Here is a 144179-nt window from a genome sequence, read left to right as displayed (position 1 = left end):
ATGTAAGCTCAATGTCCGAAGTAGCTGAACGGTGTCGTTTGTCGGACGGCTGTTCTCCGCAGAAGTCCGAGCTTCACGCAAACAGAAAGCTTCTCGACGTAAAGCCAGAGTCGATGTATCTGAATGCTTGAATAAACTAAAATGCTTTTAAAAGAATGAATGCTAGTAGAGCAGACTGATTTGGTATAGGAGTGTGGTTTACTTGCGTATGTTGAAGTTTACGTATACCTAAGAAGCGGGTCTAAAGGCTAAACCGTATATTCTCGGTGCCGCTACATTCTATGCGAGAAGCCACAGGTCGCACTGCGAGCGAAGCGAGGCTAGTGAGGTGGGGAGTTAAATTTATTACCATCTGACGGAGCGCGCAGTCCCTGCACAGCAATTGTTCGGCATGCTGGCTCCCATTGTCGTCATCTGCTATGGGCACGTCGCTATCTATAAAGCCGGTCATGAATGAATTTTGTATCCCCAAACAGCATTATCGTTGTTTGACCTTTCGGTCCTCCAGCTGCGGCGCCATGTTCAGAAAATGGAGCGACACGTCTTGTTCGGATGATGATTTTAATGGAATTTCTAGAAAAGTGCGGTGCGAGCCGGCGCAGCAACGAGAGCATGCGACATTTCGCGAGGAGCAGAATTAAATGATAATGAGTAGCGTCGTCTGCTACAAGGAGTGATGAAGAGAAAGTAACAACAGTCGCGTCATTCGGTTGGTCGCGGCTTTTTTGCTCCTGCGCTGTTTCCTGATGTCGCTCGGAGAAATGTGGTTGTTGAACCGGCGTTGTGCCAAGACTGCGCAGAAACACAAGGACGCGGCTAATTTTTGTGTGCGAAGCACGACCGGCTTTATAGATAGCGACCGGCCCATGCGCGGCTATTCCGCGTGCCGATTTTTTAATGGCTTCTTTGGATTTTTCAGTTCCTTTTCGCTAGTACCCTTTACCGCCTTCCCCATCCCTGACTAGACCTTGAGTCCCCCCTTCCGAGTAAAGAATTCTAATAATAATAATAGTTCCTTCCGACGCCACTGCGCCGGCTTGCACTGCATATAATCCCCATATATCCGCTGTATACGAGTTTGCTATGCCTGCCGCCGTGGTTATTTCGTCTTTTAATGCGTAGCATTCTTTGCCTAAACCTCCCCCCCTCGCCCCCCCCCCCCCAGCCAGGACCGTGTAACGCACTGCATTTCCACAAAAATGCAGATATCGCGGAAGTCCCCCCTGTAATCGCTATAATAGCGTAAATTAAGATAACTGGCAGCACGAAATTTTGAAAAACTCAAATAAAGATAAATACAAGAAATTACGGAAAATTGCGGGACGTACGTGTAACGCCCTCCATTTCCACAATAATGCAGATATAGTGAAAGTGATGGAATTTCTAGAAAAGTGCGTTGCGAGCCGGTGCAGCCAGAAGAGCATGCGACAGTTCGTGAGGAGCAAATTGAGATGATGACTAGCGTAGTCTGCTACAAAGGGTGAGGAAGAGGAAGTCACAACCAGAGTTCTTCAATACATACCAGTTGCCAAACTCCGCTTCAGAATCCGGGCGGCGCCCCCCCCCCCCCCGCCTGCTCCGTTGAAGCTGAGGGGCAAGTGTACTGGCGTGCCCCTAGGGGACAACTGAACTTCGATAAAGTATTACTTAATCACAAAGTTTTGGAAAAGTAAAGCTTGCTTTTTAAATGAGAAGACTTGAATCAGATAAAATATACCTGTGTATTTATGTTTTTTTGCTTATGACTTATAGCAGCAGCCGGAAGCAGTTGAGTATTATTTCAACTTTCTGCCCACAGACGACAGGCTGGTCAACTTGCCCCGTGCTTGCCCCGGCGCAGGGGGCAACCGAAGACCGGCTTTTGATACATGGGGCCTATGGTGAGTTTTGCTAGTGGTGTATATCCAGTAGATCTTGTCACAGCAGTCTCCCCCGCCGACAGATGACGCTAGGTGGTTTCCAAAAGGTAGAGTAGCGGTACGGGCGCTTGAGGCAGGGCAAACGTACAGTACTAGACTTGACGACTCCGTGCTGTCCGCCAATCGACTCTTTTATTCGTGCAAAAGTCCACCGTTGTCTAAGACGCTGTGTTTCGCCGAGTAGTCTGCACGTTTTTTCTTGGTTACACGTGAAGTTTCCTAGCATTGATCATCTAAAACCCACACTGCGCTTTGTCCACCATTGCTGTTTATACTGCCTAACCTGATGCACTTTGAAATCAGTCCACACCATCTTGCAAGCCAGGCTCACCTCGTACGTAGCCCGGAGCGACGAGGGTTTCTGGACTAAGGAAATGCTCTGTAAACATGAACTTTTGCTTGCAGGTATCGAACCTCCAGTAAATGCGTGTTTTTGCAGACTGTCCTCTGGGTCTCCCTCCTTGAACGTGTTGGCGTCTTAACTTCTGTTTCCATATTCCGTGTCTGCGGGGCGTAAATTTTCCTTTGGCTCTTCCCTCCGGGCTCGGTATGATGTCTGCTGGCTTGCGATCTTTTCGCTTTGCGTTTGTGTCTTTTAGTCTCATTTGTTTACATATATAACGCTCGGTCACGAATATTTCGGGTTTTCATTAAGTCTTCGAGGAATTGCAGGAGGTTAGTTCTTGGTTTGAACGAAAAGGTATACAAGCTCTGATTCCGAAGTCCCAGCGCGTTTAGGGTTCCGGGATGCGAAGTCTTTCCTTGTTCGAAAGTGGCAGCTACTACAGCGTCGTTCCTGGCCGGTTTGCAAATGTTCATGGAAGATTCTTCGACAATATCTGTTTTCTTGTTCATCTCGATCGCTTCTTCCTTAGTGTTGGCTTCAATGAGAAGATCGTACATTACGTCTTGCCGTAAAGCTGTCGCGGGGTTGCGGCTTTCCACAGATTGGAAGTGGGGCCTTAGAGAGAAGCTATCAGAAGGACAGGACTCAAACTAGCTCCGGAGGGCACCCTGGCCATTTTCCACGTGTCTATGTCGTGTACGATGGTCTGCTTCTGGGGATGTGCACTTGGCTTTCTTCGTGGTGTTCTGGTCGGAATTCGGCAGCACGGAATCACTGCGTGTCACGCGTTTGTCTTGGGTCTTGACTCAGATACTTTCAAGGTCCCAGAAATGAGTGAATAGTTTCGAGACCACTCCATCTTCAACGAACGATCGAAGCACAACAGCACTGGCACACGGCATGACGTCGGCTACCACAGGCAAGGTGCCTTGTGCAGTCCATCTTAATCTTGTCTCCACGGCTTTCAGCTTTCCGTGAACAGGTTTTACAGCGTCGGTTACGAGCTTCCAGTAATAGTTTGCTCCGACGAGGACCGCAATGTGGCTTACCCTTCACACCTTGTAAAGAGTGAGCCCGCGTATCCAGATGCATCTCATTCATAGCCGTTAAAACGCTTTTTCCTGGTACGGGAATATTTTTGCTGCATATTGAGTCCACTTCCAGCACTGCGATAGAAATTGGATGTTTTTTGTTTAAAGCGAGGAAGAGAACTCGCAACTTTCTCATTGTTTTCCGCGTATTTTGACCACCGAACACGTCTACGGTCAATGTTTCCTCACGCAGCGGATCGCAACCGCGTCTTTCAGATGCATCGGCTGTAATGAAGCTCCGCCGGCTTCCTCCATCGAAGAGAACTTGGTAGCGCCCTGATGTCGCGCGTGCTTTTGCGACTGAAAGAGTCTGCAGCAGCACCACGGAGCCTGATTTTTTCGCGACGAGGTTGACCGGTGAAGACACCACGTTCTCCATATCGTTCTTTGTGCTATCTGTGGGGCACACGGAGGAGAAGGAGGAGGAGGAGAAGGACGAGGAGGAAAAACTTTATTAAAACGCAACGTTAAGCGTCGAGAATATTTTTACTGTATATTTCTACTTTAGTCCGGACGTGCCATATCAAGTAACAGCACTAGCTGTCTAGCGGACCTTATGGGAGTTCTCTTTTTATAAAAATGCCCATTTCAAAATCCCCAGCGTGAAAAGCGCGCGAGAAATTCCAGCGACGCTGCACGAAATCGCGGTTGAGCACGAGCATTCCTGAAGGGAGCCGGGAGGATACGTAAAAGGTATCTACACAATGCGCCCGAAAACGCGGATGCCCGCTGTTTTTTTACAGTTCAGAAGCGTGATCTTTTCCCCCGGGAGAGCGTGCAGGATTTTGGTGACTATAAGCGCACTAAGGCGGTACTGGCGTCTAATCTACACCGCGTGTGTTCCTATGGCCCTGCTGCCAGTCGGGGCATGCGTCGTAGTGTAGGTAGGGGTATTCTGTCTGGTGCTCTAGCTGCCTACCGTACTTTTCGGTTTAAAACTTGCGCACGCCAAGGGGTGCGCTTAAGCGTCGCCGACGGAGCACGGCCCCGTTGGTGGCTGGCGCCTACACCCAACGCCACCTAGAGAAGGTTTCAAGGCCGGGTTTTTTGTGGGCCTACGTCACCACCGGTTAGGGATAGTGGGCTGGCTTCTCCTGCCCTTCTCCGCCTCCTCAACCCATGCAGAGCTGCGGCCAAGCTCCACAGGTCCAAGCTCCTGCCTGGCCGGATCAGCAGGGACGCCCACCCCATACTCCTCCGCATGCGGCTCGATTGCTGCAACGTGGCAGCTCGCTTGCACCGACAAGGCCGCCGGTCGTCGCCCACATGTTATGACTGTACAGAGCCCGAGACCCTGGAGCACCTGCTCTGCTCCTGCCGCCAGAAATATGCTACGAGAGCCGAGCTTCGGGCCGCACTCCAGCGTCTGGGGCTGCCCAGCCACGCCCTGATGGACCTGCTTTTCCCGCCGGGCCCGAACTCACTCGGGCGGAAGCCCTCCGACTTGTCCTCGCCTTCCTCGAGGAGACCTATCTCATCAAACGGCTGTAGCCAAATGCCTGCCGGCCAAGCTTACGCACTCCTTATCTCTTTCTTTCTCTCCCTCTTTCTTTGTCCCCATTTGTTTTCCCCTATCCCCTTTCATTCCCCCTCTCCTCTTCGCCGGGGCTGGGTTGTATGCTGGTGAACTCCCAAATGAGTTCAAAATATCCCCAGTCTATTTATTTCCCACTTTTTTTTCAGTAAATCACTCATTCACTCCTCCCGCTGCACGACCGCCGCCGCGGTGGGGAGGGTCCCCGAACCGAACTCGTGAATGCGGGAAAAGCAATTTTGACCTCAAAAAGCTCATTCAGTCTACAACAGAAGTTTTTAAGCAGAATGTTTGTGCTGCACCAGAGCACATGCTTCATCAGGCGCGCATTCGTGCCGCCATCATCGCAAGCGTTGAAGTCGGGCACTCTTCGTCGGCTAGGAACTCCGCAGTGAGGTCAGTGGCTACCTGGAGCCGGTTGGGCATGCTTAAAAACTGCTCCTGCATATTCAAAAGTTGCTCGACGACAGCGTAGTTGTAGGCTACAGCGTTCACTGCGAACAACGTAAGATGCACAAGCCCCCCACGGTCCATTTCTTTCACAAGCTCGTACTGCTTCTCGTTCACAGAAACTCATGTCATTATTGAGCGTCCGGAGGGCCCTACATTTCTCGCACTTGAGCATATGTTCCCAGACAGACTTATTGAGGACTGTTTTCAATGTAATGAAAAAGCCGCCCTTTTCCACACAATGTGGGATTGCCCAGTTACATGGCAAACCGAGAACAATACACCTCATTTACTAGAAACGTGGGAGGTGACTCTGGCCAGTGAGGCCTTGGAAGACCAGCGCCAGCTGATCGACAGGGCCTGGGCCGGGCCACAAGTTTCTGGGGCCCTGGAAAGAGGACTCCACCCTCGTTTCTCCCTTTAATCCCTTCCCCAACCTCAATAAAGTTTTACTGAACTGCACTGAGCTTCTTCAATGTGGCATATACGGCGTATCCTGCCCCATATACCAGGACGCGGATGACGTCTCTGATTTTAAAGCACAGCTTTCTCTACCAGCCAACGGTTCTTTCGTGGCTTTCGGGACAATAAACTCCCAACGCGGTGGAGACAGCGGTGATGAGGGGGGGGGGGCGGTTTCACTCACGGAGTACACGGTAGATGGCGCGGCGAATTTACCCAGCGTTCCCCACGCGCCGGAGCTGCGCACCTCGGCGGTGGTTTCGGCGGAACCATTCCTTCGGCTTTGTCATCGGCTTTAGCGACTGCTATCCCGCCTGGGCCGGCGGGGACTGAGGGTGGCCGGACGATAACAACACAGCACGCAGATCGCTGTGATAGTGAACGCTTTATTTTGTGAGCCTCGCCGTTTTATAGCGGTGGCTCAAGGAAAGGAAAAACCACGTGAGGCACTGACGTCACGATACTAGGCCTGTAAGTTTGCAACTTCAGGATACAACAACCTTCCACCCTTAAGGTGAATAACGGTCTATTGGTTTCTTCTTACGGCGAGATCGTCGCAGTTGCGGAACCAGGGTGTCTTCCCCGGAACGGGATGCGCCAGCGCCACTTCTTCCTCAGGAGGCACCAACGCCGTTTCTTGCACCGACGCTGCTTGCTTCGAAGAGGCCTTCGTCCCTTTGGCTGGGCTCTGCCGTAGGCGAACTTGATCCAAGTGTCGCTGCAGCTCACCTTCATCCGTCTGGATTTTGACCATGCGGGAGCCCGTGGTTCCTTTTACAGTTCCTGGAAGCCAGCGTTCTCCTTCGCCGAAATTGCGTGCCGAGACAGAGTCACCGGGGCCAGGCGTACTTTCGCTGTCCTCCTGTGTACAGAACGGAAAAGACACAGGCGGAGGAAGGCAGGTGTCTAGGCGCGACCGAATTTTGTATCCCAAGAGCCGCTGGGATGGGGAGTGTCCATCTTCCTGCGGTGTTCTTCGATAGTTAAAAAGAAGCTTCGCTAAACACGTAGGTAGACTGCCCACCTGAAGCTTCTTTAAACCGTCCCTAATGGTCCGAACGGCCCTTTCGGCTAGACCGTTTGATTGCGGGTGGTAAGGTGCCGTACGTAAGTGTTTGACGTTGTTTCCAGCCAGAAACTTGGAAAATGTGTCGGACGTAAACTGGGTTCCATTGTCGCTTACCACCGTTCGAGGTATACCTAACCGGCTGAAGATCTCGCGCAGCGCCGTGATAGTAGCCTCGGCCGTGGCGTGCGGCATGGTGACTGCCTCTATTCACTTGGTGTGCGAATCAACCACCACCAAAATCATCATGCCGTTCAGTGGCCCTGCAAAATCAACATGCAGCCGGGACCAGATCTCCTGCGAACAGGTGGCTTCGCCGGTGGCATAGGCCGAAATTGTACACACGAGGGACAATTACTCGCCATTTATTCGATGTCACCATCCAAACGTGGCCACCAGACACTCGTGCGAGCGACCACCTTCATTGCACAGGCCCCCTGGTGAGTCTCGTGGAGCAGTTCCAGCATCTGTTCCCGTGCAGCAGCAGGCACGATGACTCGATGGCCCCAATACACGAGACCATGAACCACCGTCAGCTCCAACTTCCTTGACAGATACGGTTGCAAGCGCGGATCGGATCCTTTCCGGTCACGTGGCCAGCCATTGAGTATGAAAGTTTGAACTGTCTGAAGTAGCTCGTCCTTGGAAGTCATCTGCTGGAGCACCTGTGAAGAAAGATGCGTGTTGTGAAATTGTTGCAACGAATGCACGCACTATAGAAGCTCCTCGGTGACTTCCTCCGGGGTGTTCAAGGGAAGTCGACTGAGGGCGTCCGCGTTTTGGTTGTCAGGCCCGGGCTTGTACTCGATCTTGTACTTATGGGGTCCCAGCAGCAAAGCCCAACGCTGGATCCGGGACGCGGCCATAAGTGGCGTGGGGCGGACTACTCGGAACAAACTCACCAATGGCTTGTGATCTGTAACAAGTATAAAAGATCGCCCAAGCAGGTAGTCCCGAAACTTTGTAACCCCAAACACCAACGCCAACGCCTCTCGCTCGAGTTGCGAATAATTTCGTTCCGCCTTAGACAGCCTTCGCGAGCGGAACCCAATCAGCTCGTCGATGCTTCCGACTCGATGAGAGAGCACCGCTCCTATACCGTGCGGTGACGCGTCACACTCGAAGCGCAGTGGCTTGGTGGGATCAAAATGCGTTAGCATCTTGGCTTGCTGCAGTGCGAGCTTCGACTTGTCAAACGCCTCCTGCTGTTTCGGGCCCCATACCCAGCGGGAATCCTTACTTAGCAGGTCGTAAAGTGGAGCGAGCAGGCTAGCCATGTTGGCAAGAAACTTGTAGTAAGTAAGAAGACCAATGTAAGAACGCAACTCGCTTACGTTCTTGGGACTTGGAGCCTTCGCTTAGCTTCCATTTCTTCTCCAGGGCTGTAGACCTTCGCTGCTGATCCTGTGACCCAAGTATGAAACTTCAGGCCTGCGGAATGTGCACTTGCTTTTCCGGAGCTTCACGCCATTCTCACGAAACCGCTGGAGTACCGCCTTGAGAGTGGTTCCCCCGTCCAGCTTCCTTTTAGCAACCAGCACGTCATCAAGGTACACTTGTATCCCTTGAATGCTTGTCAGAATGGTTTCCATGGTGCGCTGAAAAATAGCCGGAGCAGACGACACTCCGAAGGGCAGGGGGTTATAACAAAACAGTCCCCGATGGGTGTTGATGACAGTCTGCTTCTTGGACTCTTCGTCCAATGGTATCTGATTGTACGCGTCGCTCAAGTCCAATGTGCTGTACAAGTCTCCCTCGTTTAGAGCAGCGAGATGTCGTCTATCACAGGAAGTGGGTATTGTTCCGTTTCACACGCTGCGTTGACGGTTAACTTGTAATCCCCACAAATCCGGATTGACCCGCCTGCTTTCTCAACCGGCACAATGGGCGTTGCCCACTCAGAATGCGCCACTGGAGACAGCACACCGGATGCCAATAGTCTGTCCAACGCGACGTTCACCTTGTCCTTCGTGGCGTATGGTAGCGGCCTTGCCTTGAAGAACTTCGGCACCACACCTTCCTTCACGTATAGGTGCGTGGGTGGTACCTTGAAGAGGCCTAATTCCGGCTGCTCCATCACATCACTGTAGTCTGTCAAAATGGTCTCCAAGTTTTCATCATCAGCTCCATCAGTGTTCTCCATCAGCTTTGCGTCTTGTCCCGTCCCACTGCTTCCGCCGCGAGCACCATGTTCTCCGCTTCCTGCAAAGACAACTGCGGTCAAACAAGCAAGGCCCTTTCGGTTTCAACCCTTCGAATTCCGCAAACTATTATGTCCCGTAGCATGTGGTCCAACATTTCCCCGAAGTTGCATCTGTCGGCCGAGCTTCGAAGTTCAAAAATGAACCTTTGCGCAGATTCGTCCTCCTTTTGAATTCTGCTAAAAAACTTGAAGCTCTCCGCTATCTCGTTCGGCTTCGGTACGAAAAAAATCCCCCGCATTTTCCCGAGGGGAAGAATGTGAAAGTGCGAATGCACGAGTTGAATTTGCGCGGTTCGGTAATGTTCGCGAAAGAGAGATCACACACACACACACACAACTACAAAGAAAGAAAGATGCATTTATTCACAGGCACCTATTTGTGTTGTCGTTGTACTTGATTGCTAGAGCGGATCTCAGCTTTGAAATTTCGTGTCAGTACTCCTTTAAGCAGGTGCATTAGCCCTTCTCACGCCCGATTCTTGGCCAATCCCCCACGTGGGTATGTGCCATGTCAGCGGCCAGGCAGCGCGCGCCCATCTCCCCCCGTTGCCAAGGAGAGAGAGAGAAAGACAAGGACGACGAGGAGATTCCTGGCCAATCCCCCACGTGGGTATGTGCCATGTCAGCGGCCAGGCTGCGCGCGCCCATCTCCACGTGCGCGGACATCGCCGGTGGACGCAGGTTCAGGGTCGCTTAAGAAGTGCATTCGCACTTAAAAATTACGCCCACCTCCCCTCGCGGGAACCCTGGTGTGATGCGACGCTGAAGGGGGTTCGATTGGGTGTTTCCGTTGGGTCGATTAGTCGAATTGCGTGAAACGCGTAGTGAACGTGAATTGCGTTTCAATCACATCGTTGGGTTCTACGCGAGGGGATGCGGGCGTAGCGCACCCAAAGCAGAGGATACCGCGGAGAGAGAGAGAGAGTACTGCACAAGCGCACAGCGCGCAGCGCCGCCCTCCGGCGGAGTGAGATTGCGCTGCGCCACGCGCCCGCAGATGTTGGGCGAGAGTGTTCGCTGTCGGAGAGAGGAGAGGGGGTGAGCGGAGGAGAGACGCAGCTGTGCGGACACGGACAACGACGACGACGGACGCAGGACAGGGCCGCCGGCAAGAGATGCTCCTCTCAGCGTCGCATCTAAAAGTCTTCCAAGAACTTCACCATTTCCGCGTAGGATAACTGATTCACCTTATGCGGCGCACAACGCCCACTTAACACATCGATGGTTTTTGTGCCGAGTGCCGAGACGAGAAACGCTCTTTGCTTAGCATCATCTACAATGCCGTTTGCTTCGAAGTACGATTCAATGCGGATTACATACGAAGTCCACTTATCGTTTGCGTCGTCGAACTGTGGCATTTGGCCCGACATTTCCGCAGGTTGGTGGTTGCCCCCGTAATCTTCAAAAGGCTGGTTCGATACTTGTCGTCATTGCTATCCCGCCTGGGCCGGCGGGGACTGAGGGTGGCCGAACGATAACAACACAGCACGCAGATCGCCGTGATAGCGAACGCTTTATTTTGTGAGCCTCGCCGTTTTATAGCGGTAGCTCAATGAAAGGAAAAAAAAAAAACACGTGAGGTACTGACGTCGCGATACCATGCCTGCAAGTTTGCAACGTCAGGATACAACAGCGACGGTTGTTTTGGGCCTGTTTTGGCGCAGCGCCGCGTTCATTGCGCACTTTCTTCGCACGGCTTGATTAACTTGTTCGACAGCACCTCCTGGGTATCCCGGACACGACGAAATTATATGGTCGTGCGGCAAGGATACGTTAAGGATTGGTTCCAGGGAGGGACAACAAAATGTAGAGACCCCACAAAGAGATCTGGCCGCTGGAGAAACGCTAGAGAAACGCACTGCTTGGCACGAATGGGACTCCGTTTTCTAAATTGGTGAATACCAATTCGGTTGCGTTTGAACAGGTACTACAAAAGGCGAGAGCAAGTGCGTCTGAGAAATAGTGATTACAAAAGTTTCTTCAGCTTTCTCGCAATTCTCAAACTTACCGAACTAACTAGTTGAAATCGGTATAAATGAGAATTACTAAGCTCACATGCCGAATTGTTTCGGTATCTACGCTTGTGTCGCACGGTGGTGTAGCCCCAAGCTAGCCTCTCAGGATGGCTAGGTTGCGCTGTCGCACCTTTCGAACGACGCTCCTCTACGTTTTCTCTCTCCAGACTCACGGCCGTGCTACAGCGGCGTCGTCCGCCGCTCTAGCCCGGCCGTGGCCGACTCTGCTGCTGCGTTCGGGACGCTGCCCTCGCGAATTCCAGGTAACGGCTGGCAGAATGTGTGGTTTCCCTCTTTGTAGAGCCACGTGTGTGAATTCAAGTCGCATGGATTGTTGCGGATGTCATTTAAAGCTTTGCTTTCCAATCGGCTTCACAGCGTGGATTGGAGCCAATTCTTTTTTGTATTGCTTTGCATTACGCTCTCACAAAGCTTTTCGGCACACGGCAGTGAAATTGAATATTTTGTGCCTTATGCAGCAAAATATTCGTGATGATGCTGTGCGTGGAAATACGTGACAAAATGAACGTATTTAAATTAATAATAGGCGAAATTCAAAATTAGCTTTATATTGAGTCGTTCTAGCATGTACAGTCAAATCCACTTATAACGATACCGCTTATAACAATATATCGGATATAACGATGGACAACGATTGCACCGTCCAATTTTTTATGCTTTCTATGGTAAAATAACCCGCTTATTACGATGCTCCCGAGCCTCGATATCGGATATAGCGATTGAATCCGCTTACCGCGCGCGCCGTAAATGCGAGCTGCCGCCGGCGCTGGCGCCGGCACTCGGCGCCGACAGCACGCGACGCGCCTTGCATCCCATCCACCCCTCAGAAAACGAGTCGACTGCGCCAAGCGAGAGGAGGAGCAGCTTTTCTTCCCGACTCCCCTCCCGGAGCCGCTGCTTTGGCCTTGTCCGCGCGTCCGGCCGAACCAACGTTCGGCTGGTTCGGCCAGTTCGGCTCGCACTACTCGCAGCTCGGAAGTTTCCCTCGCCTTTTCTGCGCGCCGAACTGAGTGCTTTTTTTTCTCCGCATCTGCCTCCGTTCAACGTTTCACCAGTTTCACTGCGGAGTCGGACTGAACGTTCGGACGCCATGGCCGATTCGCCTGCGGCGCTGCGGGGAGCATCTAATTGCCTGGAGCAATTAGATGCTCTCGAAAAAGATGTGCGACAGCTTCGCGTGAAGCAGTCAAAACTGACTGACTATGGCTTTTCTGCAAACGAGTAGTTGCACTACCTCACTTGCATGCTAATAAAATGTTTTGATCTCTCTTGTGGCTTTTTTTTTTCTCGACCCGCTTATAACGATTATCGGTTATAACGATGGGATTTTCTTGGCACTTGGATATCGTTATAAGTGGACTAGACTGTATTACATTGTTTTGCCCAAAACTGTCCAAAACGCGTTTGTGTTCTTTGTGTGTAATGTTGTGTGCTGATAACTTCACTTTAAAAATACTTTCTCCTCGTTTGCTGTTGTAGCTGAAATACGTTGCAGTTGGTAAGGGCAGCACATTTCAATCCCTTGTATACACTGCAATACAATCAATGAGAAGTCTGCTCTTTTCTGAGGGATTTAAACTTAGTGCGGTTCATGGTTCGGCGAGGAAGAATTCGCGAGCAACTGTGCAAACGATTTGCACAGTACACAGCAGGCTGTTTGTACAGCGGGCTATCAGGTGGCCATACTTTATGGTCACCTGATAGCCCGCAGGATTTCGTACACATTTCTAACGATTCCATGGACACGATTTTCCTCAAGTTGCCGAGTTGTCTATTAATTCTTACCGGTGACTTTAATTATCCTAATATTGACTGGGCCACCCTAAGCGTTTGTGCTCAACGTAATCACCATGGACAACTAAGCTTTCTGCGCTTACTTCATTGTCATAATCCCAAACAACTTGTACATAAACCGGCGCGCGGTGGCCACATAATAGATCTTGTACACACAAATCCCCCAGAGCTTGCTAAAACAAACATACTGGACGAAAGCAATGACCATAATGTCCTGCATTGCTCATTGGCACTACCACGTGACGACAAATCTGAATTTAAGAAAAATATCCTTAACTACAGCCGAACCGACACTGAAAAATTAAATGGCATGTTGCAGAGCTTCTCTGAAGACTTCGAACTCAACTTTGCAAATCGTTCAGCGCAGCATAACTGGTGTTTGTTCCGCGATAAACTAAAGGAAGTGGAAGAATTGTGTGTACGTAAACTATCAATAAGTGAAAGAGTAAATGATCCTTGGCTTACTCCAGAAGTAAAAAGAAGCTTCAACAAGAAGGAAAGAGCGTACCAGAAAGCCACTAAAACGAGCGACCCCCATGAGTGGCTTAAATACAAGAGTATATCTGGCGTGTGCGTGGATGCAATTCAAAAATGCAAAAATTAATTCTACAATTGCACGCACCCTAACCTTATTAAAACGGGCGCTAAAAATTTTGAATGTTATTAATACAAAAAAGAATATCTCGGCCCCACCCCTTACAAGTGCACATGATGATGGCAATGCCTTGCCCGTTGACGAATGCGCTGAAAGACTGAACACGCACTTCTCTCAAGTTTTCACTGTTAAAGGACCACTAGATAGCTCTTTCGATTTGCCGTCACTTGCCGTTCCACACACGTTTTCCACTATCGTAATCACTACGCATGGCGTAGCCTGCGCAATAGATCGATTGGCACTCTAGACGAGCCCTGCCTAGACGGTATTAGCGCATAACTTCTAAAACCAACAAGACACTTTTCGTCATATTTTCTTTCTTTGATTTTTCAACAATCACTTGATTCAGGATTCTTACCGGAAGATTAAAAATCAGCACATGTGACCCAAATTAAAAATCAGGTTACAATACTATCCCCAATAACTGCAAGCCCATTTCACTAACATCAATCTGTCGTAAATTACTTGATCTATCTTGCCAAACACAGCTCTTCAAATTGGTAACCGACCTCCATTCCGCTGTAAACATGTCCCGCCCGGTCAATGCAATTTTCATTGACTTCTCAAAAGCCGTCGACCGCGTGAACATAAACGTCTGTTAATAAAAATTCTCCAACTCCAACTTGACGAAAATACAACACGTTGGATAGAGGAATTTTTAACGAATCATTTCCAGACAGTCAATTAAACAATTACGTTTCTAACAAAACACGCTTTTCATCTTGGGTCCTTCAGGGGTCAGTTTTAACTCCTCTTTCATTCCTAAATCACATCAATGACATAGCGTCTAGCATCCAATCACCAATTCGCCTGCTTGCGGACGACTGGGTAGTATATAAAGAGATATCTAACCCTGCCGGCACAATGATTTTGCAATCTGATCTCATTAAACTAGAAGAATGGTGTAGCCGCGGGCAATCGAAGTTAGTGTAGAAAGAACGAAAGACATAATGTTTAGTTCTGATCTCGAGACCATCCCCGTTAACTATAAAATAAATGGTTCTTCAATAGGGTCAGTTCAATAGTTCAAATATTTAGCTTTGTTTATTACGGCGAATTTAAAGTGGACGTACCACATAGAACACATAACTACTAAAGCCCTTAAAAAACTTGGCCTTCTCAAGAGGCGTCTACAGTAAGCCACCAAGGAAAACAGGTTCCACGTATATAGTTGCCTTATCCACCCGCCGCGGTGGCTCAGTGGCTAAGGCGTTGCGCTGCTGAGCACGAGGTCGCGGGTTCGATTCCCGGCCGCGGCGGCCGCTTTTCTGATGGAGGCGAAGAGCAAAAACGCCCGTGTGTACGATATTTCGGCGCACAATAAAGATCCCCAGGTGGTCAAAATTAAACCGGAGCCCTCCACTACGGCGCGCCTCATTGCCTGCGTTGCGTCGGCGCGTTAAACCCCACGATCAATCAAATCAATAGTTGCCTTATCCGGCCCTGACTAGAATACGCTTTTATCGTATGGCATACTATCGGCGTAAACTTAACTACCCTCTTGGAATCCGTTCAGAACAAGGCAAACCGGTTCATCACGTCCTCGTACTTGCGCTACCAAAGCGTATCTTCTTTAAAAGATTTACTTAATCTGCCCTCGCTTGCCACGAGCCGCAGTTGGCTCGACTATTTTTTTTCCTTCACTGTACCAAAGAGGCACGCCGTTTTCCCAGCTTCATATCATTCCACCGCCTCATAACTCCGCCCGGGTAGACCACACTTTCAAAGTTAGACCAAGTTTAGCTAAAACAGAAATATATAAAAACTCTCCTTTAGTTCATGCAATCGCAGAATGGAACTCGTTGCCTGCTTACATGGCAGAACTGTCCGATTCACTTTCAAGATGTGCTCAAAACAGTTTGTGGAGTTATTTGATGTCGTATGAATGTTTCTTTCGTTTCTTTCTTTTTTCTATATATATATATATATATATATATATATATATATATATATATATATATATATTATGGGGAGGTTTATTGGCAGGACGACCGCAAGGCGTTGAAACGCAGAGAGGCTCAGCTGAGTCCGAAGGGGTTCTGCCGTGCGCGCTCAGCTCTCGAGACAACAGACTGGTGATGATGATCTTGAGTCGTGCCATGATGATGATGCAGGTAGCATGAGGTAATACGCTCCGCTGGTTGTTCTTCCAACTTCATGGCTGTGTAGCTGCGCTGATAGCGTTACGTCGATGGTGGCAAGTCTTCCTCGTTACAATCACCCCCCGTCGCGAAAAGAGCCAACCTGGCGACTTAGGGACACGACAAAATAAGAGGATCGTAGTATGGCTTGAGGCGCTGAACGTGGACAATTTCGCGTCCACGGCGGCGAAGATTCGTTGAAGGCGTCAGTGGCTCCACGACATAGTTGACGGGAGAGGTACGCTCGACTACACGGTATGGGCCGTGGTACTTCGAAAGAAGCTTGCTGGATAGGCCGGCAGCTAGTAGTAGACGGTATATAGAGCAAGACAAGAGAGCCGGGAGGAAATTCAGCTGATGGCTTGGAGTCATCACGACGGTGTTTTTGTTGTGACTGCTCTTCCGTAGTGAATGCGCGAGCAAGCTGTCGGCACTCCTCGGCGTGCGAAGTAGTCTCAGAAATCAGCGCGTATTCTGAGGCGTCTGGTCGATACGGAAGGATGGTATCCAGGAGACACGATGGTTCGCGTCCGTAAAGAAGAAATAATGGGGAAAAGCCGGTAGTGGCCTGCTGAGCGGTGTTGTAGGCGTATGTTATAAATGGGAGGACCTGGTCCCAATTCGTGTGGTCCGAAGAGACATACATTGCTAGCATATCGCCCAAGGTACGGTTGAAACGCTCCGTAAGGCCATTGGTCTGTGGGTGGTAGGCTGTAGCGGTCCTGTGGGTAACGCGGCATGCTGCGAGTAGGGCTTCAATGACCTCGGAGAGGAATACACGGCCCCTGTCGCTGAGCAGTTCACGAGGCGCACCGTGTCGGAGCACGAAACGATGTAAAAGGAACTTTGCGACGTCGCGCGCAGTGCCGGCTGGTAATGAGGCTGTTTCAGCGTATCGGGTGAGGTGGTCGACGGCGACTATAATCCAGCGGTGGCCAGTAGCCGTTAACGGTAAAGGCCCGTACAAGTCAATACCAACACGATCAAAAGGTCGGGCTGGGCATGGCAACGGCTGCAAAGCACCTGTCTGTGGGTCCGGTCGTAACTTTCGGCGCTGGCAGTCGGCACAAGAGCGAACGAACTTGCGGACAAACGTGTACATTCCGCGCCAGTAGAAGCGCAGCCGGAGGCGCTGGTATGTCTTGAGCACTCCGGAGTGGGCACACTGCGCATCTGCGTGAAAGGAGTTGCAGATTGTAGAGCGCAAGTGGCAAGGGATGACAAGCAGCCATTTTCGGCCTTCGGAGAGGTAGCTACGGCGGTAGAGAAGCTCATCACGAATGGCGAAGTGGCGTGCTTGACGGCGGAGGGCTCGGGGTGCTGATGTCGTCGCCGGGTGTGAAAGGACAGCCAAAATTGAAGAAATCCACGGGTCTTTTCGCTGTTCGGCTGGCATGTCAGCAAAAGGAAGGGGCTCGCCAACACTGTCTGCAGCGTCGAGAGATGCAGAAGCGAAAGTGACAGGTGAGCGAGATAGCGCATCGGCATCAGCATGCTTGCGGCCAGAGCGGTATATCACACGGATATCGTGTTCCTGGAGCCGAAGAGCCCAACGCCCAAGTCGTCCGGATGGGTCTTTCAACGAAGACAGCCAACAAAGAGCATGATGGTCCGTCACGACATCGAATTGGCGACCGTATAAGTAGGGGCGAAATTTGTCGATGGCCCATACGATGGCTAGGCACTCTTTCTCCGTGACGGAGTAGTTGGATTCCGGCTTAGTAAGAGTACGGCTTGCGTAAGCGACGACATACTCGTCAAATCCTGCTTTTCGCTGTGCAAGCACAGCACCCAAGCCGACACCACTGGCATCGGTATGAATTTCCGTCGGCGCACGTGGGTCGAAGTGCCGGAGAATGGGTGGAGAGGTCAAGAGGCAGCGTAACGTAGAAAACGCCTCATCGCATGTCGGTGACCAAGCAGAAATGTCTTTGTCTCCGCTAAGAAGCTTGGTTAATGGTGATATGACGGCGGCAAAGTTAGGGACAAATCGACGAAAATAAGAACACAGTCCAATAAAACTTCGTAGTTCTTTCATGCTGGTCGGTTTGGGAAACGCAGCAACAGCTTGAAGTTTAGCTGGATCAGGGAGAACGCCATCCTTTGAGACTACATGACCCAAAATAGTGAGCTTCCGGGCAGCAAAATGACATTTCTTAAGATTGAGTTGAAGGCCGGCATCGTTCAGGCATTTCAATACTTGTTCGAGGCGCTCGAAGTGTGTGTCAAAGTCGGGGGAAAACACAACGATGTCGTCTAAGTAGCATAGACATATTTTCCATTTGAGTCTTCGCAGTATAGTGTCCATCATTCGCTCAAAGGTAGCGGGAGCATTGCAGAGCCCAAACGGCATCACGTTGAATTCGTACAACCCGTCAGGGGTGACGAAGGCGGTCTTGGGACGATCAGCGTCTGCCATAGGGACCTGCCAATACCCAGATCGCAAATCCAAAGAAGAGAAAAACTCAGCACCTTGCAAGGAGTCGAGAGCGTCATCGATGCGGGACAGAGGGTATACGTCTTTGCGAGTGATCTTGTTCAAACGACGGTAATCGACACAGAATCGGATGGAGCCATCTTTCTTCTTAACGAGGACAACGGGTGACGCCCATGGGCTGTTTGAAGGGCGTATAACACCTCGATGAAGCATGTCGTCGACTTGTTCTTCTATAACCCGACGTTCAGCGGCCGACACGCGGTATGGTCGTTGCCGTAACGGCGAGTGGGACCCCGTTTCAATGTTGTGGCTGACGGTGGAAGAGCGGCCCAAAGAAGTTTGCTCACAGTCGAAGGAGTTGCGGAACCGGTTAAGTAGACAAAGGAGGCGATCACGCTGCGGAGCTGAAAGTTCAGAGTCGACAGAAGAAAATAGAACGTGGGAACTGGACGCCGATGCGGAAGGTGTGAGGGCACTAACTGGTAGCGATGATGGATCGTCGGGGCCTTTGGCTAGGAGGTTGGTGTCGAGGGGCTCGACACAACCAATGCACTCCCCACGAAGCACAGTGAACGCCGACGTGGATGGGTTAGGGATGTACATAGCAGAAAAGCCATTTTCAAGGGAGAGGACGGAGAAAGGCAGAGGTATGTTCTTGCGTCGGGAAAACAGTTGTGATAGGTTGAAGATTACGGTCGAATTGGTGAGGGAAGCACAGGACACTGGTACTAAAACTGCGGAGTTTGGAGGAATCTCGGTATCTTCCTTAACAGCGAGCTTGTGCGAGGGTAAAGGCAAATCGTTGAACTGGGCATCACACACGGGCAGCAACGCAACCTCAGCGCGGGCGCAATCTATAATGGCTTGATGGCGTGACAGAAAGTCCCATCCTAAAATGATATCATGAGAGCATGAAGTAAGCACCAGGAATTCAATGATGTAAGGGGCGTCCTGTACAACAACCCGGGCTGTGCATGCTGCGAGAGGTTCAACTTGTTCGGCGTTAGCTGTGCGAAGGCGGAAACCGGAAACAGGGGTCGTCACTTTTCGAATCTTGCGAGTTTTGCGTCCATGACTGAAACTGCGGCACCAGTGTCAACAAGCGCAAGGGTGGCGACTCCTTCAACAAAAACGTCAATCACATTCGTAGGATAAACATGAGGGCTTGCGTGTGTCGTGGTCGTCGCAGTTCTTGCCTCGGGAACTGCGGCGACTAGTTTTCCTGGGGAGTGGCGGGGCGACGTCGCATGGGGGACAGTGAACGACGACGCGGGGACGGTGAACGGCGGTTGTTAACTGTCGGTGCCTCCGATGGAAGAGAGTAACGCGACGGCTCCATTGGTACGTGGTCGTTCGACAGATTCGGCGTGTAGACAGGGTGCGCAGGAGCTCGGTAGGCGTCAGTGAAGGGGGAAACTCGGCGGCGGCAGAAACGCGCAACGTGACCGGGAATACGACAGACGAAGCAGATGGGCCGGTTGTCGGGCGTGCGCCATGGGTTGCTGTGGAGCGGTGCCAAGGAAGCCGGAGGAAGATAGGTCGGCGGCTGCGGGCGGCGTAAAGGCACGTAAGCGGTAGGAGGAGCCTGCCGTGTCGCTACTTCAGCGTATAGTGGCGCCGCTACAGGCAACGGCTGGGGAGCAGCCGGCGTGGTCGGCAAGACTTCGGCGACTTCTTCCCTAATTATTCGACGTAACGGCGACGACAAGCAAGGATCTGGTACCGATGACGATGGCAGGGATGTACAAGGCAGGAGAGAGATCTGCCGCGCCACCTCTTCCCGAACAAGCTCCTTGATGCGGTTCAGTAGCAAGGGGTTGTCGTCGACTTCCAGGCCGCAGAGCGGCTCCTCAGGCTCCACAGGGCGGCGACGAGTGAGGCGACGTTGCCTCCGCAGCTCGTCATAGCTTTGTAGCAAGCTGATCACGTCTCTGACGCTTTGAGGGTTTTTCGCCAGCAGCATCTGGAACGCATCCTCATCTATTCCCTTCAGTATATGTTTGATGATGTCTTGCTCAGGCATGGCTGACTCAGCGGTAGAAGGCAAGGTGCGACTCCGGAGTTCCAGGCTTGCGGGTACACGGGGTGCAGCTAAGGAGCGGGACGAGGATGGAATCTGCACACTCCACCAAAATTATGGGGAGGTTTATTGGCAGGACGACCGCAAGGCGTTGAAACGCAGAGAGGCTCAGCTGAGTCCGAAGGGGTTCTGCCGTGCGCGCTCAGCTCTCGAGACAACAGACTGGTGATGATGATCTTGAGTCGTGCCATGATGATGATGCAGGTAGCATGAGGTAATACGCTCCGCTGGTTGTTCTTCCAACTTCACGGCTGTGTAGCTGCGCTGATAGCGTTACGTCGATGGTGGCAAGTCTTCCTCGTTACAATATATATATATATATATATATATATATATATATATATATATATATATATATATATATATATATATATATATATATATATATATATATATATATATATATATTCTCCAGTTAAGTGTACTGATTGCGCTTTTTTGTTTTTTGTTTTTAAGGGTCTTTTGCTTGTACACGTTTTCTATTGAACGTATTGTACTGTTGTTTGGCATTGTTTCTGGGTTTCTGGATTGTACTTCAGTTTCTCCATGCTATAATCATGTACAGCATCCTTGCCTTCATTGTTATGTTCTGCTGGAAAAATGTGCTTTACTTTCAATCATAACCCCACACTATCCCCACCCCCCATGTAATGCGCATTCGGGCCTTTAGGGTACGTAAATAACAAAATAAATAATTAATTAGGATTACTAAAAAAAATGCACCCAATCCACGCTGTGAAGTTGGTTGGAAAGCAAATCTTTAAACGACACCCACAACAATTGCTAATGCGAAGTCACTTGAATTCACACACGTGGCTCTACAAAGAGAGAAACAAGACATTCTGCCAGCCCTTACCTGGAATTTGCGGGGGTGGCGTCCCGAACGCAGCAGCAGCGTCGGCCACGGACGGGCTAGAGCGGCTGACGCCACCGCTGTAGCCCGGCCGTGAGTCAGGAGAAAGAAAACGGAGAGGAGTGCCTTTCGAAAGGTGCGACAGCGCAACCTAGCCATCCTGCTGTGCTAGCTTGGGGCTACGCCATCGCGCGACACAAGCGCAGACACCGAAACAATTCGCCATGTGAGCTTAGTGATTCCAATCTATACCGATTTAAACTAGTTAGTTTAGTGAAGTTGAGAATTGCGAGAAAGCTGAGGAAACTTTCATAATCACTATTTATCAGAACCAGTTGCTCCTTTCGCCTTTTGGAATACCTGTAAAATACAACCGAATCGGTAATCACCAATTTAGAAAACGGATTCCCATTCGTGGCAAGCAGTGCGTTTCTCTAGCGTTTCCCTAGTGGCCAGATGTCTGTATGTGGTCTCTGTATTTTGTTCTCATGCCCTGAAAACCAATGCCTAGCGTATTCTTGCCGTACGACCATATTATTCTGTTGGGTTCGGGTTACCGAGGAGGTGCTGTCGATCAAGTTATTCAATCCGTGCGAAGGAAGTGCGCAATGAACGCAAAGCTGCGTAAAACAGGCCCAAAACAACTGTCGCTAAAGCACACGACAAAGCCGTAAACTCTAGCCATACCATCGACGCGGCCGGCGGCGATCATGCACCTCCGCGCGTGGAACGCTGCGTACATTCAGTGTGCTCAGAGAGCAAAACCCTCCCCGCCCCCCCTCGCTGCCTCCATCGCGTGGGGAGTTTATTGTCCTGCACGCCTCGAAAGAACCGTTGGCTTTTAGTGGTAGAAAGCTTTGCTTTAGGGAGACAGCTCCGCGTTACACGGTTTGAAAATTACGGGGTCATGTCCAAGCACACGCTAAGCAACACAATACTATGACCGCACAAATTTTGTAGTGACACGGCACTAAACAGGTTCAGTGCCTCCGTTTCCGAGCTCTGCGCGCGGCGGGTGGCCGCCCCCAACATGTTACGTCACGGCGACACTCCGAAGCCCTTGAACGTCCAGGTGGTGTTGGAAAAGCTGGTCCTCCTTCCCCTGCCCTACGCCCTCGCGCACATGTCCACGGCGAGCCGGTTGCGCACGTCGTATGGGGGTCACGAAGAGGTCACAACTCACGTGATGCGCCGGCTGCCCAAAATGGAAGCTCCCAGCTCGCCAAATTGTGTGCAGACGAGGCGTAGGGAAACAAGGGTCCCCACAAACTAGGGCTGCAGCAATATAGTAACAGCAGCGGACGGGGTACAGTAATTATGGTAGCAATTCTGCAATTGCATGTTTGAAACCGTGTTCGTCAATTATTCTAGCAACTGCAGCAGAAAGGTCATCCCAGTCTCGGGAGGTGCGGATGAGAAATTACTCTTGGAAGGTGTTAGTATGGACACGTTCCGGATAGACTGCGTTGGGGTGACTATACGGGAAATGCGGTGAGTTAGTCGGATGTACTCACTTCCGGGTTGTTGTGGGTTGAAGAATTTGTGAGAAAGACAGAGTTGAGCGATTTTAAGTCGAGCTAGTTCTGCTGTTTACGCTGACACGATGGAATAGATGAGTAATCCGACAGAATGAATCGAGTGGCGCGATGTTCAACGTATTATAAGGGGTTAATCAAATAGGCTTGGTGTGGATATAAAATAGCGTTTGAATATTCTTGTTTAGGCAGCACGAAAGTAAAGTACGCAAGAAATTTTATGGAGGAAGAAGCTAGGTTAGGTTTACGCGTAGGTAGCCAAGAACACGATTAGCCGAGTTTCTTATGTGGTTGACGTAAGGACCAGATTAAGTGGCGGGATATATGTACACCTAAGTATATAACCGAATCAGCAGAGCCAACAGTAAGATTGTTAATAGTATACTTAGGCTGCGCATAATTGCGACGTCTGTGGAAGGAGACATGCATGGTTTTTGGACATTTATGGACATTAGATAGTTATTGCACCATTCCTGCACGTAAAATAAGTCGCTTTGCAATGCGGGTATGTGACAGCTACAATTGATAGGGTGATAAATGACACAGTTATCAGCGAAAAAAACGGACGCTAGACGTGTGATTTATGGGGAGGTTATTTTACATATGGAAAAAAGAAGTGGTCCCAGGACGGTGACCTTAGGGCACACCGGAGAGCACGTGCGTGAGTGATGATTAGAGACCGGAAGTTTAGGCAAAATGCCTAATTTTCCTTGGGTCCGTATCAAGCCTATTTAACATAGAAGCACGAACTAAGGGAAGGGAAGATTTTAGATGCGGAGCATCTCATGCTTGGGGCTGTGTCCCTCCCTCCCTTGTCGTCCGCCGTCCGCATGCGCGTCTCTTCAGCCCAGTCAGCGTTTGGGCTGACGTCAGCGCAATCCACTATAAAAAGAAATAGGCGGCGCCCGGTTTTGATCCTACGACTCTCTGGCCTCAACGGGAGGCGCTCTTCCCACTGCGCTACAAACCGAGACGGGAGAATCTGCTCCGAACGCACCTTATGTCCTTCACTCATTCAAACTACGTCAAGAAGCTACTGATACAACGAAGGCACGCGAAGCTGAACGTCAACGGAAACGACAAACTAAAAACTAATGGGAACTTCAGCCGACCCCATGGCTGCTTCGAATACTACTCAGGGTTCCCCTACGGGAAGATGGTGTAATTTTTTAAAGCAATAGTTTATCCTGTCTATAAGTGCATATTTTGACTATACGGACTTTTTGACGTCCATTTTGTCTACATGAGCCTATATGGGCTTTTTAGCGCCTAAAAAATGTCTTTTTTGGTTTTTTGAGTCGGTGTTCTGCTAGTATTTTTCTAACTTCAGATGCCCACAACCGGATGTCTGTCGGAAACCACGAGCCGTGCCAAACACGACAACATGCGCAAACCGTGCTCAAGCCGCCGACAACTCGACTTTGCTACCTCGGCCAGGCTGCTAGAGGCCCTTGCGCAGTGACACCGCAGCCAAGCTCACCGGCGTTACCCCCGCCAATAAAAACAAGCAACGCAATAAAAAACAAACAACGAAAAAAAAAAATGAACGCGACACAGCCTCGAACATGCCGCTGAAGGTCAAAGGTGCCTCCTGGGTGAAGACCATGTGCAAATCTGACACATCAAAGTTCAAGGTGATGCCACAAACACGTGCCGATCAGGGAAACACCGCGGGCCGGCAAGATGCATCACGTGTAGCACGAAGAGGTACGAAAAACGGAGCTTGTAGGGATGAGCATGTCAGCACTTTACAAGTAGTCTTGTCGTGACCATTGTCATCTGCCGTGCCGGGCAACCTATAAGGGCACTCAGAAATCTAACAATAAGGGAATCAGTTGCAAAGAATGTGGCGTGCTGTCTAATGTTGGTATATAGTCGGTATAGAGTGCATAGTTACTGAATGGTGCTATTCCTGCAGCTTCTCTCATCATCTGCTTCTACAGGATAGACTGGCTCAGTAATTTGTAACGAATTATGGCACTTCACTGTAATATTCATGGGATTTATCGGCGTTGTGAAGAGCTGAGCAGGCCGTCCTGCTCTGTCAATGGATAATAAGGTGCAGTTAACAAATTTTTTTCGAAACCCATTTGTGTCTTCAAGGAGCATGCAGTTACCGATTGTGCCTCTTCTTACAGATCCCGTTGTTACACCTTAAGGAACTCAGCTAAGGGCGGTAAACTGCTACAAAAACACCCCGGCGGTATTAACAGCTTTGCAGTCGACAAAAACGTCGTAGCCCAAATATTTCCCATCGCACCACTCTTGAACATGAAATGGCACATTCGCGTGCTCATTTTACACTCTAAGCAGAAAGCATTTCATCAGCTGAGAGTTTTGGTGCCACTCTGACTAAAAATGCTAGGATCATTTGGAAGGTCCTGGACAGAGCCCCCACCATCCTCGAAGGACCGGTTGCTAAAATCTGTCTGACATGAAATTCCTGGATTCCTTTTGCAAAAAGAACTGCCGGAGGTTCACAGCAGGAAGCGTTATGATATTCCAGATTGAATTAGATCATGGAGCGTCCCCAAGTATAAGCGCGCTCCCCCACCTTTAGTGTACGTTAAGCGTAGTTTTTTCGCACAATTATCGACTGAAAGGAGGCATAAGTTCAAGCAGCGATCATTGAGATAGGTTTGGCTTGTCATGGCTTTCAAGCCTTTCTTTTGGTGTCGAGTCACCCTGAATTTCCAGAATCTAAAAATAGCAACTCTTCTCAGCTTACCATATTTTCACGAAGAAAATAAGATTACCTTCCCACAGCACGCGATTTGTCCGGTGTTCTCACTGCAAAGCGTAAAACTGTCGTAAAATACTCCGCTGAAGTAAATACGAAATGAGCTTATATATGCCTAAAGAGATCATTTGGCACCTGTATATGTCTAAATGGCACTTTTCACTGCCTATTATAGGCGCCTAAAACTCTGAATTTTTGTGCCTAAGCTTCCGATCTCGAGTGATGATGCATGCGAAATGGCGTGGACGAATTGCTGGCTTTTGTGAAATTTTGTAACCCCGCCTAGTATCTCCCTCATCGGGCAACAGTGTAAGTAAAGAAAAGAACATTTGTGGGGTCATAGCCACTTAATGGGGGATGAAGGTTTTTCGGCGTATTGATAACTGAGTCCTTTTCCAACCACTAGGTAAGGGTGAGATTCTTTATATACAAGAAGCTACGTGACGAAGTATATTCTTTGTGTGACACAACTATCGAATGACACTTGATTACGCAATTATAAAGCTACAAAGAATTGTCCCAACTCCAGAGACAACATTGTTACGAGAATCAACCGTAATGGCGACTTTTCTCGAATGAACAGCAACGGCCGCTTATCAACCTTGCGTGATCCACTCGACCGGTTGTCGCTTAATTCTGAGCCCCGGTGCTTATGTCCTATCTTATTGAGGACACCATGTTTGCTGTGTTATTTGCACCGAATCTACTCCACTCGCGCAAGCAGCTCCTCCATTACTTCTTGTTGAGTGAGTAGAAAAAACATGAGTGGCTCCTCCAACCGCAATCTAAAAGGGGCGTGACTGCAGACTGCAAAAGAAAAAAAAACAACAAGGAAACAATGGCTCGCAGCATCAAATAATGTCATTTACTTGGAAAGAATGTGGCTTCTCTCGAGATTCGTGCCCTTGTCGGTCGGTTGCGATTGCTGTGCCGACCATCTGCCGACGACGACCGGCTTTTCTCCACCAGCGACGGACACCAACTCGCTCGTGGTTTGAGCGACCCCACCGCCCCTCTCGCGGCCGATAGGCGCTAATTGAGTGCTGCTAGCTGATCAGTTCCGCACAAAACTGGATCAGTTTCCGAACCATCACGGAGTGACGGAGTGATGACGTAACGTCCGACTCGCCGGCCCAGTTGGTCGACGAGGGGGCCAGTCAGTCGCGGAAAGGGAGCGCGCCGCAGACATTTCCTGACACAGAGCAACTCTTTCCGCCCTCGCCGAGCGCCCGTGGTGGAACCGGTTACCCAGTTTGAGGACAAATCCAACCGCGGTCGGAGCGGTTTTTCGCTGCTCCGGAGAAACGAAGGCTTTGCGGCGAGTAGCAGTAACTTGGGCTCGCGTACGCTCCTTACACGCCCGCTTTATTTACCTTTGCGCATTGCACGTGTGCGTGTTTACCACAGCCGTACCACAATGGTGACGGGAGTCTTCTATATCGAGAAGCCGCCGACAGTGGAGGATGCGAGCGTTAACGAGGATGCGGAATTTATCGGTAAGCGAAACTGATTGATTGATTCGTCTTTTGCGCATGTTCCCTGTCCTGTGTTCGACGAGAGGGGCAATGCACAACTGCGCGAGTGAGCAGCCAAATTATGAAACTAATACCGCTTGGGCACAATATTAGCATGTTCGAAACTCTGACGTGCGAAATGTAATGGGTGGCCGTGTACTTGTCTACTTTATTCGGGTTTTTTGAGCCGCTCGCTTTTGCCGGTAATTACACGGGGTCGGTTGTTGTATAACAGTGTTGCGCTGGGAGTATTCATGGAGAGAGCTGAATGTACGCAAAGTGCGGCTTTATTACAGTCCTGCGAAATGCCCTTTTCTTTCCAGTTGAAAGCTACCGCAGATCTGCGGTAGCTTTGAAAACTGCCGCAGATTTGCGTGCGGCAAGCTGCGCAACACCCCTTCTGCTTGGGCTTATTTTCCGTTACGATGTTGTCTCTATTATCGCAAATTTACATCACACACTTGGTGGAGCACATCTTTACGTCAATAGCAGCAATCTTGTTGGCCTTATTTAATTCGACCCCATATAACTGCACTAACTGTTGGCTAAACATGCACGGTTTGCACAACGAGGTAGTGGTAAACAGAGCGCGCTGAAATTCCTGTGCTCGTCCAAGGGCAAAGAACAAAAATGCCTGCGTGCGCGCGAGTGGCTGGCCTTTGTGTTCGTGGAGGAATTTAGTCTACTATGCACTTAACCCAACGAGGCGAGGGCACGTGCAGCTTCCGTGGAGCTCCCCACGATGGCAGCGAGTCATGTGCTTCCCTTCCAACTATCGTGATCCAACGTCGCAACTCGAGAAATGTTTTGCAATTCCTAGTGTTTTGCAGCTACAACCGTCATTAATGTATTTAAGGGGTACTTTATCTCTGGATGCACATATCGGGGTTCGTCTACATCGCCTTGTGTTCTTCGCCTGCATTACTGGGAATGTGCGACCGAGTACAGATATGAAAAACAATGATTTTGCCTGTTCGGAATTTCTGGGAGTCATGCACACTCGCACACGTGTCTCTGTCTTCTCCCTCGTTATTGCACGATGCTGGCTGAATATCGCGTTAAGAACAATGCACAAAACACCACGAAAAGCAGTGAAAACTAGAGAATATTCTTCGTGAAAAAAAAAGACCTCGTGTCACGAAGCGGCTCTGCATGCCGGTCGGTCATGCGACACTTCAACAATGAACGCGTCCGATCAGCATGAACCGATCATATGGGACTTGTAACGGCAGCTCGAATGGCGAAAAGAATACGGTGAAATGGGATAGGTAGTTCTCTTGATAGTTCGGTGCAGGACATTCAGAGCACGTAGAGTCCCAGCTATTATGCATCACGATTTAAAAAAGAAGAGCGATGGCATTACTCGAAGAACTCCTAGCACATAATGTGTCCAGTACAGTGTAACAGCGGCCAGTAATAATTTCGTTAATGAGATTGAATTAGTTATCTAACATTAATTACCTAACTCGAGTATTGCTTTCCTGATCATTAAAGTGTCAATGAGGCTCTTGTAGGTACCCACGAGAGGCATATAACTGCGGCATTTCGAGCGATGAACTAATTGTGCACTCATTTATTCTCACTAATAAAGAAAGCCTGCGAATTATGAAAAATACCACGTGACGGCAGTCCCGCCGCATCATAAAGCAGTGCCCGCGAACAGGCTGCCTCTGAGTTAGCCAGAACGAAATAAAGGAAAGAAGCAAAGAAATCACGACCCGTTTGTGGCTTATCTGCCACACGTGCCCAGCGAAACTTGCTGCTTGTGCTCATTCCGTGCCATTGTCAAGGTGATGCGCTGCCTCTTCGGGCTAGCGACAGGCAAAACAGTTACTTTCAATCTTAGAGTTTCATACTACCATATACTAGAGGGAAATCTGGCGCCACTGTCTGGGGGAGCCGCGCTTCGGCGAGCGTTCCGTCATGTACCGGGCGGGCACGTTCCACTTGTCTTTGGCATGGCTCATGAACAGGCTGAAAAGTGGTCTCTGACTGCAAAAATGCAACGATATTACTCTACAAGGTTTATCAAATTTGTTTTATTACTATAAAATTGAACCTACAAAACGATTAATTTGTCAGTGATTATGTTGAAGCTTCATGTACGATGAACAAGAAAAAAATGTTACCCTTTTTTGCTGATTTTGGCTTAGAGACATAAAAGAAGCCATATGGCTAGCTAAGCCAAGTAGGTATGGAACGTCGTTAACGGCAATGGCGCCGCCCACGGTGGCCCATGACTGCAGCGACAGATTTCCCTCTAGTATATACTAGTATGAAACTCTTTGCTTTTAATAAGCTTATTTGAGGGCGATGTTTTACAAAACGCGCGGGCCGTCAGGTGGTATTTTTCAAATTTCGCTGGTTTTCTTTATCAGTAAGAATAAATAAGAACGCAATTGGTCCGTCGCTGAAAATACCGCAGGTAGATGCCTCTCATGGGTACCTACAAGTGCCTCATTGACAGATTAACGATTGGGACGGTACTTATAGAGTTAGATCATTAATTACAACTAATTAATTGAATCTCGCTAGCAAATAAACAGCTCGCCGCTACTCCACTGCAGTGGAAACATTATGCACTAGATTTTCTTTGAGTAACGTTATTACTCTTTTTTTAAATTTTGGTGCATGATGGCTGGGATACCCTGCGTACATTCCTGATATGGCAGGTTGCTTATGTAGCAGGCAAGTAAGCGGCCGATCTACGTACACGCCATTTTGTTGCAGTAAGCTGTTTATGGGTGAAGCGAATGCATCGACCAAGGTTAAAGAAAAGCGTTTCTGTTACTACGGAAAGAGACACATTTCAAGAGGCGTGTTGTGAAATATCCTGAATGGGCTGAGCGAAAAATATCTGCAGTACCAAGGGAAGGGAGAAATAATATGATCAAAATTTCGATCGGCACGGCGGATGGCGGTGACCAGGCACTCAAAAGAAAGACGAGGTTGGAAAAAAGGGAGAATGGCAACAGTTTAAACTAATACTGAAACACAATTTCTCAGCGCACGAGCGCGAAGAAACACGAAGGATGCCGCATTCTCTCGAGCGTTAATCATTGCCTCTTAATCGCATACCTAGTAGCCCACACTGATGCTCCAACAAGTCACCTTGCAAAATTCCCAAACCGGCCTTCCAGCGCGGAGTTAGTTGTAACCAATAAAGGGAAGCGAGATCCGGCAAGCAATAATGGAGCACCGGCACGAGGAAAGGGTGTAAAAAAATGAATGAAGCTCACACTAACACGTCAGACTTGAAGGTAGCGAGGCTGTACGCAACCTTCACGGCCATCACGACAGTTTAAGTCCATGATTGCAGCCGGCTTGCTTCTTCTTCGCTGCCGCAACGACCTATATTTGCCCAGATAGTACAATAGTACAATATCCAAGATACAATAGTACAAGATAGTACAATATCCCAGGTGGAATATACTTGCCCAGATAGTATACAACTTCTGGTGGAATTCAGAGGCTGAACTTTCTTTTCCATCAATGTCCTCGTCCCACCCGATTTGCGATTGCGGTATGCACAGAATGCCGCCGTTGACCTACATTGATTCTTCTTGAATTACCACACAAACATGTCGCATCACCCTTCCCATGAGCTTCTCACTAGAGATATTCCTCGGCACAATCATGCCCTTGCATCTAGAACAGACAGACAGACAGACAGACAGACAGACAGACAGACAGACAGACAGACAGACAGACAGACAGACAGACAGACAGACAGACAGACAGACGGATGGACGGACAGACGGACTGAAGGATGGACGGATGGACGGACGAATGGACGGACGGACGATATTCTCAATCAGCATGACGAGGTGTTATTTCGGAATTCAAAGGAGGGGGAGGAATAAACCCTATTGGGGTGTGGACGAAATTAAAACTGCCCTAGCTCTTTTCCTGACATTCTTTGGTGGCCATCGGATGAGGAGCTCACATTGTTTGCAATGACGTTTGCAAACATTGGTCGCTAATGGGTCCTTTGCGAACTAGGCAGGGCAGATGATGGTTTCCTGGTTCGGGCAAACGTCCCGTCGATGGTTCCATTCATTTCCGGGTGAGCACAGCTGTATTTTTCATCGCAATGCGCGGCACATAACAAATGTTTTGTAAGCGCTGTAATGTGAATCTCGAGTGCTGAAAAAACGTGAGGACAGCCGATGTTGTGTCATATAGGTAAGGAGCGTCGAGAATTTCCGCCTTCGTGAAAAACAATAGTCACAACATCTTCTTTCGCACCCATTGAGCAGGTTTGCGCCAGCTTCCTTTTTTATTCCATTTTTTTCAAAAATAACTGTTTTAATGAAAAAAGGGTTAATTGTACTCTTCCTGCGTTTTACATAGCGTTCTTCACTGCTGGCTTTCCCTTTTTGTATTTCCCCCAGCCCCTCATTCGAGATTATGATTCCTACATGCATGGCGATGGTCTCGATACTGGCAGTCCTGATGCGATATGGTTGCTTGGTCCCATCTTGGCGTCATAATGGAGTTGCTTGCTAGTAGTTGACTGCACCCGACACGGCGTATACGCTAGAGTGACGTAGAGAGGGTTAGAAAGAAAGGCCCCTTTCGCCCCGAGTTGAAGAGGCGCTATCTACGACTCCAAACGTTGCAACAAATTCCATTAACATAAATACCGAAGAAAGTAGAAACACATAATAATCATCATCGTAATCATCACCATCATCATGATCATCATCATAATTGTTTTTTTCACTTAGTGGATTGCTCCAAACGCACTGCTCTGAGTAGGTGGCTTTACGAAGGGATAATTGTGGCCCCACGCCAAGCACTCTTGCTTCCTTCGTATGCGCTCTTGCAGACGGACCGTGCACTTGGTAGCCTGTACTTCCTCTTCGTATGAACTGTGAAGCAATTCAAAGAGTGGGTGTGGTTATAGCTGAATTATCTAAGCCCCGTGTTTTACGATGGACGGATCAGTTGCACAATGCAGCCACAGACGCCAGTTTTTCATTGAATGAGCGTAGCCGATCTCGGCTATGCTTGGCGAACAAGATCTGTCGTAGATCCCTGCAACATAAAAACACGATTTTGCTTATCAGTTGACCCCGACTAATTCTCTATGAAGGGTGTGTAATTTCATTATAACAAGAACGATGCAGGTTGGGAACTAGAATATTTGCGGGCCTCTGATACATGGTTTTCTGCAGATGGCGAAAAACAAAGGAGCAAAGTAATATTCTAGTGATTGCATGCAGCGGTGTTTCTCAAATCGCTACTTTATGCCACCAGCTACGCAAAAAGAACAAAATCCCACATCCGGTGCTGCGTCGTGCGTCGAAAATACCAGAACGTTTTAATTTTTTCTAGTTTCAGAGGTGCCACTTTGTTTAATGGGGTTAAGGGGCAGAATGCCCGTTTGTAACAAAGGTTTCTGTACCCTTCTATTCTAATGAGTGTGATGTCGTTTACTGGAGTGGATGAGCCGGACCTTTCTCGTTTCTGTTTTCTAGTGCCCATAAGAGTTTTGAGCAGTTCCTCTGCGGCCTAAAACGGCTCTCACAATGGAAATTTTATCAACCCAAAAAAATACGGGGCTGCTTTGAAGCAGTTCTGAGCACTCGGAAACAAAAATAAAAGATACCGATAGTTGACCGATATGTTTTGTCGCAAGATAGACAGATAAAGTAATAAATTTAGCCCAGTTTATCGGAGAATGCGCAGTAGCCCCAACCTGATTTATTGTATTACAGGAATTTCTTTAATTCTTTTAAAATGACATCTTTAAGACGACCGACATTCCCACAAAAATTCAATCTTCTTCCTTCGCAGAAGAAAACCTTTTTTGCAGCGGCAGTAAGAACTGTAAGCAACGTGTAATGTGGGGATGCCAGTTTGAAATATTGTTTTAGGTAAAATACATTCATCATTATCAGCAGCACCTACAGCAGCCTATCGATATTTACTACGTTGAGAAAGCTCGGCAAGACAGCTCAATAGCTGGCCAGAGTAGTAAGAAGAATTACTACAAGAGCTAGGAAGGGCATAAGAGAGGAGGACACCCCCTGCCTTCCTTGTTGAAGCCCTCATAATGAGCGGCATTTCATATATCCTCTCCTTCCTCCGGATTGATCGCAAACAAGAGGAAAGGGCCGATGCAATAATAAGAAAAGCTCACAAGACCAGTATAGGCCCACCAATTTACGCGTCTAATGAAAAATTCCTGAAGAGAGGCGTACACAACACCTTCAACGAAATCAAGAACATGCTATTAGACGCCCAGAAAGAACGTCTCCTCACATCCAGAACAGGAAGAGAAATTCTCAGAAGGTCTGGGAAGGAGGTTAATGTAGCCTTTATTAGATGCGACGCTGAGAGCATCTCTTGTCGGCGGCCCTGTCCTTCCTGCGTGCGTCCGTCGTCGTCGTCGGCGGCGGCGTCCGCACTCTCCTCCGCTCACCCCCTCTCCTCTCCGATAGCGAACACTCTCTCGCGAGGGGCATTGGATTGGATTCGATTGGCTTGGCTTGGCTTGGCTTGGCTTGGCTTGACTTGGCTTGGATTGAATTGGATTTGGATTGGATTGGATTAAAATGGATTGTGTTGGATTGTGTTGCGTCATAGCCGCGGCAGACGCACTGGCGCCGGCGCGTGCCCAGGTGAGAGCGAACACTCTCTCTCAACATCTGCGGGTGTGCGGCCCAGCGCGCTCTCACTCCGCCGGTGGGCGGCGCTGCGCGCGGTGCTGCGCATGTGCAGTACTCTCTCTCTCCGCGGTCTCCTCTCCTTCGGGCGCGCTGCGCATATAACCGGTGTGCCGATCTCCAGCGGCCTTTCGGTCCACGGTTCCTCTCCGCTTGCGCTTGAACCCCCCTCAGCGTCGCATCACACCAGGGTTCCCGCTAGGGGAGGTGGGCGTAATTTTTTATAGGATGTTCGATTTTACACCCGATCAAAGAAGCTGTGTCAAGACCCCTCCCATTCCCAAGAAAATAAACCCCACTCACAATAAGGGCAGAAGATTGTCACGAACTCGATACATTCGAAAAAACATACCAGGACAATCCAAACGCAAACCTACACCGATGCGGCCGTAAACAAGCAAGGCAGTGTGTCATCAGTACCTACCAACGAACATGGGAAAATGCTTGATTTTATTATTACAAAAAAAAAAATATTCAAGAAGCAGAAACCACTGCCGTCGTACTGGCAATAACATGGGCTGAATTGAAGAACAAGCATTACATAATTACCACTGACTCGACTAGGGCCAAACGAAACTTCATCTGCGGCATCATCAAAAGGGATGCTGAGAGACTTCTTCCAAAAATTCTAAAACAACAACACTCACTTGTCTGGACTCCCGCCCATCAGGGGCTGGAGGGTAACGAGGCGGCAGATTGTCTTGCGAGGAGGGCTGTATACCATACAGCGCAGAGAGCCAGAACATTCGTTCACCCTCCCTGCTCAGTGTCAGGGCACAGACAAATTAACATTGTATAAACTTCACAGAAGATCAATGCCTGCGCCACACCCAGCCTAAGGGCCGAAGAAGCGAGAAATCTTAAAAAAATGCAGACGAACTCCTACTTACATAAGTACAGACTCTCACTTATGCTCCCAGAAAAGTATAATGAGAACTGCAAGCAATGTCACCAGAAGGCCAATTTATTCCATACAGTTTGGAATTGACGAATTACTTGAGTCAAAAATAGCCGCAAAACATCACTAGAGTCCTGGGAGGAAGCCCTATCCAGCTCTGACCCCGCACAGCAGCTTGTGCTGCTTAGTAGGGCCAGAGCTGGCCAAATATTTTCTGGGGTCCTGGAATTTGGATCCCACCCTTCATCCCTCCCCCTTTCCCTTAACCGTTTTACAAAATAAGGCTTCCTACTACAAACCACTATGTCAGCTTTATGATGAAGTGTTCTCCTGTATTCTTTAAACTGCTCCTACTTTGTGGTGTCCAAATGAGTTTTTCGCCATCGAATTCTATTACCTCATCCCTCTGGCGATATATCAGTCATCTTCTTCTGGTGCCATCTTCAGTACCGATTCAGTAACCCTAGTTGTCCACCGGATTGTCACTTCTCCGCATTAGTTTCCCAGCCATACTCCACTCCTTTTTTGTGTTAATTTGGACTAGGATGTCTTCCATCCAAGTTCGCTGCCTATTCCAAGACACTCAATTTGTCTGTAAACACTACATCAATAATCAGTTTTATTACTCGTTGGATCGAGCTAAATTTTCTTTCGATGTGCTCAGTAAATCTCCCGTTTTTGCCCCATATGTGGTGGCCAGCATCAGTCATGGGTTGTATATGTGTTTTTTAGTAACACAATTAGCCTACATGTGTCATTGTTTACACGATAAGTTACATGCTGTATAAGTGTAGGAATATTGTAAAAATAGTCACCACAGGTGTATATAAGCAATGTGTTCGTAGGAGTCACAGAAAAATTCTTTATCTTTGCGCGGCACCTTCGACTTTAGAGACTTTATGGAAGGGCATTATTAAATACCATCTCTGCTGCCCTGCAAGTTGGAACTTTGTTGTCCAGTACCGACGAAGGTCGTTGCTTTTGTATTTCACTTGCACTGTCCCGGAATATACTAAATTTCTTCACGGTAGAAGAAAGTTTCAGAAGAGCATACTCTCACAGTTACACCCCATTTAAAGTAGACCCAACCGGAGTAACAAGGGCTCGATATCCCTCACTTGCGTAACGGCCATCGTGTTCACAGGCGCATCAACTTCGTTACCGCTGTGCCAGCTGGGCCTCGCTTCACGGCGCCGCACCTAAATTGCGCTGGAGTACTACACTTGTGTAGGAGGCGGATACTTCCTACTCTGCATCGCACTCCGATACCATTAGGCTTTGCGGCATGCAACTACTTGGTGAAACTGGAGGACGCACCTCCTCGAGTCGTTTTGAGTAATAGCGTGGGGTGAGACCACGACAGGAATTCCAATATGGCGTTCAACGCACGCTGCTTTCATCTCAGCCTTAAGATGGTTCACATCGCGAAACCGCTACGGACAATCTAGCAAAAGGCGCTGTTCACTCAAGCCCACGAGAATCCTGTGCTTATTTAATTTTTTATCTGTGTTGCCCATTTGGTAAATAATAAATTGTTCGGGCTCAGAGATTTAATGCAATACCTCGACTGCAAACTTCACAACGTGTTACAAACGATGCCACTGCTGCGAGTATAGTTAGAAACGTGGAGTAGTGGTGAAGTCATTTCGTGAAGAACGTGAATACAGGAATGATCTCATTCTATAACCTGAAAATTCTGGTCTTCAAAAGTAAGATGTATCTATTTTACCCCTTTTTCTTGTGTCTCAGTCTCTATGCTTGATTCCTCAATTCAGAGGGAGCCGGGGACTGCATTGTAAGTGGAAAAAAGGTATACAGTTCCACGACCAGAATAAAACCAGAGACGCGCAATGCGCTACCCAGTCTGCTTCGCATGCTTGTGATCGCGCTTTATTTGTTGCGTTTGAAGAGCTAAAACGCGGGGTGTCGGAGGAAGTGCTGCTGGGACCTTGGCCAGACGCGAAGCGTTCCTACAGTGCATTTAAAGCTGCGCTGACATTTCTGCGCAGCAGCGGCCTCTCAGAGATATTGTAGTTGAGGCCCGCCCGGCTTAACTTTAACACATACACCGTATCGGTATAGGCATCTTCTATACATAGCCCTTCATTTATTTCTCCGCCATCTTCATCTCTCTCATCCTCTATCCACACTCTTTCCTCCCCTTTCCCTTCCCACACACAGAATAGCTGGCCAGATATACTACCGTCAGGCCGACCTTTCTGTGTTTATTTCATTTCAATAAAATTCCTCTCTCTTCTAAAACGCGGAAAGATCACTTTCTTAAAGGAGCCATGAAGAGAAAACAAAAGTTTGTTTTATTCGAAAGATTAGGTGTTTCATAGTACCCCAAGCGCTTTCCCGGAAGCAAATGATGCTTTATTCACTGAGAAATAAGGCAATTTAAGCCAAAATTTTAAATCTCCCGCTAAAATTGAACATTCCGTGACGTGTACAATGGCGTCATAGAGCCGGTCCATGAAACAGATACTTAGTATGTCGACTCCATATAGCACCCACACGCGGGAGTCCACCGAGACGGCGGCCATTTTAAAAATACTAGTAAAACCTAGTGCACCCGCAGCCCTAGTCATGGAATCGCCTGATCCGGAGAACAAAACTCTCGCCGAGGAGCTCGGGCTTGCATTTAACAACCTCACACCACTTGAACGCTCAATGCTTCTAAGTGCACGAAGCGGCAAGAGTTGTGGGATACGCGGTGGACGGGAAAGCGACCATTCCGCGATAGCCACAACAGACGAACGCCCTGCCGTCGGCACCGCTGCCTCGTCAGCCCCGTCGCGACGGACGAATACAGACTGGTACGTATGTGCCGTATTTTTATTACGGTTAATAATAGTTCAATTTCAGTAGCAGTATCGCTTATGCCAGTTGGCCGGTGTCGTGTATGGAAAGCCGTTCGCGCGAGCTCTCTGCTTCGACCAGAACGATACGAGCGTCAATGCGCGGTGTTTACGGCATTTTTCCCCCAAGGTCAGAGCGCCTCGAACCCGAAAATTCGTCTGCGCGACGGCGAGATGTCGAGATCGGCCAGGCGGTAGTTTCGTACGCATTGGCGCACACGCTTGCGTGTTCGTTCGGAACTTCAACCGTTTACTCCACCGTTCTTTGTCATAAAAAGAATGTGCAGTATGTTTTACGGGCATTTAGCTCGCTATGCAAACTGTAAGCCCTGCCTAACATGCGTTTGCTTTTGCCGGCCTCCGCCAATCGCAGAGCTTAGCCCATGTGACGGCATAGGTTCTGTTCCGGGAAATGAGCTGGTGGGTCGCATGACCATTCCCGTTTTTCCTAATTATGTAGCTTATTTGAGCGAAGTTTGCGTTATAAGTGGTGTCGTTATGGTTCTAACGAGGCAATCTTTCGAATGAACCAAACTTGTGTTTTCTCTTCATGGCTCCTTTAAACTGGGTCATCCAACAGAAATTTTCTCACAAAAGGTTACTTCTACCTTCGCGCCGCCAGGGCCATGTGTTTGCCGTCAAGCCTGAACAGTGCTTTGTGTTGACTCTCAATGATTAATCACGCTTTCATGCGTCACGGGCTCTTCACGCGGATTGTCGGCTCTTCCTTCAATACAATACATTCATCCAAAGAAAGCAGATTTCTTAAAGATGACGCTGTTTACCTGATTGCAAGGTAGCCATTCAAATGATTCATCTATTCCTACGCCTAATTTATAGGACGTAAAAGAAGGACTTATCCCGCATACAATTGAAGCATTACCATTTAAGACCAGTTACTACTTTTACGCTTGTTCTGTTCTTAAGTCCGGTCAACTATTCTCAACCGTAGGCACCATTGTCAATGCAAGTTCGCGCAATGTGAGTTAAGTGGGCATAATTTCTTGGCCCTTCTTGTTGTGGTCGCTCAAAAAGGATGCAGAGGATCCCTAAGCATATTATTAGTCGATTATATGAAAGCCTGCGGGAGAGCTTCGGAAATGAACACTCGCATAGCGCCGACAACGGCGCGCGCACTCCTATCATGCGATGCGTTGCTATACCTCAGGTTCAAACTGTATGCCTTAGGGCAGCTTTGGCCATGTTGTGAATGAGAAGAGTCCAATCAGGTGCACAGCGCCGTGCTGTTTCTATGCGGGCACTTTTTCTTCGCCTTTGAGATCTCCTCTGGGCACCGGTTCGCTCACTAGGTCGAAACTGCAGCCACCGCGGGAGAAAAGACAGCATTCAAAATGGTCTTCGATTGTCACACAAAATGGTCGCCTGCTCATTGAGTAAAGACAGAGGAAAGAATACTCGGACTGACGCAACATTTTACATGGAAGCTCATGTGAACAACGTTGAGTAATCGACTTGAAAAGAAAATTGTGTATATATAGGTCTGGGTGGTTGTGGCCTCCGGAATTAAATTCAAGACGATCGAGCAGGGAACTCAAGCTAAACCAGAACATCGGCGGATTTCTCTTACGAAAGGTTGACCTAGAGAATGTGTTGCGGCCTTCCACTAAGCAGCGTGTACAGATGTAAGGAAGGGAGACAGAGAGAATAGTCTTTATTAAATGCAGAGCATTTCAGTAACTCACGATGTCACCCGCGTTGGCGTCCGTAGTCCGCGTCCGCATCGCTCCCCCTACACTATATAAAAAAGTAATACTTGCCGGCGCCAGGTTTCGATCCTACTACTCTGCGGGCGGAACGCAAGGTGCACGGTACTCTACCAACTGAGCCACAAAGCCGACACAGATCAGAAGGTTACGAACGTGCCTTATATCCTTGACTCATTCAACCGTCGGCCAGAGGTGCGCCCTCTCCCCCGCGTCCTCCTCGCCTTCACTCCGCTCGCAACGCCCTCTCTCGCCGCGTTCGGTTCGGGCGCACAACAGGTGGGGACGTGCGCAACACCCTCTCTCGCCGCGTTAGGTTCGCGCGCAAGAACAGGTGGGGACGTGCGCAACACCCTCTCTCGCCGCGTTAGGTTCGCGCGCAAGAACAGGTGGGGCACTGGCATCCCGCTCTCTCGCCGCGGTCGGTTCGCGCTTAAACCACATATGTAGTTCGCGCGCGCTGCGGTCGCTAGCATCTGTGGCGTGATCGTGACGTCAGCATCACGCGTTCGCGTGGTGGCGATTTCGGCGCTATAACACTCTCTCGCGAGGGGCATTGGATTGGATTGGATTGGCTTGGATTTGGATGGGATTGGATTAAAGTGGATTGTGTTGGATTGTGTTGCGTCATAGCCGCGCCACGTTGCGTCATAGCCGCTCCACGTTGCGTCATAGCCGCGGCAGGGGGTTCACGGCACGTTTCACCATCGACTTCATCGACAATGTCTACGCTGGAAGACAACAATTACAACAACAACCAATACGTAATCCATACGACTTGCAGGCGCGCCCTCCCGCAGAAGTGCTCTGCATTTGATCGTGCCCCTCGCGAGGGGGATGTTTTTTTGTAATCCCTTTTAAAGAGGGATGTTCCTTGCGGGAACGTCTGGTGTCTTCGTCCCATAAGTCGGCGTTCAGGAACCCGTGGTTGCCTGCGGCGTCTTCTGCCAGTAAAGTCACATGGGGAATTTGAGCATGGTAAATACAGAAGTCACGATCAGGGGAAAGGCAAAGCACGTTTAAGCCAGATGCCCTCTATGTTTGGCGATAAGAACGCGGGTATGATGAAGTCATAGTAATCGAGAGAAAAAGAAGAGGCACAGTGAAAACAATGGTGATAATATTCAGACGTTCGGGATTTGGACACTAATAATTTTGCAACAACTACGTCATAAGTAATGGGTCGTCGTCTGAGAATTTTGCAGGTGGATGACATAATTTGTGTGCTGCAAGTGCTGGCGCCGGGTTCAGTTCAGAAGGAGGTGGTCACGTGCTTTCTTTTGCACCTCTTTTGGTGGTGCTTGCTAGGCGCGCTTTTACCAACCTTGCCAAATAATGTTTTCGCATTAAAATGCCTACAGCGCTGGCCGAAGTTTTCGGATTCATGGTGGTTGCCCGGTCTTCTACATCACGTTCAAGACCAACATTATAGCGCCGATGTTCGTTACTTCTTCAGCATTGACTTTTTGGAATAACGCATAGCTCACGCGTCACCTCGCTGCACATGGTTGGCTCTTTAATTGCGGCTGCTTTGGGTCATCTCTGTGCCTAAGAAATGATTACTTTGGCGCCGGGGACCGCGCCCTTGAACCAATGGATATTGACGACGGTAAATTTTGTTTACGTGTTCCAGGCGCGCAGACCATGCCGCAGAAGCAGCATCGAAGGATGGCGACGGTAGCAAGTGGTTCCTGTCTCCTTTTTTCGAAGTGAGCCATTAGTGGGCCGTGTGCGCGCGCGCGATAGCCGTAATTGATTTCGTATCGAAGAACACCATTATAGTGGAGTTCGGTAGGTCTTGTCTTCTTTGCTCCTGTTTTGTTACTTGATATCGTTCCATGAAAGCTGGCTGTCGAACCTGCGGTACACCGAGACCATGTAGGACCCCCAAGGAAACCGTAAACTTTTATATGCGACAGACAGCTTGGGAAACCCCGGACTGTTTTGCTGGCGTCGCTCTGCCGGGCTCGGATTTGCGCCCTAGCTTGTTCATGCTGAGCATTCTGTGCGGAATATCCGAAAGCGAACAGTGTAATGCCTTGTATTAAAAAAGAAGCGTGGAAATGGTTAGTACGTTTGTTCGTTCTGACAGTGCAAACGTAGACAATTAAAAAACACAAACAAAAACAAGCAAAACATATGGAAGGAAAACAAAAAGTAACAAAATATTGCGAATTTGATTATTTTTAGCCAGAAGTACACAAGTAAACTCAAATGAAGTAACGAATTCGCAATGTTTTGCCTAATACATTGCCTTACGCGATTAAGAAAAAAACAAGGAAACAAAAATTATAAAGCTTTAAAAATCTGAAATCAATCTAACGAACTCACAAACACGAATCTTATTCAGCGCCCTTAGGATGATAACTAAAACATAAAAACTGAATACCTATTTAGCAAATCTTAAAGGTACTTTATCTAGTTCCCTCATGCGATTAAATATTAAAAGAATTAAACAACAAAAAGGACGCTGTCGCGGTCGACGTGTTCTCTTAATGCCACAAAGGAAAGGTAACGTTGGTGGAAGTGTAGAAGCGGAGCACGAATGCTTACTAATTAGTAGAGATTTCTCGCAATTTATGTACTTTTTTTGTCTCCATTAGCAATAAACTATATCTTCACGCCGCAAAGAACACCATTGCAATGAGGTGTTCATTACTTGACGGAAAATGTGCGGATTCTGCACAGACTGGAGCGCATGGATGCAAACAGGCAACGTAATCAAGGGGGTGACCCTGGTGGAAACAAACGTTTATGTGAATAAGAATAAGGTACGAACAACACCTATAGAAAATAACATAACCTGTAAATAATTATAAAGATTACAAAAATTTAAGCCCATTTTTACACAGTGCATAATCCGCTGAAGCAGCGGAGTTTTGCTTCTCTTGTGCCGGCTCGAACGTTAATGGATACCCGCCCGAGGACGACAGCACCGTCGCTGCGTAATTTGTACGGTTCACACAAAAAATCGGCAGCTAAACGTCAGCGCTGCGACGCGCCCTCCCCTGGCGAAAGGGAGATGAACCCGGCGCGGCTAAAATTGAGGGGCTTTAGGCGCAGCGAGACCACAACACCCTCTATTCGTGGGTCATGGAACCGGTTTCTGCGAGAAGGTTATCGTTGCTGGAAACCTGCTCCCACCTCTGCGTGACGCACGACGTTCAGCACACTTACGAAAATGCCCGACCTACAACAGCTCTTCTAGTAATTTGTTCATAGATGAGGTGTGAATGAGGGACATTTGATTGTTTTTGAACTGTTGGCTGAGACGTTCAACCTTTCTACTGATTAGTGCAATAAAAGGATAGCTTAGACACTTTCCTGCACACCTCGACAGCATGGTGAACGTTTCCAAGCTTTCCCTTTGCATTTTGTCCTTCGAGAACATGTTTCAGAAGCAGTTAATCCCGATCTGGTTTGTTCAAAAACGTGGTTTTGTGTTGAGTATCAGGATCATAAGTGGTTGTGCAGCGTTTATCATGTGGGTTCGGCTTTTCTAGCGCAGAAAGAGTAGAAGTTTTCCTTAACTGAAAGAGTTGTATTTAGCATGATAAAAAGTTTTGGGGAGCTTTTTGACCAGCTGTCCTCAAGCTAACAAACTAACTAGTTCAAGCTAACAACTGTGCATATTCATCAACCTCCTGCTCAATTTTTATGATGCGGACTTCTGAGCCAGCGAAATTTCTTTTTCTAGTTAGAACATTTATGCTATGTTTAAGCTGACAGGCTTTCAGATAGATACTAGTGCTGTTACCAGGATCATTACTGTTTCAAAGTCAGTCAGATGCTTTCCAGAGAGGCCTATTTCACTTCCCTGGCCAGCGGCACTCAGGTAATAAGTGGGTGCCACGAGTTCCAAAAACGTGTTAACACGTAGGCTATTGATGCAGTAAAATCTGCATATCGCATTCTTGTATCTCGCTACTGGAGGAGCATTTGGCCACAGGTGTTCGAATCCTGGATTGACATACACGCCGAGTCCTGTACCGTCACGTGGATGATATCCGCTGCGTCTTGACTTGGGCGCCTGGATAAGATAAGAGGGCAGAGGTGAAGGACGCTGCAATAAAAGGCCCGCCCTAGGGAAAAGCCGGGACGGAGAATGAAGGTCCAGAGTGCTTATCAGGGCGCAGTTGTCTTTGGCATCGTTTCTTTTGGTACGTTTCATATCTTCAGCGTCTTTTGTCACGCGCCGGTACTCACAACCTCCCGATAAGCCGCCTGGCGTGTGTGTGTGCGCGAGTGTTTGCTGGTAGGCCCACATAGAGCATTAACGCTACCACAGCAGCCAGTCGAAGCGATAAGCTGCGTTACCTCCGTCGTCTACCCTCGCCTGCCATGCTGTCTAAGACACTCGCTTTCTATCAACAAACCGCGTTCGCAATACGCCGTGTCGAACCTGGGTCACGTGTACGATGTTTGGAAAAGATCTGGGGATGTTAGTAACGGACGCAGTAGGAGGGCTGAAAGTGTAAGAGAAAGGTGTTTTGTGGGAAGGAACGACCTGGCTTGCATCCACGCTGGTGCTTTCCCGTAAGCTGGTTCTGCTTCAGTTTGGACGGCGGGTTTTGGCAAAGCATTGCGCAATCATACCTAATTGTCAGCAACGGTGCTGTAGGAAATAATGTAATGCTGCGTAGAAAATGGTTTCAAACAGTTCATTGAACACCGTTTCATTGGACATAGTTCTATCGAAGGCATGCCCATTTCCCATTACTCCTATTTATCGAAAATGAGATTTTATTGTCTTCAGAGCCATTCTGACTTTCTTACTTTGTTTAATTTGCCCCTAAGCTGGCCTTATCTGCAGTAATTTTCATGTTATTATTTTTCTACCTTGTATCACATGCAAACGTTCTTAATATGTATTAACATGTTTTCCCTCCCCTAACTTTTTTCTGGCTACTCTTTGTTGCTTTTAGCCTCCCGGTTCTTCTGGAATTATTTCCAGTTCATTATTGCTCTCGCCTTCAAATTAAGCTCGTATATTTAATGTTTTGTATTACCAAAGTTACCGCCATATTATCAGCCTTTAATTTGGCTAGGGTTTCCCCTGTTTTGTCGTCTGAAGCGTCAGATTCACATCTTGCCATACAATTGTTCACGATGACGTGATTCGGAGGATTTTGTGCTCTCCAAGTTTTCAGGCGTGTTATTTGAGCGTCAGGCGGCTCGAGGAAGCTCTGGCGCTGCAACGGCGAAAGGAAAGCCAGCGCCCCTCGCCTCCCGGCCCCCGCGGGGGTCGAGCGGACGGCGACGGCGCGGGCGATCCGAGTAACCCGCGCGGCCGGCCGGGCACGACGCCTCGGGCTCCGCCCGCTACCTAGCGCAGGTAGTTAGACGAGGTGCGGCGAAGCCCTGCGTGGCCTGACCCGCACCTTTCTCGCAGGACGAATCAATACAGGTCATTTCTCTCTCTCTCTCTCTCGCACTATGACTACGTGGTCCCATTCTTTGCATTTGAACACGTCACCCAGTAGTATCCAGCTCAGTCTCTCCAAAAGATTATGGATATGAATTGACGTGAGCGTTCTTGACTGGTACAGTGTGGACGGGTTTGGTGTGTTTGATTAAATGTGTTACGATTGGATAAAACCATTCTTGCGGAGCCAAAGCAAGCCCTTTGTCTAAGATTTTTACTTAGCCAGCACTGTTAAGTGGTACGTCCAGAACCATGTCTGCTGTTCCCGCCAGCGTCAAACAAACGTGTTAAAAGTGGTAAGATAACTATCGGTAGCATCTAGAAACGAGACGCATAGCAGAGCAGACAACTAGGACTCGACAACTGATAATTAAGATAGCTGTTTTGCACGTGGCAGTTCGCCTCTGAAGTGGAGTTTGGAGTCACAAGAAAAGGGCGGCAGCAGAGCGATTATGTATTCAATTTTTGTATTTCAGATAAGCATGCAGAGCCCACCCGCCCCTTTACTGCACTCATGGGAGCATGCGCAGACGATTTATTAAGTCACTTTCTTATAATTTTTATGCGCCTGCATGAAACAGTCCAAAATGGTGGCGTGCGAGTGGTTTTAAGGGCAAAGGTGTATATCGTCGAAATAACAGGTTGTCTGAGCTCAAAAATGAAAACAAAAATCAAGAATCAAAAGGCCAAATCAGAAAACATTACATTCTGGACGATTACACGCAGTATTGAGGCGATTCTAAGCTGTCACATAAACGTGGTGGTCTAGAAATGAAGGTGACATTCGCAAAAATTCAAAGCGTTCATTTCACTTTTGCAGCCAGGACGTTACGCAAGATGTCGGCGGCTTTCAGCGCCCTCAGACAGTACTGGCGGCTGGTGTACACCGTCTGTGTTCCAGTCCTCCTGCTTCCAGTGGCAGTATGCATCGGAGGAAAGGTGTGTTTTCTTTGGATGATACGATAAAGAAGGCGTAGAAATCTTTCGAGTTGTAGACATTTCGAAACAAGCACTGGGACGTTTCCCGAGGTTAAAATGCAGTACAGTAGCTTTAAGGCGGCAAGAAAAGAAGGGTGCGGCTTTTTGAGCGTTTATAGTTGCGAGTTCTAACCTGTTCACGACGCGCGGGAACTTCACATTTTTGCAAAGCGCTGTTACCCGACCATTGGTAGTGGGTTTGGTGGCGTGGAAAATCTTGGCAGCTACAGCGTGCAGCATTAATGTCAACTTACTTCAGAGTCTTGTGAACTAATATTCTCGCCTCCATTTTTTGTTCGATTGTTAAGAGAGCTGACATCTTCCAATACAAGCCCTAAAGTAGTCTTGTAAAGTTGAAGGCGCCACCCTGCAACTGGCTTTATCATAATGCCAGGCTTGTGTAGGTGCCATATATTCTAACAGATTCGCCTGATTATTATTTTAGCAAGTCCATCGCTGGGGACAAGATGCCGCCAAGTTGATGTTTCTTACAACGTGACATAATCGTATCGTGGAATCAACCGTGTTGTTACAAACCGATCCTATTCCTAATAAAAATGGGCGGAGGATCATAGTGACTTCGTGATAGAACGCGCAGAAAAAAAAAAGACCTGGAAACCCGCGCGCTTGTGATCGCGAAGAGATGGCTATATAAGAGACACGTATATAAAGCCACAATTTTTGCGGCCGAGGGTATGAAGTTTAGGCCAAGGATATTTTCTTGAGTGTTGAATTGTTGTCAATTAAAATTAAACAAGGATACATTTGACGTCAAAATATCTGGAGGCATGCACCAAAATGGTCTTCAATTGATGCCGGAGGCTTGCCCGCACGAGCGTTTTTTGTTCACCAATCTTAAGCTGCAATAACAGAATGCGTCTTCTTATTTGCGTGTAAATCCACATAAACATATTTAGGCACTACTATGTTACCGCGTTATAGAGTTACCCAAGCTTAATTGGAGTTTAATGAGGGAGTGCTGAGTTTTAATAGTACCTCTTATCAGCATGCAGCATGTACGCTGAGACAGCCTATGCTTTCCTTAACTAACATCGTCCAGGTGCACCTAAACTTACTACCCGCGTGAGCAAATCGGGGGAGCACACCCCACCGCATGAGTCAGTAAAGAAAATGGACGTACTGAGGTAAATTGTTCCTTCGCGCTCGAGAAGTCCCCTTCAATGAAAAGAAAAAGGGCGACGGCTACTTTGCTCTGGGCATTCGTCTTAAAGCCTTTGTATATTTGGTAGCTTCAACAAAACAGCGCAGCATGAAGATGCTGAAACTGGGCATACAGAATAAAATATTCCAGTGCTTAAATAGTACTAAAAACGAAACATGCAAAAAAACAGGAACTGTAACCTTCAACGAATGGTAGGCAATAAACATGTTTGCTGTCGGAAACACGTCGCAAACAAGAAATGCTGTCGGAAACAAGTTGGAAGTGTCGTGTATTTGAAATGGCTGAGACAATTTATGCAGGATATGTAGCCTTCTTAAGCGTAAAACTATTTCAGCTGGTCCGGGCTCTGTACCCGCAGGATAAATCTTTCACTAGGCGCGGAGTCCTTTTTGAGATACTCAGTGTTTCATCGTTACCGAAAAGCTTGCGGGATAACACAAACCGAATGCAAGGTGCGGCCTTTAAAGACATCAGCTGTCGAGATGCACATCTATCCTTTCAGGTTTTTTTTTGCGGCCAGTTGTGCTAATTACTTTTTTTGCGTTGTTGAAAAAACAAATGTCGACCGTTTGTGGATTTACTGGCAAAAACTACGGCTTGAGGCGAAGCATGGTGGAGGGCTACAAACTAATTTGGACCATGGGGGAATATTTAACGTGCGCTGTAATCTGAAGTCATGGTTAGTTTTGATTTTTTCCCTTTGACTGTGAATAGACCGACTCTGTATAGAATCCAATTCCTTAAACTCAGACGCATAAGTTGCGCAAGACACGGGGGGTGTGGGGGGGGGGGGGGCGCCTTACAGAGGCTGCTAAAGTTGGGTTAATCAGTAAATAGTAAGATATGCTTCGAGAGCCGTGGCCCTGACTTCGAGAGCCGTAGTCCTCACTTCGAGTGCTGTGGCCCTGGCCCTGCGCCAGAAAACTCTGTCCGTGGCGCAAAATGGAAATATAAAAGTTTCCGCCTGCGGTCGAAATCTCTCGTATGGAAAATAACGGGCTTATTTATTACAAGGATGTCGGTCACTGGTTCCTGACATAAAAGCAGCACGTGTTTATTGACGTTTGACGTTTAAAAAAAACCATTTGATTTCCGTCTCGCTGCGACGTACGACATATGATTTTCATTTCAATACGGCATTGTCTCATGGGGCAACACGTACTCTTCTCACGTTACATCTGTGCAACATATTCAAAACCAACGTATTCGCGTTATAACATTCAGGTCATGTCGCTCCTCTGTCTCAGGGCTACTGCGCCAGAATAACATGCTATAAATTAAACCGCTATTTCACTATAACTAAGGAATGTTTTTTTACAAGTTGCTGCATTACAACCTTTTATATAACCTTATCGATGTTACTAGTTTACGCATAAAAAGCGCCACTAGGTTTTCAAGCCATAACAGTTTTTCGCTACCGACTACTCACACCAATTACGGGAAGAAAACCACTTGTTTTGCAGCTGTCATATTTTGGAATAATTTAAAAATGGCTATTAAATCATCCCGTCACTAACCTGCTTTAAAAAAATCTCACAGAATTTCTTTTGCTGTAATAAATACCTTGTTTTTTGTTCTTATCTATTGCGTATTTTCCTGGTGTTCTCACGCCTTTGTTTCCCATTTTGTTATTCACGAATTGATCGAACTACTTCTTGTATTAGATCCGGCTCCTTGTTTGAGTGTATGTGCACAATAGGCTTATTTTCCTTGTAATTTTACACTGCGTACTGATCCAATGGGCTCTTGTGCCCAATCGCTGCTTCCATGAAATTATCGTATGTATTCAAAATCGAGGGTCCCCTTTCAGTCTCTTGACTCTGGAACCCGCGTATGTATGCCAATATGTTGGTATTGCTTTTATCAAATGAGGTTCACTTCAACAACAAAAAAAAAAAGAAGGTGGCCAGAGGAGGCATGTTACAGTGTGGGTTGTGAAGTAATCACATAATCCACTTTGGGGGAAATGCTGTTTCTTGCTACATACCCTTGCAACTGTACAGTTGCGGCTGAAACAGAATGGACTGAAGGTCGGAAATCAGTTTTGAACAAACATGATGTAACTTCAACCCACGAGGGCTTTTTTCTCGCTCATTGCCAGGAACAACCGGGCACGATTGGGTGCTTAGAGAGCAGACAATAACGGCCGCGCTTGTATCGCCATCCTTTATCTCCTCTAGGAGGGCTGGTGCGCATACATCTTGCTTTGGATGGCGTGCTACTGGTCGGCCGAAGTGATCCCCTTGGCAGCGACATCGCTGATGCCTGTCTTCCTGTTTCCCTTCTTCGGTATCGTATCTTCGCAGAGTGTCGCCACTTTCTACCTAAACGTAAGTGGTTGCTCGAGGCCTATTATCTGTCCTCCATGCCTGTCCTTTTCGCGTGTGCTCTTCGTCATCTAGTTGGCTTTGTGGATACCAGTGTGATTTCGCAAATGTTTGGTTTCAGAGCCTGTCGGGAAAACTGGCGGAAAAAAAGATTCCCAATGGATAGAAGCTAACGTGCTAAATAAGATTAAGATTATTTGCTTATAGTTACTTGCTTGAGCAGGGACAGTCAAGGAATTATTCAACACTTTATTTTCATTGACCTTGGTAACATGGTTGTCTTGCAAAAATTACTCCGAAGTCTCGTATCGGCCGGTGAGACGTGGTCAAATCAAGCCATTCAAGTTTCGTATGTAGGGCGTTAAGTTTTGTCGTTGACATTATGTAGTAGAGTACAGCGTAGAGAAGGCAGCCACCGGTGGCACACCATTTACTCCTAAATATAGAAGACAGGGTATATGAACCTCTAGTTGGAGTGGCAACTGTTGTCGCCATTGGGTACCTTATGTTTGAAAAATGGGTCTGCAGTGCTTGCAGCCCCACGTATTTAAGAACGTGGCCTTTCATGGAAGGAAGGAAGGAAAAAAGGAAGGAAGGAAGGAAGGAAGGAAAGAAGGAAGGAATGGTACAGGAAAGGCAGGGAGGTTGACCAGGGTACTGTGCGGTTGGCTACCCTACTCAGCGATATGAAAAGGAAAGAAAGGACCACGGACCATATTATAAGAGAAAAGAAAAGGAAGAAAATTAGAAAAACACAAGGCGTGGCCATGGACTACCAAGGCATAAAAAACAACAAAACGCATATACCTAAGGCAGTACTCTGATAAAATTGGCCAACTAAGGACGCTGCACTGTTTTAATGCCCCTACAATCGTTCAGATAGGCCCGTGTCCTTCAAAAAGCGAAGTAAGGCTTTTGCATCATTTTTGTCCTGTTACGGACAACGCCTATTCAGCACGGACAATTTTGTGACCTTTCAAAGAGGACGTTGCACGCTGAGGAAAGACGCTGCGCGTCTCCTGTGGTTTTTTACGCGGCACAGAGTGTGGCGCTTCCTCGTTGGCAATACGCCGGGATGCCGCTCGCGCGGAGAAGGGGCGACCGACGCATGCAAGGACACGTTCACCATCAGCAGCCGAAGCGCGCGCACGCACTGACACACTTTCTCGCTTACTCTCTAATGAATACTCATGTATTCAGGTGCAGAATTTACGGGGCGTTGCACTGTCGACAAACGAAGTGTGAAAGGAGTTAACAGAGAATCGGCATTTTTCTTTTTTTTCAAGGAGATTGGCATCGTCGTGTTCTGTTCACTCGTCATGGCAGCCGCCGTGGAGATTAGTAACCTTCACAGGAGGATAGCGTTGAAATCGTTGCTCGGCATCGGAACAAGCAACCTCAGGTAAGCCGGGGGTGGAAGTGCACACTCCTAATAGAGAACAGGGCGGAAGTGTGATAGAGTATAGGCAGGTTCAGTACTATGTTTTACGGCGACATGGTATGAATCACCAGTGTACACCCCTTATAATTCTGAAGGCTGCAAAGATCCGGCATGAAGAAATAGCTCCAGCATTCACTAGTTTGTGTACAGCTCCTGGTCAAAATCGACCTTGCAAGTTATCTTAAGTATGGACAGTAACAAAACCGAGAAGAGTGTCTTCGCTCTAGCTGTGCGGTTTGCTGGCCATCTGCACCTTGTTTAAAACTACGAGCAGATCCCAGGAAGAAATGTTACTTGAGGCAACGATACTTTCCAAAGCGCAGAACAAGAGCACCTACCAAGTAATAGTGGAGGCGATCGCAGAAATTCTTTCCGCAGATTTTTCTAGGATCTGGTTCACGACAAATACGCCGGCACAATAATCAACTGAAATTTAATAAAGGCAGTTTTTGCGGATGAACTGCTTGGAACACTGAACACGATGACATTGTCTTCTGTAACGTATAAAGTAGCGGAATTGCGGGGAGCCATAAGACAATGTGCAGCACCTTGCATCATCAACAGTTTGCTTTAGTTTTGGTTCCAACCACTAGCCTGTATCGGGAAGGTGTAAGTTGAGGTTGGGGTGCTTCGTGACAACGGCACGTACGGACATAAATGCGAAAAAACGTATTTGCATAATCTAGGCACATATTACACGCTGTGATAAAACACTACAAACAAGAATAAAATAAGGCTCCAAGAAACTGACTTCAATCCTTGCAGAAGATTACGTACCCAGACTCCCGTACTACTACATTTAAAAAAATCCCATTAGCCGCTCAGAAATGGTCTGCTTGTAATGTCCTAGTGTAATTACGTATTTATGTGCTGCTACTGCAAACGAGACGGAGGACCATTGTGTCCAAGGACGTGGAAAGTAAGCGTCGTCTTTCATGGCTCCTGCCTGACTTCAGAGTGTAGGGATTTCTGTCAGAAGGGCGCTATATCTGGCAGCAACAAAAAATACCGACTGAAATAACTTTCAATGGTACTCTTAAGCATTGTCCTATGTGTCGTTTCAGGCTGCTGCTGGGCTTTATGGTGGTCACTATGTCCTTGTCTATGTGGATTCCTAACACGGCATCGGCATCTATTATGGCCCCTATCGTCATGGCGGTCGTCGACCAGATGCACGCGGCCTCCAAGTCTCACTCCAAGGACGTTGAAAGTAAGCGTCGTCTTTCATCGCTCCCGCCTGACTTCAAAGTGGATGAATTTCTGTCAGAAGGGAGCTATTTTTGGCAACAACAAAAAATACAGACTGAAATAACTGAGTCAAAATGCAGGTTCTGTTTCGGAGCCCTTCTATTAATTTATTTAAAGTACCTTACAGGCCCTGACAGGGCATTGGGGGATACATAAGGAACACCTCCCACTCCTTCTTGGGCCACTTTTTGTGGCCTGCAGTATTTTATGAAAAAATAAATTTGAAAAAGCACAAAAAAGGAGGACAGTCCAAGCAAAAGGGGGTAAGAAATTGGTCGTAAATACATATCTTGAGAAACGCGAAATGCAAAGACCACGTGTGTTATATATTGCGCAAACAAGGAATAACATACCACATATTCAACATAAAAACGAGGCAAGAGTAAACGTACACTTGAAACGCAAAAATGGAAAAACACAAAATTCACATAAAATGGTGATAATAGGTTGGTACAATATTACGGAAAAAAGTGGGCATGAAGAAGGTCACGGAATGCGTCGTGCTCAGATTCGGCGGCAATGTTAAGAGAAAAACCGTTCTAAAGCCTGATGGCCAAGGGAAGTGCGGATAAGTTAAATGCATCTGTTTTGCCGTACTGGCGGGAAAAACTATGTTGACTATTTACCATACGTGAAATGTTAGTCGGGGCTTTAAGATGTAGCGTTGAGTGTGCTGCATTGTAAACATATTCGTTAAAAAGGCATAAAAGATAAATGTTGCGTCGAACATCTAGCGGGCGAAGTGCAAGATTTAGTTTAATTTCTGTTACACTGGAGGAGCACCTGTAATTGCGTGAAATGAACCTTGGAGCTCTATTCAGGATTTCTTCAATCTTGTTAATCAAATATTGATGGTATGGGGACCAGAAGGGGGACGCAGACTCGAGTTGTGTTCGAACGTATGTTGTGCAAACTAGTTTACGAATGCCAGAAGGAGCATGACGCAAATTTCGAACACAAGAAACCTTGATCTGGAAGCCTTGGCGTAGAGAATGTCGATATGGTTACTCCAGGAAAGACCTTCTGTGAGTGTAACGCCTAAGTATGGGCAGGATGAAATGCGAGTCAGTTGGGTGCTATTGATGTGATAGCCGAAAGTTGATTTTTCACGCTTACGTGTAAAGGAGAGAACACTGCACTTCTATACGTTTAGTGACTTTAACCATGTGTTACGCCAATTAGAAATTATGTTCATGTCATTTTGAAGGGGAGGTGATCATCAGTACTGCTGATTGATTGGTAGATAATGCAGTAATCGGCAAAAATTCTATGCCAAATGATATATTAAGGGGAAATTCATTTATGTATATTAAAAAGAGTAAGAGACCAAGAAAACTTCCCTGTGGTACACCGGAAGTTACGTAAGATGTGGAAGAATTAATTAAAATATTAACAGCTGTAAACTTGTCGTAGTGAAAGAAAATTGCGAAGCCATGAAAGGGTTACTGAATCTAATTGAAGAGCAGACAGTTTAGACATTAAAGGGGTCCTGAAATACCTTCCGCCGATGCGTGAATGTACATGTAACCAAATAAAGCAATGTATTAGCAATCTCCTCCCGCAAGAATTTTGTTGAAGCGATGAGTATTAGCTGAGAAATCGGAAATCAAAAACCGCGCATTATCGTCGCGCCGCGTTTCCTCCTCCTTTCAACGTACTCTCCGCTGTTGACGGCGAGCGAGCCTTCCCTCCCATGATGCTGCGCTCCCCGGCGGTGACGTACTTCCGCTATTGCGCTGCTCACACAGCCGTCTGCTACGGGCAAGCTTTGTTGACACCATGAATCTCGCACTCCGCTCAAGGCTGGAAAAGCGAACGAAAAATCTGGCCCCATGTGTGCGGCGGCCTGGCCTTGCCCTTTCGCGGTGTACGTTGCTGCAGAACTTTGCTATCGGCGGCACGCGACTTATTATCGGCGGCGAACTCGCAGCCGCACGGGGAGGATCCTGCGCTCGCTCCCTTGGATGCACAGCGCACTGTTTATCCAAAAAGCGCCGTATCAGATGTGGCCCCGCTGGTGCCGGGTCTTATTTTGTGGCGGTGGTAATTCCTGCCGGCGGCATGTGAAAAATACATTTTAAACCGCTACAGAACCCGTGCACAAAACTCCAGTTCAGCTTGGGGCGACGCGTGGTGGAGAGCGGAAACGTTGGCAAAATATGCTCCACCGCGGCTCTGAGCTTTCTAGCGCTGGAGCGAGCACCATTTCTTTGACAATATCAAACATCGGTTGCCCTGGCAACAAGGCACAAACCGCTCTAGAAGTCAATTACGGTTGCTTGATCCCGGTTCAGCTTGGGGCCCCACCTCGCGGCATATGGGCACTGCAAGCATACTACTCACTCCTATTTGGAAGTGCGAGATGCGTTTGGCATTACAGTAGGCGACGGTGTGTGTGTTGTGGACGCCTTTGTTTCGCGATGAAATGCGACGTTGTGCTTCTGCGGGTGGATAGTGCTTCCCATGGTCTGGATTATCTTTCTCAAGCGGCGTACGACTCAACCTCGCATGGGGTATGTGCAAGTGTGCGTGGCTAAAAGCCATCTCGGCTTGTACGCCAGAGTTAAGTGACTTGCTGTTCGTCCCCGCAAACCGCGCGCGAGGTGAGTGCCGAATTTACGAGGGGCAGGAGGAGGCAACCCATCGTCTGTCAATCGCGGTTCGGACTTGCAACGCATGTTGTGACGTTGTGTTCGTTCGAAACGCATCTCTGGATTGTTAGGAAGTTGAATAAAATGTATGCGTCAAACCCGGGCATTCGGCTCAGGGCGTTCTCTGCGATTGCAAGAAAGAAGTGCCACGGGGCTTCAACGCTTTCTTTAAGGAACGTACTCAAGTAAGAGAATATTCATGTCGTGTTATGGCCCTGTTGCATTCAATACAAACGGTTAAGCGTTTGTTTACACTTGTTTCGTTTGTCGTAAAATGTCCAAGCACTCCGGCACTCTGCTGGCAGATCAGCCGGCGAGCCGACGCTGTGCAGACGACTCATCTCTTTGCCGGAAGTGCGTGAAAAAGCCGCCCAATAGCAGGATGTCTAGCTCATGACGAACATCTGGGAATCGATGATGTAGACATGTGAAGATGGCGGCGTCCAAAAACACGAAGGAAAGGGTGAGAAAAAAGCGACAAACTTTGCAACAAAAGTGTGAGCTTTCCGCTGCGCGTAAAAGAGTAATACTTGGCACAGATGATGTTGACGACCCAATCTAACGATTGCGCTAGTCAATTTAGTGTGCTCAAAACGCCTTTCAGGGCCCCTTTAAGCTCCAATGGGGTACACGGTCAAATGCTTTCGAAAAATTTAGAAATATACAATTAGTTTGCTGGCTATTGTCCGTATTAGTATGCATGCCAGTCGTAAATTCAAATAACTGTGTCTCGCACGATAGGCCTTTCCTGAATCCACGTTGTTTAAAAAAACAGCTTTACTGGAGGTTATTGTAAAAGTGCGAAGTGATACTGTGCTCAACCATTTTACAACAAATGCAGGTGAGTGGTATCGGGTGGTAGTTCTGTGGGTGCTGCTTATTTCCTGGTTTGAATATGGGTATGACCTTAGCGAGTTTGCAATCGTCTTGTATCACCAAATACTCCTACAGCGAGGGTTTCTTTTCCGACAAATTTGCAACCCAGCTTTTTGGACACATCCGTCGCGATAAAGCTCCGTTGACTGCCTCCGTCGAAAAGAAGTCTGCCTTTTAACTGTGCTGCCAGTTCTTACACGGTGGCGGTTAGCGTTTGGAGGAGCACAACAGACCTCTTGTGTCTGTTCATCAGCTAAGTTGGAGTTATGCGACGCCCTCGCTAACTTTCATCCTTTGGCCTTCGTTACACATCGAAGAAGCATGTCGCCATGAGCACTGCTGGCAGCGGACCTTTGTCCTGCAATGCCTAGCAAGATGCCCTTGCTCAAACAACGATATCAACGTCCCTCTCAAAAGAGACGCGCCTTCTTCTCTTCTAAAGTTATCGATTCAGAGGAGCAAGGCGCTGGGTTGTGCGTGGGAAAAAAGCAGGCATTTTCTCATCCCAGACGTAATACTGTGCAGAGATGCGGCGGATGACAGTTGGGGACATGTATGCTGATGATGCGAATTGGTATCTCCTAACTCGTAGTTCCACGTAATCGGTGTCATTTTCTCTCAGCATTCAAGTTCGTGCCCCCCACCCCCCCCCCACCCCCCCAAAAAAAAATAGTCATGAGCTGCTCAAAGTTCTTCTAGTGGACATCAATTTGTTGCGAAGGATCAACATTCATGGTGGTTGTCACGGTCATCTTTGACCACTGATGATATCTAAGCAACAGATCTGGAGGTAGCGTCCGGAGCAGAATCTATCTAAGCATGGAGCAGTATGTACTAGGCTCGTCCCGAGGTCTTTTAGGCTTCTGCAATGAACTTGAACGTGGTCATAGAGGTTTCACAATCCATCTACGTCGGAAGATGAAGCAACCGGCTTCAATTCAATGAGGGCTTGCATATGATCCCACATAAGCAGCGCCTGGTCTCCTGCTATCACGTCCTTGTAACCTTGCTCTGTCGGAGCCATTCCAGATATTGCGGAAGCGGCTTTTCCAGTTAAACGCTTTGCTAAATATTCGAATTTCTCCGCAGGGTGAAGCTCAGGGATAGAGTGTATTGTAATCTCAAACTGGTTCCAGATTTGAAGTCAGTTTCGTCAGTCTCCATCAAAGCGAGTTAACTCGAGGACTGGTAGTTCGTTCGCGTTGCTACGATTCGGGAAGGCGATGGGCTTGCCTCATAAGGTAAACTAAACTCACCGGTAAACTCATAAGGTAAGCTCACCGCTCGGAGGTTCTCCTGACCGAAAACGAAGTCACAACTCGGTCGTTAAACGTCACCTCGTCCGATGTTGCCACTGCGACAAGGTCATCGGAGGTGCCCATATAAATGTCCTCGTCTAGTTTCTGGATCTGTCGGCATAGAAACTCGATCCGTTCCAGAGAAATAGACATATCCATTTGCATGATAAGATTTCCATTCCCAAGGCCCTTTTCGACGTTCCGTCGATGCCTTCAAGCTTCTCTCGCAGTGTGCTTCGCCGCCGTAGCTACCTTGCAATAGAGGTCATCGTGGGCTCCTAGAGTCTGGTCCGCCGGATCAGTAGTCGTCGTAATCCGGTAGCGGCCGTGCTGCTCGTCGTCTGCGACGTCAATCCCCCGGTTTTACGGCACCAATTGTGGGACTCTAAGCCCAAGGGACAATGACCTCCATGCAGACAGGGGCTACCGAGTAGATCGCTAGCTTTACTGGCGATTATACAAAAGGATGAAGCAGCTCGAGCGGGCATCCCGCGTGATTATCGGAACCGATGATGATGATGGCATCGGTGCAGCATCGATGATGATACGAAGGTTTCTACACATGGATTTCCGGCCTATGGCTCCACTCTCACTTCGTAGCCCAGTAAAATTTTTTTTGTCTCGTTCTCCAAACCACGTTGCAATATTCACACTAAAAAACAGCGCAGGGTCGAGGATCGAAGAAATGAAAAGTCGAACGCTGACGAACAACTGAAGTAAGATTTATTATTAAATACAATAAAAGACGACTGGTTGCAAGCATGCGCCGTTCAAGGATAAGATATCTCTCCAAGTATGCAATTGAAGCTTACATCAAGGATAAAGCAGACTTGGTGTCAAGTTTGCTATCTGGTACAAGTGAGGTTCAAGTGGCTAGATATGCCACCTCTCTTTCCAAAAGGGCAATTGATGGCGTGTTCACGCATTGTTCTCCCGAATGCCAATCAGTGAGGCCTCCAATATTTCCCGGGAGCGAGCGTCTCGATAGCGTTTCAAAACGCGCGTTTCTTTCAACTTTGGATGGCAGTCACTTTTCTCGCATTTATTGCAATGTATTGCAAGATTGCTATCCGTTCCTGTGCGCGTGGTGTAGGCATGTTCTCTCAGGTGATGATTCAGGCATCTACCAGTCTGGCTTACGGAAACTCGTCCGCATGAAAGTGGGATTTCATACAGCACTTTGTCCGCACAATTCACAAACTGGGTTTCATGCTTCTTCTCGCATACGGCTCTTGGGCTGTCGTTGCAGTTTACCTTGGCGCACAAAGACGCCAGTTTGTTGGGCGCTGAGAAAACCGTCCTTACTCCTGCCTTACCCCCGATCTTCTTCAGAAGGTGTGATTCCCTATGGACGTAGGGTATGACGTTTAAGCGGCCCTTGGATGTATCTTCTTGGGGCCGGTTTTTTGTGAAGTTAGTGTTTACCCTTTTCAGAATATTTTCGGCGGAGCTGCGCAACATAGGGACCGGGCTCTAGTTTGTCACATCTTCCGTCCTAGTCCCTGCGCTGTTTTTAGTGTGAATAATGTGTGCCCAACTAGCCCAACGTCAAGCCTTAGCAGGTTGCAACACAATAGCAATGTTATTTTAGAAGGAAATCCCTTTTCTCCATGTGTTTTGAAGAAGGACCATTGGAGCAATAATTTTTAAGAAGCGCTATCTGTGAACACTGAAAACGACATGCTGTGAAATCGGAAGGGAGATTGTATGTGTTGAAATTACTTGGCCATTTTCAGCTTGGGTGTGAAGGCCATTGCGGTGGTGTACAAATACCTCTTAAATAGCCAATAAAAAGGCCAAAGGCGAAAGAGAATGTCATCCAGGCGTGAAGGTTTGGCCTCGGAGCTCCAATAACTGTCACACACAATTCGCGGCATGCCGTGACGACTGAAATTGAATGCCCTTTTTCTCCTCTTCCATCAGTACAACTAGTGCCATTCAATAGGCGGAAGCGGGATATCCTTTCTGGCGTCTACTAACGAAACAAGTAGGCATTGAACCCTCGAAGCACTTGCTTGGTTGCGCTTAGCCTTGAACTTCTGGTGCTTTGTTTTTATGTTGTATACGGTGTTTTTTCAGAAGGTTCTTTGTTTTTGTCGAGTGGGCAGGTATGATACGGTTGTCGATCTGGGCTAACTTAGCAAATATCCACAAATTTTGTGACCATTATATTGCAAGTGTTTGGTCGGTATTTGAATTGTCCTTTTATCTTACAGGACTTCATTGAACACTACCTCCCATATCAAGCAGCACGACTGTTTATTCGCGGCTTTTGCATTTCCTTTATGTTTTGTGCGTTAAAATTGTGCTTTGCGTACCATTTTGCTTTGTGACTGAAGCGCATACGGCAGTGTCTAGAAGGCGGTCAGTGATGCTGTTTTTTATAATGAGCCAGTATTATTTCCTGCGGCCTATCACGTCAGGTAGTTTGCTTTTTATTTTAGGTTCAGACCTCGAGTCACTGGACGTGGGGTACCAGGTAGATCTTTGCAAGGACATAACAAAATCCAGCAAGGCTTTGACAACATCGGCCAAATCTGGGTATGACATGACGGCTTTTTATTTGTATGGTAAATTGTGTCGCGAGGAAGTTGAAATGCTTGAAAAGAACTGGAAATAATAGTCATTACAAAACTCTTGCTTCTGAATTTGAAGCAAGCATTGTCGCGAGGTGTCTGTAAGCCGTAAACCATCTGTAAACTGTTTTATAAACTAAACTGTAAACTGCTGCTAATTTTATTTCGTAAAACGACTTTCGCGAGTATAGTTCACACGTGGCGGCTGATTTTGCGAGAAACCAAACGTATAATTATAATATCAGCAAAATATCGCAGATGTGAGATGCGTTGCGTTTTGGACTAGTAGTAGTAGTAGTACGAAACTTTAATGAGCCTTATAAAGTAGGAGTGGTTCCCTACGTTCAAGACCACTTAATGGCTTTTCATTTCGTTTTAACAGTCGTTTCCTTCCTGATTTCATTTCGAGTGATGTAGTCACTGTGCTTATTTGCTGTGACATATTAGATGATGAAGTCATATACGGGATCATTCTGCAAATAATGCTGCGTCGAACGTGCACTAGCTGATGCTTTTCCAAAAACCAGTTCCCCTAGCTCCTGTTGACAGCTGAAGAAACAGTAAGACTGGTAATCGGGTTAAAACTCGCAGGGAGAAGACGTAGGCGATATAGTGACAGTGCGAATGTTTAGAACGTTATAAAAAGCAATATCTGTAGCGTCGCAAAGCCAAAACTTGCCACGTCTGTATAATTTTTTCTTTTCGTATTAATCATTTCGCGATGACCGGAATTTTTTACAACACTAAAGGAATTCTTTATTCGCTTTGCATTTCTTCTTGTCCTCCGACAGACATTCTTTCCTCGCCTTCAGTTCCTGAAATAATATTTCGGTGCTTTAAATACAAGAGCATCCATGTACTACACAGAACCTACCCCGACATCACAAATTTCATCTTTTATGTAACTGAAAGCTGCTCGTACACTGTTATATGCCGCGCATGAGGGCCAAGATGCTTTAGCGGCAGAGCGCATCTTAAGCCATACCGGGAGGTCCTTTATGTAGTTTTCGCGAAGTTGTAGTTTAGCGGAAGTCTGTTTACACAGCCCACACAATTGCTTTTTTTTTCGAATAAGCCATGCCATTTCTTCTAGACAATTGAAAGAAATGATATTTTTCTCGAAGGAACCAAAACACTTTGATCAAAGGCAAATTTACAGGAAGATATAAATTGGCCATTGATTGCAACTGTGTACATTCAGTAGATCTACCTTTTGCGGTTTTTGGTAGGCTTAACGCTTTAACTTCAGCGTGTAAGACTGAATAAAAAGAGCCTGAAGCGTGTATTTTTAGAGCTCTAATAATTTTAGATGCACCACAAAATGATAATTTTGTTATGCCTGAAAACGTACATGTTTGAGCTACTACCGACAAAAATAACACTGCCACACCGAATAATTTAGTGGCTAGTTTCTAGATGCCAGTATTTGCTTCAAACGTGAGTCCTAATTGCAAAGATCTTGAAAGCCCTCACCACGCAAACCACAAACAAACGAAAGAAGTATCTGCGATGGATGCGTATTTCTGGATTCAGTGCCTAAATACTCCGCAGAATGTCACTTCTAAGTTCACCATAAAGTGTTTGCCTCTATGCCATGTTTTTACATTTTTCTAGTACTCTAACACTGCTTTATAATTACTATCTTATCAGAGTGTTAGCCGGGCCTTCGTAACTGGAAAAGACGCGTTGCTTTATTACGAAAACAACCATTTTGGTTCTTACCCATTCCGATACGTATAATACTTTTTTACTCACCACAGGACTTCTCTATATTATATGAACAATGCTAAACCATTCGTTGCACGTATAACTCGCTCAAACCGTAAACACGCATCTTATGGCTTCTCTTCCGTGAATTCATGTACTGTGGTTACCGAAATCTCACATCTAACGAAGGTATTTTTAAAACACAAGGAGACGAATTAATTGTGCAAGCACGTCAGCTTTCTTGTATCCCTAAGTACATATCGCGTGTGCACAACTTTAAAATTTCAAGTACTTTCTACTACTTATTAAGCCGTTTCGATTTGTCACGGTTTAAAAAAACTAGGGCATACCCCCTCATCGTTACTGGCGTTTTTTACCAGCTTCTAAATACAGCTTTTAATTCAATTTTCCGACCACACGTTTACTTCCTTTTCTACCTGAACATTTTCCCCAGGTCAGAGTCCCGTCAGAAAGCGTTGCGCACCACAATGCTGCTGTCAGTGGCTTACGCTGCTAATATTGGAGGCACTGGATCTCTCGTCGGGACCGGACCCAACCTTGTTCTCAAAGGACTCATGGACGAGTGAGTCGCGAATCGCGTAGTCTGCGCCGAGGTTTTCATGAAGTTCTACAGTGCCGACGTACACAGATTTATCGTTTGGAATTTTGACTCGCTCTCAGGGCATCTGTCTTAGTTGCGCTGTGTTAACTTTATTCATGCGTGCCCTCGAATGCAGTGTAGCGGGAAGTCGATATAATAATGTGATTCTTGCAGGATTTAATCGTAGATTTATTTTCTTCTGTTCAGAATGTTTGGATTCACCGAATAAGTGCGACTTAAGGTTTCGTACCTGTCACACCACAAGAACATCATTTAAACTTTTTTGATGGATACCAGAAGTGAATTTGTAAGAAACATACAAATTGCGTATGCGTACAGCCCGTCAATTCACCAGTTTTAATGCTAACTCCTCAGCAACAATACCTACACAGGGAATCAATATTACAAAGCGGTCGCTTCGAAGGTTGGAAGCCAACGTAATGCGCCTGAATTTATACATGTAGCACGTGTTCATATGAATGCATGCAGTCCTGTCCACAGGGTAAATGGTTCGCTGCGTAAATCCACCTTCTTAAAAAATCACATTTCGGGGGTTTACTCGCCGGAGCTGCACCTGGGATATCAGGCGCTGTAGGGAAGGTCTGCAGATTAATTTCGACAACACCTGGGGATCTTTAACGTGCGTGGAGATCTCAACACACCAGCATTTTTGCATTTCTTCTCCACCTGAAAAAGCGGCCTCCGTGGTCGGAAATAGAACCCGTGTCATTGGGTTCAGCACCACAGCGCCTTAGCCATTGAGCCACCAGGGTTGCTTGCGAAAAGCTTTTGAATGCGTAGACCCGGAGACACAAGTAATTGATCGCCGCATATTTTTTGTGCCACGCAGTCTATTCCCGGGCTCGACCGAGCTAACATTCGCCACGTGGATGTTGTACAACGTGCCTACTATGCTCATATGCGCTCTGATCGGCTGGATCTACCTCCAGTTCACAGCGAGGCGAGCACTGTAAGTATGAAATTGTCATCACCTGTCTTCTGCCGCCCCGTATAACAACCATGACTCCGAAAGCAGCTTTTACACATCTCAGGACAGGTTGCCCGAATGGGCGTTGTTTTCTAAGATATTATCAAAGCGCTTTGCGATTCGGGAGCCAAATACGCACTGCTCGTCTTTTTCATACCCTGATAATGGAAGGGAAGGTAAGGAAGTTATTGGAGGCTGCCACGCGTACTTTCTTGTTCCAACATTCGAACGGTCGTCTGACAGCTGTCACAAAAATGAGAAATGAGAACGGTATTCATGATATCGGCAGCGCACGCCGTCCACGTTTCTGCTTCCGGTAAGCAGGTGTAGCGTGAATACTTACCAGGTTTATCATGACAATCTTTGGTGAGAATATGTTGAACATTGATAACCCTGTGTAAAACGCTGATTTGTTATAACGATAACAAACTAGAAGGAATTCAAAAACCGTGCTGCTCGCTTTGTCACTGGTTCGTTCGACAAGAATAGCAGTGTTTCCGCAATAAAAAAGGCACTGTCTTGGGACTGCTTACACACTCGCCGCACAGTATGATGCCTACTATTCCTCAACCAGATAGCTAACAATAAAACAGATATTAATTACCAGACCTATTTAAAACCACCTGCCTACGTATCAAAAAGGAGAGACAATAGCACAAAGAATAGAGAAATTCATTGCCGCACCTCGCTTTTTAAATCAACTTTTTTCCACGCACAATTGGCGATTGGAATAAGCTTCCGGAAACTGTCGTCTGCGCAACTGGTGTTATAATTTGACACCGCTCTGAAGTGTTACGGAAAAGGATATTTAAATCACACAAAGATACATGAAAACTCTTGTAAAGACGATGAAGTCAATTTTTTCTGTACAAATACATCGCATGCTGTCGTTACAGTATTATACACATTTAATGCCCAATATCAGAAAAGAAACGACTCCGTGGCAAGTATAAGTTCTCGCACTTAAATTAAGTAGTAACCTAGATTATGACTAACCCAAATTAGACTTAAATTACCCGCTGAGCCGTCGGATGAATCGGGTCGCAGTTCTCGGAGCGTTTTGAGGCGCTCATTGAAGTGACCCGTATTACCCGTCGTCAGGTCACGAGTAAAACAAATTACACATTTTAGAGGAGATGCTGGATTCCGTCCCGCAAGAGTTCAGAAAAAGTGCTTCTTACTGCATAGACATGGCGATAGCATATGCGCCGGACCAAAACCTAACAGATTCTAAGCTCTACTTGTGTACGGGAGAAAATCGGTGGAATCGATCTACGGAAACATTTTTTCACGTCAAAATGAAATCGCGGGTACTTGACAAAATTCCTGCAATGCGGGGGGTTCAAACTCAAGCTGTTAGCGCCAGAGAGAGAGAGAGAGAGAGAGAGAGAGAGAGAGAGAGAGAGAGAGAGAGAGAGCGTTTAGTGTTAAAGGCGAGGTTAGAAACAGTAAGTCTATCTCTGGACCACGGCAACCGAACATCGAACTCATCCTAGCGCGAATGTTCAAAGCGAAACAGTAGATGGCGCCAGATGTGCAGACAAAGCGCGGGTTACGTATAACTTGTTGAAGTGTTGAAGCAAGCAGTCTAACGCGACGGAAAAAAAGTTGCACTGAGGCTAAACGTGCTATTATAAACATGACATTCTTCATTTCGTCTTCTTCATTTTGATTATTCCTCAATGTTCCATGCAATAAAACTTAACGACGTGCCTTTAGAGAAACAATGTTGCAGCGGGGATGGCTGGGTGGAATAATTCACCTGCTAGAAACGTCAAATAATGCCGCCAAGATGATTCATAGTATTCAAGGGGTTAATGGAGAAGGCATTAAGAACGTTGAGGATGTGCCGCGGCGACAAATTCGACTAACTAAAAATTAAGGGCTACGGGTCACGATTAGTGGGGTTTTAATAAAAATACTACCGTACCACCGTGTAACTTATCACCAGTTTCGCGAAAGCTCAAGTCGGACTCCTGGCAGAGCTAATTTTCAAATCCGCTGAAAAGAAGCACACAGCGTTACATAAATGCATGCTGTGTATTGGTGCACTTATGCCTTACACAAGCTCTGATTTTCTTTTGTGCCTTACACATGCCTTACACAAGCTCTGATTTCCCTCGAACATGTGACGCAGCAAGAGCCCATCCGGTGAAGCATCCCAAGAGAAAGTTCGGGAAGACCTCATGCGGCGGTACAAAGAGCTAGGCCCCATGAGGTAAGGTTTTATAGTTTTTTGCGTTAAGGATGTATTTTAGTTCGGTAGCGGTGTGGCTTTGCAGAAATCTTGTTTCGGTGTTATCTGTGCGTGTATTTAAAGGTGGCAGTGCAACAAATGAAGGGAGCTACGTGTAAGACTTGAAGGTAGTGAAGCCGTACGCAACGTTCACAACCATCACGACGGTTTAAGTTTACGATTGTAGCCAATTTTCTTCTTTTTCACTGCCGTTACAACCTTTACTCCATCTTTGTTGCTGAAATAACGGCGAAAAAGAAGCAAATCGAAGGAACAGAACGAACGAACGAACGAGCGGAAAGCGCACAAGTAAACTAGGTCACCTCTGGTTCTGGTGCAACGCGTTCCCTATCACGGGTTCTGTGTCTAGCAAGTTGCGTGATTCCTCTCCCCACAGACACAGCCGAGTGAGGACGCCGTGTGACAACAAATAAATAAAGGGTCGTATCGGAATGGGTAAGACGACTGACAAGCCATGCGCGAACGCTAAATGCTGTGCAGGCCAAACAACATTACACTGTCAAAGATGCTGACGCGCTACCAACGCGACAGCTTTTTCAGGAAAGTGACTCAAAGTTTGTTGGAGGGAACTCTGCACCAGAGCGGTTGTCAAAAATTTAACCCCTAACTGCCCTTAGAGAATTCTAAATGACAACCCCGGCCCTGGGGGGCATGGTGGCATTACTGTGATTGTTCTTTGTCATGGTATTTGGTGCCATTTGTTGCTGTCGGATATTGGCAATAAAGAAAAAAAAGGGGTAAGACGACTGACAGTAACTCCGTTGATCTACCAGACACAGGTTCGAATCCTGCCGGTGCCACTGATTTCGTTTCTTTATACTGTTGTATTGAGTTTTGTGAAACGCCGTATTCAACGAATGGCTAAACAGCTTCGCTGTTAAAAAAATAATACGGACACGGGACGTCAAAACAAAAAGCGCAGTTTGCACTGCCATCTTTGTATTATGTACCAACGGGCCCGTTGGTCACGCTCTATTAAGCCTCGGCAAAATGTCATAAGACAGGGTGGCAAAATGGGTCTTGAGAGGAGGGCTTGAGGGAGGGAGAGGAAGGGATTGTCGTTGAGGAAAACTAAATTTCAACAAAAATGCGTCAAAGACGTAAATCACACTGATTTAGCAGACCCCATCACACCAATCGGGAAGACAGCCAGTGCTACTTTTGGAATATAGGCAGGTGATTTTGATTGACGAGATTTTTGCCCGTGGAATAGTAAAAGTACATAATTTCTCCATATTTACTGCCGAACGCGGCGTATGGTGGGTGCAAATATAAAAGTATTTATGGCAATATTTTTCAAATTTTATCGGTTTATTTTCAATTTTGGGGCGCGGGGTAGGTGCGAAAAGAGGGGGAAATTTGCGAAGCTGCTGACGTGGAGAAATCGTTGTTTCAGTAAATTTTTTTTTATAAATTAAGATTGGATTTGTAGAAGTGATGTATTATTGAGAATCACGTTTACCATTGCATATTCGAAAAACCTTGATGTGGTTTATAAAATTCAGCAAAAAACCTGTGATACATTAAAGCAAGGCCGCAGGACTGAGGCTATTCCTATATGCATTTTTTACCCTTGTCACGTTAGGACTGACAGCCGCTCGAAATTTCTGTGAAAAGTTGTATTAGTGCAGCATTTGCCGTGGGCTTGAGCGAGTATGTGCAGCTATTTCTTTTGAGTTCTGTGCTCGTGTTCTGGCGATCTCCTTCATTAGGAAATAAATGAAACCCACTCTTAGGCAGGTTTTTGAAGTCTGTCAATGAAGCGAAAAAAAATTTTGGTCGACAGATATATCAGTGGCACTTCTACGCAATGAGGAATCACTATGAGTTTTATCCACTGACAGCAATAATTCGTTGCCCGTAGAACCGTAGAGAACAACCCGGTTTCCTCAGCATATGAATGATGGGAAAGGTAAGTTTTGGGCTGGACGATGAATTTCAGTTAATTTTCCTTAGTGTCACGCGGAGTGGATGAAATTTTGGGAAAGATGGTAAAAATCGGCGTTCTGCCCTAAATAAAAGTACAACACATATTGTAGCAGGCTAGCGATCTGCTCTTCCTTTTTATCTACAGAAGCATCTAGTTTTACGCACGTCGCAATAATTCGCAATCACGTCTTCGTCATCTGGTACGCAGCAAAAAAAGTATCCCCTTTTGTAACACCGTTAGCTATGTCACTTTCCGGTGCAAGAATAGGAATGAGGTTAGTGAAGAGCGGTATGATCGTTACTGTCTTTAGGATGTATCCTTTGAATTTTTGTGGTCATGGGATCGAATTGTCGTCAGCTGAACTGGAGTGTGATTGAATCAGCAGTCAATGCGGGCGACGTTTTTTATGCTGTATTTACATTATAATTTGCAGCTTCCAGGAACGGTGCGTAACGTTCCTGATGGCATCTATGATCATCCTGTGGTTCACCATGAAGCCGCAGATGTTCCCCGGCTGGGCCGAGCTGCTTCCCTACGAAAAGTAAGCATTAAGATATAGACACACAATCCCACTGTGAGGGCGCAAACTTTAACATTTAATTTTATGGGGAAAACCCAGTCTTAGCACACATAAATTCCCCATGTTTGATGCTTGAGAATAACTGTTATAAGTGAGCCATACAGCCTAAAACTTGCACCGAAACGAACCGTGGAAATTTGCTCTTCAGATTCATACCCTAGTGTTCCTGCTTTATTGATTAATGACTCTGCCAGGGTAGCGTGTGATGCATTTTGGCTTCGGCCGTACATCTTATTCAACATTCTAATCAAGTTTCATTCCTGCCCAGCATTTCATTTCGTTTTCTGTTAGCATCAGCAAGAGTCAATTAGTCATCATTTTGGTGTGAAAAGGGTGATTAAGGCGAAAATCACCTTCGTTTGGGCTAGATGTTGCCATGAAGAATATGAAGGTTCTTCGAGGGGCTACGAAACTACTTACAACTATCGGCTATGCTGGGAGCGTGCCGACAGGAATATGAAAGATGGGCACATGTAAGTTTAGGCATGTAGCTGTACAGGTAAACTTAGTTGTGTAGGACATGTTTCTGGTGACATGTTTGGTTTCGTGGTTTCGCGGCCTTTGCGCACCAATAACTTAAGAAGGTTCTAGTGAGTTCTGTACTCAACAGACACTCGCGCCGAATTTCTTTGCTACGCGTCCTTGCTTTTTCGCGTAGACCCATTTTTGGCATTTCGGTTGTGGAAACGTGCGATAACATCAGGAATAGCTACCTTATTGAAATGATTCAAGATCGTCGTGTTAATTACTATTAAGTACTATCAGGCTTTTATCATCACAACTTCCGTAATGTTAGCTACAAAGAAAAATTGTCCTTCTCTAAAAAAGCGGGGGGAACGCTTAGTGGTAGGCTGGCGTGTTTCCATGGTCAAATCTTGTCTAAATACATGCGACAGAATTCGAGGTGTGAATTTTTGCGTGGGCGTTTGGGTGTTCGTGAAAGCGTCAGCGCCCTGTTTCAAGCAACTGATTAAATGTTGCTCTCAGTCCACTCTTTTCTAACGCGACGAACAGAGGGCGCAAGTTTGTAGCTGCTGAGGACGAGTATACCAAGATTCCGCCCCTAATTCCGGTGGAAATGTCACACCAGCGTCACTCCGTTCCTCGAGCGGAACAAAATCTCTGCCATCGTACTCTACTCTGTGCTTATCTGTCACTCTCTCCCGAGGACGTTGGACAGCAATTTCCGCTCTCGTCCCGCTCATCATTCCATATTCAGGGGTGAAGCTCACGACTAATATGAGAAAAGAGGGTGCGGTTCCGCGGGGCATTTGACCACTTGTCGCCCGTGAAATCCTAGAACCCCTGACCTCTTTGTGCTCTCTACTCGTCCCTGTGGCTGCAGACCAGAAGTGACCGTGGGACTCTGATATTGTATTAACTCTATATCTCATAAAGTCCAATGTAAACGATTGTTACATATTGTGGAGGAGTGATGCGAAGCGGATATATCTAGTTCTCCTCGAGCCTCTTCGAAGCACCCACGGCCTAACGTGCGAGTACCGATTTCCCAGAAGTCGCCTAACATTTGCCCTCACTGTGACGCAAATAGTTCAGCAAGCCAGTACTGAGGAGTAGCGACAAGTGGCCCAACGACACGCCCGCGGCTGTAGCGCTTTCTAAGACGCAAGTTACACCCCATATTATTCACCTCATATTTTATCATAAAGTCCAATGTAAACGATTGTTACATATTGTGAAGGAGTGATGGGAAGCAGATATATCTAGTTCTCCTCGACCCTCTTCGAAGCACCCACGGCCTAACGTGCGAGTACCGATTTCCCAGAAGTCGTCTAACTTTGCCCTCACTGTGACGCAAATATTTCAGCAAGCCAGTATTGAGGAGTAGCGACAAGTGGCCCAACGACACGCCCGCGGCTGAAGCGCTTTCTAAGACGCACTTTGAGCTGCAATTAAGTTTGAACCAAACATGTCGCCTTTCAAGACACTGTCTTACGGGCAGTCTGCTCTTGACCTATTCCTTTGTTTTCCTTGTAAATTGCTCCGATCTTCCTCGCATCAAAAGTGCCTGCTTCAAAGACATGTCTAGCTGCCAAGCATTACTAATTTTTTTAATCATTCTTTACGACCTTTCCAGGTTGCATGCATTGTTAACAATACATATACACATAATGAAAAATTATTGAACAAGGAACTGCTAAGGTAAGCTGTGCAGTTAGTGTTAATTTATTGACCGATTGATTGTGGGGTTCAAACCGCCGAAGCTACACCTAAGCTACAAGGCGCACTGTAGTGGAGAGCTCCGGATTAATTTTGACCACCTGGGGATCTCAACATGTGCCAACATGTGCCATGGGACTCGAACCAGAGTAGTTGGAATAAGGACTTCTTCCCTCTCGTTGTTAGTGAGGAGGTGACGAATGAGGATGCGCCACGACGTACGCACGTACCTAAGGACAAGTCTTTCGCTCTTAGAGCTAGGCAAGTGCATCGCATTCTGGGATAAAAATTGCCATCCGCTGAGCTGAGGGAAGCAAGAATAATCATGCTGTCCGAAACAAATTCTTTTTTCGGTTTAGCTGCTGTATACCTAGCCTTCTGCCGGGGAATTCAAGTCGATGCACAGCTGGAATAGATTCTGAGGGCTCCATTCCGCTATTATGTAAGGGTAGGGCATGTGAACGTGGGGTGATCTGGTTGCCTGCAGGTATATAAAGCCCTCTGCTCCGGCCATGATTGCCACGTTCCTGCTTTTCGTGATCCCCAAGAACCCCGGGCAACCGCGCAGTCGGCCCCTCATCACGTGGCGAGAGGCCAGCGACCGAGCGCAGTGGGGGGTCATGATTCTCATCGGCGGGGGCATGTGCCTCGCCGAAGGATGCAAGGTGGGTCCCTCGGGCTGTCTGAATGCGAGATAAACCTAACAAAGAAAGCAATTCTACAAAGCAATTCTAAAACTTTGTGGAGCAGTGTTTGACCCGTGGGATGTATGGATGGTGCGTTATGAGGCGGAACGTTATATGTGAAGCAAAAAAAGGGACATTGACGACGCTAATTTAAAAGGATGCTGTAGCACTGCCCATAAAAGCTGTGATTCTTTCTTTCATGTCTACAAACACTGCGCTAACTATGGTTACCACCAACGCAAAGCGGCACGGCGTGATTTGCTCATCTTAGAAGATATATGCTTCTAGTTTCTTTTTTTGCTTTGATTTTGATTTTGGTTAAGTGTCTAGTGAATGCATTTATTGCTTCAAATGAAAGAAAACCGGCCAATGGTCGCGATATAGCTTGGGTTAGGTTTGGTTGGATGAAGTTCACGAACAAGACCCAGTCAAAGGAAGTGAGACCAATCTTTGAAGCAAGCTCCAAAGTTATCTGATGGGCATAGAGCAGTGATATTTGACTGGCATACACCATTACTCCCTGTTCCAAGTACTGGATGTACTTGTTGACTACGCTCTCAAAGAAATGTATTCCTAAAAAAGTTGGAAAAACTGTATCAGAGTCCCTGTAAGTGTGCCTTCGTCAATCAGCTGTCCCGACTTTCATGCATTCACTTTTAAATTCTGTTTACTACAAACAATAATCTTTTAAAAGCAACCTTCAGTATACCACGAAGAAACACATTCTTTTGTTTTATGGATGTTTTACCTTCTGATTGCGCGTTTCAGAAATCTGGCTTGTCGGCACTCCTCGTGGAACACCTGAAAGGACTGGACGCTTTGCCAAACGTACTGATCGTTTTCGTGCTCTGCTTCGCTGCGTCCATGTTCACGGAGGTCACGAGCAACACAGCGGTCAGCTCCATCCTTTTGCCTGTGGTTTGTGAAATGGTGAGGCACTTACTTAAGCATACCACTCCTTTTAGGACGCCGCCCTTTGGCGCCCGGTACCTGGGTTTGGCGGCTGCGGCGGCGGCGGCGGCGGCGTCGATTTCAACGTAACCGAGTGAGCGAACGAGGCAGGAGAGGCAGAAGGAAAACGGACAGGAGCGTCTGGCGAAAGTGGGAGGGAAAGGGTGGCAAGCGCGGCAATGGTGTCATCTCTCTCACTGCCTCCCTCTCACACTTTCCCCAGCGCTCCTCTCCGTTCGCCGCTCATCCGAACCAAGTAACATTTGCGCGGGAGGTTCAAATGCAATTTGCAACAACATACTCGGCGGCGGCGACGCACTGCGAAATAACGGCAGAGTTGCGCGCCGGCGTGCGTTCAATGATCATGCGATCACTTCCTTAGACGTAGCAGATATACGCAGTGACCGAGAAGGCTGCAGTTCGCGCTGCGCAGAAATTTAACATTAGGGAGTGCAGTAATCACCAGTTCTTTTTTTCCTGCTTCTCACCCGCACGCATACTCTCGCACGGGCATGAATAGAAGTGGGGAAAAAGAAACACACACATCGGCGCATTCCGGAATATCATGCGTAACCGAACTGTAATACGGAAAATTTACTTTAGGGATTCAACAATGTGTAAGCATTAGTAATGATGTCTGCACTGGTTTGTAATTGTAATATAGCACGATGAAGTGCCAGGCAAACCGAAGCTTCATTATACATACAGTAGAACGTCGCTGATACGTTTTTTTCAAAAGGTCATGTAGAAAGAACGCACGATCAATAAAACACGTAATAAACGATACGATAACACTTGCTCAACACTAGACATGAAAGATAAAGCAATCCTGAGATGAGAATGTACCGAAAGTGTAATTTCAGACAACCTAGCAATTTCAGCTTCGTGAATTGAAGCTCGTGAGCACTTTCTCTTACACTGAACGTTCAAAAGAGAAGCGGTGGACCGCGTTAAAAGTCTGTGATTTCAATTGACACTCAAACAAAATGGTTGACACCTTTTTTTCCAGAAGTCGTGGCCTTTATACACTGCCCACCAATCTTTATAAATATAGTACGTGCTCAAAGCACCCAATGCCAGGACAGCGTCACTGAACGTGAGTGCTACGTGGTAGATTGTTTCGAGGTTAATTTTCTCTTCGCTTTCGACGACCTGAGCTGGGTCACCATCGACGGCATAACAGGTGCTCCGAATACGTGAGGCGGGCTTCGCACAACCCTGAAGCTTATTTGGAATTCTCGTCCGCATTACACTTTGTCAGTGCCCGCCCTATCTCGGAACGATGAAACACGTACTCGCTAAAGCGGCACCACATGATAACAGCAGCAGCAGTGAAGTTTCCGTTGAGGAGTCACGTAGAAACTGGGCACTTTTTTAGTACGTAAGAACGGGAACAGAAATGTGGCAGACGGGAAGCTAATATTATGGTCTGATGGGAGCTAGACGTGAGCAGTTTTTGGCAACGCAAGTTCATGGAAAGTGTATAAAACAGGAACATATCAATGGGGTTCTGCTGCATTAAAATTTTTCGTGAAGGTATCATTTGCACTAGGGCAGGATATTATAGTTTAAACGTCACTGAGAATTTGGTGGGCAATAAACTGGTCGTCCAGGGAAAAAATAAAAACTGGTCTCATGCACTAACCCAAGACGACTCCAGCTCACTTTTCTGAGCTCAGTTACCGCATACCATGTACCGTCAGGATGGCGCCGATGAAGTAGTTTTTTACCGAACAGGGAAGTAGGTCGATTTAAACAATCGTTTTTGCTTGGACCCATTCATTAGCCGATTAAACTTCGCGACGCCCTTGGAGGAAGCATTCAGGTTGTGGTGAGATGATGCGGCACTGCATGGGCACTTCTCAAGAGAAGCGCTGGAGAAAATAAGAACACGATGCATGCGCTGGCTCCGGTAACTAGAGCCTCACAAGCGACAGTGTGTGAGAAAGTGATCTTGAAAGTGTCGATGTGCGCTAAGCGCGCCTCCAGGACAGAAACGACCGTGTGCGCACCCCGAAGGATCCTCAGTTGCTGTAATGTCTTCTGAATGGAAGCATTAAAGACATGCTTTCGCACACGTGGTGGCCCGGAAATCGAACATACCGCACCACCACGGGCGACCCGGAAGCCCTCGCTGTTCCCCAACAAGTCCAACAACTTCAACAGGCAGGTCAAGCAATACATGAATAAGAACAAAGAGCAGCAACTTCAGGAACAGCAGCTGCGCATCCATGCGACCATGCCCCCTAAAGCTCTGCTCAAGTGGTCGCTGCCAACGCAGGCGCTGCTACTACTCCGGCCATCGCTAACCCGAACGTCTGTCGCATCACCATCGCGCTTCCGCAATTTTGGGCCTACTCACCTGAGGTATGATTCGCACACGTGGAGGCTCAGTTTTCCTTTACATGTATAACCCAGTACCGGATGCGCTACGATTACGTCATCGCCTATGTGGACCCCCGCTACGTGACTGAGCTGGGAGACATACAGGGAAGTCCACCGGCTAACAACAGTTGCGTGCATTTGAAGAGAGAACTTATCCGATTGCTTTTACTTTCGAAACACCAGAAAGTAGGTCAACTACTTCAGTACGAAGAGAACGGAGACCGCAAGCCATTGCAGTTCCTGCTCCATACGCGTGCCCTCGCGGGCAGCCTACGGGTCGAAGAGTCCGTTCTGCGAACCCTGTGGCTTAAGCGCCTACTATCACACGCACAGGCCATCCTCCACGTTCAGCTGACTCTTCCGCGAGACCAATTCGCCAAGATCATAGATCGTGTCGTCGAAGTCTTTCTGCAGTCGCCGCCACTCGCCATCCGTTAAATCGGCGCCCCTCAGCCCACCCCGGGCTCGTACGCCGTATCGACGACATCACCCTTCAGCTGAACAAGATTCGAAGGCACCCGAATCAACACCAACAGTCGCGTCTCCGCAACCGCTCACCAAGCCACCACCGCAATGCCGCCTCATCGCGTCGCAATGGCAACGGCTGCTGCTACTACATCGTCGCTTTGGTGAGAGGCCCCGGAAATTTCAACTACCCTGTTAAGCCGAACGTCAGAAAAACACAAACGGTAATCAGTAGAAACAAACGGCCGCGAGCTGCCCACCTGGAGGCCTTCGCATTTTTCACACAGAGCAAGTCACTAGCCGGCGTTCCACATCCACTGCGGTTCAGACATCTGCTGCTGTCCATGAGCCCTTCTGCACGACAAGCGCCCGTGCACGTCCTTTAAGCAAAGTGCGGCGAATCCCTCGGGGGTTAAGACTACGGCTTATTTCGCCTTAACATCCAACTAAAAAACCCTCACCGCGAATTTTCATGGAATTTCATAATCGCTGGCATAGCAGAGGCAATCGTCGGCTCCGATGTCTACTAAAATCTTCTACCGCACTGTCGGCACGACCGACGTACCCACATCATAACAGGTCTATCCTGGCAGGGCAAGCGTAAAACCATCCAACAGACCAGCAGTAAGGTGTTTTCCGTTGAAAATCAATCTCCGTACCATGCCCTTCTCGCAGAATTTCCCGACATGACTCGCCATAGCGGGCGTCCTCGAGAGGTGCACGGCATGATTTGCTCGTCGCAGCAGATCCGCCTTCCATTTGTGCTTTGCTTTTGTGGCTTTCTTTTTAAGGTGGCTATCGAATTTGTTTATTGATGCAACTGAAATAAAGGTTGCCAATACCCGCTATACCGCTGTGGTGACGTAATTCGAGCGCTGGAAGAACGCCAAGACAGGGAAAGGGAGAAACTTTTCTTGAACAAATTGCTAAGTTGCCCGATGGGCAGAGAGCAGTAATTCTTGCCTGCGGTACTTTGCGACCTACTATTCTGTATTCTGTATACGCTTGTTGACTACGTTCTGAAAGCAGCTAGTATGTACGAGAGAAGTGCTGCAGGGTACCTTTTAAGGGACACTGAAGTGAATTGATCAAGCTCCCGGTTTTGCTTGCACTGCATAGACTGGCTCAAATTAACACACTTTTCATCGTTTATCCGGTTGATAAGTCGTTTATCATTTTATAAAGCGGGAAAGAAGAAAAACTACAACGCGCGGTCTGTGGCGGCCGCATCAACTAAAGGCTGTGACGTCTGGAGGAGGTGGCACCGTGATTGGACGATGTCCAAGGTTAGCATTCAAATAAGTTTCGGTTTCGGTTCTGTAAAACAACATTCTTGACATCCGACGGCATCGTTGGATGGGCATTCTCGATATCTCAGTAATCGCCGTACCGCGTTTCTGCCATGTCGGCTGTCAAATTCCTAATATAAACCTCCCAGGACGGCTTGGAATCGTAAAAATCCCTAGCCGAGGCCTACGCAGGGGTTGAATGCCCTCCGCCTCACCGCAGACGCTCAAATGCCATGCGCTTTTCCCGCATAATCGGAGCTTGCCTCACTCATGCCTGTATCGTAAAAAGCGTGTTCGCACCACGCCAAGGGCGTGCTGATTCAGGCCTGTGCCCACTGCCCGCAAGCAGCCGGTGCTTGTGGCAACCGCACGCCAACAAGAACTCGCTAACGCGCCATTGTCAGTTTGCGCGCGTTCTGCAAACTCACTCGTGGACCAGTGAACGTTACGGCCCAAAAATGCTGAACTCAGTTTAGAAAACATCGGCCACAAACGAAAATACAAAAAAAAAGCATGTACCCTCGGGGATTCGAACTCGCGACTTGCAAAGCAATAATTCCAGCGCCTGAGACCCCTCGGCCACGAGCCAGCGCTGCCGCGGTTGGATACATAAGGTATATAATGTATAAGCAGTTTACACTTTTATTTAGTTCTAGCATTTCAAGTACTTTATGTGACTATTTGTTGTATAGCGTTCGTGCAGTAAGCGTCCCCCAAATTTCCACCATATCTCACGTCAAGCAATTGCATTTCTTTGACGGAAAAGCGTTCGCAGATGTGCGCTCGTGCTGCTGACCGCTGTGCTTGTTCACCCAGCGCAAAACAGTGCTTCCTGCTCCTTAGTTTTGCGCTGTACGGTAAACGTTTCAGTTGATTTTATTTCCTTAGTACCTATATTGACTTCGCTCACTCTTCTCCCGCCTTCAAGTGGCCTTAGGTCTTCCTACTAGCGTAAAGTCAGCGAAGCGTCGCATGTGCACTTGTGCAGCGCTTGTGTGGAGCACCCGGACTCGGAGCTTGATACAGTGTACAAACTAAGAAAGTAAAGAAAGGCACATTCTTTCATTCACAAACGTGTTGCGGCTTAGTTTCAACTGAGCAAGCGAATTGCGACGACCCGTCTCCGGCAGGCGGACTAAACGCTGGGCCGACTGACTCGGCCGCGAAAGGTGGGCGAGCCGGCTCGTGCAGTAGCGCAGCCAATTGCCAGCTCATCTCCTCCTGACGTCACACGCAAACGCCACAAAGAATGGGCGAGGGTGCCGAGAGGAGGACAGCATTTTCGAATTGATTTTCCTACTAAATAAATTCGCGTAAACGCGCTCAGAGTGGTCGAAACATGGTCTATGGACTCCGGACTACAATTTGCGCCAGTAAACCCGCAATGTTTACAAATCACTTCACTGTCCCTTTAAATTGCGCTGTGAAAAAAATCCCGCCATCTCCACGAAGTGAATGATGATGAGAGAGGCGAAGCTAAAATGCTTATCGGTAAAACCGTGAAACATTCGCCCGCACATCATATAAAGACTCGACACGTCAAGCTTACCACCGCTCCGTTGGCAAGCACGTCGACGACGTCGATGTTTGTGGTGATTATGTAGGGCCTGTTTGGGACGATGAGAATCTCCATGGGTAAGTTGGCGAATTCGGTGTGTGACATTTTAGTCACCTTGGCCGTCGCCTTCTGCAGACCGCCTTGTGTCGCGTACCCCCGGTACGTGTCTTGAGCTCACAGGCGACGAACGACAACCTCTTCTTCTTCCTCTCCTCCTTGTCGGGTAGCAACGAACGCGTTGAACGTTTTGACCTCTTCGGCCAATTTTTGGTTGGCCAATTCATAGGGGGATCCTGCCACAATGATCATTAATGTGCCGGTTACAGCAGCAACGAGGGATGAGACAGGACCCGAGCAAGAGGAGCTTCTCCCCTAAAACTAATTTCTTGTTCTTTTTGGAAACGGCAGGTGCACACGTGGCAGATGCACCTATGCAACTACGCGGTCAATGAATGAAGGAAATGAGCAACTTATGCCCAGCTTTCTACAACGCTAGAAAGTGGCGGCAAACATAACTATAGCTTAAAACTATCTGTCCTGAGGATTGTGCAGTCCATCGGAACACAGGTGGAGAAAGCTGTGAGCACGTTAGACATTGAGTTTATTCGGGTGTTCAAATTATCCTGGCAAAATGCAGCTTCTGTAAATATCACAGCGCCTGAGTATAGGTGCACTCTGATAGGAGTAAAAGCTCAGGCATATCGATGACACGAAGCAAAACGTTGGACCGTGACAGTTTGTTGTCAAGTGTTGGCATTTTACGGAATTGCTCATGTTCAACGTTGAAAGCAGTCTAAGCGCCTCCTTAAAAACCAAATATAGAGAAAGCACACCAGTAGATATTCTGATAATATCAATCTATATTTTTGTTAATTACATCAGAAAAAAACAATGTGAGAGAATGAGGGCACCACTTCGTGCTAAGCGGCAGAGGTGCACGGAGTAAATTGAATAGGGCAATATTTTGGCGAATTTGACTCAGAAGCGAAAATAGCCTAACTCTTTCTAAATGAGTTGCTGGGTGAAAGGCTGCTTTACTGTCATATTACGGAAAATAGCCTATTTATTATTACTGTAACCATATTTTGCATCAGGTCGAGTTTTTTTCAAAAAGTTTAAGAAACCAGCAAAAAGTCAGCAGGAACAGTCAGTCTATACTGATTCTGGGTTGATATAAATTCTACAAAATGATTGAACTACACAAAGAATGCAGGTTTTACAATGTGATGAATTTATATTATTGCCGTTACATTGTCAAATTGTTTTTTCCCTATGTTGAACTATAACCAATAGTCACTGCAATACATTCCTAGCACTGTCAAAAATTTCTACCAATACTGAGGTACTAAGAAAATGAAGATAAATGGATGGCTGGAGTGAATTAATTAAAACTTCGTGTTGTTGTTTCCACTTTACCCAGGCTGTTGCAATCGGTGTGCACCCTCTCTACTTTGCGATGCCAGTGACGATCGGCTGCTCGTTTTCCTTCATGCTTCCCGCCGCCACGCCACCCAACGCCATCGTCTACGAGCTAGCCGAATTGACGGTTCCCAAAATGGTAAGCCGTGGTTTTGCCAAAAGTTGCTCGAGGACTTCCGTCTCCACTCAGGAAGCCCATATTCTCTTCGATTAAAAGTTCAGGAGTGTTGCCAGAGCGTTCACTTGCGAGGATAATGAAAACACGGATGAATTGGGGAGACCGCAGCTGGTCTGGTACTAGCATTTTCGGTAAAGTTTATCCCATCCACGTTCTGAACCAGGGAAGGCAGAGATGGGGATCGGTGTTTCGTTTGTTACTGGTCTTCTACGAGTCACAAATGTTAGGGCACAAGTACACCATACTTCAGCGCCCTTGAAGGACGTGTATATAATGTTTGTGAAAAATGTAATCCCAGAATAAAATTGCCGTGGCTGAACTTTCTGATTTTATGAAAGCCCGCCAGTTCACAGCCAACCGCATCGTAATTAGAGCCCTAGCAAGCTGGTAATGAAAATTTTCTTGTACACATGTAAATTAAATTACCTCAGCAAACTCCTGACATGGCAGTGAGGCACGCAATAGGCTATTTATAATGCTAAGATTTTTAGTCGAATTACTGCACAGATCTCTCTGTCTTTTAAAATATCACGAAAGGTGTTTAGTTTGTTATAAGCAGCGTTTTAATTACAAACATGGCATTGGGTTGCATGTTGCAAATTGCTTCCAATTCATGAGGCATTCACATAGACACGATTGGCCCCGGACGCACCGGTCGCCAGACTATTAAGTTACATCATCCTGTCTCATCTATTTCGGTCTCAAAGTTGCCTCTTTGTCCTCGAGGTCTTGCGTGTTATGTTTGAACAGTCACGTCGATCGATTTATCTTTTGTTTCCCCTCGCTCAGGCGAAACCAGGCTTCGTCATGAACATGATCTGTGTCCTCGTGGAAGTTGGCATGATCCATGCTCTGGGCTTTCCCATATTCGGACTGGGTACACTACCTGCGTGGGCTACGCCGGCAGGAAGCACACCAATGCCTTTGGCTGCAGGCGGCAATGCTACCGGCTTCCCTGTGATCACCACTAGTTTTCCGACCCACTAGTCTCCTGATAGCCACAAACTATACAATATCTGCATGGACTTCGTGGGGGACATGCGAAGTGTGACAGTGCGGTTGCTCCTGTTCTTATTGTGAAGTGCTCATCGGATGCACCGAAGCACCGCTTCTTTTTATGCAGATTAGTACAAGATGCTGTTGAACGGCATGTCAGAATATGTACATATGTTACAATTTTGTTCCGCTAGAAAGTGTCATATTTTTATGCCCCACAGCATTGACTGTGACTTGTCGTTGTTTACTATGTTTCCATCGCTGGCGATGGCATTCTATGCATTCGACAAGAGGTGGTGCTTGAACACTTTAGTGGCACAAACTCGTCGCCTGACTTTGTTTGGTTACATGCGGAACCAAAGATCAGCTGCTGTTGCGTCATTCCCAGGCCTTTAATCAACTGTGTCCGTATGCTCGGGAAGACATCTGGCATTCTAAAAATAGTGCTGCTCAACTGGGATATTTTTTCCTCAAGTTCTGTTTCTTAGATTATTACACAAAATCTCTACACGTACGAGCAAAACATTTATCTGAAGTGTACGAGTCATTTCCCCTGGAAATGCAGCTCAGACAATTGAGCGCACCAGGTGGACTTTGTTCTTGCGTGAAATGAACTTGTTTATTCTTGAACGCTACGGAAGTTCTCTTAGTGGCCTGTACTGTTCTTGTAAATTGCAATGCAAAGTGAAAGGGGGACCACGAAACGTTATCTAAATTGGTTGGAGGGCATTGCTATCACAAGAAAAAAAAGTGGTTTTGGGAAGGGGCACACTAGTTTATTTGTGAAGCTTACAATCAGTTCTGTAAAGCGTAGCAGCAGCAAATGATCAAACTCGGTCAGACACTTTCTTGTGCCCTCACTTAGCGTTCCCGAAACACTCCGTTACTCATGCTTCTAGTCGAGAATTTTGTAAGACACTGACTTTCGGGCATGGCAACACTGAATATTAGGTTTTGAGCACATTTTTGGAGAGGATGTGTTCATTTCCGAAGCTCTGCATCATATCTCGACCAATTGTGTAGTAGGAATACTGTGAAGAAGAGTCATAATAGGTAAGCGTGTATTTCTAACTGTTATATTTTACCAAAGACTTTAGATATGCGGAAAACATTTTTTGGAGGATGAATTATTGTGCCATTATAGCTGTTTCCGTGCGTCTCTGGACCTTATTTTGTTAGTTTTAAAATAGGGAGTTTCAGCATATCGTTACCGTGCTTACTTGAAAATACTATTTTCCATTAAGAATGCATAGAACTTTATGGGGGGAAATTGGGAAAGAGGTTGCTCAAGTGTATTACTGTTACTCTTTACAGTGTTACCGTAAACCGGAGTTTTCGTTTACCGTCGAAAACGGGAGGACGCATTTTAGCACATCGTTTGGGGTTTACGTATCTGCTCACTGGCCGCCGCGGTGCATGCAGCGACATGTGACCAATCAGTCTCAAAAGAAATTACGTAAAACTTTGTTGCAAAGAAATGTTTGTTTACGCGTGAAATAGCTAGAATCTTAAAATTGGTAGATTTGACGGCCAGAATACAATAATTAAAAAAAAATAATTGTAGACTTCTCGCGTACAAAATTAAAAATAAAAACATGATAAAAACGCGATGTCGGTGCCGCCGCCTAGTGGGCACAATAAACATAAATATCGTTTACCAGAATTCACGCCACCGCTAAATAACATCCACTGTAAAATTAAGTTGTAATAATTACTCAATAACTTACATTACCTAGCTCAGCACGATTTTGGAGGCGTAAAAGCGCATTGCGAGCTCAGAAACTTATCTGAGACTTATCTGAAACTTATCTGAAACTTATCTGAAACTTATCGGCGATTTTACTCGACCATCTGAGTAAAGTAGTCGTTTAGACGGTAACTTCTCCCGCATGCACAGTTCCCTAGCGGAAGCACGGTAGACGGCAACGTGAACACGGTAACGGTATGCGAAAGCCCCCCAATGACAAGGAAGTTTCTGTTTTTGTCGTCACAAAGCTGACTTCGCAGAGGTGCTGGCGCTCCTTGCTTTTTCTATGTGAAATGTGGGCAAGAATCACAAGCTCGTAGGAAAACACAAGCCAAATTTACCATTATTCCGCGTTAGGTATAGCAGCAAGATACAGCGATTGTCCGAAGAAAAGTTACAGCTTTGTTGGCTTTGTTAGCTTGCTGCTCCCCGTGCCGCAACTTTTGCATAGTGGACGTATACAATAGTGACGAAGGTGCCTGTTGGCGCTATTCTCAATGTGAGGACGAATATGTCGATATATTGTCTGCTTTTAGTAAACTGTGAAGCTAAAGTGCCGGTAGTTCTGTTGCTGTGTCTATCATCATTTTAGCATTGTCACACTGAGTTAAGGGGACCCAGATATGACACGATGAAATTGTCTTGAGGTACCCGGAACTATATATATATATATACTCCTAAAATTTTTCGCAGTAAGACACGTTGGAACAAACTTTGATCGCATGTACTGCCTAAACTTGGTTTCAGTAGGTCATTTCTTGGTTTTTATAAGCAAGCTTTCTCTACGAGTAGGCGGCATTTTTTGAGCTAAGCTATGAATGTTTGCTCGCTCTTTTGGGTCATCCAAATTCACGTGCTTAAGGAAAGCATTTGTACACTGTGTATATACATGGAGCATTAGCATACGGCACATTTTGACACACACACAGACACGTGTATTTGTGGGCGCCAAATGCTTATGTTGGTGCTCGCCAGGTGAAATTTCTAACAGATTAATAGCGCGTGTTTGAAATGCTCAAGGACGATCGACGCGAACTGCGGTGACTTGTGAGTGTTGAAATACATAAAAACTGACCTGAATGAAGCTTCATTGCTATCGGTATTTTTGTTGTTTTGGTATTTGTGCTCTCACAGAATGTAATATTTTTGCATGTAGCTTTGGTATGCACTGTTATGTAAGAATGTGACTGCTTTGTTGGGGGCTAGAGTTTCTTACGCATCTCTGCTCTGTCCCTCGTGTCGCCCCATCTCCCTGAAGCTTCTTTATAGCCAGAGGTGCATATCACATGCCACAGAGCTACAGAAAGGACAAGAAAACTTGCCTCCAAAAAGAAAACTTCCTCCAAAGCCTCATTCCAATCGGCTTCCCCACGTCCCTTTCGGAACAACCTTGATCTGCCAAAGCCTTCGCCAATAAACACATCTCCAAGGAAGCATGCACCTGGAATTTCAGGCGCGCCCCCCTGTGGAGTCGAGACTTATGTGCCCTGACTGCCCCAATGCCACGAAAGCGGACCTCCACCACGTCATCAGCTTGTTCTGCCCGAAATTCACACGTTAATGCACATTAACACCTCCAGCTAAATGACCTACCAACGCCCCATCTCCCTGAAGCTTCTTTATAGCCAGAGGTGCATATCACATGCCACAGAGCTACAGAAAGGACAAGCCCTCATACTAATTGCCCTGTTTTCCATCTAAACCGGTCTTGCGTGACCAGTCTAGACCTGCGAGTCAGCTCCCCACACCACCATAGCCCACCCATCTTGCCCACGCTCTCTGCGCAGGCCACTCAGATTGAACAGCCTCCACAACTCCCATTGAACAGATGCACAGAAAGCATTGCAGAAGAGCGAAGTGCAGCTGTACCATCGTACTAAAGGGAAATGGATATCTTAAACTATTTAGTAGCGCTGAAATTTCCCCTGTGTTATAGGTCCGCAGCATACTGCAACCAACGAATAACAAGCCCTGACTTCTGCACCCTGTAGTTGAGTAGAAGGCTATGTATTGATAGCACACGCGAATTCCGTAACGTTTGCAGCTCTAGTATGAACTAATGATGGCAAAAGAATGAAAAACGGCGGAGTGGTGGAGTCGTCTTAGCGGTCAATTGCGCTTTGATTTTTTCTTGTGAAATGTACATTAGATTAAGAGCTACCGAGCTTTCGCAAGACAATTATCTGTGCCTCGAACAATATTAATTTACGGATATCGGGGACACGAAAAATTCCAACCAACGTAGCGCTAACAGATTCACTGTAACGTATAGGGGCAGCTTCATAACGTCGAAAGAGAACGAGAAGAACAAAATACGTTTATTAATGTTAACCAGCGCAGGCAGATTCACACATCCCATCGGCTGGTGCACAGGTTGGCCGAATATGGAGTAGTTTCCTGCCGCTTACGTCAGTCAACGGGATCTGTGGTAAAATGAGTTCATTGTCAAACTGCGGCAAATGTTCTGGATATGGCGGATATGTAGTGCTATGGTTATTATGTTACGGATATGTTATGGTTATTTCTTCCAGTTATTTTCTAGCAACGTATGGCGACACCACGGGGTCTCGGAAGAGTACACCTTGCAGGAGTGCAAATTCAGAACACACAGGCTATAAATAAAAGCGCAAGTAAAATTGATTATAACCGTCCGCTATATGACATCGTACATTGTACAAAGCCCAAAGGAAGAGCAGAAATAAGAAAAAAATGTGGTTGTTGCCACTTTCATAGGAATCAGTAAAACACGAAAGTGAAATGTGCTTTCACAGGAGCATTTAAATGGTTATTATGCATCCATATGAACTTGCACATCGCTAGGCGCCAACTATCGGTGCTCATTAGTGTCATGATGGACTACTTCGCTTCGCCTCTCCTAGACGACAGCACCACCTGAATGAATAAGGTAGTGGGAAAGATATAAGGCGCATTCGTAGGCCTACCTGCGCTTGAATTCATAGCGCAGTGAGCATAGCGCTGTGTACCTCCCGTTGCGCCGAGCGAATTCGGGGCTCAAATCCGGGCGGAGCCGCGCCATCGGAACTTCTCCTGGTGATGTCATTTCCGTGACGGATATGACGCCGGTGTGATCTATATTGGTGTACCCGGGCATAAAACACTTTCATTTTTAAAAGAATCACAGAACTGGGGCCATGTTCTCGACAACACTAATTCCCAGGGAACTGTGAGTTCCCGGGAAGTCTTTCATGATTGGCTTTCAATTTCGGTCACGTGCTTCGGTTGATAAAGCGGTTGTGTGCTTTCGTCACTTTGACGTTCCATGACGTTTACGAGCACCAGTTTTAATGTTTGCCTTGTTTCTCTTTTCTGAAAGCGCATAATTCTTGGCCGGCAATGAAAAACTAGAGTAAATGCACCGGACATGACAACGTATGCCTGTTTTAGCTTGCAATACACGCCCTCTCTGTGGTAGGTTGAAAAGGCGTGACGTAATTTAAACAGTTAGTGGAAATGATCACGTCACACATTGGCAACTTCAGCCTGCGTAAAAGTGACGTAATGTTACGTAACAGCTTGAAAATGGCGTAAGCTCTTGACGCGAAATAGGTACAAAAAAGTTCACCGACCTGCGGCGCCGGGAAAGTCCGTGAATTTGCAGCAGGCGCAGTTTTGCAAGCCGTGCGGTTTAAAGCATGTTTTCTATCGAAAGAAATACAAGTTTCGACTGTTTCTATGTCACCGATCACGGAGCATACAAATAACGTGCAGTATGTTGCTGTTATGTTTGGCAATCAAATAGAAATCATTTGTTCGGCGTAACTGCAACATAAGAGGGCAATACAAGCCTCTCCATGACAAAAAAAAAACCGAATGCATGGCATTTGTCCATGCACCTCCTAGTCAGCAGCTCGGTCGATCGAACTCAAGAGAAAAATGACAAAGAAAAGCTACTCTTTGGTTCATTACAGCGCTGATTGAAGTTGAGGTTGACGAATCAGTGAATCGGCGACATCGGTGCGCTCCGAGGTTATCAGTCGTAGCGCTTCTCTGCTCTGATTTTTATGTGCCATACAAGCGATGGTAGCGGCCGTCTTTTTTGTGATCACGCCATAATCTCGTAACATGGCAGCAGACGATAGCGTGGAGGCGGTGACGGACCGAAAGGTGATAACCCATGGTGATAACGCAACAAAGATCGCATTGAAGCAGGGAGCCCAACTATGTTACTAAAAGTGATTGAAAGAAATAAATAGATACGGTAAAAAAAATATGTGGTGTGCTTTAGCTGAACATCCGCTTTCGCTCGCTTTTCGATCAACGTTACTGGATCGCGTTGTGGTGTTGACGCCCATTTTGACTTGCAGAAATGTGTTTCTCTTGCCAGCCCCAGCTACCGTCTTAAATTTTTATAGTACACGCCAAGTGTTTTTATTTCTTTTATGCGCAATATTTGATACCTTGGTTGCGCTCTTCATGAGTGAAGCGTCAAAGTACACTGCATGTCGTCATTACTATAGGCGGTATTCGTTGAAAAGTTTAGCGGTCAATTTCTTCGCTTGGCAACACTGGAAACGGCCACAGACATGGCCGATGCTCCACGGAGACGGCGCGGCTTGGGCCACTGCGGCCGCACGCCGAAGAAAAAAAAAACACCGGTGTGCGTCACCTGCCCGTTCCAATCCGTTTCTAAACCGTGGCGTCAACAGAGATGTTATTAATCCCACTCACATTGAACTCGAGGCAATACTTTGCGTTCGGTGTGGCTGCAAACACATGACTGAACGCAAACACATGACTGAAACACAGTCACGTGTTTCACACGCCTTGCAATCGGGGACCTCAAAACCGATTCCATCCTGCTGGGCGATGTGGGGACTCCCCAAGGATCAGTGCTCTCGCCCTTCCTATTTAACGTGGCGATGCGGGATCTGCCGCCATCCCTAGCCCAGATACCTAATCTCCGACACAGCTTATACGCGGACGATATTACTCTATGGATAGCCGGGGGCAGAGACGGCGACATCCAGGACGCCCTTCAATCCGGCATCCGGACAGTGGAATGCTACGCCAACAGCAGGGGGCTGCAGTGCTCTCCACAAAAATCTGAATTGTTAGTTATCTACCCAGGCCGTCACACCCCTCCACCCCACCAGAGCATTCAGTATACTGTAGCAGGGGAACGCCCATACCTCAGGTTCCCGTTATTCGGATATTGGGGATGCACATTCAAGCAAACGGTCTCAACTCAGAAACCATCCACCACCTCGATGTTCATGCCACCCAGGTCGGGCGCATGCTCACTCGGGTATCTAATCGGCGGCAGGGAATTTCCGAGCACACTCTATTTCGCCTCGTGCAAGCCTTCATACTCTCCAAGATAACTTATGCCACCCCCTATCTCCTGCGGACTCGACTTGAAGCAGAAAAGCTCAATATAATTCTACGCCGTACCTACAAGCAGGTGCTAGGAATTCCAGGAACGGCCCCTACCCACCGCCTTCTGGAGCTTGGCATCCATAATACAGCTGATGAGCTCATCGAGGCTCAGCGCACTTCTCACATGCACCGCCTCGCACTCACGCCTACGGGCAGAAAAATCCTACAACGGCTAGGCCGCACGGTCCCATTTGAACACCCTTCTGCGCAACCCGGGCCTGCCTTTTACAAGCGGTGATAGAAGCGCTCCCTCTTCCCAAGAACATGCAAGCGGGCTCGCAGGACGGTCGGCGCCGGGCACGAACGAGGTAACTCACCCGCCTCCTCAAGACCCATTCACATGTGTGGTATACGGACGCCTCCCCATATAAAGGACGCCCCTCCCTTTGCGCTGCCACATCTAACTTTCCCAATAACCAGGAAGTCGCATGCACCTTGCCCCATGGCGAGGTGCATGCACAGACGCAGAAGAGGCGCATCACAGATGCAGAAGAGGCAGCCATCGCCCTTGCGGTTGTACAAATCGCTCGCAGTGCCTCTCCTGGAATCATCGTAACTGACTCTCAGACCGCCCTGCGAAACATTACGAACGGCAAGTGCAGTCCCCCAGCTGCTCGCATACTACGCTCCATCCCCGAGACCCCGCACTTACCTCCCATACGTCTCCTTTGGACCCCCGCCCACTCGGGCCTGGAGGGGAATGAGGTGGCTCATGAGCTGGCCTGCGAGCTCACCAACCAGGCGTCAGATCATCCGGCCACTACTCTGCTCTCAGCACCCCTCCTTAGCTTTCAAGATGTCCTAGCTTACTACAAGGACGCTAGACGCATTTACCCACACCCGCACGCCTCACTCACTCGATACGAAGCGACCACACTGCGTCAAATCCAGACGAACACCCTTCCTTCCCCAGCACTGTACAGCAGAATACACCCTAGCTTATACAGCCCGTTCTGTCCATCCTGCGGAGTCTGGGCCAACATGCAACACATGTTATGGCAGTGCCTCACTATGCAGATCGACAATTTTATTCACAACGAATCAGACTGGGAGGCCGCGCTGCTCAGCCCCAATAAGGACATCCAGAAGGCGCTTGTGGCTCTAGCGATCCGTGCGGGACATCCAGTGCTTCAGCGAGATCCGCCACAGCAACCACCTCCATGAACGGCCCGGCCACAGGGGGCTACCGTCGGGTCCAAGCTGGGCTCAACCGCTGACCCTCTGAACACTATCTGGCCACTAAATAAAGTTTTCTCTCTCTCTCTCTCTCTCTCTCTCTCTCTCTCTCTCTCTCTCTCTCTCTCTCTCTCTCACGTGTTTCACAGTCGTGCTTAGCATGGAGAAGTACCGCCATCCCGCGGAGCCCGACGTAACGAGTGACGGCGCACTCGCACGGTTGCATGGAGGAGAAGAGGGGTGCCTGATCTACAGGCGGTGCGCACAACGCCGCCTAGCCACACACGCTTTGCCACAGATATGGCGGCGCACACTTGGTTGCCTGCATGCATTACACGCCATTGAATACCGGCTATAGGTTCCTTACATCAGTGATTGCTGAGGTCGTGCTTACGCAAAAGACATGGCGAACTCCCTGCGAATTGATGCAGTCGAGAATAGGGCCCCTGGGGACTATTTTGAAAGCTTGCGCCCTCCAGTAGCTTTCCGATACACGGTTAATGTTAACACACTGGCCAAATACTAGTCGTGGAACAGTACAAAATGTTACGGATCAGCTCTTACGGGTGGTAAACGTTTCGTGTTCGCCAAGGGCCTCTGGGCGCAGACTCAGTGAATGGCTCTAAATATCGCGCCCTTGTGACCCGCATGCGATTCCGAAAATATCGATGCAGGCCCAACGCTTCTCCGTGAAGACAAGAAAACCAGGAGAAAGCTTCGCGTTCAACCATCGTTGTCGTTTGATGCATGATTTTTCAACGTGTATGAGTGCTAGAAATTGTGCTTTAAAAGAAACAGCCTATGTTGGAATAAATAAATAAATAAATAAATAAATAAATAAATAAATAAATAAATAAATAAATAAATAAATAAATAAGGCGAACGAAACACACAGTGAACTGCAACATTATAGAGCTGCCGAGGTGAACGCACGAAGGGGTGTTCTGCCCTGTGTATTCGCTTTTCCCTGACAACTTTACTCGCACAAACTGCCCAAGGGCGCGGGTTCAATCCATGACCGCGGCGGCCGCTTTTCTGATTGAGGTGAAAAGCGAAAACGCTCGCGTGCTCGAGATTTCGGTGCACTTCAAAGACCCCGGGTGCTCAAAATAAATCCGGAGCCCTCCACTACGGCGTGCCTCATCGCCTGGGTAGCGTCGGCGCGTTAAATCTCATAATCAACCAATCTATTACTGGCACGAACTCTGACGCCGAATCCTACCAGCCCTAAGCGTACTTCGGGCGCGTGTGTGACAGTAACACAGCAACATACGGAAATATCAGCGCAGTATGGCGTCAGAATCCCGTCCACACGGTATTCCAAAGAAGTCTGCTAGTCATGGAAGACAGAGTTCTCTGCAACTCCGTATCAGAACTTTAACAACGGCTTTCCCCAGAAGGAAATTGCAAATTAACCCACTGAACAAATGCATGTGCGGAAGAGTGCATAGCGCAAGCGCCAGCCTCAAGTGAGGGAGTAAGGGACTCTTGCGGTGACTGGTCGACGGCGAGTGATAAGCGGCGAGAGTGGCCAGCCGCACTCACCATTAACCACAGGTGACGTGTTGCACCTTCCGACTCGTGAAAACGAAATTACGAGGAGGGTACTAGCGTCATACCCGAGCGCAGACACGCACGCACACACACGCCCCACGAAGGCGGCTTGTCGAAACGTTGGCACTGGAGTGACCCCCCCGTTTTGTCGCTCGCTCACTCACTCACTCACTCACTCACTCACTCACTCACTCACTCACTCACTCACTCACTCACTCACTCACTCACTCACTCACTCACTCACTCGCTCACCCCTTGCTCACTCACTCACTCACTCACTAGCTCACCCCTCGCTCACTCACTTATATAAACAGCTGCTACACTTCCTATCGGCTGCTTCTGCGCGGCCGTTTTGTGCAGGCCTCTGTGCGCGGCAGTACAGTGACAGTGATTTGACAGTGGCGAAGGCCCTCGTGTAGTCGTTACCCCATACTTTCTCCCTCTTTTCTTTGACGGGTGCAGTTAAGGATGTCTGGACATGGGTGATAGGCATGAGCACGTGTAGCTAACCGTTGAGGTCAGAAATTTTGACACATTCTCGCTAACGATATGTCAATATCTCTGAGTGACAAATCTCTCGATTGTTGATTGTTTACGGCTTTGATGAATAGCTGCATTGTCAAACTCAGAAAATCGCCTACCTTATGTTGTAGTTGGGACACAGCTATGGAGCAGGTTTCTGACTGCACTGAATAATTGTTCACGCCGGAGGTTCGGCCCCTTGTACGCCGAAGGATTCGCTTTGGTTCCGGCATAGACCACTTCTGTCGTAAAACTAGATGTATTGGTGTACAGAGTAACGGCGTTTACGAAGGGCCAGGTTTACGAAAGTCACCATCTGCTGACCTCTGTGTTCTTGTTGGAGTTTTAAATTCGACGAGTGAGGTGTCAATCAAGCTGCCCGTGCTTGCCATGAAGACAAAATGCAAGTTTGGTTAATTCCATAGACTGCCTCGTTAGAAGAGCACAGCCACAATTTTTAACGCAAATGTAACCCAAATAAGCCGTATAATAAGGAAAACAAAGAATAAGATGCGACAACGCAGCACTTTTGCGCACGGAACTCATGACGTACTGTGGGCAGGTCGTTGCGATTGGCTGAAGCCGACAAAATCTAACCCGGATTGAGCAGGGATTCTACGCCTGCATAATGAGCTACTGGGGCTTAAATTTGGGAAACATTCTCTTTATAGCAGTAATTATTGTGGGGTAAACAATGGCTGTAATATAAGGTGGTTGGTTAGCAGGCTGTAAATACGCATCAGTGCGCAGTAAATTTCTTCCCAACGAAGGCCCCTTAGGTGGTGGTGGTGGTGGTGGTGGTTGTTGTGGGATCAGGCGGCGTTAGCCTGGCTGGATATGCCGGTAATTGCTCCGCCCAAGATCGTCCTATTAGCCAAAGGCAGTGTCCTTTTACCACAAGTTTTCCAGCTCCGTCTCTTCAAGGAAGCTTAGGAGAAGGCGTGACACGTCTCTTCGAGGCATCCAATGTCCCCTTGGAAAGACGATGTGGTCCAGAGTGCTGTGTGGCGCTGCCAGCTTTCGAATCGCTGAGAGCATTGCAGTCCACTCGACATCATGCTCTGGGCAACACATTACGTAGTGGTGTACATCCCCTATCACTGCACATGACGAACACAGAGGCGATCGCACGAGGCCCACCTTGAATAGCCATGCTGTGGTCTTCGCTGAGCCCGTTCGGATGCGGTACAGCAATGTTGCCTCCGATCTCGTAAGCCCCTTTGTGACGCAAGGCTGGTGACAGGGATTTCCCAGAGACTTGAAATGTTCGGCCGCTGTTCGCCTGAACTCGTTCCAGTGATTAGGGAAAACTTTAACTGTCGGTGCAAATTGCAGCGTTTTCCGTGCCAACTGATCAGCGGTCTCATTGCCCTTGACGCCAACATTGGACGGAATCCATTGAAACCGCACATTGAAACCCTTGCTGCTAAGTTCTTGCGCAAGCCGTAAGGAACACCGACAGTCCTTTTTCGTGGGTATCCCACGCTGCAAAAGTTGTAGTGCTGCTTTTGAATCCGTCAGAATTACAACTGCCTGCGGCTTATACTTATACGACTTACGTTTTCTCATAGCAGCCGTGATGGCAATGCACTCGGATTCGGTAGTTATCTCAGGGTAGTTTATCGCCCAGCGGTTCTACTCTATGGTGCATCTATTATTTAATGTGCTTACCGTCGTATCTAATTCAGAGAATGGCATGCGGTGCAGACTCTTGAGGCGTTGATGTTCCGAAAAAATTCTTCTTCAGCTATTTAATATAATGACTTGTTGGCTTTTTTTGTAAAACAATCTGTGGAAGTCTGTTATCTAATCCACTGAAAGGTTATGACATATACAGATAATACCGCGTTTAATAACAGTTGGACATATGCGAAATGCAGGAACAAATTTTAGCGTTCAAACGTTTTTTTATAAAAGCTTTTAACTTTTGCTGCGAATTGGCTGAATGGTAACAAAAGATACGATTTCTTTCTACCGGTGTTCTCATACCGGAGCTTTCAATGTAGAGCGGAAGATATCGCCGAATGAATATTCTAAACTGATTCTCATATTTATGTCTCCCATGATTCCTAAACTGATTCCCATGATTCTCAAACAGCAATAAAACTGGTGTATTGAAAACCGCAATGCTGTCTCCAGGAAGTAATCTTGGCTCAGCGGTTGTGATAAGAGGCCAAGGAGCAGTGGAGAGTTGGTTTGATTTTGTCATATTCCATTGCCGAAAAAGCACGAAACTTTTCATATATCCGCTGAACATATCGTCGCACACACACGCTGGCATGGACTTAAACACGCGGGCGTGCACAGATGGGCCAAAAGTTTGAAATGGGTCGGGAAGACCCAGGGCTGCTTGATAATAATATTCTCACGCTAGAAACAGTAGCGCTCGCAGAAACGTTTATTTGCACGGGCGAACTTGTGCCGCAAGCGAGCTCGAACGTCTAGCAGTAGCGAACTCCCGAGCTCTTCGTCCTTCTCTTCTCCGACTCACCTTCTTCGTCTTCATGAGTTATTAGCTGTGACCCCCCCCTGTTGGGTATGCGCAGAAACAACAGCCGCTGTCTGATGCGTATCCAGGGCCATGACCATAAAGTACAAGCAGGTTACGAGCCATGGAAATGTTCACTAGTCTTGGCTCTACAACGATTGCCTAGAACATTCGTTGGGATCGTGGCCATTTAATTGAGAATGATGGTCGCTTGGCGTATTGGTAACTATGTCCTTTTCCAGTACCACGAAATAAGGATTAGATTTTTTTATATAAGTGAGGCTACGTGACGAAGTATATTCTTTGTGTGACACAACCATATGATAGCATCTGATAACACAATTATGAAGCTACAAAGAATGGCCCCAACTCCAGAGACAACGTTGTTACGACAATCATCCGTAATGGCGACTTTTCTCGAATGAACAGCAACGGCCGCTTATCAACCTTGCGTGATCGACACGACAGGTTGTCGCTTAATTCTGAGCCCCGGTGCTTATGTCCTATCTTATTGAGGACCCCATGTTCGCGGTGTTGTTTTCACCGAATGTACTCCACTCGCGCAAGTAGCTTCTCGATTACTTCTTTTTGAGTAAGTAGAAAAAAACATGAGTGGCTCCTCCAACCGCAATCTATAAAAGGGGCGTGACTGCAGGTATACGACAAAGCGACAGCAAAGAAAAAAACAGGAAACAATGGCTTGCAGCTTAAAATAATGACATTTAGTTGGAAAGAATGTGTCTTCTCTCGAGATTCGTGCCCTTGTCGGTCGGTTGCGATTGCTGTGGCCGACAATCTGCCGACGACGACCGGCTTTTCTCCTCCAGCGACGGACACTAACTCGCTCGTGGTTTGAGCGACCCCACCGCCCCTCTCGCGGCCAATAGGCGCCAATCAAGTGCTGCTAGCTGATCAGTTCCGCGCAAAACCGGATCAGTTGCCGAACCATCACGGAGTGACGGGTGATGACGTACCGTTCGACTCGCCGGCCCAGTTGGTCTACGAGGGGGCTGTCCCAGTCAGCCGCGGAAAGGGAGCGTGCCGCAGACATTTCCTGACACAGAGCAACTTTTGCTGCCCTCGCCGAACGCCCGCGGTGGAACCGGTTACCCAGTTTGAGGACAACTCCAGCCGCGGTCGGAGCGGTTCTTCGCTGCTCCGGGACAACGAAGGCTTTGCGGCGAGTAGCGGGAACTTGCGTTCGCGTACGCCCCTTACACGCCCACTTTAACTACCGCTGCGCATTGCACGTGCACGTGTTTACCATAGTGGTGCTACAATGGTGACGGGAGTCTTTTACGTCGAGAAGCCGCCGACAGCGGAGGATGCGAGTGTTCAGGAAGGTGCGAACTTCATGGGTAAGCGATGTTGCTTGATTCCTTCGTCTATTGCGCATGCTCGGTGTTGTGCGTTCGACGAGAGCAGGAATGTACAACCGCGCGCGAGAGAAGCTAAATTAAGAAACTAATATAACTTGGGCACAAAATTAGCATGCTCGAAACTTGGATGCGCGAACCGTAATGGGTGATCGTGTACTTGTCTAATTTACTCGGGTTTTTGAGCCGCTTGTTTTTGCCGGTAAGTTCACGGAGTTGGTTGTTGTATAACAGTGTTGCGCCGGAAGTATTCATGGAGAAGACTAGATGTAAAGAGAACGTAATTTTGCGGCACTCTAATAATAGGGTCCCGCAAAATTCTGTTCTCTTAAGAAGTTAATGAGCTTTGGCAAATACCGCACATTTGCGTGCAGGCTCAAACTGGGCAATTTGGTGTACGTTGATCGGAACAACAGCGCAATAGAAGACAGAGACTAAGTGAAAGTGGCTGTGTCACCCCTTTTGCTTAGCCTTCGTCCTTCATTTCATTGTTGTCACCATTACCCTATATGATTGAATCACAGGCTTCGTGGAGTACATCTTTATATCAATATCAATGATTTCGTGGGCCTCATTTACTTATTCCCTATACCTTCACCAACTGTCGGCGTAACATAGGGGGCTTGTGCAGCTTGATAAGTGGTAAACAGGACGCGCCAAAGTTCCGGTGTTTGTCACAGGGCAAAGAACAACAGCGCATGCGTGTGCGGAAGAGACTGGCCTTTGTGTTCTTTGGATTTAGCTGACTATACGCTTAACACGACAGACGTGGGTTACGTGCGGCTTACGTGGAGCATCGCACGACGGCAGGAAGTTATGTGATTTCCTTCCAGCTACTGTGGTTTCAGGTCGCACCTCGAGGAATGTTTTTCCATGCTTACTGTGTTGCGGATACAACCGTCATTAATAAATTATAGGGCGTACTTTACGTCACATGCACATGTCGCAGTTCCTCTGCACTGCATGCGTTAGTCGCTTATAACCGGACATGCGCGACCGAGCACAAATAGGAAAAAGTAAATGATTTCAGCAACTAAGATGTCCAGGGTCATACCCACTCGCCCAAGTGTCTTTTTCATCCCTCTTTGTTATATAAAAGTGAATCGTGTCGCGACAGATTATCAATGTTTCTATCTGGGCACAATTGAGACAGCTCGCAAAATAGTGTTCATAGCTACAAGTAAACAAAAAGAAAACACACTGGTCAAGCAGGTAAATCGAGTAAAGTTGCGTTTTAGATGCAGCAAACAGGCAACATCTCCTTGAAAAAAAAAGCACTAGTTCGTGTCACGAAGCCGCTCTGCATGCGGGACGGTCATGCGATCCGCATGAAGTCATAAGTTCTTTCCCACCCAGGCAGCATATTTTTTCTCGATTTTCATTTTTATTTCAAATTATAAAGAATATATCTACACCCTCCCCCCTCCCAAGAAAAATGAACGATTTCCCTATGCTTTCCTTGGCGTTTTAGACTGCTGGCTATCCTTTATACGTAATTCTAACAGCCTCTCATTCGAAGTTCCGATACGCGACGTGCATGGTAAGGGCCTCGGTACTGGAAGTCCTATTGCCATAGGGTTACTTCATGCTCTCTTGGTAACAATAACTGAACTTGATCGTTTAGTTCTACGGTGCTGGGTTTCCCCTTTCTCAGCTTTCTCTTTTTTTGCCCATTTTCCCTTTCCGGCATGCAGGATAAAGTAAACTGGCTCTAGCCAGGTTAACTTTCCTGCCTTCCTTCTACCTCCTTCGTTCCTTCGTCTTGGTGCGAAAAGAGGGTTACTGGGAAGATAAATTCTCCCCACACGTCGTAGATGCTCGAGTCACAGAAAGGGGGTTCATTCATTCATTCATTCATTCATTCATTCATTCATTCATTCATTCATTCATTCATTCTTTATTTCCTTTTTTACAGGCGGAGGCGAGACAAAAAGCTGTTTGAACAGCTTGACGGGGCTCCGACCCCCTTTTCGTTGACAGCTTAGCGAAGAGAGCTTAGTTACACGCACAATTTCAAAAACATATTGCATACTACCACTTCATGCAATAACACAGAAAGTGAGGTTCTTTCACTTAAAAGAAAACAACAACAACCGCATAAACAACAACAACAACAACACAGAAAAAGTACAAAAATCACAACTTGGGCTTACAAAACCCTCTAATGTTAGGGTTTGCTATACATATAGGGTCGAAGTTTTCTTTAACTAGCCTATTTAACAGAACAGGCAATGCGTACCGTACAGATTGTTGAACATAGTAAGCCTGTGGCGTCGGCAGTATCCATCTCTCCATGGGACGTGTTTGTCGAACATGGGTGTTTTGTCGCAGTTGGGCTAGCAAGGTTAGGACGTTTTCATTACACTGTACAAATCGTTTGTATAGATTACCAACAGCCTATAATTATACAAAGAGTACACTGAAAGAATGTCGTACTTAAAAAAAAAAGGTGTTTAGTGGGATGAAGGAAGTGATCGTTAGCTATGTAGCGAACAGCTCTTTTTTGTAATAGATGTAGCTTTGTCAAATTGGACACACCCGTCTTGCACCACACAAGGCTGCGGTAACAAAACAACGAGAATACCAAGGAGTTTTACAATAGAATCTTCACATTTACAGGACAAATATGCCTCATTCGAGCAATATTGCCAACAGCAGATGACGCTTTTGATTGTACATACTGAATATGCACGTTCCACGTTAAATGTTTTGAAAAAATCACTCCGAGAATTTTTACAGAATCGACAATCTCTATCAGAGTACTGCCTAAGTTTACACTTATTGCAGCTACTTGTTTTCCTTTAGGGGAATACACGACAACCTTAGTTTTTTTCGTATTTATGCGAAGGTGGTTCGCGCCTGCCCAACTCTCTAAGTCAAGCAGTATTTTATTGCTTTGCACATCTAATTTTTTTCCGATTTGCCTGTAGCAAAAACTCTAGTATCGTCGGAGTAAGACACAAAAGTTGCATTATTAATGCAATTGACAATATGATTAATATAAATAGAGAACAAAAGTGGCCCTAAAATAGTCCCTTGAGGTACACCAGCTTTAATAGCTTGTATAGAAGATTTAAACCCGTTTACATCTACATATCGTGTTCTCTGCGCAAGATAGGTTTTAAACAAATTGTGGGCTATTCCTCTCACCCCATACATATATAATTTGCACAGAAGGATTGAGTGATTTATGAGGTCGAATGTTTTTGAAAAGTCTATTTAAATGCCTATTGCTAATTCTTTACGATTAAAAGCATCAATAATGGTTTCTTTTTGCTTTAGAAGTGCGGTTTCAGTGGAACGGTGTTTTCTGAATCCATGTTGAAAATCACAGAGGAAGTCATGCTTACTAAAATAAGACGTAACCCTAATATGTAAAATTTTCTCTATACCTTTTGAAAAGACAGGCAATATTGAAATAGGGCGATAATTATTAATAACGTTTCTTTCTCCAGTCTTGAACACGGGTGCTACACGTGCTGCTTGCATCGCCTTAGGGAACTCGCCACTCAGTAATATCAAATTGTATATGTGCGTAATAACTGGGCATATTAAATCTAAAACATACTTTATAGGTCTGATCTGAAATCCATTAGTGTCTATTGAGTGCGTGTTCTTTAGACTATTGATACAGGAAACTACTTCTACGTCAGTAGTGGGGGCAAAAAACAGGGAATGGGGGATGCGGGTTAAAAAGGAGGTCTCCTTCACCCCAAGGTTTTGGAGTGGCGCTCTACCCCAAGCGTGGATTACACTTGCATTGACATTACAGTTAAACCTGGATATAACGGAGGTGACAAAAACTCGCAATTTTTCGCTACGTACAGGTTTTCGTTACGTGCAGGTTTCGAGCTAAGGCTCGCGTGAAGGAAGCAGAAACGAAACCAGAATGCTAGGCATCAGTGACAGTGAACTCCCCCTTCAAGAATTTATTTCACAGTGAGAAATCGTGCAATTTGCATCTGCTGCTTTCCCACGAGCCCAGGCACTAAACGGCACCCCAAAAAAGCAAGATCCCTTACTTCGGTGTTCACGAATGTTTTGTTGTTGCCTTTTTTTCATTTTTTGTGCCTTATCCAGTTTGGAGAACCAAACGTATGCTGAAATGGCACCTTTTCGCGAACGTTATGCTCTTTTCCTCCCTCAAAATTGGTGAGAGGGTGCTAGCTGGAATACTGTACCGGGCGGTGACATTCTTCTTTCTCGACGACGGAGACCGCATCTGGAACTGCGAACTTGTCTTGAACAGACAAAACTTCTCGTTTGTGTGGCAGCATAACTCATCACCGACGAACCGACTCTACAGAACGCAGTGGAGACGAGCGATTACACGCCGACAGGCAGGCCTAGCACCTAACCGACACCGCTCTTACACGATCAAACATGCGGTAGTTTGCGGCGCGCGCAAAATTATCTAAACTAGTGCATTTCTTCTGCCGATTTTTCAGAAAATGTGAGAGAAAGAATCACTCATCAGCGTAATGAATTCGTTACATCTAGGTTAGCCGTCGTAACGTCTTCGTTATATAGATGTCGCGAACACATGGATGCCAATATAGGGCTGGCAATGCAAAATTTAAAAAATTCTTTAAATCGAGGAATTTGTTTCAAAGAGGTTCATTACATCCCGGTCGAATTGCAATACCCAAGAAAGTAGAGGGAAGCACATCATCATCATTATTATAATCTTTGCCATAATCTTCAGGAGCGTCATAGTTTTCTTGTTCACTCACAGCAATGCTGCACAACCCACTGCTCTCAGTGGTGACCCTAAGCCGGATTATCGTGACCCTACGCCGGACACACTTGCTATCTTCGTTTTCTTTTCGCTGGTATACGAGCTGTTGCTGACGAAAGGTGCACTTGCTAGCCTGTACTTCCTCCTCGTATAAGCAATGAAGCAATTCAAACAATGCATGTGGTGATAGCTGAATTGTTCAAGCCACGTGTTTTACGATAAGCGCGTGTCAGCTGTTCCATGCAACCAGAGACGCCATATTTTCATTGAATGAGCATAGCCGATCCCAGCTACGCTTGACTAGCAACATCCATCGTATACATTCCTACTACATAAGAACACGATTTCACTGCTCAGTTGAACGCGAATAATCGTTAAGAATGGCGTGTAATTTTAATGCAACAAGAACGATACGGGGAACTCGAAGATTTGCAGGCGTCCAATATACTTGTTTTTTGTTAGAGCACGAAAAATAAAACAAAGAAATGTTCCAAGTATAGCGCACAACGGCATCTCAGCAATAGCCATTTTGTAACACCAAGTATAGAAAAAGCAGAAACCGACATTCAGAGTTGCATGGTGCGTTAAGCCCACGACCACCATGACGATTTTCTTTTAGTTTGAGAGGCTTCCATTTGCTTACAATGGTCAAGGTGCAGAATTACCTCACAGATAAAACCCGTTCTGAGACAAAGGTTTCTGCTTGTTTAATTGCAATGAATGTGATGTTGTTGGCTAGAGTGGCCGTGCTGTTCTTTTTTTCTTTGTGTTTTTTTTTGTTCTCGCATATCTTCAATACCAGAACAGTCCTCAGAAGTTCCTGGGCTGCCCCTAACTTCTCTCGCAATCAAAATATTTTAGGCAAATAGAATACGGAGCTGGCTTGGCTCACTTCTTATCACCCCAAAATTTTTATTTCAAGAGACCTACCCGTGGCTAATCTCTTTGTGCTCACGATAGATGGGCAAAGCGATAAATTCCTCCAAGCTTCTCGGAAATTAGGCTGTAACCCCAAGTATATCTAAATACACAATCTTTGCGCACTCGAAAAGCCACACTTTCACAACCACCGGCATGCTCACACAAATTAAATCACCACCCTTTGTAGACGAAAGCATTTCTGCAGCGGCAGTAAGAACTGCTAAGGTGGGCGCCGTTTAAAAATATTTTAAAAAGGAAACATTTTCAAGGACACCGATGGCGTTCTGTCAAAAATAGTGCATTTCCCCATGGACTGGCTGGTCGACCGAAAAGCTGTGATAAGATATCTGGACACACGACGCGTGTGTGAAGGCGGGCTTCCATTGTGTCAAACCGGTTACTTGAAAATCGCGGAGAAGGAACGGTTCTAGATAAGACAATACACGCGCATTTGTCTCTTAAACTACGTGTACCTGTATGCATTTAGATCGTTTGTAGATGCGTTTACTTAGTGCGGAAAAGTCGTAGCATGGGTTCGTTCTTCGTTTCCGATTTGGGTCTTTGAAGGTCTGGCGATCGATTGGACGCACTTTCAGCGAAGTTTGCACGCACTTGTAGTTGAGGTTTTACTCACGTTTGACGCAGTTTTGATGTGAGATAGCTTTAGCGCTTCTCTAAGCTATCTTTAGGAAGTGATGGTAAAGTGTTTATTACACATTGACCATCTTATCAGCAGTAGCAGCCTAGTTAGGTCCACTGCATGCTGAAGGGCTCTTGCGCGTGCTTCCAACTCCTCCTGCCCCATCCTTTCCTGTGCGGCCCGAATCTATTCTTCGCCACCGATTTTTCTTATCTCGTACCTTTATCGAGTTATCGGTTTTCTTCTTCTAGTCATCTTCGGTAGCCACTGTGTTATCCTAGTGGACAACTGGTTGCCGGTTCTCCGCATTACGTTCGCAGCCGAACTCCCCTCCTTTCTTTTTGTTGATTTGATCTGGATGCCCTGCATCCCAGTTTTTATGCCTAATCCAAGACATTTGTTTTCGGTCTATAAGCGCTGCTGCAATCATAGTTACTTTCATGTCTCGTCGGACGAACACAGTTTCCTCTAGATGTACCCAGTAAATCCCTAAGATCTGCCACATATTTCGTCGCCAGGAGAACGCATTGGTTTCACAACCTTTTTTAGTGACGGAGGTAGCCTAATGGGGTCATTGCTTGCATAATGTATTACAGGACATTAGAAAAAAAAATAATACGAACCAGCGACTAGTACCACTACATGTGTATACCAGCAGCATGCTTGAATGAGCAATTCTGTTGCGTCTTGGTGCTGCAGCTTTGGCTCTAAGGACTCCATGGCGGGGCATTGTTATAACTACCTCTTCTCCCCAACATGTCGGGACTTGATCAAGTAAACCAATGCCAACGTGAGTGACACGTCGTTGTCATTCGGTGCCAACGAAGGTTGCTCCTTCATTCCTTGCACTCCTGCTGTTCGGGCATGTTGTGGGTTTACCTGGTGAAGACAAGACGCTGGAAACGAGCGTACTTCTACAGTTACAACTATATTTAAAGTAGTGACAATCATGAGAGCAAAGCGCTCGCTATTCATTTTTCGCAGAAGTGCATGGCCACCGTGTGACAATCTTCCCTGGCGCCCCTGTTTCAGCGTGTCCTCGCTGCGCGTCCCAAAATGTCCTCGACTACACGTATTTTGTACGAGGGGTATTCTTCCGGCATTGCACCGTACTACGATTCCAGCAGGTTTTACGGCTTGAAACTACTTGATTTTACGGACGGATTTAACTCTTCTACTTACTTGTACAAATGCGTCGTGTGAGGCTAGGGCAGAAATTTCAATATGAGGTTCACTGCACCGACCTTTCATCCAACCCAAGGTTCCCATCGCGGAAGGCTGCACAATCTAGACAAAGCCGCTGTTCTTTCGAGTACACGTGAATGTCGCACTTTGTGACTTTGTTAGCTGTGTTGTAACCAATAAAATAACCTCATCTGTAGGCTTAACAACGTGTGAAGCATTATGACACTGCGGCGAGTACGGTAAGAAGGACGAAGTAAGGGTTAGGTCATTGTTAGTAGAGGAATGACTTTGTGGTATAACCTTACATTCTGTGCTTAGCTAATGTTGTGCATCTGTTTTATATCCTTTTCTTGTTTCCCAGTTGCTATGTCTCATTCCACAATTTCCAGACTACCAGGGAGTGCACGGTGAGTGACAAAAAGTGCGCAGGTTTGTGCAGAGCGTAAAATACGGCAACAGATGCGCAGTTGGTTATAGAAAGTATGCATCGTATTCAAGAGCTATGGGATCCCACTTTCTTTGTTGTTTTTTGAAGGAGTAAAATGACTTAAATATCCCATTCTTAAATTGGATTTGCAAACAGAAGTTTCCTCGCAGAAGGTTACATGTGACTTTGTGTTGACGATTGAACGCCGCCGGCTCTGATTAGCCATATGTTTACCGCCAAGCCTGAACTTTACCTTGCATCGACCCTTAATGATCAATGACACTTTCATGAGTTGTGGGATTAAGCATATGTTCGGCTCTTCGTTGAATACAGTAATTTGTTCGCAAAAAAGCAGATTCCCTAAAGCTGATGCTGTTTACATAAGGATAGCAAATTACTCCGGGATGCACCAAGGCGAGCATAAAAAACGAATAATCTATTTGTACGCCGGATATATAGGACGCCGAACTACGAGTTATTACGCATAGAATTGAAACATTATCATTGAAAACAAGTCACCGCCAGTACGCTTGTTCTGTTCTAAACTTAGGTAAACTTTTGTCATCCGTAGACACCATTGTTAAGGTAAGTTCTCGCAATTATCGTAAGTACTCGTAAGTTCACGCGTTGCGGCTGCAAAAAACAAAAGGCCGCCTATCTGCTCCTTTAGTTGCAAATGTCGACAAAAGATGATAGTCGACTGGCACCCCTGCCAAGTAGATTCCTTCCTTCTCCTTCCCTTTCACCTGTCATGCTGTTCATCACCGATCTCGTTCTTTGCTCAAGTCAATTTAAATTTACCGCGTTTTACGGTTCCAAACCGGGTGCTTCGATGCCAGCGCTGGAGTACGGCGGGGACGCGCGTGAATCGAGGTAACCTACTACAACGTTTATAAACCCACGTTGCCCTACTCCAGGAACGTTCCCAGCGGAACGTGGAACCTATCTAGTGGAACCTTTCGTTGCTGTTGGCGTTTAATTTTTAAATGCCGCCAGGTAGCGCAGGCAACAGCAGGCGGATGTTTTCTGCAGTTGATCTAGTATTTCTTTTGTTATCGCAAAAACCGAGCCTCCATAAAGTTTTAATAAAGGAACACTGAAAATAGCATTAATGTATTGATTTTCTGCCTTATATTGGCGTAATGTCTTGTTATCGTTCAACAGTGTTGACAAGCATGAACATTGACACCGGACTTATAAGTTTAGATTTGGCTTTGGGTATATAAGACTATTGCGCAGCTTCTGTTTTACTTTGGCCGGCTGGCTGAATCGAGTCACAGACAGACAGGCATACAGAGAGACCAAAATTTCTTTGTTTAAGTAGCCCAAGAAAGACGATCATCTTTGAATGTTGCAGAGGATCCCACGCGAGCGACCGATTGTACTTCGTACGATGAAGACTATAGCGCCAGCAGTGGCGCTACGCCTATGATGCGATGCGCTTCTATACCGCAGGTTCAAGTTGCGCGCCATAGGCCCGTTTACGTCACCTTGTGAATCGCCCGCAATGAAAACCCTAGCCATGCGCACACGGTGTACTTCAAGGTTTTTCTTATGCGGGCGCACCTTTTCTTAGCGTTTGAATTCTCCTTTTGGTACCCCTTGGTTCACATTTAAAATACCTGTAACATATAGTTCCGCATGGAGTCGGTGTAACGTAAGGGATAAGTCATTTCCTTGTCGCATTAGCTCCCGGCGTTATATTTCCGTTCTTGCCATAGCGGTAATGCGAAAGTGATAATTAACGGGGATGATAATACAACCACGTGGGCCGGAGAGACGGCACACAAAATGAACTAAAATGGCCCACAAAATACCTGCCGGCTCGAAATAGTAAATAAAAGGGGAAAGGTTTCTCGGAATGGACACATATTTCACGGGAAAGGTCGTGTAAGTTATTGCAAGTTAGTGAGTTGATAATAAAAATTCGGTAAATATAGGTCTTGGTGGTATTCGAACCAGGGCCTCAGTACAGTCAAGCCCGCCACGCCAGCATATACCCAACCTCGGCGACCCTAGCTGTCTAAAGAATGACCTAGGTAATGTGTTGCGGCCTTTTATGTAGCAGCGTGTGGACGTGTAATGAAAACTACATGAAGAGTAGTAGTAGTAGTAGTAGTAGTAGTAGTAGTAGTAGTATAGTAGTAGTAGTAGTATAGTAGTAGTAGCACTAGTATAGTAGTAGTATAGTAGTATAGTAGTAGTATAGTAGTAGTAGTAGTAGTATAGTAGTAGTATTAGTAGTCACGCAGTACTAGCCTGGCCACTCGTATAATAAGCCATGTATACCCCCTTGCTAGCCTACTGGAACGCTGTAAAAAGCTGTAGAGCATTCAGAGGCATATTGTCCCGACCTATCCCTTTTTAGTGGCCGAGAGCTGTGAGACTATAATTGATCAGGGCTGTCAAAAAATTGGCTCTTCTCTTGTCAACACTCAAAAATCCATGCCTAAGCCTCAGAAAACCAGATTAAAACTTTGTTGACCAAAAAAAGTAACTGCCAGAGATATGCATGCAGTTCCAGCACAGCTTGTTTTGAAAGAATGCTTTAAGACTTCAAACCGGGATGAAGGCAGATAAAGCGACATATACTGGCGTGGTAGTCGTAAGTATCACTTCGTCTTCGCCAATGTAGTAGTAGTAGTAGTAGTAGTAGTAGTAGTAGTAGTAGTAGTAGTAGGAGTAGTAGTAGTTGTAATAGTAGAAAACGTTTTATTGTGTCGGTGAAGTGGGAGGGGTTTCCTATTCCAGGAAGCCATGTGATGAGCGGGCAGCCTTCGCTCTGGAGGCCAAAAGTATTTGTGCATGGTGAACACAGATGTAGCCGTCAGGGTAGAAGCAGAGTACGTTGCTGCTAAATGTACTCTCTGCTTGTCGATAAGAACGCTGGTATGACAGATTCATTGTAACCCATCGAGAGAAAAAGGAGGCACACTCTGAAGGCAATGGTGATAATATTGAGATGTTCAGGAATTGGGCACTAATGCTTTCACAATCACAACGTATACATAGTGACTCGGTGTCTGAGAATTTTTTAGCAAGCTGAAGCTATTTTTGTGCTGCAAGTGGTGGCGCCGGATTCATTCCCGGTGGGGGTGGTCACGTGCTTCTTCTACACGGTTTTTGCGGACACCTGCAGGGCGGGCTTTTGCCAACCTCGCCAGGCAAAGCTTTCGCGTTAAAATGCCTACATCGCATGGGACAGTTTTCGGCTACGTGCTTGAGGTCTGTATTTTCAACAACAAAATTACAGGGTCGACGTTCGTTACTCTTTCAGCATCTACTTCTTAGAATAACGCACAGCACACGTGACGCCTCGGTGCGCATGGCTGGCTCCCTAACTGCGGCTGCTTTGGGCCATCTCTGTGCCGAAGGAATGATTACTTTGGCACGGGGGCGCACGCCCTTGAACCAATGGATACTGACGACGGTAAATTGTGTTTACGGCTGCCATGCGCGCAGAGCGTGCTGCTCAAGCAGCATCGAAGGATGGCGACGGTAGCAAGTAGTTCCATTCTCCTTTTTGCGAGGCGAGCTATTAGTGGGCCGTGTGCGCGCGTGCGACACGCGTAATGGATTTCGTATCACCGAAGACAATTACAGTGAGATTCGGTAGGTCGTGGCTTCTTGGATACTGTTTTGTAACTTGATATTGCTCCATGAAAGCTGAGTGTTGAACCTTCGGTACAAAAAGGGAATGTAGAAGTCGCAAGGAAACCGTAAATTTTGACATGCGAAGACAGCTTGGAACCCCGGAAAGTTTTGTTGGCGTCGCTTTGCCGGGGCTCGGATATGCACCATTTCTTGTTAATGCTGAGCATTCTGTGCTGAATATACAAAAGACAATAGTGTAATACCTTGTATTAAAACAAACGCGCGTAAATGGTTGGTACATTTAATTGCTATAATATTGTAGACAATATGTAGACAAGTAAAAAGCACACTACAAAGACAAAAGCAAAGAAAACAAAACGTAGCAAAATATCGCGAATTCGGCCATTGATAGAGAAAAGTAGAAACAAATAAAAATGAGGTAACGAATTCGCAAAGCTCTATCTAATCTAGCGCCTTAAGTGATTAAGGGAACAAGGAAACAAATATAAAGCTTTCTAAACCTGAAAACAATCTAACGAAATGACGTACATGTACCCAGTCCAGCGACCTCACGCTGATAACTAAAATACGCAAATATGAAAAAGTTGAATAGAAATTAACCTAACCTTGAGTGTGTCTAATACAGTGTCCTCATGCGAATAACTGGAAATAAAAAAGAACAAACAAGAAAGACAAACTAGAAATGCCAGCAAAAAAAAAAAAAGGTAACGTTTGAGGAAACAGCGGCGTAAGAATGCTGATTATTAGGGAAGTCGCGTAAGTTATGTACCTTTTCTTCTCGTCTTCAACGATATACTATATCTGCATGCCAAACACTGAAGAATTGCTTTGACGTGTTCATCACTTGCCGGGAGATGTGTTCATTCTGCTCAAACTGGGATGCGCACGAATTCAAACAGGCACCATGATCAACAGTTTGACGCTGGTGGAAACGTAAACTTCTATGATACAAGTGAATAAAAAATGTTACAAACAACACCTTAGCCACAAAAAACCACCTGGAGATAATACGAAATATAAAAGGATTATCAGATAATGGGCTCACAGGTCAGTCGCAAATGAGCGGCAATTGATTTTAGAACTGTTCACGCAGATACTCGACCTTTCGACTGCTTAGTGCAACAAAAGAGTGGCTTGCACAATGCCCTTCCCACCTTGGCAGCATGGCGAAAGTTTTCAAGACCTTTTCGTGTGAGAACACGTTTTAAAAGCAGCTAATTCCGATCTGCTGTGTTCGAAAAACAGTTTTCTGGTTCGGCATCGCGATTGTTAGTAGTAGTAGTAGTAGTAGTACTAGTGTGAGCATTTAGTCGTGCGCCAGCCCTTTGGGACATTGACCGCTACCTCAGTTACCTAGTGGCCACTATCCCATACCTGATCTTCCTCTGATAGTCATCCTCATCATCATCTTCCATCTCGGGGCTCGTGTCCGCTTCTTCGCCGCCAGCTGACTGTGTGTCCGCGAGGGCTGCTACGCCTAATAAACGTCCTGTACCGGCTGTCCTTCAAGGCTCTTACACTAGTAAAGAAAATTTATTAAGCTGGTGCAGTGGGAGTGGTTCCCCATTCTAGGAACCCATGTGACGAGCGGAAAGCCTTCACTCTGGAAGCCAAAAGTGCCGGACTTCCAGACGGCTGCTGGTCACCAGGTTCCTCAACTGGTCATGGGTGGGGAGGGGATGGAAGAGCGTGGGAGGCTGCGGTTGTGCTTGCACTCCATTGTGAGATAAAATTGAGCGGCGGGTTGTAAACCGAACTGCATTCGTCACGATTGCTAGTGGTTCTGCGAAGTTTATCAGGGGCGTGTGGCTTTTCTACCGCCTAAAGAGTGTAAGTGCTCTTAGCTAAAATAGCCTTTTACTTAGCATCGCAAAAATTTCTAGGTGCTTCTTGACCAGCTGTCCTTGTTCAAACTAATAACTAGTCACATCCACCATCCTCCTGTTTAATTTTGGTATGTGGACTTCTTAGCCAGCAAACATTTGTTTGCACTTGGAACACTGATGCCATCTTCAAGCTAGCAGGTTTTCACTTAAATAACTCAGCGGTTATACGGATTACTACTTTTTCTAGGGCGTTCACATGCTGACCTCACAGGCCTATCCAAATCGCCTGACCAGTTGCACGTAAGGCAATAAGCGGGGGCTACGAGTTGCGAAAACAGGTTAACACTCCAACGTAGACGCTTGCTGCAGCTAAATGCGCATAGTATGATCATTTATCTCTCTACTGGAGCCTTTGGCCACACGTGTTACAATCCTGTGTTGACACACCCATGCACCAGACGCCGCTCGTTGGCCTTTGGTCACTAATCTGAAGTCGACTACCGTCACGAGGGCGATATCTGCTGCGTCTTGAGTCGGGCGTCTGGATCAGATTAGATGGCAGAGGTGAAGGACACTGCAGTAAAAGGGTCGTCCTAGGGAAAAGCCGGGAATGAGAACGAACGTCCCCAGTGCTTATCAGGGCCAAGTTTTCTTTGTCATCGCTTTTTTGCGCGTTTCTTATCTTCAGCGTCTGCTGTCACGCGCCGGTTCCGGCAACTTACCGATAAGCTTGGTGCGTGGGTGTGCTAGCGTTTGTTGGTACGTCAGAATGGAGCATTAACACTGCCACAGCAGCCAGTCAAAGCGATAACCTGGGTTGCCTCCGTCTTCTACTCTCGCCTCCCGTCCCCTATCTAAGAAATACGCTTTCTCTCAATAAACGGCGTTTACAATACCTCGTGTGGCACATGGGCCACTTGTACCATGTTTGGAAAAGATCTCCAACTGTTAGTAATGGACACAGTAAGAAGACAGCGAATGTACGTGAAAGGTGTTTCCTCTGCGCCAACGACCTGGCTTGCATCCGCGCTGGTGCTTTCTCGTGAGCGGGTTCGTTGTCAGTTCGAAATTCAATTTCTGGCAAATTGTCGTCCCGTCACAACTCATTTTAACCAACGTTCTCGTAAAAACTAATTGGATGCAGCGTAGGAAATGCTTTCAGCCATAGTTCTACTGAATAGATATGCCTGTTTTATCGTACTCCAGTTCATGGAAATCGAGATTTATTGTTTTGAGAGCTATTTTTAGTCTCTTATTGTTCAACTGGCCCCTTAGCCAGGATAATGTCCAGATGCTCTCTGTTAGTCATGTGTGTACCACGCATTACGCGCAAACATTCTCATAATTTATTAGCAAGCTTTTTATCCCCAAACATTTTTCTAGCTATCCCTTGTAATTGTTCCTCCCGTTTCTTTCGGAATTATTTCAAACTTAACTATGGTCTCACTTTTCCATTGAGCTTGTTTATATAATGTTTTGTATTACCAAAGGTACCGCCATTTTCCATGCCTTCACTTTAGCTAGGGGCTCACTTTTTTTTTTGTCCTCTGAAGTGACCGATTTCTATCTTGCCATACGATTATCCACGGTAAGGTGATAAGGGGTATTTTGTGCTCACCATTTTTTTAGCCACGCGAATTGAGCGTTAGTCGCTCTGTGACATGTGGTCCGATTCTTTGCGTCTAAATACGTCAAAGTTTACTGCTGGGCGAGTTGGTAGTTCATTTTAAAGAATTGCTACAGCGCGAATCGAAACAAAGACGCAGAAAGACGACGGGACAGTGCTCGTTCCGTTGTCTTTCTGTGTCTTTGTTTCGATTCGCCCCGTGGCTATTCCCAGTGGAGGTATCTAGCTAAGTCTCTTTCAAAGATAAATTGACCTGAGAGTTTTGAATGTTACAGTGCGGACCTGTTTGGGGTGTTAGGTTAAATCACTCCGCCCTGTCTAAAATTGGACCAAGCTGTTCTTGCGGTGCCAAAGCAAGCCTTTTGGCGAGGATTTTAGTTGGCTTGCCCGAATTACGGGTACCTCCAGAGCAATAAATGTATTTCTGCCCAGCGCCGAACTATTAAAAGTGGTAGAATAAAGCTTCTAGATAACGCTCCGGTAAAACAAGGTCTCCGCAATGTTTTTCAGGGTGATAGCTAATTTTGCACCTGGTATCACGCCTCTCAAGTGCCGTTTTCATCCAGAAAGAAAGGGCAGCAGCACAACAATTAGGTAGGCAATTTTTTATTTCAGATAGGCAGAGCCAAACCGCCTCCTTTCTGGACTTTTGGGAGCGTGGGCATTTTATTCCTGGAGCCAATCCTCTGTTAGCCATTTTTTACGCGCACGCATGAAACAGTGCAAAATGGCGAAGTCCGAGTGGTTTCATTACAAAGGTGTGCATCGTAAAATACCACGTGGTATGAGGCCACGAATAAAATCACAATGAAAGGTCACAGAGCCATTTTTAAAAACAAATGCGGCGGTTTAACGCGGTTAAATTAAGTTTTTACAGCAATAGCTTGGTTTTTGCGCTGCGCGCGCGCAGTGAACTTGCTTGAAGCCAGCACCTTCTCGTATCATGTTCTAATGACAGTTGCCCTTACTCTGTCACCTATACTTCTTTCTGCAGCCGTTCCCATGAAACGAATGAGAGATTAAGATTTTACCGCTCAGCCGCATGAGCCGCTGCCGTGACTTCGGCTGAGGTTGATGGTCGCATTCGCGGTACAAGCTGTTCTCTGGATTTCAACCTGGAGTAATAAGTATGTCGCCTTAAGAAAACAGAAGTATGAGTTTTCTTAAAATAGCCTAAGTGGAGCGCTGTCCCTACAACTGATTCAATATGTTGTCGATAAAACGATGTTCGATAAAATGGCTTCGACAAAACGGCATTCGTAGAACTTTCCTGAACCCGTAGCCGATTCCACATTTGGTTCGTGGGTTCACGTTGACGGGAGTTGCAGCGGAACAGCACAAGAATAAAGTTAATAAATTGGGTTAGCACGGAAATTTGTTCACATTGAAGGGGGCTGGGCTACATGGCTAGGCCATATAGTCAGGATGTACTATTACGAGCAATATGAAAGGGAACACAGGAACGCGCATAAAACACCCTCAGACCCAGCTGTGTGTGATACGCAGCGGCCGCCGTCGGAAACAAAGTGCTAAGGGGGATGCTGTTCTAACAGCTGTTCCCATTCCCGCCTTTCGTCTTATCAGCTGTCGGACGATACCATATTATCGGCGAAATGACGTAAGTTGCTGCTTTGTAGAAATCCCAGCGTGGTGGGAGTGCCAACAGTTAGTGAAAGAGTGCCTCCTTTCCCCCTTTGGTTTTCACAGCGCCGTCCGCGTATCGCTCCCAGTCTGTTTCGAGGCTGTTTGCCACGCGTACCTGTGTTCCCTTTCATATTGCTCATAATAGTACGTACAGGTGCACTATTCCGACTTATTTCAAGTCACAACAAATAAATGTTGGCTCCACTCGTCCAATTCACGGAAGGAGTTTAATGTGACCGCAGTCATGGACATAACGACATGCATGGTGATGTGCAACAAAAAACGGAGATGCCTGTGCTGAACCTTGTCTAAAACGTAAACATTTCTATATACGGTACGAAGGCCTAAATAGCAAAACGATATATTTAAATGAAAATGTCAGTTTTGCCGAGTTTGCTGACAAGCACGTACCGCATATTACAAACGTTTAGCGCGTTCTATAATCCTTCCACTACCGGCCTGTGCCATTTTTCATAAAGGTAGAAAGGCACGCGAGATATTACAAGAACAGACTGCGATTGTCCGTGGTTCTCCCCGAAAAGCAACACGATAGGCAAGGCACCGGCATATCCCAACATACTCTTACAGAATCTTATGTGCAATGATATTTCTGAAACGGGAATCTGAAGCGCAACGTCAGCGCTCGTTACACATGAAGAGGTATATTGAATGCACTGAGTAAGTGGCTCATTATCTTAAACGTAGTTTTTAACTGTCACAAAGTAGGTGGGGAATAGGGGCGTACGGATGGGCCAGGCGGCGCGCAGGTAGTAGCGCCGCGCGCGGCGGAAAATCGCCCAAGAGCGGCGTACTGGGGTGCCGTGTTGCCGGTGCTGGTTTCGCCCGCTTTTGTCGAATGTCTTGGCGCTCAGAGGCGAAGTACACAAAGATGGGGATACTAAATTGACTTTTTGCATGCAGATTTGCCGTCATACACGGTCCGTAGCCTCCGGGACGTGCTCTTGCCAGGCGAAAATTACCGGCCGCTGTAAGCATGCCGAGGCTGTGTGCGCCACGTGAATGAGGCAACTGACGAGACCTGCGCAAGCAGACCCCAGCAGTGGGGAAAACCATCGAACAAAAACCGAAACGGGACGTGAGCAAGAGCATCGCGGTCCTGTTCCTATATATTTTGATTAGGAATGCATTCGCTTGACTTCCCTTTTCACCGCGTGGTTTCGTGATTGATTGATTATGAGGTTTAACGCGCCGACGCTACACAGACGATGAGGCGCGCCGTAGTGCAGGGTTCCGAATTAATTTTGTTCACCTGAGGATCTTTAACGTGCGCCGAAATTTCAGACACACGGGCGTTTTTGCTTTTCGCCTGCATCAGAAAAGCGACCGCCGCGGCCGGGACGCTTGCGGCCGCGGCGTCGACGCTCGACGATCGCGGCCGTCGACACTCGATGATCGCGGAAGTCGACGCTCGACAATCGCGGAATTCGGAAGCCCTGCTCCAAGGCTTTTCGTGGGGCATTCGTGTCTGGCGAGCCTTCGTTCTCAGACGTGTCCGACAGCCTGTCCACGGGTGAAGATTCCTCGGGCGGATGTGGCGAGGTCAAATTTCGAGCAGCGGATCGACTGCGCTTTGCCCACTTGCGGTTAACGGAGGGTGCGTATAAGACAGTGCCAAATGTGGTCGATTCTCATTTTCATCTTACCTATCGTGTCTCTCACCGCTTACCTGCCACCCTTTGTAAACATCGCGAAGCAAAGTCGGCAGGAAGGCTGGGTTGGCCTGGCTCTCGCTCAATTGCGTTGTTTACGAAGTGCCTGCTGCATATTCGTGTCTTTTTTTTTGGCAGCCACGGGGAGCCATCAGAGCTATTAGAAAACAACGTAGTATAGGGTATTTGAGCTACTGAATCATATTAGAAAGGCAGAGAATCGGTCACTCACTTGGTCAGCCATAAAGCCCTAATCCAGTCTCGAAACACTTGCCGGGAAACGCATAAAACTTCATGAAGGGCTCCTTTCCTTTCGTGTTTGAGACACTGTTGTGGCACCAAATGACACAACAATACCTAGTGCCCTGTCTTTTTGCCTAAGGCGCGCTAGTTTCCATCATGGCCTAGCAGCAAGAAGCGTACGACAAGCGAATCTCCGGAAAAGCATAACCCGTGTACGCCGATGAAATGTGAGCAAAGCCTGTCAGGGGAGGAAACGGCGCTGCATGGAAACTTGAGCCGTACACCCCTATAGGCGGGGCGGATAATAAAAATTCAAGAATTTTAGAGGCCGTACCCACACCTACATGAGGCAGAGATGATTAGAAGGATAAGAATGGGGTAGAGTGCATTCGGCAGACATCCTCAGATAATGAATGGCAGCCTACCATTGTCCCTGAAGATTGTGTATGACAGCTGCATCTTACCGGTACTCCCCTACGGGGCAGAAACTTGGAGGCCCACTAAGAGGGCTCAACTTAAATTGAGGACTACTCAGCGAGCAATGGAACGGAAGATGATAGGTGTAACATTAAGGGACAAGAAGATAGCGGAGTGGTTCAGGGAACAAACGCGTCTTAAGGACATTGTAGAAATTAAGAAGAAGAAATTAACGTGGCAAGGGCATGTGATGCGAAGGCAAGATAACCGTTGGTCATTAAGTGTAACAGAGTGGATCTCTAGAGAAGGCAAGCGTGGCAGGGGGTGGCAGAAAGTTCTATGGGCAGATGAGATCAAGAAGTTTGCGGGTATGAACTGGTCGCAGTTAGCACAAGACCGGGATAATTGGAGATTAATGGGAGAGGCCTTTGCCCTGCAGTGGGCGTAGATAGGCTGATGATGATGATGATGATGATGATGATGATGATCCACGCCCTTTTGTGAGTTCGCGATATTTGTCCCTACATGAAGACTTGCTCAAACTCTATAAGTAGTCCCACAGAGATTACGTTATGAAGTTTGTCGTAGCCCTGAATTGTTAATGATGTTTTCGTGTTTCTCATCCTGCCTTCGCGTTGAACAGCGAGACGTGCAACCAAGGCTACATTACATGGCAGTGGGGTTATCTACTCAGACTAGTCAACCCTTCCATCACCGCAAAACTGTTCTCAACTCTCTACTCATCGCTGGAAGATGCAGTTAGCGGCATTCTCGGTGATTACACGCAGTACTAGGCGATTCTGAAGTCTGAAAAAACGTGGTATCATTTGCAGAAATGCATAGCGTTCATTTCCCTTTTGCAGCCAGGACGTTCCGCAAGATGTCGGCGGCTTTCAGCGCCCTCAGGCAGTACTGGCGGCTGGTGTACACCGTCTGTGTTCCAGTCCTCCTGCTTCCAGTGGCAGTAAGCATCGGAGGAAAGGTGCGTTTCTTTTGGATGATACGACAAAGAAGACGTTTAGATATTTCGAGTCGAACGCAATTCAAAAGAAGCATCGATGACATCTCTCAAGGACACTCAGAAAAGTACGGTATAGTAGTTTTAAGACGGCAAAAAAGGAGCGTTGCGGTTTTGTGAGCGTTTCTAGTTATGACGTCTAACGTGTTTTTGATGCGCACGAATTTCACATTCTGCAAAGCCCTGCTACCAAACCCTCGTAATCGGTTTGGTGGTGTGGAAAACCTTGGCCGTTATAGCGTGCAGCATTCATTTTAGCTTACGTCACAGCCTTGTGAACTAATATTCTTGCCTCCAAATTTTTTTTCGATTGTTAAGAGAGCTGACATGCTCCAATACAAGCCGTAAGTATTCTTGTAAAGTTGCAAGTGCGACCCTGCAACTGACTTTGTAATAATGCCAGCCTTGCGTAGGTGCCATATATTCTAACAGATTCGCCTGATTATTATTTTAGCAAGTCGATCGCTGAGTGCAAGATGCCGCCAAATTGATGTATTTTGAAACGTGATATAATCGTATCGTGGAATTAACTGTGTTATTACAAGCCGATCTTATCAATAACAAAAAACGGCAGAGTATCTATGTGACTTCGTGAGATACATGTGCACACACAAAAAAAATACATGGCAACCCTCTCGCTTGTGATCGAGTAGAAATGGGTGCGAGATATAAAGCCCCAATATTTGCGGTCAGGAATACGAAAGTTAGGCCAAGGTATTTTCTTGGGTGTGTAAAAACTAAAAACAATGGCAGAATCTGCACTCCGTAGATGATGGCGAGGGCGCGGAGTACGGGGACTCGAAATGACATCTAAATTGCGCCCTGAGTGATGTCCCATTTGCGCCCCGACCGTCACTCGATTTGAGCTGTGAGTTGCACCTTGATTATTCCCTAAATGAAACTGCAACTCACGGCTCAAATCGAATTTCGCTTGATTTTCGCTTGACGGTGGTGTGCACACATTGGGAGGTCCTAAGGTACTCCGTACCGTTACAGGCGAGGGAGTAAGCCGCTTGACTCTCGTGTACTAACTTAAAAGGACATTGACATCACTCCGTACACCATTCGCTTCCTGCCATTTGAAGAAGGTTATCGGGTGACATATGACGTTTTCGTTCTCCTAGGATTGTTTAGTTTGTGGAAGTGCCGCATGACTGATCGGCATGCGGAACCCCCTAGGCCGACCAAGTGCATTTTTCGGGAACAGGCGACGTTGGTGCGGAGCGTTAATGCTGCGCAGAGTGATCCACCAGAGTGGCTGCCTCTTTTGGATGCGTGTGTTTGCTTGCCTGAGTTTTGATTTTTGTTCGACTGATGTCCTTGCCTTTTGCTGTCTGTTAGTGGTTATATGGTGTGTTAAGTGTCTTGTCTGTTGAAGTTCTCTAAAATTTTCATGCATTAAAGAAAAAAAAGACGGTCGTAGCCCTATGGGTATGACGACTGACACTAACTCTGTCTGGTCTACTAGACACAGGCTCGAACCCGGCCGGTGCCTGTGTGACTTTTTGCGATTGCAAATGCTATGCGCACGGACGCGGACGGACATTGTGCAGTCCTAAGGTGCTCCGCACCTAAAATGGAAATTTTTCGCGTCAAAATGTGTGGAGGCATGTACCGAAATTATTTTGAGCTGCTACCGAAGGCTTGCCCGCACGAGGTTCGTCAATCTCAAGCTGCAATGACAGAATGCGTCTTGCTATTTGCGTGTAAATCCCCATGATGAAAAACATTTAGGCACTACTGTGTTATCATGTTATAGAGTGACGCAACCTTAATTGCAGTTGAGTGAGGCAGTTATGAGCTTGAATACTTGTTATCAACACGCAAAATGTCGGCCAAGAAAACCCATGCTCTTTTAAATTAACATGGTCCAGGTGCATGTAGAGCTCCTACCACGTGAGCGAATCGGGAGAGCACTTCCCACGGGATGATTCAATAAAGAAAGCTTACGTACTGAGGCGCAAACTGCTCCGAACTAGCGAAGTCCCCTACGATGAAAAGAAAATGGGCGGCGTGCCTCGGCTACTTCGCTATGTGCATTCGTTTCAAAGCCTCTGTACATCTGGCAGCTTCAACACAACAGCGCTGCGCAAAGATAATGAAACGGTGCTTCAATTGTACTAAAAAAGAATAAAGCCCGAAAAAGAAACCAAACAGGAACTCTAACCTAAGGCAATACACATGTGGGCTGCAGTTCATGACCGTTAACTGTGGAGAATAAACGCAATCGGGAACAAGTAAGAAAGGTCGCATAGTTGTAAGGACAGATAATTTATGCAGGAACGGTGGGCTTCTTAAGCGTACAACTATTTCAGCTGGTCCGGGTTCTGTATCCGCAGGATGTATGTTTCCCTAGGCGCGAGGTCCTTGTTGAGGTACTGAGTGTTTCAGCATTACTGAACTGTCAAAAGCTAGACCTTGAAACGAACCGTGGTAGAGGGTTTTAAATTAATTTAGACTTCCTGATAATATTTAACGTGACTAAAATCTAGAACCATGGCCATTTTAGTTTTTACCGCCCACCAACAGAAGGATATAATAGACTCCCTTAAACTCAGGAGGGTAAGTTGCGCGAGACACTGTGGCCCGCCTTACAGAGGCTGCTCAAGTCGATTTCATCAGCAAATAGTGAGATATGCTTGGAGCCGTGGCCGTGGCTTCCAGAGCTGTGTCCCTGACTTCGAGTGCCGCGGCCCTGGCCCTGCGCCAGAAAACTCTGACCGCGGAGCAAAATGCCACTCTAAAACTTTCAGGTGACGTGGAAGATTCTAATATGGCAAAAGAACGCGTTTTTTTATAACAAGGATGTCGGTCACTGGGAGCTGAAAAAAAGAAGTAGCTCGGTTTCTTCCGTTTGACGCATTAAAAAACGCTTTGAGTTTCGTCTGGGTGCAATGTGGGACATATGATTGTGAAAGGACCTGAAGTGGCAAGTCATCGTATGGGTTGTTGAAGACACCACATGTTCCACCTTGGGAAAGAAATGCTGGTTCCTTGCTAAATACCCTTGCTAGTTGCAACTGTACAATGTCGACTAAAATAGAATGAACTGAACATCAAATATTTTTATCTACTGTGACGTAACTTTATTCAAGGAGGGTTTTTTTTTCGCTCATTGCCATGAACAGCCCGTCACAAACTGGTGTTTGGATGGCAGAATACTAACCGTTCCCTTTATTTCGCGCCCCATTTCACCTCTAGGCGGGCTGGTGCGCCTACATCTTGCTTTGGATGGCGTGCTATTGGTCGGCAGAGGTGGTGCCCCTGGCGGCGACATCACTGATGCCTGTTTTCCTGTTTCCTTTGTTCGGGGTCATATCTTCACAGAGCGTCGCCACTTTCTACCTGAACGTAAGTGGTTGCTCGAGGCCTATCACCGGTCCTGCATTCCTGCTCTTTTTCGCATATGCTCTTTGTCGCCGAATGGGCTTTGTGGATACCAGTTTGATTTCGCATCTGTTCGGATTCGCAGCTTGTCGGGTAACTGGGCGCGAGAAAAAGATTCACAGTGGATGACAATTAACGAGCTATTAAAGATCAGAATTAATAACAGCGGAGCAGTTTAGGGTCTCACAATGTCCGGTGATGATACCCGTCATGCCAGGCGGCGATGCCCGTCACGGCAGGCGACGGTTCCCCGCTAGGCCGACAGATGGCGCTCCGCCTCGACAACCATCCAGTGAAAGATCTCGGCATGAGGCGCACGTCCGCCTCTTTATATATATGCACCAATAAACTGCCAGACCATCCTGGGTTAGGGTCGAGTGCGTACACACCTCAGGAGTGGCGTTATGGGTAATCCCCGCCTCTGTCGGAGGTGCCGCCAGCGTGCCGAAGTTGCTAAATACCACTGCCGTAGTAAAGTGGAAAGTTGCCGAACACTACCGTGAAGGGCCATGCCCCTTCGGTCTTACGCACCCTCCACCAGCCCGCCGCCTTCGGACCCTTAAGCGCGAGACACATGGAGGACTGGTGCATGCGATTCGCATGCGATTGATCGTTACGACGGTGGCCACGACTAGTCCTACGCGTGAATTTGAGACACATGACCTGATGGGCTCGTGCGATGCGTCGTCGGCGCCGCTACGCCCACTGTTTTTGCTCCATGGTTGCGTTCCTGTTTAGGTGCACTCAGGCCGATTTAGGTACGTGCAGGAGAAATCCGATCACGAAAAGAAAACATTCATCAACTTGAAGTGAAAATTAATAGTGCTATTACGTTATACATTGCATTTTTATATGTTCAGTACAGCAGTGTCGGAACATCTAGCCCCAATGACTCCGCTCGGCCATGCTGTAAGTGCCGCTGGCAACATGTGTCTACCAGGCGGAGAGCGCACGGGTCGGCGACGGCGGCGGTGGAGAGCTGTTACCCACACTACACAATACACGGAATCGCCACTGGCGCCTCCTCGGGGCTTTGAAAGAAACTTTCTCAGCGAGCACGCCTTCGATCTCTGTGGCCACACGACGATGGCAACGATGGCACACTGCATCTGGCTTGCCAGTCTCACGTCGTAAGCCTCCTCCGACCAACGAACTACGCCAAAACCGGTCCTAACGATCAGTCGTAACGATCAGTCGCATGCGAATCGCATGCACCAGTCGCCCATGTGTCTCGCGCTTTACCGCGGGCTTAGAAGTGCTTCCGAGACGATGTGACGGCCGTCCAGTGAGCAATTCCGGCTCGTGCGCCGGGGCACGCGGCGCACTACCACTGGACATATATGCACCGATAAACTTCCAGACCTCCGTGCTCAGCTACGAGTACGTACATACCGCGGCGAGTGGCGTTGTGAAACTGTCTTTAATTTAAAAAAGCAGGTTGGTCTTTGTGGAGTACTCGAACGCGAACATGAGCTACCCGGGGACGTGGTTCTGCGCGCTTCGTCGCCGCTCTTCCGGGCGTCGGCGACGGCAGCAGCATTCACCACTGTCACCTCCGAATACGTCACGAGCAAGTGAATTATGCTGTCGCCTCATTTAGACCTGATACTGGCACAGTGAGAGGTGTGTTTCGCTTTGAAGCGCGAACAACGAATGCGGCTTTGTTTCTAATATATACGTCGTAGAAAAAGATGATTCGGGAACATAATTGCCCAATACCTGACAATAACTTGTGCCTTTTATAAGAAAATAAGCCATGCGAAAATGTTAAGTCTATCACAAGGCTGTGCTTCGTTAAATATGTGCCCACTCACGCCTTATATAAAGAACCAATGAAGGTTAATGAACCCACGGAAAAATAAATGCTGTGCAATTCCGGAATAAACAGAATAGCTCTAACGGGAATGAAAAAACCCAGTGCAGCTTCTGATATGCTGACGACGTTCGTCGAAACTTAAGCCAGGTAGGACTCCCCCGACCAACTATGTAGACGCGAAATGTACTGCTATTTCGTGAGACATGGGCGGGGGGAGGGGAGGGGGACGCTGTACGTGTACAAATGCGCAGCGAAATCAAGCAATGAACGTTTTAGTAATCACACACACAAATCTCGCGTTCACTTTTGTTTTGTTTTTCGACTGAAACGAACAGCTGGTCGTTCGGCGGACGCATTTTTTGAAGCATACAGGGAAGGCAGTTCACAAGCAATGAAAGGTGTCGTTGGACAAGTGTGGTATTTGATAAGGCCCTCTGATTTTAGTTTTCGTTTTTTTCTGCTGGTTCCCTGTGCCATATGACGATGTTTCGAAGAAGCGTTTAGTCGCGGACGCTGATTATATTCTAAGCCCGTCTCCGCGTTGCTCGCGGAGGATACATGTAGCAGATGAAGGTTTACGGGCGCTCACCTCACGACAACACGACCCTTTGTCGTGTGCTGATCCCGGAGTATAATTCTGCATTATCCATCGTACTTTCGTTGAATGTTCATGAAATTAAGACACACTAGCTTGTCAATGAGGGTGATCAATATATGAATTATGATATTGGCAAACGTATAACTGGCGTGCTTTCAGGTATGAGGGCTCCGCTAGATTATGCAAGCGCACAAAACCGATTTTTATCGTAGTGTATAGCCGTAGCATGAACATCTTTGGAAACGCTGGTTACGGAGACACTGTTGATAAATTTCAGGGCAGTGTGACTACAATCAGCACCACGCATACGCCGGTTCCGCGATGCGGGCCTGTGAAACACACTTGGCGCTTATGCCGGCCGAGTGTACACCACTAAGATCGCGTCAGAAACATTTACACTCTCGTAAACACACCCCATTTGCGAACAGAGTGACTGCTCCACATAAACATAGATTTCCAACGCCCACAAACGTAAATCTCAGTCGTGAACATTCCGCAAAAGCAGCGGCGACAGTGCGGAGCGGGGCGGAGACTCCCGCGGCTGCTTTCGAAACGGGCCGCTAGGGGGATTTCAGTGGCACCCATACAGGCAGCGCTCGAGGCGGATATGCCAACCTCTAGTTCTAGCGGCCACTGTTGTCGCCATATAGTTCCATATGTGTAAAGGCCAGCAGGTGTCCAAAGGATTGCAGCCCGACTGGTTTAAGGATGTGGTTTCTCAAAGAGGACATTGCACGCTGCGGAAAGATGTTTCGCGTCTTCTGAGGGTTTTTTTTTTCACCCGGCACGGAGTGTGGCACTTCCTTGTTCGAAATACGCCGTGATGTTTCTTGGTCGCAACGCATGCAAGGCCGCTTTCACCACCAGCAACCGAGGCGCCCACGCGCAGTGACACACTTCGCTCACTTTATACTCCGTACTCACGTATTCACGTAAGGAATTTACCGGACGTCGTACCGTAGACAGACGAAGTGCGAATGCGGTGCAATTGAATAGGTATTTCTCTTTTCCTCAAGGACATTGGAATCGTGATGCTCTGTTCACTCATCATGGCCGGCGCCGTGGAGACCAGTAACTTGCACAGGAGGATAGCGTTGAAATCATTGCTCGCCATCGGAACAAGCAACCTCAGGTAAAGCGGATGCGAAGAGACAAAGAACTCTTGATAAGATTAGGGCAGCAGCGCGGTAGAGGATCGACCGGTTCAGTACAGTTTTTTTTACACCCGCGAGGAATGCATCCAAATGGGGCAACCCTTAACCTGAAGGTATGTAAACGGCGGGATGAAGAAATTAATTGTGCGTTCACAGGTTTCTCTACCTTTAGTTCCCTGTCTAGATCGATTTTGAAGTTATCCTGGTATCGACAAGCTCAGTGCAGTTTTTTTACACCCGCGAGGAATGCATCCAAATGGTGCAACCTTTAACCTGAAGGTATGCAAAGGGCGGGATGAAGAAATTCATTGTGCGTTCACAGGTTTCTCTACCCATAGTTCCCTGTCTTGATAGATTTTGTGGTTATTCTAGTATGGGTACTAATTACCGAAACAATGTCTTGTCTCGGGCTGTGCGAGATTCTGGCGTGCTGAACATTTATAAAAATGGAGGAGCAGATCGCAGAAAGAACTTTTACTTTGGAGAATGAAAGATTAGAAAACCATAAAACTAGCCCCCTCGAAGTAATAGGGAAGTCCTCACACAAGGTCTTCCGCAGATTTCTCAAGGATCTCGTCCTGTACAAATACACTGGCACGAAAACTAGTTAACGAGTTAACTAGGCGAAGATATTGCCTAAAAATCAGATTTTTTTTTTTTGCAAAAAACATGGTTGGAACATCGAACCCAATGATTCAATCGGTAACGTATAAAGCAGTTTGCAGCAGCATAACGCCTCAGTAGTTCGCTTTGCTATTCGCGTTCGGAGTGTGCATTCGATGGGAGGAAGTTGGGGGTCGGGGTGCTTTGTTACGTACGCACGTATACGGACGTACATGCGGGTAAATTTTTAGCTTAAACCACGATTAGATCACATGCTTTCATGACGTACTGCAAACATTTATATACAGCACTGCAACAAACCGACTTCTTCTCACGCAGAGGATTACGCAACCACATTCTAATATTACTCAATTTGTGAAATCGCCACTAGCAGCCTAAAATGACCTGGTTTTGTCGTGCTAGCGGAATTATTTATTTATGCACCAGTGCCGCAAAACACCGGCCGCCATTTAGTCCTCACTGTCGAGAGTACGCTTAAGCATTTTTTCTTGTCGTTTCAGGCTGCTGCTCGGTTTTATGCTAGTCACCATGTCTCTTTCGATGTGGATCCCTAACACGGCGTCCACATCCATAATGGCCCCGATCGTCATGGCGGTCGTCGATCAGATGCACACGGCCTCGAAGTCTCACCCCAAGGACGTAGAAAGTAAGCCTCACCTACATGTTATGGCGGCTGCGTGACCTCAGGATGAATGCTTTTGTGCTCGAAGGAGCCATATATGGCAAGAAGAAAAGGAGTAGGTTGAAATGATTGAAGCCAAAATGCATATTTGGTTTAGGAGCTGCGAGTAAGGGTGAAGTATACTCCAGTGCATTCGTGATGGGGCAGTTCTCTTCGTATGTTGTCTCTTTTTCGTGACACCCTGAGCCCTGCCAAGCTTTGCCGTTCGTGAAGGCAGCTGGGATGCTTGAGCATAAAATTCAAGCTGTTGCACTCAACGTGCGAGCTGACGGAAGTGCAGAGCAGTGATTCGCCATAATGGGTGGTAGCGCCGTTATCCGCTCACGGCTACCACCCAATGCAATTCAAATTTTCCGCCTTCGCAGTGCGCGCGCACGCGGAGGTTCTGTTCTTTTACGGGGCAGCCCTTTGGCAGCCGTCTCTGGGCTGAGCCAGTTGTCGGCGTAACCGAGGGTACAATGACCTGTATCGACGGGCGAAAAAAAAGCCAGCGATGAAAGAAAGGAAAGGAGGAGAGTGTCGCGAAATTGGGAGGGGAGGGCGGTTCACCGTGACAGCGCCAGACAGCCCTCTCCTAAGTGGGCGGAGAGGGTGTGGAGGGGGCAACTATGCTGTCCCCGAATGAGGCGCTCGAGGGCGCGACGCAGGTTAGCTAAGGGCAGGGCAAATAAGTAGAATAACACAGGCAAGTCCGTTGGTAACAACCTACGTCCCGATACAAAGGGAGGACCTCTAATGATCACCATCAACTTGGCGAAAAAGTGAGCGGGGGGTTGCGCGTGACTACGATGTGCGTTCGCTCAGGGCGCACGTCGGGGTCCCTTCCTGAGACGCACTAGTCAGCTCGCGACAGCCTAATGAGCTTCCACGATGTCACTGCGCACTACCGCCTTACCCGCCGTCGATACCCGCCTGCCTGCTCACCCGGAACTGACTAACGCCGAGGAGCGGCTGTGGCGCCTCATGCAAACTGACACACTGCCATGTCGCGCCAGGCTGAATTTAATTTATCGTACTGTGTACCCCTCACCCAATTGTCCTGCATGTGGTGCACACGACACCATCACTCATCTTATGTGGAATTGCCCCAAAGACCCTTTTCCCCTAATACCCACTGGCGAGCACTGGGAGGAGGCGCTGGGGAGCTCAGACCTGCAGGTTCAGAAGAATCTAACAGAACGAGCGGCCGAGGTCACCGGCAAGATGCAGCTGTCGGTCACCACCCCTCAGTAACCCAGAAGCTACAAAATAAAGTTCTCTCTCTCTCTCTCTCTCTCTCTCTCTCTCTCTCTCTCTCTCTCTCTCTCTCTCTCTCTCTCTCTCTCTCTCGCCGACGCAGAGGCTCATCATCGCTGCCGTGGAGAGAACCCACGAGTGAGTGCTGCCTCAGCGCACTGCTGCTGCACCCAAATATTAAATTAGGCAGTATCGTAATCGCCAGCCAATTTTTTGTGCTTGCATTTCCTCCCGCACGTGCCGGCCTTGCACAGACAGACAGACAAAGAACTTTATTGAGGTCCTGAGGAACTGCCTTGGACCGCCCCTATCAAGGGGAGTCCGTGACAGTCGCGGGCCGCTCCCACGCAGGGACCGGAAGGCCGTGACCCTCCGCTCTCTCGCAGACCCTCTGGACAGCCCGAAGCTGAACCGCCGCCTTGCATTGTGACTTTTTTTCGCTTACTATCGTCAAAACCAACCCAACGAGCATTCCGAACAAAATGAACGCGGGTGTTGCCGGTTAATGCACAGTAATTTTGGATTCACTCGATCGTTTTTTTTTTGTAGCGCTGAAACGCAACAATGGTGATGTCTAGCACAATAGCCATCTATCAAATACAATCGAGGGGACTAGCGGTTTCGGTTGCGTTCTATATGCGGTAAGCAGGCTTTTATGTTGTGGCGTCCATTGACACCGTCAGGGCCGAAAGGGTTAAACCACGTTGCGAAGGAAAGCAATGTTTGAAAGCAATCCCGTTACGCCCTGTTTTTAAAGACGATAGTCTTTCTTGGGCTCCTTAAACCCAGAAATTTTGGTCTGTCTGTATGTCTGTATGTCTGTCCGTCTGTCTGTCTGTGACTCGATTCAGCCACCCGGCCAAAGCAAAACAATGCCTGCCCATTAGTCTTATATAGTCACAGCTAAATCTACCCGTCTATGTCCGGTGTAAGGTTCATACTTGTCAACATTGTTGAAGAAGAACAAGACATTACGCAAATATGAGACAGCAAATCAATACAGAAGTGATATTTGCAGTGTTCCTTAAAAAAAAAATCAAACATGCTTGCTTTTGCGAAATTAAATACTTCATCAACTGCAGAAAAAGAATTCACTTCGCCGTCGCCTACTGTCGCCCGCGCCACTATAGCTTCTTGCGCCATTTTAAGAAATCAACCGGCAACAGTTACGCAAGGTTCCACTAGATAGGTTCCACGTTCTGCTTGCAACGCACGTGGAGTAGGGAAACGCGGTTCTATAAACGTTGAAGTAGGGCGCCACGATTAACGCGCGTCTCCGCCGTACAGCAGCGTTCGCATCGAGACACCCGGTTTGGAGCAGTATAACGCGGGAAATTTAAAATGATTTAAGCAAACCTTTGGCGTCTTTACCTTGGGAGGAGCGCGACGCAAGAGGAACAACATGAGAGGTGAGCGGCAAAGCGAAGGGAGGCATTTACTTCGCAATAGCCGATAAAGACTATCGCCTTTTGACGACATTTGCAAGGAAAGGAGCAGATACGCGGCCAATTTTTTTTTATGAGAACAACCACGGTGAGCGCTTTTCCCAAAAGCATTTTCTCTCTCATGATGTAAAAACACAAATGAGAACGTATGTGTCGAAGTTATTATAATGGTCATTGCTAGCTTTGTTGCCAAGGCAATTACGTTGTTGTGCTAATACTTTTTCAGTAATGAAGAAAATGTCGAGGGCGAGATTATTTTAACCAGGGGAGCAGCTCCGCTAGGCCGAGATAAGTGTCGCACACAAACCGCAACATGCCGCGACGAGCGCCAATTAAAGGTCCCTTCCGCCTCTTCTTTCATACGACCTGTCCCGTTGGTACGAGAGGATAGCTTTGTGTCATCTAGTTACGGAACAACTGGGCCTTTCAACTTCGCAAAGCTTCCTTTGTCGAGGTTTATAAGTGCACTTTAGGGGCTCGCCTTGTGATCGTAGCCCGCTCGCTGGACCCAAGTAGAGCTACACGCCGTTCCGTCAATGCGGCTGTCGTCACGGCGTAGCCCAGAGGCTTCGAGAGCCAGGCGGTTTATATAGTCATAAGCGTTGGAAACTCGTGAACCGCTGGCGCTTGTCATACATCTCCTCGTTGTTTAACGCAAATAAAGCTGTAGGTAGATTTGAGGCAAGATAAACGTAATTAGCCGTCAGAGCCCACGATCATTTAGTTAGGAACGCTCGTAGGGTTGGTTTTTAGATAGTATGCGAAAAAAAGTGGCAGTGCAACGACGGCACTTGCGAGAGGAAAATCAAGCACAGAGAGAACGCAACTCCCACTGGTGCAGTTTCAGGCAGGGTGCGCGCGAGCGCTGCGAAGGCAGGAAATTTGAACTGCATTGGGTGGTAGCAGTGGGCGGATAACGGCGCTACAGCCCATTATGGCGAAGCACTGCTCTGCACTTCGGACAGCTTTCACATTGAGTGGAACGGCTCTAATTTTTTTAATTTTATCCGGCTTGAACGTAAAGGCTGAAACTTTTGGTGCTTTGTTTTTATGGTGTACGTATGTGTTGTCTCCGAATATGCTTTGTTTTTATGGGGGGGGGGGGGGGGCTATGTCATGGTTATCAATGCGGGCAAACTTAGGAAACAACCTCGACCTCTGCGCTTTTTATCAAGGCAGGGATTGTTTGGCGGTGAAATCGACAACGGGAACATTTATCTGAAACGAACGGATAAAACGCTATCGCTGAAACCATGCCGCCCGTTTGTCTATTCGTGTGTTTTTGTTTTCTGTATGTGTTTTTATGTCAAACATTTTATTTTGTGTTTCATTTCGCTTTGTGATTTATGTGCCAATGCCAGCGTCGGGAAATTGGCCAGTGGCGCTACCTTTAATTATGACTGCCTCCGGACTATCACTTCAGAAAGTTTCTTTTTTTTCGTAGGCTCAGACGTGGAGTCACTGAACGTGGGGTCCGACGTAGATTCTTACAAGGACAAAACGAAATCCAGCAATGCTTTGACAGAGACGGAGGAAGCTGAGTATGAGGGCTTTTATTAAATCAGTGCATTTTTACCGCTAAAATTAAAATACTAGACAAGGACATTTAAGGTAGATAATGGTCCTTGCAAAGTCTTGGTTATAGATTTGAAGTAAGCATTGTCGCGAGGCGTCTGTCGCCAGCAGACGTAGCCAGCAAACGTCACTAGAATATATGGCTCAATTTGATTTATAAAATGACGTTTGCGATTATAATTCGGACATTGCAGCGCGGTTTGCAAAAGTCTAAACTGAACAGTTTACTATAAACGTATGTTTAGAGTAAAAGCAAAATCTTGCAAAGCCGTTAAGTGCAGCGTTTTATTCCACGTTATGAACCAGTTAGGGATCTTGATGGGCTGCCCTTAACGTCGTTGCCTTTCTAATTCTATTTGAAATGATGTAGCCACTGCACGTTTTTGCTGTGACTTGTTAGATAATGAAGTTATAAGGAAGCGTTCTGGGAATTATACGGTATCACAACTACCCCAGCTGACGCCTTTCAAACAAGCAGTACCCCTAGCTCTGGTCTACAACCTAAAAAATCTCAAGACTGATTATCGGGTTTAATTAGCCAGAGGGCGAAAACTTTAGAGATATATTGACACTGGAAAGATAAAACTTATAATACTGATGAATCAGTAAATAACCAAAACAAAGTAGAAATATTCTATACAATCTTTTTGTTTGCGCGACAAACTTTTCATTTATGGTAGGGAACTTTTTCACAACAACAAAAAATTCATTCTCACGGTTACTGCCTCCAAATTTGCATTGATTTCTGTCTTCGAAAGAGGCTCCGCTCTGCCCTTCAGGTCCTCAAAAACGCTTTTGCTGTCTAAATTCAAGAGAAGCTATGTGAGCATGATAAGTGATACACTAAATGTAACCTGAGATCAAAAGTTTTAGTCTCTTGTAGGTATACCGTAAGCTGCACGTACAATGTTATATACCGCGCATGGTAAGCACAATGAGTTACCGCCAGAGCGCAACTGTATGCCACACCAGGAGGCGTTATGTGTAGTTTTTTTTTGCAAAATCTCTGCTTTGCTAACGTTCAATAATATATGCCACATAATTCGCTTTTTTTTTCTCTTCGAATTTGCATTGTCATTTCTTCCAGCTCATGGGAACAAACACTGTTTCTACATAAGATGCTGTTGGAACCAGCCAAAGTACTTTAGTGAAAGTACAGTATTACAGGAAAGTAGAAATTGGTAATTGATTGCAACTTTGGAAAATCAGTAGATCTATGTTTCGCGGTGTTGGATTCACTCAACACTTTCCATCAACGTGTAGCATTGGAAGCGAACAGTGTGAGGTGTCTCGTTATTGAAGGCTACTGATTTTAGATGCATGAATACGTCCATATATGGGCTTTTAACGACAACCTAATATCACCAAAACACTTACCGGTAAGTTTCTCAGTGTTGCGAGAAGTTGCTTGAAAGCGTGATCCCTCAATATGAAGAACCTGAACGCTGTCCTACTAAACCAAAAGCAAGGGAAAATGTCTCCGCGACGGCTCAGCATTTCTGTCTTGAATTCCTGGCAGAAGTGTTTCCTGTTGGTGTTTATATCTAAGCACTGTTTGATAGCACACCGATAGTTATTGCCTCATTAGAGGGGAGCATGGCGTTCTTAACTGTAAAAAAAGCGTTCTTTTATTCCGATTACTGCCACGTCGGTTCTTACCAGTTCCGGTTCCTATTATACCTTTTCTACTAGCCATACGGATTTCTCCGTATTACTCTCATAGTGTTCAACGATACTCACTGAAAGCTGAAGCATGCGTCTGCTGGCTGCTCTTCGGATCCATGAGCCAATTAACCATGGCTACCACAATTTCCGATATAATGTGGTTTTCTAGTACATAATTACACGAATTATGCAAAAACCTCAGCATTTTAAATCTGTCAATAAGTATTGCGGGTGCATAACTTCGGAGCCTTCTCTCTTTAATAGACCATTGCTGTTTTAGCTATATTATTATTAAGCTCTCTCTGAAATCTGTAGCCCCTCGGCGAAAGTAGTGTTCTTTCGCCAACGTCTGAATATAATTCTGAGCATTTACGACAACACGATTTCTACGCTTTCTACCTGAACCTTTTCCTAGGGCAGAGTCCCGTCAGAAAGCGCTGCGCACCACAATGCTTCTGTCGGTGGCTTACGCTGCCAACATCGGGGGAACTGGATCTCTCGTCGGCACCGGACCAAACCTTGTGCTGAAAGGACTCATGGACGAGTGAGTCGCCACTCGCGCAGTCCGCGCCTGAGTTTTTTCTGAACTACATACAGCGCAGACGCACGCAGACGCAACGTTTGCGCACATGTTGCTCGTTTTTACGGCATTTTGCGTAGTTGTGCTGTGCTTACTTTATTCGTGCACGTCATCGCTTGCACCGTACTCGGAAATAGGGATCATAATGCATTTCTTGTAGGACTTATTCTTAGTTAAATTTACAGTTTTTAGAAATGTTGTAAATCTTCAGACACAACTGAGTACCACTTAAGGATTCCTACCTGCCACAGCACAATACCGGTTTATAAGCTTCTTTGATTGTTACTATTAGCACAGTATTGTAAGAACAAACTGCTATATAAACAGCATGGCTACCCGACTAATTTGAACGCCCACTGTTAAGCAATGGTAGCGCTACAGGGAATCAATACTAAAAATGCTGGTTAAAGGCAACATTATGCGGCTAAATAGATACAGTTGTCTTCATGATAAATTATATTCGAAAGCAACATAATGCAGTATGGCCCACAGCTTGCAGTCTTCTGTGCGCGAAGCTTTTTAATGCGTACACCTCGAGAAACAGGTCAGTAATTGTTACACCTTTTTATATTACGCAGTTTATTTCCGGGCTCTACCGAGCTCACATTCGCCACGTGGATGCTGTACAACGCGCCCACTATGCTCATATGCGTTCTTATCGGGTGGCTCTACCTCCAATTTACTGCAAGGAGAGCACTGTAAGTATGAAATTGACATTACCTGTCTCCTGCTGCCAAGCATAACACCCCTGACTCGGAAAGTAGATTTACGCATCTTAGGACAGACTGCCCGAACGGGCGTTGTCTCATAAACTCTTCCCTTCCTTGAGCCTCGTTCCTGCCCGCTGTGCACAGAGGATATCGAAATAAGAACCAGCTCTCCGGTCAACACTCTTCATAGGAAAGCTTTCATAAAAATGACGACTATCTTCATGATTGTGGTAGCAGACACAGTCCAGGTTTTTGCTCTCTGGAAAGGAGCTGTAAAGTAACTGCTTCAAAATTTTTGCATGCATTATAATATTTGGTGTATACTTCCAGCGTTACTAAAATATTCGGTGTTAATATACGGAACATCTATAAACCTGTAAGAAGCACTAATTGTACATAGCGATAAAACCATACTTTGATCGAACTTGTGGCGATAAAATAAACAGAGGTAGAATAGATAGGCAACTATTTTATAAGTATATAGGTGCCTTGCCAGAAAACCTAATAGTTTGGAGATCGTCGAGACGGTTCTTGTTCTGTTTTGTTTCAATGTCAGGCCGGGAGGGAAGACACAACTGTAAGAAATAGTTGTAAGAAATAGCGGAAGATGCGTGCCGAAAGTATGCTGGCTGTGCAGGTTAAGGTCAAGCCATGCATAACACAAATTACCAATTTTAATGGAGATGGGGCATACGGTCCCCCAAAAGGCAGAACCGGCGTTTCTTAATTCTAAGCACTTCTTTACCTAAAATAAATACGGTGACACCATGTACCCCGCACATGAACATGTCTAAGAGATACCAAAACTTTCGATATTTACGGAGAAACAAGAGTGAAATTTGTCTGAGGGAAAATTTTTACACTGAACAAAATCGGGAAAATAACAAAGCATACTTTATTTGTTTGTACTTGAACACAAGCCCTTAACGTCAATACCAGTGACTGTACCTCTGGGCAACAAAATCGAACATAAATCTCCTTATTGCTGCTTCTTCTCAAGACGTTTAGCGGCAGGGTTCGAAGTGAAACATTAGGCGGGCCTATGTTTACATGGGAAGTGTCGGTTCTGTGCCTACCGGGAAACGGAAGGATGTCTGGGTGCAGTATATACACCCGCTCGAGCATTTTGAAATTCGGCCGCAAGTCTTCCAAGTTTCTAAAGGGGCTGATGGAGAAATAATTGATGACGTCATAGGGTGGACCTCGGAAACAGCTCTACCTCAATAAAAAGTTGGGGAAAACGAGACACTTTAATACCTGTACTCCTAATATATATATATTACCCAGTGCTAACTCATTTGCGAGAACTCTAATGGGACATTAGATAGAAATAGGCCGCAAAACCAGACTGAAACGATAACAAAGCAGACACCGTTGCGTAACTGTTGGCCACGCTAAGTTGTATTTGTGCATTTAGGCTTTATATTGCTCTGTTTTCCTTTCGTTGGGCCTGAACCGTGTGACGCAGCAAGAGCCGATCTGGTGAAGCATCACAAGAAAAAATTCGGAGAGATCTTGAGCGGCGGTACAAGGAACTAGGCCCCATGAGGTACGTTTTGACAGTTTGTTGCGTTAAGGGTGTTTATGTAGTGCGGTAGCAGTGACATGTCGCAAAAACCTGGTTGAGGCGTTGTCTGTGTCTGAAGCATTGGAGAAAGTGAACAGGAGGACGGTGTGGCATGGCAAGGAGGTCGGGGGAGCGGAAGAGTTGAGAGAGGGCGAACTTTATTCTGCTCAACTGAAATCACTCCAAGGATAGCAATAAATCGGACTGCTAGCGCGAATTCCGAGCGTCAATCGGAATGACAACCCGCACTTTCTGCAATTATAAAAAGTGATTTTGACTGACGACATTCACGTTCGTAGAACAGTAAATGTTTTTTTTTTTCACTGCTGATATAGGATTATGGTGCACCCATGTATTGTGGACGTCTGGTGGATCCATGTATAGGGGACGTATTGTGGACCAACTTAAGGCCCGTCGTTTTCAAATATTACCTTTATTTCAATTTTGGGGTGGTGCTTGAGGAGGGGCAAAACGAGTGTGGTATTTGCCAACTGAAAGTTGGTGGTTTTAGTAATGTCTGTGCGAATTCATATTGTGTTTTCACGAATCAAGTATCGTTCAGGACCACTTATACTATTGCAAATTCAAAGGCTTTCGTGTGGGTTAAAACACACAGCAAAATGTCGTTATAGCAAGATTACAAGGTTGTTGAACTTCGACGAACTCTCCATGGATTGCGAAACTTCGTCGTGTTACAACTGACAGCCACTCATGATTTCTTTGAAGAGTTACATTAGGGAAACAGTTTCTGTGGGCTTTAATGAGGAGATAATTGAGTGCTTTGCTGAGAGAGAGAGAGAGAGAGAGAGAGAGAGAGAGATAGAGAGAGAGATAGAGAGAGAGAGAGAGAGAGAGAGAGAGAGAGAGAGAGAGAGAGAGAGAGAGAGAGAGAGAGAGAGAGAGAGAGAGAGAGAGAGAGTGTAAAATTTATTCCCCAAAAATCAAATGTGGTAGGATTCCTTATTTCAGGAGTTGGTTCACGGCCCTAAATTAAAAATGGAGCGCAAGAAATACAGGGCAAAAACATAGATTAGACACGCCGAGGGCTAGTCCCGTCTTTTTTGTGCCCCATTCTTATTTGGGCGAGGACGTCCAGAAAACTGTTCTGAGGTCTGCGCTTGTCTTCTGGCAGGTATGAAGGGTTGAAACCCAAAAAGGTTTTCCTAGTCTGTCACTGAAGCCAAATAAATTTATGGACAATGTATCAGCGGCATTTCCTCGCAATTAGGAAAACTACCTGTTTTATTCAATCAGAGCAATTTATCGTTTTCGGTATAACCATACAGCAGAAAAAGTTCTTGTCAGCTGATAATGACAAACGTACATTGTAGGGTGCAAAATGTGTCCCATTTAATTTCTTCAGTGGAACGTGGGGATAGCGAGAAAGAAATGAGAAAAATGGGGAATGATACGTGCTACGCCGAAAAACGAAATGCCGTTTGAGTATAGTACGCTAGCCGTCGGTGCTTCTTTGTCAGTTGTTTATCAAAAATGTGCCAGTTTTACGCTCGTCCCAATCACTGCTTCTCCCGTCGCCGTCGTTACGTACTGAGAAAAAAACTTTGCCGTCACCTAAACCGAAACAAATCCCGTGACCTTCCTCTTTCAAATTGGCTTTTTTTTCCTCTTTGCGGAAAGAGGTAGTGATTTTTCTTATCCATACAATGGCAGGAATGAGGTAATGAGGAGATGGATGACCGTTAAGTCGCGACCTGTGTGACTTATCTGTTGAATTGTTGTGATCATGCGAGATAATTGTCGTCAGTTTCACTGACCCTTGATTTATTCAGCGGACAATGCGAGCTTGTTTTTCTACTGCGTTAACAATTTGCAGCTTCCCGGAATGGTGCGTGACATTCCTGATGTCGTCGATGATCATCCTCTGGTTCACCATGAAGCCGCAGATGTTTCCTGGCTGGGCAGAACTGCTTCCCTATGGAAAGTAAGCCTTGCGGTATCGACATATAACAGCAATGTGAGCGCGTAAAATCTAGCATTCAATTTTGCTGGGGAAACTGCGCCTTAGCCTACGCTAATTCCCTATATTTGACGCTTGAGCTAATTAGCGTAATTGTTATGAGTCACACAGTCTTGAAACTTACACCGAAAGGAACCGCAAAATTTAGGTCTTCAAGTTCACGTCTTAGTATTTGTGCTCCATTTGGTGAATGACTGCACTAGCTTAGGGTGTGATGCATTTTTTTTGCTTTTGGCAGACATCTAATTCAAGAATCTCCAGTTTCCTGCATTCCTGCCCTCCATTATATTTCGTTTTCTGTTAGCGTTGGAAGGGGTCAATTAGTCATCCTTTTGGTGTCAGGAAGTGAGTAAGGTACAGAATGTCGAGAACTTCGGCTTGATGTCGCCATAAAGAATATCCTGGCATGCTAAGAAAGTGCTTGAGACTACCTGCTACATTGGGAGTGCATACGAAGGAATATGCAAAATTGGGCACATGTAACTTTGAGCATATAGCTGGATAAGGAAACTTAGCGGTGTGAGTATGTTCCTGCTGATATGTTTGTTTGTTCGGACTTTGTGAATCAGCGCGGCACGTTCTGGTGAGCTCTCTACTCAACGGAAACTAGCTCCGAATTTCCTTGCTTTTGTATTATGGCATTGTATGGACGGCGTTTTGTTATTTTGAGCAGCGAAAACGGGTAATCTCATTACCGATAACTCACTTAGGGAAACAAATCAAGATCGCCGCGTGCATATACTATCACGCTTTTATCGTGATAACCCTCGGAACATTAGTGAGAAAGAAAAAGTGTCCTTCCTTAAAAAAACAAAACGGTTGGAACGCTTGTTGGGAGGCTGGCGTGTTTCCATGTTTGAGGTCTGAATCTGTGTGTGTGGGCGTGTGGGGATTTGTGCACGCGTCACCGTCCTGGTTAACGAAGGGGATAAAATGTTGCCCTCAGCCCGCTCGTTTCTAACTAGATGGAACAGATGCCGAACCTTTGCAGCTGCTGTGGAGGGGAATACTAGGATTCCGCTCCCCATTCCGGTGGAAATGTCACACCAGTGTCCCTCTGCTCCTCACGCGGAACAGTATCAGAGCCATCCTACTATACTCTGTAGTCATCGGCCGCTGTCTCTCCCAAAAAGATTGCACAGCGATTTTGCTTCCCGTCCCGCTTCTCGTTCCACTATTATGGGAAATCAAAGCGTGACTCTGCGGGTCATCTGGCCGTTTCTCCTACGGGGGGTGCGTCCTAGAAACCTTGATCCCTTTGTGCTCTCCAACCGTCACATTTGCTGCAGACCACAAGTGACCGTGCGACTCGGACTAGATTTGATGGAATAAGTTTAACAGTGCAGCTGTTTAACCCGGCCGTAAGTTGTCTAACGCGAATAGGAAACCACCAACTGGAAAGAAAAAAAAAAAGCCTCGCGTGGTGGCCGTCTATCCGGTTGAGCTTTCATCGCATTCCGGGCGCACAACATTATTTCATTGTGTTATTCGTAACTTTTGCTTGGAACAGCCGGGCCTCCGACGAAGGAAGTGGGGCCGCCAGCTAGGCTATTTCTCGAGCCTTGCACCGCCAAAGCAAGCTGGGTCAATTTATTTTTCACACTCTCATGGTTAGTGCAGGTGTCACGCTGAGAATGCACCACGACGTACGCACTTACCTAAGGACAATTTTTCGGCTTTTGAACCCAGGCGTGCCGTTTGCATTCTAGGAAAGAAAATTGCCAAGCGCTGAGCCGAGGCAAGCAACAATCGTCATACCACCCGAACCACACACGTCACTCAGTTTATCTTCAGTACACGTAGATTTGTGCCCAGGAAATCAAGGCGGTTCACGGCTGGTTTACTTTTGCAGGTTTCGGCACGGTATTTCCTAAGTGTGCGAAAGCGTACGGGATCGTGCAGTAATCCGTGTTTCCTGCAGGTACATAAAGCCGTCTGCTCCGGCCATGATCACCACGTTTCTGTTGTTCGTGATTCCCAAGAACCCGAGGCGACCACGCAGCCGGCCCCTGATCACGTGGCGCGAGGCCAGCGACCGAGCGCAGTGGGGGGTTATGATTCTCATCGGCGGGGGCATGTGCCTTGCCGAAGGATGCAAGGTGGGGCGTCCTACGCAAGCTTTTTGAGTTCAATGTACGATTTACTCTGGTATTCTGAGTCATTCCTCTACTGCAGCCTCCACTCGAAAAAATCCTGATAATCGAGTTCCCCATTTATAGCCATTGCGGAAACATCCCTTTATCACAGTGGTGGGAGAAAATGGAGTGGAGGGAAGACACAGAATACGGCCTTTAGTCTCTGACCTCGAACATAACACACAAAATCATTGGCCGCGTCTCTGCTTACTTTCTTGCGAGTGCCGTCGAAAGACGATAGTCGGCTGACACCCCAGCCACGCAAATATCTCTCTTCACTTTCTCACCTACCTCTCAAGCTCCTCTCACGACAGTTACAGGGGAGGTTTCCTGAAGTCAATACTGTTTTGCCGGGATTCACTGCTCGCGTAATCTCCAGAATGTTTTGTTAGTTTTGAACTTGAAAAACTGCCACGAAAGAGCGGCGGGAGCGCTTTTTGTATTTTGTGGTCAAAGAATTTTTTACAAGCCATATTTTTCCATTTGCGGTCGCTAAAATCAAGCAGCCATACGTTTAAAATAAATGACAGTGCAAATGTCACCTATTTATTGACGTCTTGCATCAAACATGCCTAATGTTTTCTTTATGCTCAACAATGGTGACAAGTATGAAGAGGTATGAAGAATTCTTTTAACTTTTGGACCAGCGGCTGAATGTAGGGACAAGCAGACAGACGAATAGACAGACAGGCATACAGACAGATCGAAATAGTCGCGCTTAATGCGCCCATCAAAGACTATAATCTCTCGCAGCATTCAGTCTGCCTCACCTCTTGTGGAACCACGTTTGACATGGGGGATGTAGGAACCGTGCCTTCGGACACGGGTCGGTTCTGTGTAGCAGTTGCAGAGAAGTTGACTGCTCTCATTTAAGGAAACCCTGCTGACTGATTTTTATTTCTGTGTGGTAGCTCTATGAAAGCTGTACTTTTCAGCAGCACAGAGCCGACCAGCCGGATTGGCTAGTCGCAGCAGATGTGCCATCCAGTTTTTTCTTTGCTTTTGTTTGGATTTTTTTTGAAGTGGCAATCGTATGCAGTTCTTGCTGCAACTGATTGAAGGCTAGCCAATGGCCACCATATAGCTTGAGTGATGTCACTCAAACGCACGAACGAACCCCAGGCAGAGGAAGAAAGAACAATATTGGAGCAAGTTTCGAAGTGATCTGCTTGGCGTAGAGCGGTAATATTAGGCTGGGGTACTTTGCGACTTCTTATTCCAAGCACTTGATGTGCTTGCTGATGAATACGTCATGGAAGGAGTTCATATTTCGAAAAAGGTTGGAAGAAAGCATTGCAAGGGCTTTTTAAATGTGCTTTTGTCAGTCGGTTGTCCCGCCTCTCATAGATTTCCGATGCGGCAGGGGCAGTGGGAAATTCGAATAACTTGTTAGTAATCAGAAAGAGGAAAACAATAGGTAGCACCAAGAAGCAGCACAGATTATTTGTGTGTGGTTGGCCTTATATACCGTTTTTAAAGCTTCTTCCGTTTTTCAGAAGTCGGGCTTGTCAGCACTTCTTGTGGAACATCTGAAAGGACTCGACGCCCTGCCGAACGTGCTCACGGTGTTCGTTCTCTGTTTTGCTGCATCCATGTTCACCGAAATTACGAGCAACACAGCGGTCAGCTCCATCCTCTTGCCTGTGGTTTGTGAAATGGTAAGACACACACGCAAGCGTGCGACTCCTCCTTGTTTCTCTCTCATGCACGCCCACGCGAAGCCGCAAAAATAACGAAAAGGGAGGATACAAATACGGCTTTCTCCGCGTTGCGGAATGCAATTCGCGCAAGTTAACATTCATACCGTAAGTTTGAACTTGAGAATAAATAATTTCTAAAGGTTGGTATTAGGAGCTGCACTTCTTACTAAATGTAAATAAGCACATAAGTGCTACACAAAGCGAAGGTGTATCTTGCGTGAAGTATAGAATGTCGCTGACATGCTTTTCACGTGACGTAGAAACAACGCATGGTCTTGAAAAAGTAACAACCGGCCACGCTTAGTCAGGGCTAAATATGAAATAAACAGCACTTCTAACACAAGAATGTACCTCAGGTGCAATTTCAGGGCACTCAACAATGTCAGCACCCACAAAGGATGCTCGCGATCACAACCTCTTCCTTATATTGAACGGTCAAAAGAGTGCTGGTGAAATGCACGTTAAAAGCATAAGATTACTTGACGCCTCAAACAGAATGTTCGAAACCTCTTTTCGAGATATGGCGGCCTTACTATCTGCTTACCAAGCTTTACAAATAGATTACGTGTGCAAGACACAAAGTACCAACGCAGCGTGAACGAGCGTGGGTGCTACGCGGTAGCTTGTTTCTAGGTTCATTCTCTCTTTGCTTTCTCTTACAGAGGCGCATTTACAGCGACGACATGACAGGTGTTCAAAACACAACGCGGGCTTCACACAGTCCTGAATTTTTGCGCTTATTCAGCATACCCGACGAAATCGTCAGCATTTTCGTCAGCATTGCATTGTGTAGGTGCTCGGCTGTGTTCGCACCTGCTGGAGTAGCGACACGACCAGACAGCAGAAACGGCGAAGTTTCTGTTAGGAAGTGAGGGTTTTTGCAGTGTCTGTACGTAACAATGCAAACGCAAATGTGACAAGCGGGCAGCTAATACAATTTCATTATGGGAGCTGGGTGTTACCAGTGGTCGAAGGCGCAAGTTCCACAAAAATGTACCAGCCAGAAACGTGCCATTTAGGTTCTCAAGGTGCTGAACGTTTTCATCAAAATACAATTCGCGCTGGGGCCATAGATCAATATTTACATGTTACTTAGAATTCGGTGTACAAAGAATTGGTCATCCAGAGAAAAAGAGCCAAGAAATACCCAAAATGCCATCTCCCAATTCAGAGCTGGTTGCCTTACAGGAGGCAGCGTCAAGATGAAGCAGACTTAGTGGGTTTTAATGCGTAGCATTCTTTGCCGCATACCATCCACAGCGAGGACCGTGTAACGCCCGGCATTTACACAATAATCTAGACTTCGCGAAAGTTCCAGACGTAATCGTTATAATAGCGTAAATGAAGATACTTGTTTGAACAAAATTTTGAAAAACTAAAAAAATAAAACTACGGGAAATGCCGAATCGTATGCAGCCCTGAATTTTCACGATGATGGAGATTTTGCGAGAGTTCCACCTGTAATCATTATAGTAGAGTAAATGGAGGTAATTGGTGGGAACGGAATTTTGAAAAACTATAAAATTTGGCTGTAAAAAACTCGCATTCAAGACATGCGCCATTAGAATGCTAGGTGTTAGTAGACAATTCTCTGAATTTTTGCAGGTTTTTTCAGAACCTGGAAGTAGATCGAAGTTATGAATTCCCTTCGCGTGGCTCCACTCGCTCCCCGAGCAAGCTTCCCGGCTCCCTTGGAAGAAGCATTAGAACTATCTGGCGAACTGATACCAGTGACTATATGTTGATAACGCTTTCTGTTTTCGCAGCCTTGATGATACTGTGTACTTTACCTCTTGATAGACGGATTACCCTTTATGTCAAACGCAATGTTTCCTACAGACGAGAAGCCCATTTGTTTAGCAGGATTAAACGGCCACGTCGGCGCTGAAATATCTGGCTCAGTGTACTAAGCAAACATATTGGAGATGGAATGCTCACAAATTATCATTTGAAAACCTAAATCAAATCAACGCTTGTATCTCAAACGTTTCCAAGATATTGTAAAAAACCGTTTTCTCATATTAATAAATGGACTGCTAGCTATAAGAGATGCTACTTAGAAAAAAACAGCGCCAAAAACGATACGATAGGAAGTAAAGACTACTTTTTATCGTATCGTTTTGGCGCTGTTTTTTCTAAGTTACATCAAGCACCAACTAGCCCGTCTCAGTTCAGTATAAGATATAGTTGCGGGACTCAATGGCTACACAAATTACATGAATACAAAATTCATGAGGCCATAAAGATGTCCGTGCTGCCTTAAGTAAATGATCATTTGTTGAAACCAAATATATCACCGGAATCGGTAAGCTATTCACGAAGGGAAATATTGTTGGTAGCGCACAATTTTGACAGTGGAAACCATTCATGAACTGAATGGTTCGAGCATGTCTTGGTGAGAGGCGCTGCGTTTACCAATTGCTCACTCGGTTAGTGCTCTATGGCTACAGGTTATTTCAAATGACACTGTTAACGGGACCTTACAGCGAGCCAGATACGGTTGTAATAAACGAAATACGCAAAAACTGCTATCTGCATCTCTGAAACCCCTAAAAGCTTTTCAATATGTTCTTTAATGTCTGCGGCACAATTACAAATAATGTATTCCATCACGTGCCGCTAATTTTGAAATTAGGGCATGGCTGTTGCGTAACAGCTAGTGGTTTCTAGTTAAAATTACGTCTTAAAACAATTTTCTGGTCTTTCGGAAACAGAAGGTAAACCTGTGGCACATTCGCCTATATGACTACACGTTCAAAGAATGATGCGTTACAGAAAACTCGGCTCAAGTACGTTAAGCGAGTTTTCTGTAGCGCTTTAAGGTGGCGCCAAACATAACTATAACTTTATAACTATCTAATTTGACGATTGTTAAATGCATGAGCTGGGTGAAGCTGTGGAAACGCTAGACATTGTGTTTATTCAGAGGTTGAAAGCATCCTGGAGAAATGTATCTTTAGAAAAAAAAATCGTTGTGCCTGATTATAGTTGCACTTTGATAGTAGAAGAAGGTCATGTATGTTGGTGACATGAAGCAAAATGTTGAAAACCGATATAGGAATGTGGTATATAAAGTGGCACTCAACTTTTCTTAACGCTGAGAGAGTTTCTTTTCAATCACTGCCCTTTCACAGTATTGTTCATTTTCAATTTTGAGAAGAGTGAACAGGCCTCCTCAATAAACGTAGAATAAAGACGAATATGAAGGAAACAGATATGCAAATATTCTATTAATAGCAATTCACATTGATGTTAATTACAGCAAAAAAGCAGCACAAAAGCAGGGCGAGAAAATGAGGACACCGTTTTATTGAGCGGATGGAAGCACAGTGCGAAATTTCAGCTATTTTATTTCAGAAGCCAACAATAACTTACCCCTTTCTAACAAAGGTTGGTGGGTAAACCCTACAAGCAATATTACTGCCATATTACGGCGAACGGCTCATTTAATAATAATGTAACCATATTTTACATCAGACCGAGTTTGTTTCAAAACATTTAGAGGCCGGAACACAAAATCAATAGTGATTTTGTGTTCGTATAAATTGTACAAACACATCGAACTACAACAAGCATGGATGCAGCTTTTACAATTGGAACAGTGTAACTTATTACCGATACATTTGCGCCAGACCTCATCGTTCAACCTTTTTCCCATGTCGACGTAAGAAGGGATCCTTACCATGCGCTGTTAGCCCTGCCAGGAAATCAAAATAATGCCGACGTGCCAAAATAATATAGATAAATGAACTTGCCGTAAGAAAACTAGTAGTTTTGTTATTTTCTACTTTACGCAGGCTGTTGCAATCGGCGTGCACCCTCTGTACCTTGCGATGCCAGTGACGATCGGCTGCTCGTTTTCCTTCATGCTACCCGCCGCCACACCACCCAATGCCATCGTCTACGAGCTAGCCGAATTGACTATTCCCGAAATGGTAAGCCGTCGTATAGTCAAAAGGTGCTCGAACGCTTCTTTCTTCATCCACACAGCCCATCTTCACATCCATTAAAAATCCAGGGGTGTCGCCAAAGTGTTCACTTCCGAGGACGGTGAAAGCCGGATAAATATCGGAAGCCGCAGCTAGACTAGTACTCAGGGTATTTCGGTACAGTTTATTGCATCGGGGTCACTAACCAGAAAATGCAGGGATCTGGGCTGGTATTCTTTTGTTTCGAGTTTTCTACGAGTCACGGATGCTATAGCACAAGTACGCTACACTCCTGCTGCCCTAAAGAATACCTACACACCACTTGTCACAAAAAATGTTTGTCCGGAACAAAATTTCTATGGCTCAAACCGATTTGGTTAAAATCCCGTCAGCGTACAGCCAACGGCATCGTGATTGGTGAATGGGAAGCCAGTAATTTCCTTGTACACTCGTAAATTAGCTCAGCGATGTTGTGACTTGGCTCTGGACGGTCCCATGATATGTTTAATTCGTAAATAATATTTTTGTAATGACAGGAGAAATCACTCCGTCTTTCAAGATATCACGATAAGTGTTTAATTGGTTATACGCATCACTTAAATGGTCAGGGCAGTATTGGGATGTATTGCTTATTTAAACATCTTATAATTGTTTCAAATTCTTGTGGCATTCAGAGCTTCGCGATTCGCCCCGGACGCACTGGTCACCGCTCCATGTATTACAGTCTACAAGTTGCTTCGTTGTCGTTAAGATCTTCTGTGTTGTTTTTGAACAATTACGCGAATCGATTTTGTTTTTCCTTTGTTTTCCTTCGCTCAGGCAAAACCAGGCTTTGTCATGAACATGGTCTGTGTGCTCGTGGAAGTTGGCATGATCCATGCTCTGGGATTTCCTATATTCGGCCTGGGGACGTTCCCTGCATGGGCTACGCCGGCAGGTAGCACGCCAATGCCTTTGAATGGAGGCGAAAACGCTAGCAGCCTCCCTGTGATCACCACTAGTGTTCCGGCCCACTAGTGTTCCGGCAGCACCGAACTACACAATATCTGCATCAACTTCGTCTGAGACATGTGGAGTGACAGCTAGGTTGCTTCTGTTCTCGCTGTAAAGTACTCATCGGATACTCAGAAGCACCGTGTCTTTTCATGCAGATTAGTACAAGATGCCGATTGCCGGCATGTTAAATATGTACATAACAAATGTTCGAAGTTTGTTCCGCTGGAAAGTGTGTCACCTTTTTACGCTGGACAACTGTGACTACGACATCGTTTTTAACTACATGCTTCCATCGCTGGCGATGGCATCCCTTGCATACGACAAGAAGTGGTTCTTAAGCAGATTAGTGGCTTGTGCTGGTGGCTTGACTGTGCCTAGTTACTCGTGTAAGCGAATGTCGTCACCTGTATATCAATTCCCTAGGCTGCAAGCACTGTGTTCATACGCTCGGTGGAGCACCACATGTTCTGCAGATAATGCTGCTCAACTGGTGTTATTTTTTCAAGAAATGCTGTTTAGTGACGCTTGCATTCATTTGAATATTACAAGTTATTGTCACGGTAGATGCAGGTGAAAAACTTCAGAGAATTGACCGTTCGAAAATTCAACACGACAAGAGAACTAGTAGTGTTCTTGTAAATTGTTATTAAAAGTCAAAGAGGGTTCAAGTAATGTTATGCAAATATTTTCGCCACGAGAAGAAAAAATATGTTGTGCAGTGGGACACTCGTTTTCGAAAACGCAGCTGCAACCAAGACGTCAGGAAACACGGTGTTCTCCGTGCCTCTAGTCGAGAACTTCACGTTACATTGACGTTATTTTGCAAAAATTAGCTTAGTTTCAAATTTCATCACGGCAATATAGAATACCATGTCTTGAGGGCATTTTAACAAATTATGCGTTAGTTTTGGAGGCTCTGTACTATACCCAACAAATGGTGTAGTAGCAATGTTCTGAAGAACAGTCATTAAAATGCGTGTATGCTTAGCTATTATTACATACCGAAGACTCCAAGTATGCGGAAGGCGTTGTTTTGTTGCATGGTGTAATATTGTGCTATTATAAGTGTGTCCGTGTTTGTCTTGGCCTTAATTTATTAGTATATGTGAAATATGCCGAGCGAGTTTTCGTTTGCATCGTCCCAAAGTTCAGTTTGCAGGAGTACTGGCATTCCTCGTATGGTCGTATGGGCGATTTGGGTAGCGGGCTAGACACACGCGCTTGCGAAAAACACAGCAAGGACGCTGACTCGCGAAATTACGAATTAGGTATAGCAGCCAGGTAGAGCTAAGAAACGAAGCAATCTGCAATGTTTTTTTGCTTCGTTGGCCCCCAGCTGCACTATGTGATGTGAGGATCTCGAATACGGCATGGAAATAATTATTGTAGAGAGGATTGGTGGTGCTTTTCTGAATTTTAGAGCGAATATATTGGTTTGTTTGCTGGTTTTAGGACACTGCAAAGCTTACCTGCAGCTGATTGTGCCGCTGCTGTAATAAGCCTTGTATCGCTGAGTGAAAGGGACAAAAACTTCAAAACAAGTGCAAAACGCTGAACAAGTGCAAGAAAAAGTACATCGGACAGACAGGAAGATTTGTCAATGACAGATTGCGCGAGCATTTTAATAACGTGGAAAAGGGAAATAACGGACAGTTGGGCGCCCATTGCAAATATTGTGGTTGTTATCCTGACCTCAGAAAATGCCCCATAATTTATAAAGGTAACAATCAAATGACACGGGAGATCGTTGAAGCGTACGAGATATATTCTAACAAAGACACGTGTGCCAGCTACCCTTCGGTGTTGTTAACAGGCAAAGAAGCTGCCTTTTTATCTGATGACAGCACGTGAGCAACAGTCAGGGCTTGAAATTTCTGTGTTTCTTTCATCTGCCCTCTTTCTCTCATTTGTTGCAACAGAATTCTGTATCTAAGTAATTTTGTGCAATAAACATCTGTTGTTAGTCTGCGCTGTGTCCCGTCTACGCCTCGTCCACGTCCCTTTGCGCTGTTCCAAGAGTGCTATACCAACACGCCCAAGCTTATACCTTAGTCGTACTTTAGTTGTGTGTTTTAGCAAGTTGTCTTTACAAGTAAGGTGTATTTTATGTTCAGGTAAACTGTGAAAGTTTCCTTACTTTTTTTGGCAAGTAAAATTGTTTGTTGCTTGCTAAGTGAACACAGGAATACCACGTGTTTGAAACGCTCGTACGTGATCAACATGAACTGCATTGACTTGTGAATGTGGAATTACATAAAACCAGACATGAATGAAGCTGCGTTGCTACTGGTATTTTCGTTCTTTTAGAATATCGGCATTTGCACAATGGAATGCTTATGCATATAGCTTTCCCATGCACGGGTATTTCAGTATCAGGCTGCTTTGTTGGATGCTTGAGTCTCTACAGCATCTTCGCTACCTCAACCCGTCAGAGATCCACCCCCACCCTCTCTGTGGCTTCTTCATCGCCGTTGGTGGAAATCATTCACTACAAAAAAAAAACAAGAAAATTTACTTCCTAACGTTACTCTGCCCAGCTTCCTCGCGTCCCTTCTTGAATTTTGGCGGTGTGCTGAAGTCTTCATGAATAAATTCGTCTCCAATGCCAGTTATACCACGGAATTGTCAGACTATTATATTTCCCTCTGTCTACACTTCAGTACCCTCACCGTCTCAATTCCATTAAAGGGGATATCCACTACCTCATTTGGTTTTGCCTCAAATTCAGTCGTTACCGCACCAAAACACCTGCTACCAATTGATTCACCAACTCTCCAGTGTCACACGTACTAGTATGAACACCACCCAAGCTGAGTAAACTGTCGTTATTTTCATTGCGCACACCTCAACCGATGAATCGTTACTAACTCCCAAGCAGCTCATAGAAGATACTTTAGGGCACGAAATCAAGACCTTCCCTAAAAACTCTTACCCAACGACCTCATCTACGGAACATCAGTTTTGGGGACCTCTGACAACTGTAC

The 144179-nt window shown here is 46.7% G+C and overlaps 2 protein-coding genes across 5 annotated transcripts; both read left to right on the top strand.

The window, feature by feature from the left end:
• The first annotated feature begins 43391 nt into the window (after nt 1-43391).
• Nucleotides 43392-82414, top strand: LOC144146078 (Na(+)/citrate cotransporter-like). Its single transcript, XM_077678016.1, has 14 exons — nt 43392-43549; nt 45259-45377; nt 48780-48929; nt 50213-50328; nt 51432-51577; nt 58885-58981; nt 61178-61306; nt 62175-62294; nt 64450-64530; nt 66933-67040; nt 69748-69925; nt 70715-70876; nt 78015-78152; nt 78981-82414. Exons 2-14 carry the CDS (start codon nt 45276-45278, stop codon nt 79176-79178), a joined length of 1725 nt encoding a protein of 574 aa, XP_077534142.1. The 5' UTR covers nt 43392-43549; nt 45259-45275; the 3' UTR covers nt 79179-82414.
• Nucleotides 82415-93118: 10704 nt separating this feature from the next.
• LOC144146075 (Na(+)/citrate cotransporter-like) lies at nt 93119-143410 on the top strand. Of its 4 annotated transcripts, none has more exons than XM_077678011.1 (14): nt 93119-93429; nt 113264-113382; nt 116620-116769; nt 120236-120351; nt 121498-121643; nt 125805-125901; nt 128016-128144; nt 128759-128878; nt 130359-130439; nt 132292-132399; nt 134357-134534; nt 136067-136228; nt 140068-140205; nt 141019-143409. In XM_077678011.1, exons 1-14 carry the CDS (start codon nt 93351-93353, stop codon nt 141214-141216), a joined length of 1821 nt encoding a protein of 606 aa, XP_077534137.1. In that variant the 5' UTR covers nt 93119-93350; the 3' UTR covers nt 141217-143409. The 4 variants fall into 4 exon arrangements, with proteins under 4 accessions (XP_077534137.1, XP_077534140.1, XP_077534139.1 ...); XM_077678013.1 differs by lacking the exon at nt 93119-93429 and adding an exon at nt 107756-107849 and having other exon boundaries at nt 141019-143408; XM_077678012.1 differs by lacking the exon at nt 93119-93429 and adding an exon at nt 107766-107841 and having other exon boundaries at nt 141019-143410.
• Nucleotides 143411-144179: the final 769 nt, after the last annotated feature.

This window comes from Haemaphysalis longicornis, unplaced genomic scaffold (genome assembly GCF_048455015.1).
Source record: "Haemaphysalis longicornis isolate Haplotype H1 unplaced genomic scaffold, Haemaphysalis longicornis Haplotype H1 scaffold_7, whole genome shotgun sequence".
Taxonomy (NCBI): Eukaryota; Metazoa; Arthropoda; class Arachnida; order Ixodida; family Ixodidae; genus Haemaphysalis; species Haemaphysalis longicornis.
Note: the sequence above shows the minus strand (reverse complement) of the source record. Positions and strands in the feature narration are given on the sequence as shown.

Bases quoted from the DNA above. Each gene is read 5' to 3' on its own strand.
- LOC144146078 (XM_077678016.1), top strand. From the start codon at position 45,276: ATGTCGGCGGCTTTCAGCGCCCTCAGACAGTACTGGCGGCTGGTGTAC. The intron at 70,877-78,014 runs GTGAGGCACTTA...CACTTTACCCAG, and splicing joins TGCCTGTGGTTTGTGAAATG to GCTGTTGCAATCGGTGTGCA. The intron at 78,153-78,980 runs GTAAGCCGTGGT...CCCCTCGCTCAG, and splicing joins AATTGACGGTTCCCAAAATG to GCGAAACCAGGCTTCGTCAT.
- LOC144146075 (XM_077678011.1), top strand. From the start codon at position 93,351: ATGGTGACGGGAGTCTTTTACGTCGAGAAGCCGCCGACAGCGGAGGAT. The intron at 116,770-120,235 runs GTAAGTGGTTGC...CTTTTCCTCAAG, and splicing joins TCGCCACTTTCTACCTGAAC to GACATTGGAATCGTGATGCT. The intron at 128,145-128,758 runs GTGAGTCGCCAC...TATATTACGCAG, and splicing joins CTGAAAGGACTCATGGACGA to TTTATTTCCGGGCTCTACCG.